We start from the raw sequence: 144179 nt of genomic DNA, 5'->3' as shown, positions 1-144179 counted from the left end.
CGCTTTGTGCACGGGGGCATTGTCATGCTGAAACAGGAAAGGGCCTTTCCCAAACTGTTGCCACAAACTTGGAAGCGCAGAAACGTCTAGAATGTCATTGTATGCTGTAGCGTTAACATTTCCCTTCACTGGAACTTAGGGGCCTAGCCCAAACCATGAAAAACAGCCCCAGACCATTATGTATCAACCCATGGAGGTCTGGATTTGGAGTCACCCTCAAAATTAAAGTGGAAAACCACACTACAGGCTGATCCAACTTTAATGTAATGTCCTTAAAACAAGTCAAAATGAGGCTCAGTAGTGTGTGTGGCCTCCACGTGCCTGTATGACCTCCCTACAACGCCTGGGCATGCTCCTGATGAGGTGGCGGATGGTCTCCTGAGGGATCTCCTCCCAGACCTGGACTAAAGCATCACCCAACTCCTGGACAGTCTGTGGTGCAACGTGGCGTTGGTGGATGGAGCGAGACATGATGTCCCAGATGTGCTCAATTGGATTCAGGTCTGGGGAACGGGCGGGCCAGTCCATAGCATCAATGCCTTCCTCTTGCAGGAACTGCTGACACACTCCAGCCACATGAGGTCTAGCATTGTCTTGCATTAGGAGGAACCCAGGGCCAACCGCACCAGCATATGGTCTCACAAGGGGTCTGAGGATCTCATCTCGGTACCTAATGGCAGTCAGGCTACCTCTGGCGAGCACATGGAGGGCTGTGCGGCCCCCCAAAGAAATGCCACCCCCACACCATGACTGACCCACCGCCAAACCGGTCATGCTGGAGGATGTTGCAGGCAGCAGAACGTTCTCCACGGTGTCTCCAGACTCTGTCACGTGCTCAGTGTGAACCTGCTTTCATCTGTGAAGAGCACAGGGCGCCAGTGGCGAATTTGCCAATCTTGGTGTTCTCTGGCAAATGCCAAACGTCCTGCACGGTGTTGGGCTGTAAGCACAACCCCCACCTGTGGACGTCGGGCCCTCATACCACCCTCATGGAGTCTGTTTCTGACCGTTTGAGCAGACACATGCACATTTGTGGCCTGCTGGAGGTCATTTTGCAGGGCTCTGGCAGTGCTCCTCCTGCTCCTCCTTGCACAAAGGCGGAGGTAGCGGTCCTGCTGCTGGGTTGTTGCCCTCCTACGGCCTCCTCCACGTCTCCTGATGTACTGGCCTGTCTCCTGGTAGCGCCTCCATGCTCTGGACACTACGCTGACAGACACAGCAAACCTTCTTGCCACAGCTCGCATTGATGTGCCATCCTGGATGAGCTGCACTACCTGAGCCACTTGTGTGGGTTGTAGACTCCGTCTCATGCTACCACTAGAGTGAAAGCACCGCCAGCATTCAAAAGTGACCAAAACATCAGCCAGGAAGCATAGGAACTGAGAAGTGGTCTGTGGTCACCACCTGCAAAACCAGTCCTTTATTGGGGGTGTTTTGCTAATTGCCTATAATTTCCACCTGTTGTCTATTCCATTTGCACAACAGCATTTGACATTTATTGTCAATCAGTGTTGCTTCCTAAGTGGACAGTTTGATTTCACAGAAGTGTGATTGACTTGGAGTTAACATTGTGTTGTTTAAGTGTTCCCTTTATTTTTTTGAGCAGTATATATTAAAAACTACCAGGTCTGTGAGAGCCGGAATTCTTACTGGTTGGTAGGTGATCAAATACTTATGTCATGCAATAAAATGCAAATTAATTACTTAAAAATCATACAATGTGATTTTCTGGATTTTTGTTTTAGATTCCGTCTCTCACAGTTGAAGTGTACCTATGATAAAAATGACAGACCTCTACATGCTTTGTAAGTAGGAAAACCTGCAAAATCGGCAGTGTATCAAATACTTGTTCTCCCCACTGTATGTATGTATGTATGTATGTATGTATGTATGTATGTATGTATGTATGTATGTATGTATGTATGTATGTATGTATGTATGTATGTATGTATGTATGTATGTATGTATGTATGTATGTATGTATGTATGTATGTATGTATATGTATATACACATATATACATATATACATTTATTTTAAGGTCCAAAATAATATTGCGATATGTAACATTTTCCACCATCACTACTAACACTGAGTGAGTGGACAGGACAGAACACAACAGCCCCAACCCCCCAGCCACCCCTCTCTCTCCCTCTGTTGTTCCCACAGACGTGACACAAAGCCACCCGTCCCTATTGTTTATGGACCTGCTGAGGATATTTGGCTCTTTCCTGGATGGGCCGGATCCGGTTTGCGTTAGTCAGTCGGACAAACTGCTACTACTGACAGGCAGCAGTGTGTGTGTGCGTGCGAGTGGTGGTATGTGTGTGTGATCCCTCTCGGTCACCCTGGCGCTGCCTGCCCGGGCATTGTTTAACACAGGGGCTCTTCCTGTCCAGGCGGCCCGCTGTCAACTCGTGCCCTGATCAAAAGACCCTAAGAGTTAAGGCTGGGCCAGCGCTGAATACACAGTATGCATGCGTCCCAAATGGTACCTTATTCCCTAAATCCCTGGTAAAAGGTAGTGCACTATATAGGGAATAGGGTGCCATTTGGGACAAAGCCAGAGGCTTATCATCCCAGAGGAATCTGACAGGCAGCTAAATGAAGAGATATAGGTTACAGCCATTAGATGCACGTAGATATGTAGCCAAATACAGAAAAGGTTTGAGAGAGTGGCTGTAGTGGTAGAGTTGTAAGGTGATAATTGTCATCAGCTCCTCACGTTACTGTTGCACTTTAAGATGCCTCACTCCAAACCTGTGAGTCTCACTAACACTTACTGCGCACTAGAGCCCTGCAAGGGCATTCATTTTAAGCCCTACCAATGCCCGTGACGTTCAGGCCCTACCCTACCCAGGCCCGATTGCCTCTGCCAAATTTAAGGCCCTGCCCGAACCATTGGTATCCATTAGCTGCTCGTCTGTCTGTCCCCCACTCCCTGCTCTGCATGTGCACTGCTTGTGTGAGTATCCATAGCAATGCCTCTGCTTGCTGTTCTGCTCAATGAGGAGACAGAGAGCAGTTAGCTGTAAACTAGCTACTTTGTCACTCTAAACTCCAACAAAACTCAAGGAACATTATTCTTTTTGGTAAATGAATCTCTCCTGTGGACTCAGACAATGTTTGGGTCTTATATTTGATGAGGTTGAAGCACTTCTGACACCATGATATGTACTACGCAGCAGAGCACGACGAAATGGCTCAGCTTCAAAAAGTTATTGATCAATTTAGTAATACCCTAGTAATTGATTTATTTTATACTAAAATAATAAAAAAGAGGCCCTACCTGGCCCTAACCCAATGTATAATGTCGGGGCCCATCGAGCTCGGTTCGTGTAACAGAGCTATACTGCTAGTTATGGACAACCCAGAAACCAAAAGAACTAGGTCAACTCATGACCGTAACCAATAAGAACATTCTCACTGGCCTTGATGGAGACATGAAGCGATGGCTTGTGACACAAGCTGATATTCCAGTGCTGATGTTCAGAGTTAAAGGTGTGTGTGCGCGTGCGTGCCTGGCCTCGGACAGACACAAAGCCTCATTGTGTGTCCAGGTTGCAGTGGCCCCCTCACAGGATCATGTGCCTGAGAGTCAGTGGCTCCAAGGCAGCCTCCACATTCCCAGGCTCCCTGCCTCCCTGCAGTCTCCCTCAACAGGCTACATACAGCCCAGACAGACTCAGGCCTGCATGGAGGAATGCACCCTGACTACACCAAGGAGTCCCAGATTCTAACCCCTAATAGTGGTCATCACATACCCCACTGATACCTCACTGTCGACTCACACAAAAAGCGGGATCAAAAAAATGCAGCCACTTTTCAACATCATTCATTATCTCCAGCACCATACCAGTGTCTACATACATTTCTCTGATCTGTGATTAAAATGATAAGGTTCTAAAAAATGCTTCCCTGTGACATCACATGGCAGAATTCTTCTTAATTCAAGTGATTTTTAAAACCTGCAGTGAGTTTCTAGCCAGAGGGAGAGTATTTTCTTGCTCCCCACGTCACCACAAAACTCAGTGTTAAATTAAATTAAAACAGCACACATACGGGCATAAATTCAGATAAAGAGGAAGGCAAAATCCAGCGTTAAAAGCGGAAACGTTTCAAAGTCAGCCCCCCCATCATGTAGTCCACAGATATTAGAAACACTGCCTGTCCCAAAAGAAAAACTGCTCCAGATTTAGATGTGCTTGTTTGTAACTTTGTTGGAGCCCAAGGACAAACTCTGGCTTGCAGACAGAGGTCGTGCTGGCTGAGCTCCCTAGCACAGCTCCTATGGCCTGGGTGAATGGTGTGTCTTGGAGGATCAGACCATAGAGAGACTAGAGAGCCTGTCTCTACAAATGCCTCTTCTGTGACAACATGGGCTTCATGAGCCATTGTGGGCCATCCATTTTAAAGTAGTCAATTTCTTCTCTATCCATCTCTATGGTTCAGCTTCAGACTCACTGTGGCTAGGATACCTCTGTGCACACGTAAAAAAAAAAAAACTTTTAAACGAAGTTGGGATCCTTAACGTTAAGAAAAATCCCTAACCGAAAAACTATGCATGCATGGAAGTGTGTGTGTGTATATATATATATATATATATATATACACATATATATACACACACACACACACACACACACACACACACTACCAGTCAAAGGTTTGGACACACCTACTCATTCAAGGGTTACTTTTTTAAATTTTTTTATTACATTGTAGAATAGACATCAAAACTATGAAATAACACATATGGAATCATGTAGTAACCAAAAGAAGTGTTAAACAAATCAAAATATATTTTATATTTGAGATTCTTCAAATAGCCACCCTTTGCCTTGATGACAGCTTTGCACACTCTTGGCATTCTCTCAACCAGTTTCATGAGGTAGTCACCTGGAATGCATTTCAATTAACAGGTGTGCCTTGTTAAAAGTTACATTTGTGGAATTTCTTTACTTCTTAATGCGTTTGAGCCAATCACTTGTGTTGTGACAAGGTAGGGGTGGTATCCAGAAGATAGCCCTATTTGGTAAAAGACCAAGTCCATATTATGGCAAGAACAGCTAAAATAAGCAAAGAGAAACGACAGTCCATCATTACTTTAAGAAATGAAGATCAGTCAATATGGAACATTTCAAGAACTTTGAAAGTTTCTTCAAGTGCAGTCGCAAAAACCATCAAATCGCTATGATGAAACTGGCTCTCATGAGGACCGCCAAAGGAATGGAAGACCCAGAATTACCTCTGCTGCAGAGGATAAGTTATTAGAGTTACCAGCCTCAGAAATTGCAGCCCAAATAAATGCTTCACAGAGTTCAAGTAACAGACACATCTCAACATCAACTGTTCAGAGGGGACTGTGTGAATCAGGCCTTCATGGTCGAATTGCTGCAAAGAAACCACTACTAAAAAACACCAATAAGAAGAAGAGACCTGCTTGGGCCAAGAAACACAAGCAATGGACATTAGACTGGTGGAAATGTGTCCTTTGGTATGGAGTCCAAATTGGAGATTTTTGGTTCAAACTGCAGTGTCTTTGTGAGACGCAGTGTGGGTGAACAGATGATCTCTGCATGTGTAGTTCCCACCGTAAAGCATGGAGGAGGTGGTGTTATGGTGTGGGGGTGCTTTGCTGGTGACACTGTCTGTGATTTATTTAGAATTCAAGGCACACTTAATAAGCATGGCTACCACAGCATTCTGCAACGATACGCCATCCCATCTGGTTTGGGCTTAGTGGGACTATAATTTGTTTTTCAACAGGACAATGACCCAACACACCTCCAGGCTGTGTAAGGGCTAATTTACCAAGAAGGAGAGTGATGAGTGCTGCATCAGATTACCTGGTCTCCACAATCCCCCGACCTCAACCCAATTGAGATGGTTTGAGATGAGTCGGACAGCAGAGTGAAGGAAAAGCAGCCAACAAGAGCTCAGCGTATGTGGGAACTCCTTCAAGACTGTTGGAAAAGCATTCCAGGTGAAGCTGGTTAAGAGAATGCCAAGAGTGTGCAAAGCTGTCATCAAGGCAAAGGGTGGTAAAAGTTTGGACACACCTACTCATTCAAGGGTTTTTCTTTATTTTTACTATTTTCTACATTGTAGAACAATAGTGAAGACATTGAAACTATGAAATAACACATATGGAATCATGTAGTAACCAAATAAAGTGTTAAACAAATCAAATGATATTTTAGATTTTAGATTCTTCAAAGTAGCCACCCTTTGCACACTCTTGGCACACACACACAAATACATATATACATACACACCACCGTTCAAAAGTTTGGGGTCACTTAGAAATGTCCTTGTTTTCGAAAGAAAAGCAATTTTTTTCCATTAAAATAACATCAAATCGATCAGAAATACAGTGTAGACATTGTTAATGTTGTAAATGGCTATTGTAGCTGGAAATTGCTGAATTTTGGCGTACAGAAGCCCATTATCAGCAACCATCAGTCCTGTGTTCCAACGGCACGTTGTGTTTGCTAATCCAAGTTTATCATTTTAAAAGGCTAATTGATCATTAGAAAACCTTTTGCAATTATGTTAGAACAGCTGAAAACTGTTGTGCTGATTAAAGAAGCAATAAAACTGGCCTTCTTGAGACTAGTTGAGTATCTGGAGCATCAGCAATTGTGGGTTCGATTACAGGATCAAAATGGCCAGAAACAACTTTCTTCTGAAACTCGTCAGTCTATTCTTGTTCTGATAAATGAAGGATATTCCATGCGAGAAATTGCCAAGAAACTGAAGATCTCGTACAATGCTGTGTACTACTCTCTTCACAGAACAAACTGGCTCTAACCAGAATAGAAAGAGGAGTGGGAGGCCCCGGTGCACAACTGAGCAAGAGGACAAATACATTAATGTCACTGCACTGTGATACAAAAAAAGCGCATGTGCATTAGGACCATGCGGACGCCTCCGAGCGGTCGGGTAGGCTGTTTGGTGATTTCAGCCAGCTCGATTTAGGACCATACGGGACAGGCTGTGTGAAGGCAAAGCTTCTGACCTGCACAGTGCTGCTGTCTCTGTGTGTTGCACTTTTTCGCAGAGTTGTAAAAGCAAGCAGAGCAGAAACTGGCTACTCTTCATTTGACTTATGTAGCTGGCAAGGTAACTGCTGTTTAACTTAACAGAAAAAAATGATTTATTCTCAGTGCTGAGCTAGTAGTGTAAAGTTAGCTAATGTTTCATCCCCTCTTGACTGAAGTTCTGTCTGAAGAGAATGAACTAGCTAGCTAGTAGCTACCGTAGCCAGTTCAGCTCTAGCTATCTGTCAGATAGCAGTATCTAACCGCTGTTGTGTGTATGGAAATGTTTTGTAGCCTTTTTGTCCCGTTTCAACAGAAGTAAATTAACTTGGCTAGTTTTCGCCAGAGCTAGCCAAATGTTGGCTAACGTTAGCTAGCTAGCTCACAAACTTTTGGTACTATTTTTGCCTCATTCACACTAGACCTGAATCAAACGATGAAACCAGCGGCCAAATGATTGAAGATCGATATTCTGACGTTTTTTGACAGCGCAATGTGAATTTTTATTAGAGTCAGTATACAATGTAATGTTATTGATCTGTCAGTTTCCCTAGCTAATTCCCTACATTAAACACTTTCACGGTATAAACAGCTCAACAGACTACACTGTCATGGTGCACAGTCAGTAGAACACAATATTGATGATGAATGGATACAGATATGTTTGAATGCCCAGTTATAAACATATAATCGCAGACATAAATTACTGCAGTTTAAGACCATCCATAGAACATCCTATATGCTAGTGAAACTGAATATCACGCACTTAGAAATGTAATTCCTTTGCTGGAAGTGTAAAACACAAAAGGGGACATATTTGCATATGTTATGATCTTGTGAAAGCTGCCTGAAGAGCATGTACTTTTATCTCAGCATGTTTAGAGTTTCTCCCTTCTCCCTGTTTTTGTTTGCTTGATACTGGAGACTTATCAGAAGAAACTGTAACCAAGCATTTATAGCGGTTAAGAAATAAATTGCCATTAACTGAAGGTTGGTTATCCTCACAATGGATGGCAGAAATTTCAAGTTATGTATCACTAGATTGTATTTATTACAAGATTAAGGGTATACTGTGCAACTTTCATAAGGTCTGGGTGCCTTATATGGAATACTGTATAAAAAAAAAAAAGGGGGTCTATATTGAAAACATTCGATTTAAAAAACAAAAAAGTATGGCACACGAGACACCTGTGTGATTGGCGCTCGTCTCAGTTGACTAATCCATTGAGGAGGCCGCGGGGATGCCACGGTCCAAGAATATGGGGATTGTGGCTCAGATGCACAAGGCATGTCTCTCTCCAGAATGCGTTATCTCCCGCTATTTCGTGGGTATTCACTGTTTTATAACTTCATTGTGTGCATTGTTTGCTGTGTCTATCAATTCCCCATTACATACATCACCAGTAGTAGCCTACATTTACCGTTAATTCCCATCATTTCTTATCTGCAATGTTTGTTTGTTTATGGTAACTTCTGTTAATGCATTCAATATATTATTATTACAGTCAGTTACTGTTCTCATTGTCAGAGTGGACATGTGTTTTGCAGAACTCACAACCTACGATACACACTTGTGAGAAACACGTTATTGTTTATTTCATTCCATTTACGAGTTCTGCAATGTATTAATCGTCTTTTGTTTGAAACGCTCCTGTCAATGTGGAGTAAAGACGCGCACCTGATTACGAATATAGAAGCAGGACTAGTTTACCTGGCCTGAGCGCAAATGTAGACCTACAAATGTGCCCATTTGGGGATGTCTGATAGTATTTCTGATTGTCTTAACTCACCAACACTAATGAGCTGTGGAGCTTCTACCATCAGGCTGCAATGTTTTTGTGTGTTGTCTTTATGTAGGTTATTATTAGATTGTTGGCAATGGCAATAAAATGTACTCTTAGATTTGTATAATTTTCATTTAGATAGAAAGTAGATTAACCACAAAATGATTAAGATACAAAAAACGATTATAAATTAAATGAAACTGTTCCACGAAAACGTGCATATGAAAATCATAACTGGCACGCAGATTGGTAGAAATGGTAAGATAAATTGGCACTCCAAATAGAAAAGGTTGCCGACCGCTGGTGTAGCCTATTACTGGCAACTCAGGAGCATAACGGCAGATCTGCAGAGGCCAGCAGCAGCAGGAGATAATGTACTGGGCCTATAGCCTACTGCACAAGCCTCATTGCTACATAACTGTTTTTAATTGGTTAATGCTGCATAGGCTTATGTTATTTTAGTCATATTTTTATTTTTATCTGAGTGGTGGATCTCGGCTTGCATTTTGACTCAGAAAGTGATCTGGACTCAGAAAAGGTTGGTGACCACTTGATTTAAAAGCTTACAAACATGATTGTCAAACTTTTTTATACTTTCTTATTTTTTTGTTTATACATTTTTTTTTAAACATTTTTTTACCTTAAACATAAATTATCTAAAAACGCGTAACTCAGATGTTTTTCATATTAGTGTATGTTGTAGCTTAGACCCCATCTTATATCTGAGGTTTTTGTGTTGTGCCCACCATTGTTTGAGGCACAACATGCTATGCTCTTGGTGTGAAGGGTTAGTGTCTCCTAGATACGCTGGGTAAACAACAGAATTCCCAGCTCAATGAATCCCCAGGAAGGTCCCCATTAATGAACCATCTCCCTGGAAACCAGCGTCTGGATTGGAGGGAAGGAAAAGATGCAGCCAGCAACATCCATGATTGGACTGACACTATGACCGACTATGGCTTGAGCTGGAGGTCTGAGTGACTGAATGACTAAGCATGGATTATTCTTTCCTTCAGTATGACCAAGCTAATCTGAGGACATGCAGCTTCCTGTACTGAATATCAGTGGAAACCATTACTAGCTAGTCTATGCAGATATGCTATAATCTGGCATTAAAGCTTTGACTGCATTGACCCTCATTTGCATGCTTATGTGATTGTGAATCGACTCCTTTGTAGATGGGTGAGGAAAATCCAGTCCATGAAGCGATGTAATACCATTGAGTAACAGTAGTAACACCATTGAGTAAGTGTAGTAACACTATTGAGTAACACTGATGTGGTACAGTGGTGGTTTAACGCCAGATCATGCCACTAATCAGGCTCCCAGTGAAATCCCATTCAATTGCTTTTATGAAGCCAGTATAATTACAGTAGTGACTCCACACACCGATCCAGAACGAGTCAGAAGAGGATCACGGCCAGGAAGCCCACTTCCCCAGTGTGCGATGTCCCACAGATAAGTACACGATCTTCCCTCTATATGTGTTTAAATGAGTGCTATTTTCAGTCCAGAACATGTTCTTGCTACCTGGTTTGGGCACTAAAACACTCTATTAATGCCCACAGATAGGAACTCCATGTTAAGGACCAGTCTGTGTATTTAGTTTTTTGAAGAGGGGAGCTTTCTAATGAGTGGTCATACCCTAGCCTGCAGGCATACAGAGTCTGCCCAGTGCCCACACCAGAAACACTGCCCTGTTCACAGTTCAGCTGTGACACACAACTCTGCTTCTCACACTCTCTGCTCTGAGAGTCACTCATCACCAACACTGACTATCTAACCATCTGCCACAACACTGCCTGCGTGCCTCTGTAGCTCAGTTGGTAGAGCATGGCGTTTGCAACCCCAGGGTTGTGGGTTCGATTCCCACGGGGGGCCAGTATGAAAATATATGCACTCACTAACTAAGTCACTCTGGATAAGAGCGTCTGCTAAAATGACTAAAATGTAAAAATGCCTCCTGCAGACCAGACTAGCTCCGGGTTGACGTTTCCCCCAAGCACAGATCTAGGATCAGCTTCAATCCCAAATCCTAACCTTAACCATTAGATGGGGAAATGCTAAACTGACCCAAGATCAGCATCTAGGGAAAACGTCACCCTACACCGACCAGACGGCCTCTGATACAAGTGGAGAGAATTATTATGAGGAACTAGAGGGCGTCAAAGTCTGTGTGCGTAAATGAAAATGCCCCAACGGTGCACATACTTTGACATCATCATCATCATCCATTTTTGGTGTCAGTCCAACTTGCAGGGAGTGTGTGTGTGTGGGGGGGGGGTAGTGGGGGGGGGGGGGGGGGGGAAGAGTGCTGACAACAAGGAGAGGGGAGGTAAGGTGCTAGCTGGGAGTCAAACAGGGGCTCAGCACAGTCAGGGCTTGCCTCAGTACGGCAGGTTAACTTATGCACTTTAGTGCAGTAGCTGCCAGAGCTACTAAGCTCCATGTCCGGGCCCTCCAGCAGCTGCACTGTCCAGGACTGACAGGATGGGACCTACAGAGGCTGATGGCTGGGGCTAACAGGGTAGAAGGAGGGAGGAGGAGGAGGGGAAGACAGGGAGGCTAAAGGCGTCAGCATGCTTCAGTTCGGCTAGCGCCGAACGAGTGTGCTCGCATACTCCCTTAAAATACCGTCCCTAAAAAAACACATTTTCTTGAGACGCCGTAGCCAGTGATAGTCAGAATTAATGTAAGATAATTCAAGAAATCTGTCATTAATTTAGTCGAGAGCTAATGTGTTTGGTGCAGTATTTTTCAATGAAAACGTGCATGAAAACGAGTCGTCTCATGTTGAATGACAACAAAGACTTTATTGGAGAATCCCTACTGTTGACCAATTACCGACAAAGGGTCGTAGACTTCGGTACCGACTTCGGCTTGCCTCCAGAAAAAGTGTGTGCCCGAACAGCCGGAAAAAAAACCTCACCGGTCCAAAACGTCACAAAATGTCATCATAATATATGCACAAACTCTTCCAAACTGTTTTGGGCTGGGAAGCATGCAGACGTCTTAACACACTCGGGACAAACACAAGACATCCGTTTCTAAACACAGAGCAAACACGTTTCATTTTATATGACAAAATATCTTCAAAGAGTTACACTTTTCTATGAAGATATCGTCCCATTATTCCCACGCACCTGCAACAAGATCTCAGATGTGTGTGTGCTTTTTTGAAATATGAGAAAATATCCTCATTACCATAAACGTGTCAAATCTGTGAACATGCACTTCAGGTAAAACATTTTCTATTCCACTAACCACTCAAACACCATGCTGTCTAGTTGAGTATTGACAACCTTCCTGTATAATTTCCAAAGCGGTCTTCCTGGGTCCTATGTTGGTCAGGATTACTTGAATAAGACCTAGGCTCTCCTCTGCAAAACCATCTCATTACCAAACAGGGCTGATTAAACTATGCAGCTCTTTGAATCGCTATGTCTAAATGTCTCCTACATTCTTCCAGCTTAGCTCCTTACCCAGGCTCCGGTTGTGTGAAACCCCTTGGAGTATAGAGGCCGGCTTAATTAAAGTACAATGAGAATTAGAGCGCCTTCATTTTAATACAGCCAAAACTAAAGTCAAGTTTGATTAGTTGAAGAACAATGTGCCTCGGTTGGAAGTTCTCTGAACATGCGTGTTTGCGTGTAGGTTCTCCGTGTTTGTCAATGTGTGAGTGCGTCTAGTGTCCACCACGTAAAACTCTGTGCGCGCGTGGCTTAGTAGCAGGCGTAAAGGTCTCTGTGTGTGTATGGCCCGTTCAGCCAGGAATGTACACTAACTAGGATCAGTGTGGTTGAGGGAGGGTTCATGCTCACAGAAGGCAGGGCAGGCAGATTGCTACAGATTCCAGTCATGCCTGCATTTCCTCTTGCTGGCATCATGTACTACAGAGCTCAGAGGGCAATGCTGGGATAATTACTCACAGTATACACGTACTCCTACTCAGAAAGATACAATACAGTACTTAGTCACTCACAAGCCTGGCTTAAACTACCTCCCAAACAGAAAAGTAGGAGAGAAAAATTGTTGTTTGCAAAAGATAACTCTCACTATAGTGTCAGAGGAAGTACTATTGAAGAGATTGAGCAAGAAAATCCACACAGTGTTGGATTAAAACAATGCTTTATAACCTGTCGACACTGTTCGGGAATAACTCTGGCTGCCCTTTTCGAACCATTTTTAAAAGATTTCCAAGAACCAGAGGGAGCTACCGTGTCATAGCGTGACACAGACAGTATGCAAAGGGTTCAGTGCACAGAGCAAAACACGTTCATCGCAGCGTTCTTGCTACGTTGAAGGATGAAAATATGTGCTTTGGGGGGGGGGACCCGCTGGTGGGGCTCAATGGCTCTCTTTGTCAACACACACAGGATTTATGGGTGTGAACTAGTGTGTGATCACAGAAAATCAATGGCATATCTCCTGCCCATCTCATCAGTAGACGGTCATTATTCATTGAGGCATTTAAGCTACACTGAACAAAAATATAAAACGCAACAATTTCAAAGATTTTACTGTTACACTTCATATAAGGATATCAGTCAACTGCAATAAATTCTTTAGGCCTTAATCTATGGATTTCACAACTGGGAATACAGATATGCATCTGTTGGTCACAGATAGCAAATAATAATAATAATAATAATAATATAATAATAATAATACAAATCCAGTCAGTATCTGGTGTGACCATTTGCCTCATGCAGCGCGACATCTCCTTCGCATAGAGTTGATCAGGCTGTTGATTGTGGCCTGTGGAATGTTGTCCCACTTCTCTTCAATGACTGTGCGAAGTTGCTGGATATTGGCGGGAACTGGAACACACTGTCGTACACGTCGATCCAGAGCATCCCATGGAAGAACTGGGCCATTTTCAGCTTCCAGGAATTGTGTACAGATCCTTGCAACATGGGGCCGTGCATTATCATGCTGAAACATGAGGTGATGGCGGCGGATGAATGACATGACAATGGGCTTCAGGATCTCATCACAGCATTCAAATTGCCATCGATAAAATGCAATTGTGTTTGTTGTCCGTAACTTATGCCTGCCCATTCCATAACCCCACCATGGGGCACTCTGTTCATAAAGTTGACATCAGCAAACCGCTCGCCCACACAACACCATAGACGCTGTCTGCCATCTGCCCGGTACAGTTGAAAACGGGATGAATCTGTGAAGAGCACAGTTCTCCAGCATGCCAGTGGCCATCGAAGGTGAGCTTTTGCCCACTGAAGTCAGTTACGACGCCGAACTGCAGTCAGGTCAAGATCCTGGTGAGGACAATGAGCACACAGATTAGCTTCCCTGAGACGGTTTCTGACAGTTTCATCAGCTCTCCAGGTGGCTGGTCTCAGACGATCCTGCAGGTGAAGAAGGCAGATGTGGAGGTCCTGGGCTGGCGTTGTTACATGTGGTCTGCAGTTGTGAGGCCGGTTGGACGTACTGACAAATTCTCTAAAACGAAGTTGGAGGCGGCTTGCCAAGGAGATATTAGTTGTGCAATTTTTCATCTAACTGTTTGGTGTAGTATTTCTCAATTTAAAAAAATTCTTGAAAACGAGTCGTCTCTAGTTGAATGACAACAAGACTTTACTGAAGAATCCCTACTGTTGACCAATCACCGACGAAGGGGGTAGACTTCGGCTACCGACTTCGGCTTGCCCAAATAAAAAATGTGCCCGAACAACCGAAAAAACTATTACCGAAGTCCAAAACGAACAAAAACGTCACAAAATGTCTTCATAATATATGCACAAACTCTTCCGAAATGTTTAGGCTGGGAAGCACGCGGACGCCTTTAGATGACTGTGGAGCAGCAGGTAGTCTTCAGTAGATAAAGGGCAGTATTTGTGGTCAGTTCTATTGCCATCCTGGTCGATACGCTCTCCCTGGGGGTGGTCAGTGACCTGACAGAAGGCCCTCAGAGGGCCTATCACATGGCCACGCAGCAACAGGACCAGTGAGTGAGCTCAGGTCTCAAAACAGCATCCCCAAAGAAATGTCAGGGCTGTATTTGACCACCTCCACCTCACGAGTAGTGGGGGAATCTCTTTTGTGGATATTAAATATGATCAGATGGGTTAAATTGAAGACAACAAATACTTTGACATTAAAATGTTTGTTACGATTCGATTGTACGTTACATGTACCAGCTGTGTATCTATTCATGGAGCGAAATTATGTTAGTGACTGGTGTGGAATCCATAATGCTGCACACCTAAAAGGCCGGGCGAGCAAAGGTATTTTGTCAGACAAAGCACTCCGTTAGGGCACGACTCACATCCACCTGAGACCGGTCAGTGTCAGGCAGGTCAGTGCACTTGACCAATTAGGCCTAAGACCGACTTTAAATACCCAAACCAACGCACAGAGAAACAAAGAGAGGCCACCATGACTCCATATGTTCCCCGATCCCTGTCTCTGTGTACTTAGTTAGTGGCCCTGTGGCACATAATTCCTATCGCGGCGCACCAGCCGTGCACAGAGATGCTCTCTGTTATCGCTAACACCAGCCTCCAGGCACCACTGCCTTGGCCCATTGTTTCCCTTGGAGGTGGTGACTGAGGGGCAGAGTGCAGGAGGAGAGCAGTGAGATTTACAACAGATGTATACAAGAGCCTGTCTATGGTTGACACTGCCCTGATAGGATCAATGAGCATTACCATCAGGCTGGTGTAGGTGTCAAAACCCCTCCGGAATAAGAGTTATGGCCTTCTCCGGAGGGGTTTTGTGTGCGCGCGCACGCGTCACGCAGAATGACTGCAGCAGTATCTCCCTAGGGCTTGCAAGGCTCTTAGCTCCATGAAGGCCTCCCTGGCTGGCTGTTCTCCACCTGACACAATCACTCAGCCTGCTGGCTGCTCTGTGGTCTGGGATGGGGGAGGGGGGGTGTTGGTGGTGTTAATCCATCCTCAAAAAAAACAGAGGGTGGAGCAGGATGTGGCACCAGCTGGTCATCATCTCAGACAAAGGAACATGCTGAATGTCCTTCTGCATTAGAGGGACCTCGACCTCTTCACAATGCTTCTCCACTGGCTCCTCACTTCTGATTACCTCTCACATAATTAGCTCTTCTCTGAAGTGGGACTCAGCTTACTGACTGTGCACATATACACAATGATGACGTTAGACTTTGATTTGACTTATGGATTGGTCAGTGCAGACTTTTCTCTCAGCAGCAGTCTCAATGTCAGCCTTGAGATTCATAAAACATAACTACATCAAAAGAGATGCAGACTAGAGAAAGAGTCCTTTTGTGTACTTTCCCATGCTTCTGGGATCCCAAACCGATCCAAATATAGCATGCATCAGTCAGAAATCGATTCAAACGTTACAAATCGCGATTCACTAACATTTTGCTCATATTACTTTCTACCTTTCAAAAAACACATAACATTTTGTGACAACTGATGCTTCCGCTTCTTCAGTGTCAAACTAAGCATGTAACTGTGTAGACAGTAATTGATCTACAAGTCATTTTGCATGCCAAACAACCCAAGGCAATATCAGTAGCCTACTCAAACTGCCCCGCTTCACGCACGGCCCCGCCCGCTCCGCTCCGCAGCAAAGTGCCTTGTCCTTGCTAGCATGAGAGGAAAGAGCAGATAACGCTGTCTAAAAGCTTGGGGATGAGCGATCCGCTTTACATGAGCGGTTCATCTTCAATCATTGACAGAGCAGAGCTTGGAGACGATGTCCCATGAGTAGGTCTGAAGACCCTCTGCTTCCCAGAGACACACTGGAGTGAATTAGTCCATTTCAGCACTCCTCTGTGTTTTTGTCATTAGGAGGCAGTGGTAGTTGTGAAAACCACTGAGGAGACCTACTTAGCAGCAACACAAAAGACGCATTAAGGAATAGTGAGGATTAAGCGTTGCGTAATGAGAAAACATAGCTGTGGCTTGATGTTAAGGGCTCAGAACACATGGGCGTGAGTTGGAATTCCTGACCGCTTGCTCTCTAAGGGTCCTTTTGGGTTCTGTTCTGTATAGTAAAGGGGTGTAATCACTATGCCACCTGCCAAATGCGGGTAGATTTTGGCATTGGCGGGTAAGATGTCTATTTCACCAGCCACGTTGGCGGGTGGTCAGGGCTCCAGTTTGAGAATAGAAAGTCAAGTATGATCACATTTATAGTAACATAAATGTGTCAGTAGCTGTTTTCAAAGTATTTCCGCGGCTTTGTTTCCTAGCTGTTAAATTAAATCGCACAAAATCAAAGAATTACGAATCCTATACAGCCTATGCCACCTCGCGCTGCAACACTGCCTGGCTGGGGTCTGTGCGCACGTGAAGAGCTGAGTGAAAGGTACATTTTTAAAAGCGCTGTGCACAGGCATAAAAGTTGGTCTAATTTACTTGAAACTAAGTGATACTTTGTCCTTGTGTCTCTTGGCTATTTACATTGTTTTGTTCACTAGGCTAAGTTGTTTTTCTGTTTGAGTTTCAATGGCTAGTGAAGAGAAGCTTCTACTAATCAGACTCAACCTCACAGGAACAAAGGACTGCAGTCACGCTACCACGGTAACGTCCCGCCCTTAAAGGGGGAGGTGTCATTTGTCTCATCTGTGATATTTTGGTTAACCACAGTTACTTCTTACTAGCAATACATGTATTGTTTTAGAAACATTACAAAGCATGCTCATCCGTTTTGTTGGTGTGTAATTTTAGCGACAAAAAATATTTTTGGCTGGTAAAAAATCTGAGTGGCTGAGTGGACCAAAAAGTTAATTTTATGCCCTGGTTGCAATAGTTTTGCAACTGAAACCGTTTACAGTAATCCCTCGTTTATCGCGGGGGTTACGTTCCGAAAATGACCCGCGATAAGTGAAATCCGCGAAATAGAAAACTTTTTTTTTTTACAATTAGCAACTATTACATGTATACAAATACAGTGACTCACGTGTAGGCCGTTTCACTGCTCTTCAGACTGGGCCGCTGCATCCTGACTGCGCTCTGCAGTGTTCTCTTCTTCTGAAGCCCGCGGTGCAGGTGTGTTTGTTCGGGAGAAGAACATAGTGATAGGCAGCTGTTGTCGCTCTTTTTTCTTCTTTGCAAAAAGATCCTTGTACACCGACATGCCACCATCGATTACGTTGGAGAACTGTAATGAACGGCTCATCAAAGGGTCCCATTCCTCACGGCTGCATAGCTTTTACCTTCCCTTAGCATGTCCAGAAGTTTAACTTTATCTGAGATAGGTAGCATCTTCCGCCGTTTGGGCCCATCCGCAGGTGCTTTTGTCGGTCCAGGCCGTTTCGTCGACATTATGGGTTTAGGAGATGTTCGAAATTACAAGATAATTTGGCCAACTTAATGTAAATTTGCCAAGCTGTTTTATGTACGTACACATAACTGCACGAGACGACAAAATGATAGCACAATTCGTAGCATGTTTTGATACAAGAAGCGGGAGTGAGTTTTTAGCGAATCAGAATGCAGAGCACAATGCACCAAAAAAAAAAAAATGCATTATGAAAATCCGCGAAATAGCGAATCCGCGATAAGTGAACCGCGAAGTGGCGAGGGATCACTGTATTCCAAACAGAAAATGCAAACGAGAGTTTCTATTGGACAAATTCAGGTATGTTCCTCCCCGTTTCATTTGCTTCTGTTTGGTTCTTCAACGGTAAACGTTTTCCTTAATGAATATACCCCAGAAGTAGGGTTCGATGGAGGCAAGCCTCATTTTGTGCCCAGATAGCTACACACGGTAAGGCTCTTTCTGTTTGAGCTGATAGGGTTGAACAACTTGTCCCTACATGTCATTTTGTTCTTCCAGTATAATAGAATGCTGAGTAATATTTCTAAAGGAAACAACCTTATCAATAAAAACACGCTGGACAGGAGCCATATGATGAAACTTGTATTTTTCCCCATGCAACGCTTAACCCGAAAAGGGCAATACTACAGCACACATAAGCTAGGGTTGCCAGGTGGGGCTCAAGAAACACGCAGCGAACCTAAGACCCTGTCAGGGCATCTGAATCTCCACCTGTTCACACTGTTAAACCCCCTCCCAAAACCTATAAAGAAAATCTACCCCTCTACACCCCAATCCCCATTATAGTACTAATTTGCCTTCATCGCATAGTACATCCAATTTTCCTTCTTGACTGTATGGAGAATATTAATGCCTCATCATGGGTTGTGTGTGCCAAATGTCATTGAGCATTGCTCAAGCAGACTTGGAAAAACAAAAGCTGGCCTTAGGTTTGCTGCAGAGTGGCCTATCTCCACAGTGACACTTGTGAAGGTGGTGTGAGCCGATTATTGTCAATGACAGCTGGTACACTTGGTGGTGCAATAACACCCGTGATTTCTCCATTCGGTCGCCACCGTAGGCTATGTTACCAGGAGAGGTCAGTCTGTAGTAGTTGAAAAAGTAAAGGCAATTGAATTCGTAACTGAAAAGATGCTTTACTTTGGGGTAAATCCATTTGATTTCAATCTCTTTTTAACAGAATCCCTTATGATTAAACAAAACTTTCCATGCATGTTTGCCCATGGAAGAAGTAGTCAGGAAGTGACTTTTTGGACCTGAATGCCAAAACATTCAGGAGATAAAGGTGCTCAAAGTTGACCCATTTTGCATACCCCACCATACCATGAGACATCAATGTCTTCATCACTGGAAAAGATAAACGGTTGAGTTTGATATCATTTAAAAGCTTACAAACAGGGGTCAAACTATTTTATAAATATTTTTTTAATAAAGAATGACATATTTTTTTTCATTTAAAGAGAATCTCCTGTACTTTTGCATACTTTTGGCCAGTAGTTCTGAAAGTAGCGCTCACGAGCAAAAAGTGGTTCACAGAAATTGCGCACGGTCACATACAGTATGTGCAGATATGTGCACCATGTCATTGCTCGCTCTGCTGTGTGTCCATGATGTGCCTATTGCTAGCTGTTCTTCATATGGCGAAGGGCTCATTGGTTGAACTCTAATTGCTTGAGACGCAACATGCTCTTTAACACAGGGTGGGTGTTATTTCAAACATAGAAATAGAATTCATAGAATGGACCTATCCTTTCAGACCAGGGTTTCCTTTAGCCGGTAATAGCCAAGCATACAGATTGAGACTAGTTTACGCGGAAAATCTGTCAGACAACGCGAGTGCTGCTACAGCTCCTGTTGCTGCTGGAGTGAAACGTGATTCTATATGCCAATCATTGTGCAACAACTCAAAATGAAATTGTGTGTTAAAAACAGTTATGATAACTGTAGAGAGCTAGAGATGCCATAAATAGCATGACAAGGAGAGCCCAAATGAGATGAATGAGAGCTCGCGATTCTATTATGGTTTGAGCGTTCGCCATTATTGCCATGTTTTCTCCACACGGCCTATTATGGACCTCTGATGGCCCGCTCTCTCTCACCGAAGCCTTTCTATGACTGCAGGCAAGGGGACCATATGCTTTGTGTCTGCACGCAACACGGCCACCTGCTCTGTCACACCACATTTGTGTCTCTTGGCTAAAGACAGTGCCGTGTACAGGGGTCTGTCGGTGTGTGTTAGTGGGCCTGAGTATATGCCTTCTGTCAGCCTCAGCCAGGCTGAGTCAAGCAGACCAAGTGATGCACCCTTGGGCACAGCCTCCCACAGAAGCCTTGATCTGTGTCTGGAAACCCCAGTCAGCATCTAGCCTAACTAGCAGCCGGGTTGAATATTAAACAACTGGATGTCTGAGTGTGCTTTTGTGAGTCCTAGAGCTATACTGAGCTGCTCCCCAACACCCTCCTCTCTCTGTATTTGTCTGTGTACCTCCAGTGAACATGGGGGGCCTGAGCCAAGTCTCAGCCCGCTCTGCTCAGCTTGGCCAAGTCAGCACAAACAGCCACACACAGTCCCTCTCATCCCTGTTATGTCCGTGTACAAAACTCAGACAAAAAGGTGAGAGACATTTTAGGAGCGAGTGCAACTGAGGTCTTGGCTGACAAACCAGATTGTTTTTTTACTGGATTAAATTGTGTACAATTGCATTCTCTCTGCTAACTTAAGTAATAAAGGCAATTTGTGGTTCATTGCCTTATGTACTGGCACTCACATAGCTTAATACAATGGCCTGGGACTCAGGGCATGACTCAAGACTATCAACAGCCTAAACAGAATAGGAGTGTACTACCTAGGCCTACAAGTGACTACTTGGCTTGTAACGCCAAGGTAGTGGGTTCGATCCCCGGGACCACCCATACACAAAAATGTATGCACGCCTGACTGTAAGTCGCTTTGGATAAAAGCGTCTGCTAAATGGCATATTATTTATTATTACTTACACAGGTGTTCAAACTCTCGGGATTCTTGTGGACCTGCACACTTCAGTAGACTTTTTTTTTTTTTTTTTAGCTTTGCCATCTTAGTGTAGCTTCTTATGACCTTGGTTTGTCGACACGAGAGAAGCACTAGTGGTGCCTGTGTCACTCTCCCCACCACTACTAACCATGTCTGAGAGCCTGCCTCAGCATTTCTGAGCAGCAACATCTCTGATGAACTCTAGAGGTCCATTATCTTCCACAGCCGTTCACTTATCCCGGAGCAGAACAATGAACACAGTGGCACATTGAGGCGAAAGTCAGGTTACTCTTCCGCCCCAGTGCTCTGGTGTAAATGAGTGTTGGAAGCTGGAGAATGCACAGCCAGATAACCACCCAGCTCCCCTAAAAATAAACACGAGGGGCATGCCAGCAGAGCTTATGTCATGTTTCATGTAGGAGTAGTATGGATGGGTGGAGGAGGGAGGGGGGGGAGGGGGGTTGAGAGGGAGACTCATTCCACACCTGCATCCCGCCTCTGGGTTTCCAATCCCACCGGCCTGTGCCGTTACTGCGGACAACGTAGTGCATGCCAGCGGACTCCTCTCATCTGCACATTTGATATCATGCAGCATGCCCACTCCACTCTGAAGCAGGAGCCTCCTCTACCTGACTCCACAGAGAAAGCATCCAACGCAGGCAGAGACCAGTTTCGCCTCTAATTCCTATTCTCTGTGGTTATCAATGTGAATCTGAGGCTGAGCTGACAAGCTGTCAGAGCACAGCGCAGCCAGCCTGATGGTACACACCTCCTCTCCCAGCTACTTTGATGACACACGTCAAATGGTTACTCAAAGCAAGAATAGGAGGACACAAAAGGTAGCATCATACCTTTCCGTGTATACAGTTGTAGACCCCAGAATATGAAAGTAGCTACAACACTCACCCAAGATGGTGTTTGGAATATGAATGAATGACATTTAAACCCCTTTCTAAATAAACAGTATGTTGTTCCTGCGTGACCGGATTAGTTAGTTAATATGCTCAGCTGATTATACTGATGATGTTGCCAGATGTTTACAGATGCGTGGCGGGCAGAGTAAATCAAAACATCAGCCACCTGATCCATGGGGGTTTCTCATGGTTGCATGCCTTGATGGAGTTGGAGTTTAGTCCGCTAGCCTTCATTTGACCATGCATAATGATTGGGATAGCCAGGATAGGCCACAGTGTGCTAATGAAAACAACTGGTTGCTTACCTTGGGTAGTTCTCTGAGTTGGTTGGCGTCGAGGAGAAGCTCCTCCAGACTGCGGCTGTAGCGGAATATCTCGTCGGGGACATTTTGCAAATTACAATGTCGCTTGTCCACCGACTCAACGTGGCGGTTACAGCGCCACAAAGGGATACACTTCAGCATGTCCGGCCGCCGTTCTCTATTTGGTTACTGGCGCTACTCAACACTCCGCATCGGAGAGAGAAACGGGGAAAGGTTGTGGAAAGGATGGATGGGAAAATGTATACCAAAAATATCGACGTGACAGATGAGTGGACGTCGAAATCCCGCTGCTCCCACGTCGATCCAAAAGGGAGGCCAAATCCAGTTAAAACCAGGGACACTGGGGGCTCGTCAATTGATATCCAAAATCGAGTCCTTTTCGTTGGCTATCAGCGACTCATATACAACTTAAATGTGATAGATACCATAAAGAAATACGATAAATACTAGCTTCCTTGTTTGGAGTCAATTTCTCATTAAAATTATATACGATTTGCTTATAAATCTAAAAACACGTACTTTAAAACAAATTACTGTCGTTTTAATTTCCATAGTTCTGACAAAGCAGCCCAGCCACCATTACCATAATTAGCTAGTACTAGACTGTTTGCTATTTGATACAAGGAAGCTGGCCTGTCTAGCAAGATGGCTAGCTTAGAAAATATTATTTGGTTCCTCGTTACAAATGTGTGTTCTGTTGCTCAAGTGAGTAGGCTGCTCGGTAAAAGACCCATGTAAGCACACTGAACAGCCTCTGGAAGTCGCGTCTGGAGAGATGGAACTCGTCTGCTGGGTTGTCACTGTCGCTAACGTTACTAGCTTGTGAGCACTCGTGCCTCTTTAGGCTACGGAAACAAACTTGCAATTTAACGACCTTCCAAATTCGAAACCAATTCTGGGCAGTCTTTCAATAGCCATTGCACTGACAATAATAACCAGAAGTCATGACGCGTTTAAAGCAAAAAATATTGAACCCACAATATCAGCAACCTGATTATTTTCCCTCCCTCCTTGAGCCAGGCCGGTGAGGTGTGTGGGGCTGGGCACGGCTAAACTGGAGATACCGCTGCTTTCTGGCTAGATGTGCTCGTCTGGAAGGCCACGCAGAAGTCCGAGGTCTTTGGGATTTTAACTCCTTCATTTAGCGAACATTCGCTAGTTGACAAAATACCGGTCTGAAGGAGTCCTCTGTAGAAAAATATTCCGCTGAGGAGTTTCCTCACTCTCCGGCCGGGTGTGTGGTGATGTAAGAATGTGGTGGAGAGTGCTAACCACGACCTTCCAGCTCTGCCCAGTGGCTCCTCCTTATTGTTGTTGTAGCCGGGTGTGCTAGATTTACAACTGACACCTCGCTCATCCGACGCGCACGCATGCCTAGTGCCTACTCAGCATTTCCTTCATATTTTGCTAGAATGAATAGACATCCAACTAGAGATGATATCGGCCCAAAAAAAATCATAATTGTGGATTCTTGTTTTTTGGAAGACAACTACCGCCCGACACTGATATGACTGCGTACGCCAGTGTAGCTACACATATCCAGGGAAATAAAATCAAGTGCACCAATTGTTTCCTTCTCCTCCCTCCCTCGGCAAGCACCCAAACTGCACATAGGTAATAGCGACCCCAAGGGGCTAGGAGGTCTTCAATATAACTTTTAGAAGAGTGTTGGCTTTATTCTGGCTTCCCTCTTGACTTCAGAGTCTGGAATGGCTCTTTGATGTTGCTGGCGCAATGCGTCGATAATGAAGAGGGCTGTGTTTTTCTCACTCAAACACCCACATGCACAGCCCCCGAGGCCGCCCCCTTCCATTACAATTCTAATCAAATTTTATTTGACACATGCGCCGAATACAACAGGTGTAGACCTTACAGTGAAATGCTTACTTACAAGCCCTTAGCAATGCAAATAGTCCGGGTAGCCATGATTAGCTGTTCAGGAGTCTTATGGCTTGGGGGTAGAAGCTGTTAAGAAGCCTTTTGGACCTAGACTTGGTGCTCCGGTACAACTTGCCGTGCGGTAGCAGAGAGAACAGTCTATGACTAGGGTGGCTGGAGTCTTTGACAATTTTTAGGGCCTTCCTCTGACACCGCCTGGTATAGAGGTCCTGGATGGCAGGAAGCTTGGCCCCAGTGATGTACTGGGCCTTAAGCACTACCCTTTGTAGTGCCTTGTGGTCGGAGGCCGAGCAGTTGCCATACCAGGTGGTGATGCCTGGCATGGCAGTTGGATTTTCAATTTCAAACACATTTGAGAGAACCAATCAAACCCATCGCACAACTTCTGAGCGAATATTGCATCAACAAACGTCCTCCTTTCCAGACCTGTGTGGTCACAGCGCTCCCTGTGCTGTGAGTCACGTGGGTCGCGTCAGCCAGGCTAGGTTGGCTTTATGTTCATGGTGAAACCGCTCTACTTTTGTTGCTTAACAAATTGCCCCATCTAGCGGTAATGAAAGCGAAGTAGACAGACTGCACAGCCGAATTCAGCAAATGCGTATTGTAATAACACAGGATGGCAAATGCGGGTCCGATGACAGGCAGATATGTGGCCTCATTCATGGTAGACAGTTGAAGTAATGTTACCAAAACGTTTTCAGGCATCATTTGCAAAGATATGATGAAGCTACAACCAGTAAATTATTTAACCTTGAATAAAAGAGCCTCCAGAATCTACAGACAAGTGTCACATAAAATAGGCTTAAAACTGTGGGAATTCCATTATCAGAAATATTTGTATTTCTGATTTCTGAGTAAATTATAACATCTCATTGAAATATGTTCAATAAAAAAAAATTATGCATATCAATGCACATACTTTATCTCAATTGCCAGGATTCCATCCAATTGACGACAGATTTTCATCTGAATATTCTAAAAGCTGCATAAAAACAATATACACATTTTCCCATCAAAGATGTGTTTCCATCAAATAGATTTTTTTTTGCGGGAAATAAGGCGTGATGACATAGTGCACATACAAATAACTTTTGAGGTTATATTCCCATGTTCCAAATAAAAATAAACTAGTTAAACATTTTAAACTCTATTGATGGTTTTGTCAGGATTGTTAGTGTTTTTTTGGCGTTTTTTTTGCGTTATATAGGAGCGAATGTGCCTACTCTGGTCTTGCACATGTGCGCTCTAGCCAACAGCTGGCAGATACAGTGTGGGTAGGGTACCTACATACTGTAGCTAGGTTTCCATCCAATTGATGACAGACTTTCATAAAGAAAATGTGCGAATTTTCCCACCAGTGGTGTGTTTCCACCAAACAGACTTGTAATGGATACAAATCAGTAATGACGTAGTGCACACAAAATGTACTTTTTTGCTTACATTTCCATGTAGGCTACTGAATAATAGCTATAGTTCAATGTGTTTCCATCGCATTTTCAACTTTACCGATAGTTTTGTTAGAAAAACTGTTGGGTTAAAAATAGCAAATGTACCTTCTCTGGTTTTGGCAGGTGCGCGCAGGTAAACTGTGCAGGTAGGCTAGTCTGGTTGATACATGATGAGATTATTATGGATAAGAGCAATAATATTTGTATTTGTCAAATGCAGTCAAGCATCGATCATCATGTCACCATAATGAGACCCTTGATATTTATGGAAAGGGGGCATCAAGCTCATCACCGTGCACTTTCACCACCCTGTGAAGTTCATCATAATTTATCTGTAGCCTAATAAACTGCATGCGTTTCCCAAGTTTTAGTGGGAGGACCACACACCATATCATCGCGTGACTCCAGATTAACTTCAATATGATGGTCATTATATCAATATGTGCTGCATAAAACTGTTTCCACTGCCATTTCTCACATAATTAATTTTACGGACAAAAAGATTCCACCATGTCAAACGAACAAATTATCTGTCGGCATTTATAAAATGATATGGAAACATCCTGTTTCAATCAATCAATCTCATGAAGCTGGTTGAGAGAATGCCAAGAGTGTGCAAAGCTGTCATCAAGGCAAAGGGTGGCTATTTGAAGAATCTCAAATATTAAATATATTTTGATTTGTTTAACACTTTTTTGGTTACTACATGATTCCATATGTGTTATTTCATAGTTTTGATGTCTTCACTATTATTCTACAATGTAAAAAATTGTAAAAATAAAGAAAACCACTTGAATGAGTAGGTGTGTCCAAACTTTTGACTGGTAGTGTATATATATTTATTTATTAAATGTTTTATTTGATGTACTGGGCCGTGCGCACTACCCTCTGTAGCGCCTTATGGTCGGATGCCAAGAGGTGATGCAGCCAGTCAAGATGCTCTCAATGGTGCAGCTGTATAACTTTGAGGATCTGAGGGCCTGTCAGGCCAAATAATGTCCCCCGGCCAAATAGTGTCCCCCTTCGCGTCACAATGGGATTCGATAAACTATTAGTGTCCGTTGCTATATCAACGGTGTGATGACCTAATGATTCGAATTTTGGAGATCATTACAGCTTAAACAACGTTATTTTCATCATTGCTATGCAAACAAGGCTGATTTCCGCGACAATTTCGCTGTTTAATCAAGTTTTGTTTAGCTAATAAAATGAAAACATTATTTCAAACTATTTTGGGGTACCTTGTTAACATTACAACATGAAATCCATGTCTTAAACATTGCTACGTTTTGGAAATGGCCAAGAAAACGTGTAATCTACTTGACACAATGTTACTTACCTTACAGATCACAAAGTCAGCTAATTCCCACACCATGCATAAGCAAATCCGTTTGATTCATACACTGGCTTGTCTGGCTGTCATGTTTTTATTTTAACCTGCCCTTCCCTTATCTACACTGAAATAATATAATTTCAGTATTACTCTATTATGATTCATTTTTTTCTATCTCGCATAGCTCATTAGTACATCCTTGTGGTTGAATATATATGTATCTATTGTAGGTCCTAGTATACAACAATGAATAATGTGGAACAAATAAAAACCATCAAAGGCTACCTTACAATTTACAATGAACATCTTGTGAAACAGCTGTGAAAACCAACCTGGCAATATTTAAGATTTTAATACATAAACTTTATTTTCACCGATTTTTTGTACACTCACATGGCAATCATAGACTAAAATACTGAATTCTGGTGTGTGGAATATAGAGGTGGTTGCTGTGTGGGTGGGAGGTTCTGCCTGTCACTTGTTCTCAACAGGCAGCCAGTCTCGGAATGGGGACTTGAAGAGGGAGACTGCAAAGTCCAGGCACTGCTGCTCTCTTTGTTCTGAGTGTTTGCAGTGCTAGTGTTTTTAGTTAATCTGTGTATCTCACATATTATGTGCCCAGTATGATAGAGCAAAAAAACTTTGCTGTAGATGATGTAATGAAAAATTGGAAGGTGGTTGGTAATGGAGGACATCAGGTGGATCCACGTCTGGGTGTTGGGCAGAACCCCTAGATCCTGGAGAACAGGAGCAGAGTTAAAGGGAACAGGGTAGGAGACAGAGACGTAAACAAGCAAACACACAGGTTACACTTCACTGGGAGAAAAGATGATGGATTAGTGCAGTGTTATAAATGGGAGATATGTACTTCTCAACACTTTTGGAAGGTATAGCCTACCTCAAGCTGGTCCCCCTCCGACTCAGAGCACAGAGAATCAGACTGATCCGAACTCACTGGTTCTGGTGGATGGGATACCTCCTGGGGGGCTCGGACAGTCTATGTATTTGGTGTAGATAGTTGACAAAAAATGACAATTAAATGCATTTTAATCCCACTTTGTAACACAACAAAATGTGGAAAAAGTCAAGGGGTGTGAATACTTTCTGAAGGCACTGTTTGTACGTACAGTCACTGTGGGGTCGACGTCGTCGATGCACTTATTAATGAAGCCGGTGACTGATGTAGTAAACTCCTCAATGCCATCGGATGAATCCCGGAACATATTCCAGTCTGTGCTAGCGAAACAGTCCTGTAGCTTAGCATCCGCTTCATCGGACCACTTCCATATTGGTGCTTCCCGTTTGAGTTTTTGCTTGTAAGCAGGAATCAGGAGGGTAGAGTTATGGTCAGATTTGCCAAATGGAGGGCGAAGGAGAGCTTTGTATGTGTCTTTGTGTGTGGAGTAAAGGTAATTTTGCTAATTTGCACCCCAGTATCTCTATTTGCACATCATCTTTTGCACATCTATCATTCCAGTGTTAATACAAAATTGTAACTATTTTGCACTATGGCCTATTTATTGCCTTACCTCCATAACTTACTACATTCGCACACACTGTATATACATTTTCTGTTTGTATTTTTGACTTTATGTTTTGTTTACCCCATATGTAACTCTGTGTTGTTGTTTTTATCGCACTGCTTTGCTTTATCTTGGCCAGGTCGCAGTTGTAAATGAGAACTTGTTCTCAACAGGCTTACCTGGTTAAATAAAGGTTAAATTTAAAAATTTTAAAAAAATCTATAGTTGTTTTGCCTCTAGTTGCACAGGTGACATGCTGGTAGAAATGAGGTACAACGGATTTCAGTTTTGCTGGAGACAAGCTACTGGAGACAAGCTACAGGAGACAAGCTACAGGAGACAAACTACTGGAGACAAGCTACAGGAGACAAGCTACAGGAGACAAGCTACTGGAGACAAGCTACAGGAGACAAGCTACTGGAGACAAGCTATTGGAGACAAGCTACAGGAGACAAGCTACAGGAGACAAGTTACTGGAGACAAGCTATTGGAGACAAGCTACTGGAGACAAGCTACAGGAGACAAGCTACAGGAGACAAGCTACAGGAGACAAGTTACTGGAGACAAGCTACAGGAGACAAGCTACAGGAGACAAGCTACTGGAGACAAGCTACTGGAGACAAGCTACAGGAAAAGAGCTACAGGAAAAGAGCTACTGGAGACAAGCTACAGGAAAAGAGCTACTGGAGGCAAGCTACTGGAGACAAGCTACAGGAGACAAGCTACAGGAGACAAGCTACAGCGCAGGGAGTTGTGCCGCTGCTCATGCTCTCAAAATGTCAGCGCCCGGAGAAGACACGGCGTGAGCAGGACAATTATGATATGGAGTTACGTCGGGATGCCACCGAGCCGCTAGCAAAGCTGGGAGAAGAGGAATATTGGGACAGGGACACAGAAAGGTGGATTTGGGAGGAGGAAGAAGAGGAAGAAGAAGAATGAGAATGAGGAAAGCAGAGGTTGAATTTGATGAAGATGGTGATAAAAAGGGAGAAGGTGTGTCGAAGAAGACTGGGGTCAAGTACAAACAGAGTGAGATGTCCGCCAGACTGAGTTCTGGAGGTGAAACGGAAGTGAATGAGGGAGATTTAAGTGAGGTGGAAGGTGTGTCGAGGAGCTCGAAGCCTGAGCCTTGCATCAATGGACATGGTTATGATAAAGAGGAGTTTGGTCCAGAGGGAGTGAGATTCTTGGAGAAAGTGGATCCAAGCCTTTTGGCTAATCAATATGTGGTATCCCCAATTGTTTATCTACGGTATGTTTACATTCAAACCCTGTCTACTGTAATTAAATAATGTAGCTATCAAGATGACAATTTACAATCACAAGTCAACCTTTACTGTGAGCATAACCCATAACCCGTAACTTCTGATCTTCTCAAAACTATACCTCTAACTATAATGTTAAACACCACAGATTCATCTTAAACTTAAATGTTCAGTGTTTGGCTAACGAACAAGTAAGCTCATAAACAGAATAAACAACATTCAATGTCTCTTTTAACCATTTTTATTATTATTTATTTAGGAGAGGTGATCTTTCTTTTCAAAGTTTTACAGGTCCAGTCTCTCAACTGGCTTTCTCACTCGTCCTGAACGTGTGAAATTAGTCCCCATTTCTGTTTGTGGAAGAGTCACGTCCCTGTGAGGAGAAACAGTTTGTGTCTCCCCTGGCTCACCAGACACCTCAGAGGTCATGGGCACAGTCTCTGTGACCTGGTCTGGTGTCGTTGTGCTTGGCACTAGCTGTAGATGGCGCCTGTTCCTTCTGAACGGCCCCCCTTGGGCAGTTTCCACCCGGTATGACCATGGGGTGGAGCTGGGGCCTTGAACAACAGCTGGTGTCGTCCAGTGTTTTTGTCCATCAAGTTTCATGAGCACTGTGTCCCAAGGGCTCAGTGATGGAAGGTTTCTGACTCCATTCCTGCGGTCGTATTAAAACGCCTGCTTCCGTTCTGCAGCAGCGTCTGCCTGTCTGACCTTCTCCTGGTCAGGCAAGTTTGGTTTCAGATTCTCTTCCAAGGAAGGGAGGGTTGTCCTGATCCTTCTCCCCATCAGTAGCTCAGCCGGGCTATCACCTGTGGATGTTGAGGGAGTGGCCCTGTACATCATCAGGGAGTCCATGTGTCTCTGATAGTTCCCCTCTCACCTGATAAAAGTCTCATCGATTCAGGAGTTTTCTCTAAGTACACTGGCCACCCATTTCTGATGAACCACAGCACTGGCTGCAGCTGTGGGTCGGATTCTGTGTTCAGTCTGATGTCCTCCATTCTCTATGGAGAAGCAGGTAGATTACTTACAACTGATGCGACATAAGCGGTCACGTCGCTGTGGGAGTCTGCTGCACCCTTGTGGTTTCTCAGTGGACCCGTGGACAGAGCATCAGCTACGGCAAGTGTCTTTCCTGGTGCGTACTCTGCGATTCCACTGTAATGCATCAACCTCATCAAGTCTTTGACACGTGATAGGAAGATTGTCAAAGTCCTTGCTGTTAATGAGGGGCACAAGGGGTTTGTGGTCGGTGACCAGCCTGAAGCTGTCTAGTCAGTAGAGGTACTTCTCAAAGTGTTCGCAAGCCCACACGCTCGCTAAACACTGTTTTTCTATCTGAGCGTACCTTGTCTCTGCATCACTCAGATGCCTGCTGCAGTAGACGACTGGTTTCCAGTCCTCACCTTTCTGTTGAAGTAGGACACTTCCTACTCCGTAGCTGCTGGCATCTGCTGACACTGCTGTAGACTTCCTGGAATCATAATAAGTAAACACTGGAGCAGTGGTTAGTGAGTATTTAAATCTCTGAAATGATGCCTCCTGTGTGTGTCCCCAGGCCCACCCTACCTTTGTTTTGAGGAGCTCGTAGGCCGGCTGCCCCAGAGTGGATAGCTCCGGAATGTATTTCCCCAGATACTGTACCATCCCGAGGAAACGCTTCAGCTCACTAACTTTCTGGGGCTGGGGGAAGTTGCTTATCCCCATGACCTTTTCCGAGTCTGGCCTGATGCCGTTTGCGTCAATGATGTGCCCCAGGAAGCGAAGCTGGCTTGTTTGAACTTACACTTGTTCTTGTTGAGCTTGAGGCCTGTTGCTTCAATGACTTTGAGCACGTTTCCCAGGCGCTTGTCATGTTCCTGCACAGTTGGCATAGATCAGTACATCGTCCATGTATATAGCCACACCCTCGAGCCCTTGCAGTTTCCGTCATTTTCCTTTGAAAAATCTTGGGGGCACTGGTTATCCTGAACGGGAGACGTTTGAAGCGGTATCTCCCAAAAGGGGTGATGAAAGTAGTCAGCTTGCTACTCTCATCGTGTAGAGGGATTTGGTAGAACCCACTAGCTTCATCTAGTGAGTGGAACACTTTGGCTCCTGACAGTTTGGACACGATTTCCTCCATCGTGGGAAGAATGTAACTTTCCCTTTTCACTACTTTGTTCAGTGGTTTTAGATCTATGCAGATTCGGACGTTGCCATTTGGCTTTAGCACTGGTACCATAGCGGCACATCATTCTGTCGGCTCTGTTACTTTTACCGCTATGTCCTTGTTTTCCATGCGATTGAGCTCCATTTTCACTTTAGCCATAAGCGGCAGCGGTACTTGCCTGGCTGCATGTACTGCGTATGGCTGGGCATCCTCTTTTAGGACTATTTTCACTGGTTCAGATTTTAGCTTCCCGCAGGACCCGAAAACATCACTGACCTCCTTTATGCGCTTAACCAGGCCCATATCTGTAGCAGTTACAAAGCTAAGCAGATAATTGAAACCCCCTCCAGGTATCACTTACACAAGGAAACTGTACTGTTGTCCCTTGTAGCTAGTGTTAGCCTGAAACTGACCTAGACACTTTAACTCGCCCCCTGGGCTGCTCAGATGCGCATCAACGGGGTGCAATTTTCTCCTCGGTGAGAGTTGCTTAAAAGTCTCTTCACTAATAATGCTTGCATCTGAGCCTGTGTCTATTTTAAAGCTTGTAGGCGTGTCCCCTATGTTGAGCAGTACAGTCCAGTTTTTCTCGCTAGCCTCCTTGCTAACTGAGCCCAGAAAATGGACTTGATCTCTTCTGTGATCTCCCTCACAGATTGTGGTTTACTTTTACACACGTTCCCAATGTCCTTTCTTATTACACTTGTTGCTTGTGCTTTTGAACGATGGGCTTCTTTCCTGGTAGCATTTTACCACATCTTTCAAAGTTCCTTGCATTGTGGCTTGTTTTAGTGCCGCCATGTCCTTGACTTGCGCACTTTTCCTCCCCGTAGCTCTCTCTCGTCCTAGCGGAGCTGCTGCTAGCTACATGCTCTATTAGCTCGTGCTGCAGTTCCCCCGTCTGCAAGTTAATCTGCCTAGCAACACCCTGTTGTATCTTCTTGTCTAAGAAATACTAAATAAAAAAATGGTTCTTTAAAACATAAGTCCTTCTTTGTTCAAGTTAAATGGAGCTGTACAAGTATAGTGCATTGAGCTGGAATCTCCCGCTCTCCAACTGCTGTGCGTGGGCTGCGCGTTCCCTACGTGGTCACATGGCCTCCGATACAATATACCACATCCTCCTTTTCCAGATATGCCTTTTCCCTTATAATATAAAACAATAACAATTCTCTATAAATCCTGGTTACAATTCTTTGCATAGTGAACACTGCATTTATAACACATTTCTACTTCCTCAATCAGCATCTGAAGTGCTTTTACTGCTCTACCTGACTGTCTCATTTCAACAGGCTGCCCTGGTGGGTCTGACACAGGGGTGTCTGGGCTTGAAGTTGTCTGACCTGTAATCTCACTCTTGCCTGTCTGTTTGTTCACACTCAGGTACATGTAACAAGTGTCTCCTATTTCTCCTGTATGTAACTCCCTCAGGTGTCATTACATCATATGACCTGGTTGCCACTGTTTTCACCACACGGGCCTAAACGCTCCATGTTTTACCATCATGCATTTTCACTGAACAACATCTCTGCAGGAAACAGACCATGTTTTAGTGGAGTAGCCCTGTAGTTTGACAGAGCTAGATACGGATCTGTCTTTCAGTCGAGAGCTATCTTAAGCAGTAGTTTCACTGTTTTGACACCGTTCTCGACTAACCCATTGGACTGTGGGTACAGCGGGCTGGATGTGACATGCTTGAACCTGCACAGTTGAGCTAAATCACTGAAAGCTGAACAGATGAACTGTGAGGCGTTGTCTGTATGGACTTCCTCTGTGACACCATGGCGAGCAAAGAATGACTTAATATGAGTGAATACCTGACTAGCAATAGCGTCTTTCTGGGTAATGAGAGTAATAGTCCATCAGTAGAACATAGTTCTTGCCCTCAAGAGCAAAGAGATCTATTCCTACTTTGCCCCATGGTCTCAACACCTCTTTTTCCTCAACCCACATTGTCTCCCAAATATCACTATTTCATAAACAAGCCATAGAAAGTTGGTTGCAATTTCAATTTAATCCTCCAGAAACAACTGAACAAATAATGCAACAAATATTGTGGTTAAACTCAAATATACTAATAGATTTTAAAAAACATTATCTTTTGAAAAAATGTTTAAAAAAGGTATAATCTTCGTGAATGACATCATAGGTAGGACTGATGGAGTTATGTTGCACATGCAGCTAACAAAAACATATGGAAATGTCTGCTCTACCCAAAATTATAACCAAATAATTGCAGCATTACCACAAAAATGGAAGAGGAAAGTGGAAGGGGGAAAAAGTAAGGAACTTGTCTGTCGGCCCTGCATTAAAGAACATAATTGGTTAAATAAAATTGTCATAAATAAAAAGTATACCAGTTTCAGTTAAGGACCAAAGGATTGACAGCCGTCCCATATAGATTGCAAAATAGTTGGGAAGAGATTTTTGACGTACCGATTCCATGGCAAATGGTTTATGAACTGATATGCAAATTCTGATAATTTGAATTCCATTTAAATTATTATACAAAATTCTTGCTACCAATAGAATGTTATTTATATGGGGGATACAATCTTCTCAGCTCTGCAGATTTTGCTGCGAAGAGACAGAATCATTAGATCATTTGTTTTGGTACTGTCCTTTTTTAGCTTGTTTTTGGTCACAGGTCCAGGAATGGCTAAAGGATTACCAATATTTACCTGGATCTAACCCTGCAGATAGCACTACTGGGTGATCTGAAAAGTCATAGTCAATCGATCAATAATATAATAATCCTTTTAGCCAAATTTTTTATTTTCAATTTACAATCTGTAGAAACAATGAGAATAGAAGGGTTCAGAACTTTTGTGAAACATCACAGTACAGTTGAAAAATATATGGCAAATAGAAATCCAATATGGATGGCGTTAAGAGAGAGATGGGAGGTGTTGAATGGAGTTGAAAGATGGGACTAATAACAACTAATAACAACAAGACAATGTCCATAATAAGTATATAGGTTATAGGTTAAGAACTTTTGTGAAAGAGCACAGTTTGAAAGATATGGCATATAGAAGCAAACCGAATGGACATCATGAAAATGATCGGAGAGGTTCAGGAGTAAAAACAAACAAAATAGAACTATTGTAAAATTGACTGTGTCCATAAAATGTATATAGTATGTATAAGCTGGAAGTAGAGGCCTAAGCGTTGTTGTTCACTAGTTTACTCCAATTAGGGGAGGGGTGGTGGGGTTGGAAAGTAATAAAGGACAATATATAACAAATAAAAAAAACGTGTCCATTGGTAGAACTTTGTTCTTGCCCTCAAGAGCAAAGAGATCTATTCCTACTTTGCCCCATGGTCTCAACACCTCTTTTTCCTCAACCCACATTGGCTCTTTGCTCTGTTTTGACCTGTATTTCTGGCCTGTTTCATAGGCTCGGACTGTCTGCTCTATATCAGCATTCATCTTTGGCCAGAATAACACTGCTTTAGCACGCCGTTTTGACTTTTCCATCCCTAGATGTAGATGGTCCTCGTGAATTTTGAGCAGCATGTTTTTCTGTAACACACTTGGTATCACAATTCTTGAACCCTTAAACAGAATTCCATCAAGTCCAGATAGCTCATCCCTGTATTGACCCATAAGGGTATGGTATAGCTTGTACAGACCATCCGCATGTTATGGCTTGAATCACCTTTTGCAAACACTCATCTTCTGCAGTAGCAAGTGAAATAACTGTCCACATTTCATCTGAGACTGGGCAACTCTTTCTGATAAAGTTTACATGTAAGGTCTCGTCCTGCTTGTATATCTGGTTTGGTTCTGAGCTGTCAAAAGCTCTGGACAATGTGTCTGCCACTAACAATTCTTTCCCTGGCCTGTACTCGAGTTGCAAGTCATATTTCTGAAGTTTTAGTCTCCATACCCTTGGCAGTGTGTATGTTAGACCCTTCTTTTCAATAGTAACCAGAGGTTTGTTATCTGTTTTGGCCCACACTGTTTTACCATAGATAAACACATGGAATTTCTCAAATGCATATGACAGTGCCAATGCCTCTTTCTCAATCTGAGCATAGTTACACTCAGAAGTTGTCAGAGCCCTGGAGGCACATGCGACTGGGCGCCATCTAGTGCCAAACTGCTGTAAAAACACTGCTCCTAAACCTGCTTTAGAGGCATCTGCTGAGATTTTAGTTTTGTGCTTTTCATCATAGAACCTCAGTACTGGAGCATGCATGATTAATGCCTTGAGCTCCTCAAACTCTTTCTGGTGATTACTGTTCCAACACCACTCTGTAGTTTTACACAGCAGCCTTCTCATCTGGCTCGTGTGAGTTGCCAGATTAGGTGCAAATTTGTACAAATTTGCCCACATAGTTAACCATACCTAATAACCTCTGTACATTATCTTGATCAGTAGGCAGTGGCATGTTCTTGATGGCTGTCACTTTGCTCTGGTCTGTCTGAACACCTTCACATGTTAGTTTTTCACCCAAGAAGGTTATTTCTGTCTTTCTGAATTCACATTTTGTCTGCGTTTAGCTTTAGCCCATTAGCTCTGGCTAGATCAAGTGCTGCTTTCAACCTGTTCTGCTCTTCAAGAGTCTGACCCCATATGAACACATCATCAATGGACACTGTGGTGTCTGGCACACTCTCAAATATCTGTTGGACTGTCCTATGAAAGACTGTGCCTGGTGTTGAAGTGAGACCAAACGGGAGCCTTTTAAATGAGTACCTACCAAAAGGAGTATTGAAAGTACAAAGCCTTGTACTCTCCATGTCTAGACTGATCTGCCAAAACCCGGAGGAAGCGTCTAGCTGTGAGAAGTATTTATCCCCTGCTATGTTCTGAATATCTCCCTTCTGGTAGGCAGCTGAGTGTTCACTTTTTACATACTTGTTTAACTCTTTTGGATCCATACAGTCTGAGAGTCGTCTTTCTTCTCAACTATTACTAGTGAGTGGACCCATTCGGTAGGCTCTTCTACTTTGTCTAGGATATCTAAGGACTCTAGCTTCAGTAGCTCTGCTTTTAGCTTGTCTCTTAGTGATAATGGTACCTTTCTAGGTGCATGGATCACTGGTCTGTTTGGCTGCTCTAACTCAATTCTGTGCTGCACCTTGAGTTTTCCTATTCCCTGAAAAACATCAGCATATGCATCCTCAACATTAGTCATTTCACCATTCACTGTATGAACCCGTTTCACTAGATACAGTAAGTTACATGACTTTAACCCAATGATGGGTGTTTTTTCTATGACAAACGGAACCTTGTGAGATTTATCATCTACCTCCAGCACCAATGTGCATGTCCCTAAAGTGGCAATTGCTTCACCACTGTAAGCTTTCAGTCTTACCGTTTGTTTTGTGTTCACCACTGGTTTTACCTGTAACTGTAACAATTCAGTCTCTGGAATGATATTGACCTGTGCTCCAGTGTCAAGTTTGAACACACTGTCAGTTTCATTAGTCTTGTAGGTAGCAGTCCAGTCCTCGTCTGGTCCTGCAAGCGCGACTGTTCCCACAAAGAGGTCACCCAAAGCCCCCTCACTGTACTCGTTGTCACCGCTGTTGTCCTGGTCCACGTTGACACAGTGTACTGTATTTTGTTGTCTCTGCTGCCTACATTTGAGTGTGAAGTGGTTCTTCACGCCACAGTTGTGACACTCTTTTCTATATGCTGGGCACTGGCGAGGTCTGTGCTTTCCTCCGCAGTTGCCGCACTAGCGTTGGCTCCCTGAAGTGCACTGCTGACGGCGCTGTCCTTTGAAGTTAGCCATTTAGCTGTAGTTCCTCCTTTGATAATATACTCCACTTTGCATACTGTGTCGCTAAGAACATCACTGTCCATTGACTGTATGCGACTGTGTCACCTCTCTAGCTTGACACATTTGTATCACAGGAGGTTGTTGGCACCTTAATTGGGGAGGATGGGCTCGAGGTAATGGCTGGAGTGGGATGGTATCAAATACATCAAACACATGCGTTTGATGCCATTCCATTTACTCCGTTCCGGCCATTATCATGAGCCGTTCTCCCCTCAGCAGCCTCCACTGATTTGTATTGCTCTTTCTAGTGTCAATTTATTCTCACCAAGTAACTTCTCTCTCAGCCCCTTGTCTCTCACTCCCATGACAATTCTATCTCGTATCAGCGAGTCTGCAATTTGACAGAAATTACACTGACTGACATTTCAGTTTCAAGTCCATAATAAATCCCTCAACAGTCTGTTTCATTCTGACATCTACTGACAGTAATATTTTACTCGTTTTAAAAAGGTTGGATGGAAACCTGGTTAATGATTGTAAAATTACTTTATAAAAACATGAAAGAATTATCCCAACCAGTAATGCTGACTTCATAAAAAATTGCTGTCAGACAGTTTTGAAATATACTGAACAAAAATGTAAACGCAACATGTAAAGTGTTGGTCCCATGTTTCATGAGCTGAAATAACAGATCCCAGAAATGTTCCATACGCACAAAAAGCTTATTTATCTTACATTTTGTGCACAAATTTGTTTACATCCCTGTTAGTGAGCGTTTCTCCTTTGCCAAGATAATCCATCCACTTGATAGGTGTGGCATATCAAGAAGCTGATTAAACAGCATGATCATTACATAGGTGCACCTTGTGCTGGGGACAATAAAAGGCTACTCTAAAATGTGCAGTTTTGTCACACAACACAATGCCACAGATGTGTCAAGTTGAGGGAGTGTTCAATTGGCATGCTGACTGCAGGAATGTCCACCAGAGCGGTTGCCAGAGAATTTAATGTCAATTGAATGCCGCCTCCAACATAGTTTTAGAGAATTTGGCAGTACGTCCAACCGGCCTCACAACTGCAGACCACGTGTATGGCGTCGTGTGGGCGAGTGCCCCATGGTGGCGGTGGGCAGGCATAAGTTACGGACAACGACCACAATTGCATTTTATCGATGGCAATTTCAATGCACAGAGATACTGTGACAAGATCCTGAGGTCCATTGTCATGCCATTCATTCGCCGCCATCACCTCATGTTTCAGCATGATAATGCACAGCCCCATGTCGCAAGGATCTGTACACAATTCCTGGAAGCTGAAAATGTCCAATTTCTTCTATGGCCTGCATACTCACCAGACATGTCACCCATTTGACATGTTTGGGATGCTCTAGATCGACGTGTATGACAACGTGTTCCAGTTCCCGCCAAATATCCTGGAACTTCGCACAGCCATTGAAGAGTGGGACAACATTCCACAATCAACTCTATGCGAAGGAGATGTGTCGCGCTACAAGAGGCAAATGGTGGTCACACAAGATACTGACTGGTTTTCTGATCCACGGCAACTTTTTTTTTTTAAAGGTATCTGTGACCAACAAATGCATATCTGTATTCCCAGTCATGTGAAATCCATAGATTAGAGCCTAATGAATTTATTTCAATTGACTGATTTCCTTATATGAACTGTAACTCAGTAAAATCTTTGAAATTGCTGCATGTTGTGTTTATATTTTTGTTCATTATACCTAGTGTTTATTAATAATTGAAGTTTCAACTGATATGATTTAATGTTCTATTGTAATGTCAATAAATCTGGAATGTTAGTATTTGAAAGGATTTTTCCATCCCAAACCCATAAGAAATTCATAACAGACATTTGCATAGTTGAAGATTTTATTTGTATGAGGAAACTGGAACCAATGGCTCTAAAACAATGTTTAAAGAGTCCTGACAATGTTAGAAGAGCAAACATTGGCAAACTTAAAAAGGGGGTAAAACCCAATCATGACTTTTCTCAATTTGATTACAAAAAAACCTGCAAATAATACAAAAAGAAATCAAGTCTTCATAGTAGGTGAAAAAACTAAATCCACGAGGCGCAAATATTCTTTTCTTAACCAAGCCCTCAAAAGAGACCATTAATAATATTAATATTAACATCAATTTAAAAAAAATACAAGTTAAAAAGAGTCTCAAATCTCTAGCAGCAGTGATAGTGGCTGAAGTGAATTTGAGCAACGGGTATGGGATGGGTGTTGGGCGACCATTTCAGACAGTTTATGCGGAGAGGTCGCTGCTGTTGAAGCGCTCTTGGTCGTAGACCTCTGCGATGACCTTGCGACCCCCGAACCAGCGGTCGTTGAGTGCCTGGATGGCCTTGTTCATCTCCGAGGCCATGGAGAACTCCACAAAGATCTTGACGATGATCTCGGCATCTTCCTCCTCGCCCTGCTTCTCCTGGTAGATGATGACCCGGTTGACGGCACCAAACTTGCCACACTCCTCGGTTACCTCACCCTCCAGGTCGTCATCGATGTCCTCCGGCCCCACCATGTTCCGTAACACCATCACCGTAGACTGGGGAGGAGCGTGACAACATGTCAAAAAATATCTACTTTTCAGTGAAAGTACTGCACATTTTGTGAAATGTATGCCATGAAACAAGGCAAATATCACAGAAGCAAACTGGTGAGCATGGAAACACGTTTATAATCGGTGTGAAGTGCAAGAAAACATTTATTTGCATCCTGTCCCATCGTTTTCTATACGTTCTGCACCTGTGTTACACAAAAACCTGCCCCTGATATTCACACCTATACTCAATACAACACATTGAATTTAACTTCATACTGTATAATAGAATAGGCTACTGCAGAAAATGGCTGATTTGCTCATATCCAAAAGCCTATAAAACTATATGAAACCATCTTTAGCCTACTTTACACCTTAGACCAGGGGTGCAACTTTGGTTTTAGAAGTGGGGGGGACATAACCCTTTTCAAAAACAGCCTACCCGATCAATTAAACAAACAGAAGACTCATCAGTGTCCGCACACCCCAGCTCGTCATCACGGCTAAATTCTATTTTAAAATTGATGGAGATGCGCAAAAAGAGTGGACGGAGACAAGCAGGTGAGTAATGGCTGGTAGGATGCACCGGGCTGATCACATCTGTCACGCGTGATATTGGATGAAGCACTCATTCTGATGACTCTGTTTGATATTCTCTTTGTAGAACGCGCGTAGGGATGCATTCTGTCCTCAGTCAATTATTCCGATATGAGAAGCATATTCTTCGGATCTACACAATTCACGTGGATGGCCTATTTTGAGATCAAAGCGGCGAATGTCTTCATGTCTGGTCTTACCTCTGATTTCCTCAGCAGTTTCTGCATGACCATGTGTCTGGCGCTGCTGCCTGAGATGCTCATGTTTTCTTGGTCGCTCAACATCTCCTGGCCTGTCCCGTCCTGCAGCTTCTCCTTCTCCTCTTGCTTCTTCTTCTGCAGCTCTTGCAGGGAGGGGTTGGGTTGGGCTGGGTTGGTGATCACGGGCGGCGAGGCCAGCACAGGGTTGACCAGGCCCACCTGGGGCAGCACTGGCAGGGTAGGACGCACTGGCGTCACACCTACAGGGACATGAGAGGGACATTTACATGCGTCAGCCATACAAATATGCACAGAGTACACCAAATATTAGGAACACCTTCCTAATATTGAGTTGCACCCTCCTCCCCCATTTTGCCCTCAGAACAGCCTCAATTCGTCGGGGCATGGACTTTATAATGGGTCGAAAGAGTTCCACACAGGGATGCTGGCCCATGTTGACTCCAATGCTTCCCACAATTGTGTCAAGTTGGCTGGATATCCTTTGGGTGGTGGACCATTCTTGACACACACAGGAAACTGTTGAGTGAAAAACCCAGCAGCATTGCAGTTCTTGACACAAACCGGTGCGCCTGGCACCTACTATCATACCCTGTTTAAAGGCACTTACATATTTTGTCTTGCCCATTCACCCACTGAATGGCACACATACACAATCCATGGCTCAAATGTCTCAAGGCTTAAAAATCCTTCTTTAACCTGTCTCCTCCCCTTCATCTACACTGATTGAAGTGGATTTAACAAGTGACATCAATAAGGGATCATAGCTTTCACCTGGATTCACCTGGTCAGTCGGTCATGGAAACAGCAGGTGTTCTTAATGTTTTGTATACTCAGTGTTAGGGCTTACCCCATTTAGTCGACTGGTCGATTGTTTGGTCGATAAGCTGTTGGTCGACGATAATATTTTAGCCGAGCTGTTGCAAAAATGTTTTAATAATTATGGCATGTCTTGATTGACACCTGTCTCAGTGGACTAAACCATTGCGGAGGCCGTGGGGATGGCAGACCAGTATCACCAGTAGCATATTTACTGTTAATTCCCATCATTTCTAATCTACAATGTTTGTTTACCGTAATTTCTGTTGATGCATTCAATACATTAATATTACAGTCTTTTGCCATTCTCATTGTCAGAGTGGACACGTTTGCAGAGTGCACAATCTAGGCTACACTTGTGAGTAACAAGTTTTGGTTTATTTCATTCCATTTACGAGTTGTCAATTTATTCATTGTGTTTTGTTTGGAGCGCTCCAGTCAATGTTGAGTAAGGACGCGCACCTGATTACGCATAGAAGTAGGCCTAGGCTACCTGGCCTGCGCGCAAATGTAGGCTTATAAATGTGCACATTTACTGATAGTATTTCTGACTGTAATTTTTCTTCACCTCAAACAGCAAGTTTTTTTTGTTTTTACATCCATTGAGAATGACAATAGTTCCTCAATGTAGCCTATTTGAAAAATCATTCCAGCTCTCTCCCTTTTGATAACCACACAGCTTGAAAAGGTGGAAAAGTCCTAAAATAGGCCTACCTGATTACTTCTTATACCTTGCGCAAATAGCCTACAGCTGTGTCTGTCTGGATCTCACTAGCACTGGAAACTGAGGGTCTAGTTTATTTTCTACAATGTTTCAAGTTTGTTAGTGCAAGCTTCAGGCTGGACCAAGTTGATAGTTGATACAATGTTTCAAGTTTCTTGCAGACAGGCCATGCGTAGCCAATATGATTTATTTTTATCAGGATATTTTCTGTTTTTATTCGTAGGCTATTTTTACATAGTTAGCAATCGCAATAGAAGTTACTTTTAGATTTGAATAATTTTCATTTAGATATAATTTTTATTAAATCACACAAATGATTTTGAGATATGACTTTATTATAAAATAAATTAAACTGTTCCATGAAAATGTGCATTCCAAATGGAAAAGGTTACCGACCCATGGTGTAGCAACTTTAGGAGCATAATGGCAGAATCTGCGAATGCCAGCAGCAGCAGTGGGAGGTGGTGGTTCGGGAACAGGTTTTTTTCTTCTGGTTAGGCTAGCTTGATATCTATCTCCCTCTTGAGTCATTTGTGTGTCTTAATTATTTAATCAAAGTGTGCTTAAAACACCAGACAAGCTCAATAGCCTACATATAGTTGATTTTATTAAAACACATAGGGTGTGTCTATATTGAAAAATAGACGTTTGAAAATGTAGACCAGTCAATTGGTCGAAAAAACCGACGAGTCATGGTAGACTTCATTGATATAGTTTCTATGAGACATGCTTTGCCCTTCATAGGAGTGAAATCCTCTGTTGCAATTCCCTTGTTTCTCTTATCGGTCTCATGTCAACCTACTCGTAGTCAAGATTTTATAACACAATTTAATGACCAGGTTCAGATGGAAAAAAACGACAACCTGGTTAACTAGATAATCCCTCAACACTGTTGCATTGAGTAGATAAGAGACACACTTTAAATCATTCAAACGATCCTCTTATTCTCTAAAAGATTCAAACAGACCTAAGTGAGTGTGTAAGTCAGTGGACAATACCCTTCGTACTCACACATCTCAATACACACCTGTGATCATTCCGGGGGCCTGGGCAGCCATGACTGCCTGAGGGATGCCCATTTGTCCCATAGAACCCATTTGGCTCATCTGGTTTGCCCCGGCCATCGCCCCCAAGATGGACGCCCCGGTCACAGCCTCCTTGAGAGAGGGGCGCGACGCATTAGCAGGAAAACACAGTGAGGTGGCACAGTCAGACTTCATACAGCATGTATAGTGTTCTACTCTGCATCTCACCTGTCCTCAAGGCTAGTCACCGATTAAACAGATTTTTTAAAAAGTATTATCATAGTACTTCAAATGACAAAAGCAAGGGCCAGTCACAGGATATACTTTTTAGAGATCTTTCCCTTTCAATATGATTCGATACGCATCTAGATACATGGGCTCCGATACAGGAATGATAAGTTTTAGTTTGAAATGATTCAGTGCAATTCGGTTTGATTAGAGATCGAATCGATGCGATTTGGTTCGATGCACTAACATTTGTTGCATGAACACTAGGGCCGGGACCAGTACCGCAATACTCGTTAGTATAGTGGCAAGGAAACAAAACACAAAGTGGATTTAACTTCTTTAGGTAAACAGCCCTAATGTTGGAAACAAAGATCATTATGTTGTCATCGAGTCACGTTTATTTCCCAAGCTATAGCACACAATATTTTACATACAGCAGGTTTTTAAAGGACAAAATAATTTGGTCTGTTTTGTGTAAAAAAATGTGGCATGGAAAAAACATTTGGTCTCATCTGATATTTCGGTTTGACTCGGGTCACAAAAAATTAAATGAAATTGAGCATGTTTTAAAAACATTACAAAGCATGGTCATAATTGTTTTCGTCTTTTAATGTAATTTAATGTAAAATCTGAGTGGCTGGTAGATTTTTCATCTACCTGCCACAGTGGCTGGTGGGCCAAAAAGTTTTTTTTCAGGCCATGCCAGGCACACCAGGTGGGTGGAATTAATTATCAGGTAGAACAGAAAACCAGCAGGCTCCGGACCTCCTAGGGTAAGAGTTGAATACCCTTGGTCTATAGTATATGTACTACTGCATGTAGAGCTGAGCCATAAGGGAGACTAGGCATCTACCACTATCATATGTTTTTGTCCCCCCACGTTGGTTCTGAAATCACCATCACACACTAAGTAACTTGTCATTTTTGCAGATTAAGTATTTGAGCTAGTAATGTATCAATATTGATTGTTTACAAATTAGCTATGACATAGCCAATGAATATATAGCACAACTTTGGATTTCACCCCATCTCAAAATCAAATGGCTTTGACCGTTTGGAAGTTTTTACAGCGTGATCTTCTCGCGCTTTGACCACGCATTGAGCCTCGCAAAACTGATTGCGTTCCACGTTATGAAAATGATCAACTTTATATCTAAAAATGACCATATACACTGCTCTTTTAAGAAAAACTACCAAAACTATTGCTGATGGTGAACCAGAACAATCAAAAATCAAATCTATTGTAAACCCTGTTCAGCTGGTGGAGCCAGATGAGAGTTGTCTCCGGTAGCTTCCTTTTACTACGGTAAAAAACGTTTTAAACAGTGCATAGATAACAATAACCTAGCACATGACATAGGTTGTCACTCAACTAATAAAGCCTAATATCACGCAAGCCATTTTAGCATTTGAATGCTGAAGGTGCCGCACAGATGTGCAAGGAACAGGCTGCCTACTTCAGGTTGATCAGTGCGCGAAGCTGGGCACAGTGCGCAGTTTGACTAGGCTACTGATATTGCCTGGGGTTGTTCGGCCTACAAAATGACTTGTAGATAAATGTCTGTCAACAGTTACATGCAGTTCGACACTGAAGGAAAGGAAGCATCAGTTGTGGCAAAATATTAGGTATTTTCGGAAGGTCGAAAAAATGTAATATGAAGGGAGAAAAAAAAAAAACTGGCGATTCGTAACGTTTGAATCGATTTTCTGACTAATGCATGCTACATTTGGATAGGTTTGGGGTCCGCAGACGGATGCACTGGTCTTTTAAACATCAGATTCAGGGACAAATGCGAATCGATGAATCGTTACATCCCTAATACTTTTGCAACTGTAGGTTGAGCTCACATCACAACACAAGCAGATATGGCACAGCACATTTTGTTAGCAAACACACAGGAGTAGAATACTTTATATTGCCCTGCAAGGGTTATGCATTATCAATTCATCAAATACTATATCAAATTCTAGAACTGCAGGGCACATCAAAATATACACTGTGTACAAAACATTAAGAACACCTTCCTATACTGAGATGCACCACCCCCATTTCGCCTCAGAAAAGCCTCAATTCGTCGGGGCATGGACTCTACAAGGTGTCGAAAGCGTTCCACATGGATGCTGGCCCATGTTGACTCCAATGTTTCCCACAGTTGTGTCAAGTTGGCTGGATGTCCTTTAGGTGGTGGACCATTCTTGATACACATGGGAAACTGTTGAGCAAGAAAAACCCAGCAGCGTTGCAGTTCTTGACACAAACCGCTGCACTTGGCACCTACTACCATACCCCGTTCAAAGGCACTTCAATATTTTGTCCATTCACCAACTGAATGGCACACATACACAATCCATGTCTCAATTGTCTCAAGGCTTAAAAATCCTTCTTTAACCTGTCTCATCATCAATAAGAGAACATAGCTTTCACCTGCTCAGTCTATATCATGGAAAGAGCATTCTTAATATTTTGTACACAGTGTATGTTACTTAAAGCACACAGAAAATAGAATAGTAAGCTTTATATACAAATTATATTTCTATCTTTAGTATATTAAAACTTTACTGAGCACATTTTGAATTATGGTCACACCTAGCTACCTACAGTGAGGGAAAAAAGTATTTGATCCCCTGCTGATTTTGTACGTTTGCCCACTGACAAAGAAATGATCAATCTATAATTTTAATGGTCGGTTTATTTGAACAGTGAGAGAGAATAACAAAAAAATCCAGAAAAACTCATGTAAAAAAAACTTAGGAGCACTCTTAAAGGGAGTGCTCCTAATCTCAGTTTGTTACCTGTATAAAAGATACCTGTCCACAGAAGCAATCAATCAATCAGATTCCAAACTCTCTACCATGGCCAAGACCAAAGAACTCTCCAAGGATTTCAGGGACAAGATTATAGACCTACACAAGGCTGGAATGGGCTACAAGACCATCGCCAAGCAGCTTGGTGATAAGGTGACAACAGTTGGTGTGATTATTTGCAAATGGAAGAAACACAAAAGAACTGTCAATCTCCCTCTGCCTGGGGCTCCATGCAAGTTCTCACCTTGTGGAGTTGCAATGAACATGAAAACAGTGAGGAATCAGCCCAGAACTACACGGGAGGATCTTGTCAATGATCTCAAGGCAGCTGGGACCATAGTCACCAAGAAAACAATTGGTAACACACTACGCCGTGAAGGACTGAAATCCTGCAGCGCCCGCAAGGTCCCCCTGCTCAAGAAAGCACATATACAGGGCCGTCTGAAGTTTGCCAATGAACATCAGAATGATTCAGAGGAGAACTGGGTGAAAGTGTTGTGGTCAGATGAGACCAAAATGGAGCTCTTTTGCATCAACTCAACTCGCCGTGTTTGGAGGAGGAGGAATGCTGCCTATGACCCCAAGAATACCATCCCCACCGTCAAACATGGAGGTGGAAACATTATGCTTTGGGGGTGTTTTTCTGCTAAGGGGACAGGACAACTTCTCCGCATCAAAGGGACGATGGACGGGGCCATGTACCGTCAAATCTTGGGTGAGAACCTCCTTCCCTCAGCCAGGGCATTGAAAATGGGTCGTGGATGGGTATTCCAGCATGACAATGACCCAAAACACACGGCCAAGGCAACAAAGGAGTGGCTCAAGAAGAAGCACATTAAGGTCCTGGAGTGGCCTATCCAGTCTCCAGACCTTAATCCCATAGGAAATCTGTGGAGGGAGCTGAAGGTTCGAGTTGCCAAACGTCAGCCTCAAAACCTTAATGACTTGGAGAAGATCTGCAAAGAGGAGTGGAACAAAATCCCTCCTGAGATGTGTGCAAATCTGGTGGCCAACTACAAGAAACGTCTGACCTGATTGCCAACAAGGGTTTTGCCACCAAGTACTAAGTCATGTTTTGCAGAGGGGTCAAATACTTATTTCCCTCATTAAAATGCAAATCAATTTATAACATTTTTCTCTGGATTTTTTTTGTTGTTATTCTGTCTCTCACTGTTCAAATAAACCTACCATTAAAATTATAGACTGATCATGTCTTTGTCAGTGGGTAAACGTAGAAAATCAGCAGGGGATCAAATACTTTCTTCCCTCACTGTATATCAGAGGTATATTTACCTGGAAGGCCAATAGATCCCTTTGGAAGGGAATCATACTTGCCTGGGCCGTTATCTTAGCGGTGGCTGCTGCAGCAGCCACGGCTGCAGCGGGCGGCAGGCCACCAGGCTGGGTGGGGGTCAGCATGGGCATGGGAGGGGTCACAGCCTTGCCCACCCGCAGGTACTGGCCCCCTAGGTCAAACAGGTTCATGGAGGACACTGCGTCCAGGGACGACTGGGGCTTGTCATACTCTGCCAGGGAGAGAGGGAGGGGGGAGGAGTTAGGAGGAGGACAAACACACAGCAACAGCACATCCTGAGGGCCGCCACCCGCCAGGGGCCCCTCTGCTCACCGACGAAGCCAAAGCTCTTGTGTCTTCCCGTGGTGGGGTCCCTGGCTAACGTGCAGGACTTGATCCTCCCGAAGGCCTCAAAGACGCTCTTGATGTCCTCGTCTGAGAGGTCGGGGTGGACGGAAGCAACGTAGATCCGGTTGTAGGCGCGTGCCTCCTCTGCCAGCTGGTCGATGATGGGTTGCGCCTGACCAATGTTACCTGGCCGCCCCACCTACAGCACAGATACCAGCACAGGGCCAATGAGTGGGGTGTCACAGCCACTGACCAAGCAACGCAACACCTCGAGCTCCAAAACCACTTAACGCCTTCAACTCGGGGCAATGCAATTATGTTGCTTTTCGAACTGTAACACCAGCGTTACACGAGTGTATACTCACTTATGGTATACTAGGGAATCGGTGTTTCCATAGCTAGGGCTGACAGTGAAGCATGTGAAGAGCAGACTCAACAACTCTGCTCAAAACAGTTGCTAAAGTTCACAGTTAGCCATTGTTATGTAAATGCAAGCTGAAAAGTACCAGTGGCCTGGCTTTGGCCCCAAGTCAGAGCAGGTCCGCCGGAGCCATGGCCCAGTAAGACACGGGTGCCGGCCCGCGTAGATGGACACAGAAAAGTCTGAGCCTTTGGGGTAAATCCTGTATGGAAATGCTCTATTAGAGATCTAAAGGAACCGCTTTCTCTTTGTAATTGCAGCCTAATGTATTCTTAGCCAAGTTTACACTAGCCTTGCTAAACTGCATCTGTCCACCAGGGCTTAGGCTAAGGTAATACGAGTGATATGAAATGTAAGACAACCTGCACTATAGTCTAGAGACAATGCCTTCTATTGACACACTATTTTCTTGCACACTCACTTTTTTTTCTTTCTAGACTATGAAAACATACCAACAACTTAATCACTTCAAAGTCGTCACCTGAAATGGACTATAGCGAAGATCACATAAAAAAACAATCTGAAAAGAAATCATGAAACTAAAAGAAGATTATAGCATATCTGAAATTCATGAAGATAATTATACTGTAAAAGCTGCTACTGAAACTTGTTCACTCACACAGGCATTTTTGACCAACACTAAAAGAAAGGCCTGTTCAGACTGCCTTAAGCCGGAGCTGCAGCTGAGGATCAACTAGTGGAAATACCTATAAATTAACAAGACCTGTGGCTGGCACTACACTGTCAACGACGGAAATGTCTCAGAGGTATCTCCTCTAACAACTGTCATCTATAGGCTAGTGTTTGGAGCTTCTCTATGAGCGGCTATGTAGTATATGATCTGTGCTCCAGGTGGGGCGGCCAAGCGACACCAACCAGGCGCAGCCCATCATCAGCACATCTCGGACACAGAGCAACGCATCATCACACGCTGCCCGGGCCTCCTAGAGGAACTGGTCACTAAAACAATGTGGTGATGACATCATGGAAGCAGAAGACAGCACAGACATTCACAAAAACACACCCGCGCACACACGCACCCAAACACACACACCTTTAAATGAATGGACATACATACAAGCAAAGAAAGACAAAGAAATGAGTGGCTTTAGATACACTTCTATACAGAATTACAGATACTACCAATTAGTGACTCACACAGAAATAGCTCAGTTACACACAAGGAGCGAAATGAGAAAAGGGGACGTCCAAACTGTCTCCATGCATCCTCAATAGAAATTAAAAGATAAAAAGGTTAAAAAGATGATAGCAGGAGCACCCCTCTTTCCAGGGGTATAGGGAGGGGGTTCTGAGAGGTCCACTTCCACTGGGCAGGACAGGCTGCCTCTCCAGGCCACTCACCTTGATGTTCCTGCCCCCGAGCATAACCGAGTTCATCTGCTCCAGAGCCAGCTGTGCAGCCTCCGGGATCTCATACTCCACAAAGGCAAAGCCCTGCACACAGACAGACATAGACCCATGGGACAACAGTTCAGTGCATTACAGAAACGAGCATGCCAAATTCTCCGGTTGTGATTCAAACATTTCATTCATATGATTAATCCTATTGCAATGCTGTGTGACGATGTAGTTTGAGCGTGCTCTATAAACTGACCTTGTGCTTCATTGTAACGGAGTCCCATGACATGTCAATGCTCTTGATGGGGCCGAAGGGGGCAAAGGCCTGTCTGATGGTGTCCTCCCCGAGCTCATAGTATATGGAGCCCACATATACCCGGCACATGATGGCTAGAGCCCGCTGCCGCTGAGCCGCCACCTGGTAACCACGGAGAAAAACACACCATGATGCTTAGGGGGCCAAAGAAAGAAAGAACACACTAAATCAATCTAGATGTGTATGGGTAAATTTGTATTTTCTCATTATGTAAATCACTGGGAATATTTGTAATTCTCTATTGTGTTTGCTTTTCCCAAAAACAGATGTACAGGCCAATGTCAGGGATGGATGCAATCTGGGCATATACATAAAAGAGTCCTGAAAAATGGATGTGACTATTGCTATCTATACTGAACAAAAATATAAACGCAACATGCAACAATTTCAAAGATTACAGTTCATATAAGGATATCAGTCAATTTAAATAAATTAGGCCTGGGAGAGCATAGGCCCACCCACTGGGGAGCCAGGCCCAGCCAATCAGAATGGGTTTTCCAGAAATACTCCTTAGTTTCATTAGCTGTCCGGATGGCTGGTCTCAGGCGATCTCACAGGTGAAGAAGCCGGATGTGGAGGTCCTGGGCTGGCATGGTTACTTGGTCTGTGGTTGTGAGGCCGGTTGGACATACTGCCAAATTCTCTAAAACAACGTTGGAGGCGGCAACAGCTCTGGTGGACATTCCTGCAGTCAGCATGCCAATTGCACGCTCCCTCAAATCTTGAGACATCTGTGGCATTGTGTAGTGTGACAAAACTAAACATTTTAGAGTGTCCAGCACAAGGTGCACCTGTGCAATGATCATGCTTTTTAATCAGCTTCTTAATATGCCACACCTGTCAGGTGGATACATTATTTTAGCAAAGGAGAAATGCTCACTACAGGGATGTAAACAACATTTGAAAGAAATAAGCTTTTTTAGCTCATGAAACATGGGACCAACACTTTACATGTTGCGTTTATATTTTTGTTCAGTATATAACAAAATATATCAACAATTTTGTAAATGCAGGAACTTACACAGCTACATAACTTTTTAAAAATCTGTATCATTACTGCATTTATATGGGTGAAAGCACTAGAGGTGATGGGCATGCATGCCCCTCGCTAATATTTAGCCCCTGAAACTGACCTGTAGTCCAGGGGTGCATATAAGATGACATTTCAACATGGAGAACAAACCAAATCAACTCCTACATGTAAAAGTATTTGCCCCCTTTCTGATTTTCTCTATTTTTGATAATGAATGTTATCAGATCTTCAACCAAAACCTAATATTAGATAAAGGGAACCTGAGTTTACAAATAACAACAACAAAAAAGTATACTTAACTTTGTTCATGAACTATGTAATTGTTGTGTTATTTGTTCACTCAGGTTCCCTTTATCTAATATTAGGTTTTGGTTGAAGATCTGAAAACATTCAGTATCAAAAATATGCAAAAGTAGAGAACATTAAGGGAGCAAGTACTTTTTCACAGCACTGTGTATCAGTTGAAAAGCATCCATACAAAGATAAAAAGCCTGAGGAAAGCATTTTACACTTACGTCTCTAAGGGGAGGGAGGGACGGGTAATCACTCTAAGCAGTTTACTGGTTCCTTTTACTCAAGCATAGCTGCTTTATCACCCGCAAGCAAACTAGTAACAGCCTAATCTATTACATAAGAGAAAAGTGATTTCCTATTTTACAACATAACATTTGAGATTGCCAATTAGGGATTCCTGTTTGAGAAGAACTCTCATTTTAGTTATTGAAAAAGACTGCTAACCCTCTTTAGCCCCATACCAAAGCTGGCTTTCTCAGCTTCAATCAATGCAAAGTAACATTATATTTATAAAGAAGACATGAACTTCCCTGCATTGATATTCTCAACCACCTTTACATAGCGATTTCAGGCTATAGTGCAAAAAGCCATAATAAATGTCCTGCTAAAAATCCCCTAATGGAGGTTTGTATTGTGCTCAAATACAATACATGGCCAAAAGTATGTGGACACCTGCTCACCGAACATCTCATTCGAAAATCATGGGCAATAATATGGAGTTGGTCCCCCCTTTGCTGCTATAACAGCCTCCACTCTTCTGGAAAGGCTTTCCACTAGATGTTGGAACATTGCTGTTGGGACTTGCTTCCATTCAGCCACAAGAGCATTGGTGAGGTCGGGCACTGATGTTGGCCAATTAGGGCTGGCTCGCAGTCTGCGTTCCAATTCATCCCAAAGGTGTTCGATCGGGTTGAGGTCAGTGTTCTGCGCAAGCCAGTCAAGTTCTTCCACACCGATCTCGACAAACCATTTCTGTATGGCCCTCGCTTTGTGCACGGGGGCATTGTCATGCTGAAACACGAAAGGGCCTTACCCAAAATATTGCCACAAAGTTGGAAGCACAGAATCGTCTAGAATGTAATTGTATACTGTAGCGTTAATATTTCCCTTCACTGGAACTAAGGGGCCTAGCCCGAACCATGAAAAACAGCCCCAAATCATTATTCCTCCTTCCCTAAACTTTACAGTTGGCACTATGCATTCGGGCAGGTAGCGTTCTCCTGGCATCTGCCAAACCCAGATTCGTCCATCGGACTGCCAGATGGTGAAACGTGATTCATTACTCCAGAGAATGCGTTTCCACTGCTACAGAGTCCAATGGTGGCGAGCTTTACACCACTCCTGCCGACGCTTGGCATTGCGCATGGTGACCTTAGGCTTGGTACAGCTGCTCGACGAACAGTTCTTGTGCGGACGTTGCTTCCAGATGCAGTTTGGAACTCGGTAGTGAGTATTCCGAGGACAGACATTTTTACACGCTTCCGCACTCGGCGGTCCCGTTCTGTGAACTGGTGTGGCCTACCACTTTGCGGCTGAGCCGTTGTTGCTCCTAGACGTTTCCACTTCCCAATAACAGCACTTACAGTTGACCGGGGCAACTCTAACAGGGCAGAAATTTGAAGAACTGACTTGTTGGAAAGGTGGCATCCTATGACGGTGCCACGTTGAAAGTCACTGAGCTCTTCAGTACGGCCCATTCTACTGCCAATGTTTGTCTATGGAGATTGCATGGCTGTGTGCTCGATTTTATACACCTGTAATGGGTGTGGCTGAAATAGCCAGACCCACTAATTTGAAGGAGTGTCCACACTTTTCACCATGTAGTGTATATGAATTCATACAAATCCCAAATTTTCATTATGAATCTCTTTCAGTTTAAAAAACATAGACTAACAGCTGTTGCCACTAGCTGAAGTACTTCAGGGCATTTCTTCTGAAATGGAGCAGTGGGCATACAGACACAAGGCTTCATTAAAGGTGCAATATGCAGAACTCGCTCCACCATTTCCTGGTTGCAAAAATTCTAATAGTTCACATAATTTCGGTTTGTGTGACAAAACAAGCAATGTATAGTGTAGAGAATCATTGTACCATCTAAACTGCTGTGAAATATATTTTCAATAACCAAAAATATTATATTTTCAGCTGTTTGAAGCTGGTGTACAAAACTGAAAGTAAAAGATGCAAAAACTAAACTTAAGAATGGGAAGCATAGAAATAGTGCACATAGAACAGATCTACCGCTTCTTAGACTTGTTTTCAATGAGAATGACAGATGTATAACTCACATTTATATATGAATTTGGCCGGGTCACCAAAAAGTTACATTTTGCAGCTTTAACCAGACTGAATTAAGCAGACACAGCACATTGTATAAAAACTTGTCCCTCATAATTATAATATTAATAACCATGTCTTCTTTTGAAATATGAGTTATTTGGTCAGCTGCAATGGCTAGGATGGAGCCCAGAGTGGCCGATCAAAAAAGGGTAACAGTCCTTTTTATCATGAATGCGGACAGAGAAAAAAGTGTAATATCTATTGACCGATTGTAAAGGTGAGAGAGGATCTCCAAAGCCCATTGTCACTGCTGCCATCTGAAAGACAGTAAAGATGAAAAAGGTACTGAAAAGTAGGTTAGATATATCTTTAAGCTTTGCTTTTTTAAATGTTCTTCCTTTGCTATACATCAGCTTTTCGACACACACATTACACACTCCCCATAAAAAGCTTTCCCGACTGATTTTGACTTTCCCTCTGCAGACTGCCCCAAAACCATTTCACAATATCACCCCCACAATCAAAACCCCTATTTGAAAACAAGTGCAAAGCATTCAACATGTTTAACAAAGTCTTCATGTTGATCTTCTCCAGCTGAAATAAAATAGGCAGAAGCAAGAGGACACCCATCCTATCATCGTAGGCAGACAAATATACTTTATATGCTGTGCTGCTATGTTTTGTACTACTAAACAATAAAATTAATGTTTCATACCTACAAAGCTCCCAGGGCAGATAGTAATTCGATATGACTATGTGACAATCTTGCTAATGGCCCCAGTTACTCTTAGATATGAGCCTATAATTAAGTGCCTGTGGGTGGTGTTAAGAGATAAGAACATATGGTCAATGGCATGTCAAGTTCAGTTGCAGTTGTAAGAGTATATCATTCTGCACATCTCACCTGTAAGTTGGTAAGCTGTTGCTGCTGATGAGCAATGGTCTGCTTCACTAAGACACTCTTAATGCTCTGCTCCATGGCATACTTCTTTGCCTGAAGAAAAGTCATTCAGAGTGAGAGAATAAAGAAACCGCAGGCAAACTGACTAATGTTGAAACATGATGTATACACCTCTATTTAGTCATGTATATGTAGTAGGCTCACCCTTTGTAGTGCCTCCTGCTGCTCTGGGGTGAGAGGCGGCAGGCCAAGCTTTGCGCCTGTGCCCTGTCCATTCTCCATCATCAGAGCTGTCCCTCCCTGAAGAACCACAGCATTGAAAATACATGAATATGCATGTGAGCATCCTCAGGAGACATTGACACTTATTAATTGGAGAAATGAATAACACTTGTTGTGCCGTGCACTGCACATTTGGTAGGCTACATCTCTCGCTTCTCCTATGATCATATTAAGGATAATTTAGGTATAGATTGGGAATCATCACAGTGCATTTATCGTACTGTGCCTTCAGCACAAAATCAAAGACCAGTCACCAGTGATTGGGACGCTCAAGACAAGCGTGCGAAGAAAAGAGCTCCTTACCTACAACCTGCTAAACGCTGGAACCACAGAGGCAGGATAACCCCGGGGGGGAAGAGTGAATGGGAAGCCTTAACAATTCAAAAAAGTCTGAGAGAGAGAAAATGCCTTCAGACTAACATGATAGCAGCTGCAAGGCGGTAAACTTGGTATTGCTTTATTTACACCAAATGTTTACCAAGCTAGCTAATTTCCTACAAACTTAGCTTGCTAATTTGCTAACTAGACAGCTATGTAGCTAGTTAGTTACTAGTAGGGGTGTAACGGTACACGTATTCGTTCTGAACCGTTCGGGGAACTCTGTTCGTTCCGCACTGTGAACACAAATAAATACGTTAAAAATATATACATTTACAAAATAAAAAAATAGGCCTACAGTAAATCTGAGCTGTAATCACAATTAAAATCTTAATTGGCGCATTTCAAACTGTCCTTTTGTGAGGCGCAGCCGGGAACTAGTTCTGTACAATGGAGGATCCTCCATCATCGTTTAAATCTCCAGTTTGGGAAAATGTTTGCTTCCCAGTAGATTACAACAGCGATGGACAGAGAGTTGTGGATTAAACTATAACAGTATGTCGCCACACTCAACGAGAATAGCCTATGCAGCTGTTGACACATTTACACTGACATCATCCCAGTATACTGGAGCAAGACAGAAACGCAAAGAAACACCACATCGCCTCCCTTCTGCATTCAAGCAGCCCGGCCAAATAAATTGCAAGAGCGATAGGTGAGCTATGTTTATAGTTTTTAGTCTTTGGTTTATAGCCGCAGATATGCGCCCATTCTCAGTGGTTGAGAATAGGGGGTGGCATTTTAATTTAACGGGACATTTGAGAAATTGACCAGTAAACCTGATTAGGGCATCCACCCACGGTGCTTAGAATGACAGTAATCACATTTAGATTATGGTAATTCATATTAACAGAAGATGCAAGTCGAGGATGCAACGATTTGCAGTCCTTCTTACCCATTTCTGTTGGGCACTTTGAAGATGTTAGAATAACTGTCCACATTTACCTTTCCACAGCCAACAAGACGAGTAACTAACAGCAAAATCACTAGCCTATGTCAATCTACTATCCCCCATAGTAGAAAAGTGTACCTATTTACCTACAGCTTGTCGAGAAAGAAATAGCCTATTCCAAACAGACTGGGACAATAGATCCCTAATTCATACAACTAGTAGGCCTAGGCTACGTAAAACAGCAATGAGTCTGATGCAACAAATCAGAACATTTAGCCTAAAATGTTGATAAACTATTATTTCTTCACATTATAAGCACAGCAATACACAATAGGCTAAGTGCGTATGTTCCTTCCACAATGCAATTAGCGGGAAAACACTTAGTCAAAAGCGCACCGCACATGCGAGCAGTTTCATGTGACAGATGAAAATATCTGTTAGACATTTAGAAAGAGAGGAGATCTAATATGCAACAACTATCCTGGGATGCTAATATGGCTAATATTGTCCCTTTGGCTACTGGACTATGAAAGAAAGTTGATATAAAATAATTGCCTCCACGGATATGGTCTGAATTTCGCTAGGCTACTTAGAAGCAAGGTAAGACATGCCTCACAATATGTAGTAAAACGTTCAGGTTTCAAACAATTAAGTATTTTCAAAATGCATAATGCCTCCAGCTCATTGCAAAGTGGTGTGACGAGCCGATGAAGCCTGCCTTCCGTTTAGTTGTTCTACAAACGTTGGGCTATATGTTTTGATTTTTTAAATACATTCTAAGGCTGCATGATGCGACTCTAATGATGATTTGAAAAAAGTCACTTGAAAGGCATGAGTTCTGCTTTGTTTTTTTGCACAGGCTGTACACACTTCATCAGTCTCTCATTCACAATTTGATAAGCACTTGATAATGACTCTAATTTCCCAGTGGCATCCCCTTTGTGTGGTCGTAATGCACCCCAAAAAAATCCATGCCTTTTGCGGCCAGTGGCCGTTGTTCCTTTCTCCCCGAGTGCTGCATGCTCCGAAGCACCTCTCACTCACATGGCTCTCCATCACATGATCGGATCTTTCTCACAGGCTACAAGTGAAGACAGACACTTCGGGGTGGCAACAACGTGCGTCCTTATCCAATTCCGAGGTGCATATTGAAGACATTGGAAGAACTGTCCACAAGATCAGAAGGCCTAATGAACAGCAAAAGGACTAGCCTATGTCAATCTACTATCCCCCATTGTACAAAAGTTGACCTATTCTATTCGGTGCGAGAAATAAATATTCCAAACATAGTCTGGGACAGTTGTGGGATGCGAAGATCCCAAATTAATACAACCACTAGCATCAAAAAAACTTTTTTACGCAATGAGGCTGACGCAACAGATCAGAACGTTTAGCTTAGAATGTGATAAACTATTAAGCTATTTCTTCACATAAGCGCAGGAATGCGCACACGTCAGTAGGCTATAAACGTGAATGTTCCATTAGCAGGAAAACACCATTATCAAAAGTGACAACAAATCCGATTATGCATGTAATGCTTTTATTATAAAGGTGCATTTTTATGGTGAAAATTATCTTCACCAAACTTGAAACTCACTCGCTGCTTATGTATGCCAGTTAGGCTCTACACCCCTTGTAAAGCGGATGAATGTGCTTAATTTTAAGAAGTTATTTTGCCACTAGTTGTGATACAAACCTTACTAAAACATATAGGCCTACGGGCTAGGCTACATGAGGTGTGTGACTATGATCAGAAAAAGATGCCCGAAAAAGGGCTTGTTTTTTGCCTTATGCTGGGCATCATTCACAAGTGATAATATATAATTCACAAGTGATAGGCTAATATTGTCAACCATCAGACTATTCTTGATTTAATCTTGTCTTTACATATAATAAAGAATATGTGTGAAATATGTTTTGATTTAAAATTGACCATTTATCATGCACCTGTCTCAAAACAGGGGCAGGGGAAAAAACACATCTATGCACTTAAATAGCGAATGGAGGACGCTTTTCCCATGATTCATTTTCATGCCAGCCAGGTAGGCTATACTCCTGTTGTAAAGATAAGCAATGTGCTAAATATTAGGAAAGTTGATAAATAAATAAATAAATATAGTAGGCCTAGCCTATAGAAAGCTGATGGGATCCTCCTCTTATTTTCCTCCCGCGTTTCTTAACACCCGCCCGATTAACCCGGTAGCCAGCCGCACCAATGTGCCGGAGGAAACACCGTTCAACTGATGAACGAAGTCAGCCTGCAGGCGTCCGGCCCCCCACCAGGAGTTGCTAGAGCGCGATGAGCCAAGTAAAGCTCACCCGGCCAAACCCTCCCCTAACCCAGACGACGCTGGGCCAATTGTGCGCCGCCCTATGGGACTCCTGGTCACAGCCGGTTGTGACACAGCCCGGGATCGAACCCGGGTCTGTAGTGACGCCTCAAGCACTGCGATGCAGTGCCTTAGACCGCTGCGCCACTCGGTAGGCTTTCCAAACTATTCTAATAAAGTGTTGGTCCTAAAGTTGCAGCTTTTAAATGGGAATAATTATGAAAGTCGGAATCTATGCTATTCTCATTCACAGATTTATTTTGCATGACAAATATTTTAAGCCACAAGAAGTGAAATTGAGCAAACAATACCAAGATTGAAAAATCTAATGAGTCAAAAGAAAAACTTAGGCTACAGCTGAGGAAAGCTTATGAATGAGCTGTGTAGTTGGCCTAGGCCTATTTCCATATTATTCTAACAATGTGCAACCTACCTACAACGCATTTAGTAGCCTAGGCCAATAAGAGAGGAGGATGAGGAAACAATGTGAATCAGTTTATAATGATCCAGTTCTGAGGCCAGCAGAGTCGCTCTGGAGCCCATTATGATTTTCAACCCATCACAAGACACACAGCCAGGAAGGCTCTGTGGCGGTTTCGCTCGCTCCATCTGCATGCTTAGTCACACACAGAGCCAGATAGGCTAATACACTTTAATGCCACAGCTCCACCAGTGGAATAGGATATTCGAAAAGATTTGGCTCCACTAAATATATTTTGCCAATATCATGATTCCTCTCGTCCCTCCCGTAGCATGCCAGCCAAATGCGTAGCAGTCCTTTACATTATTTTGGATGGCTGCTAGGGGGCGACAATATCGTCTATGTATGGAAAAGCCCCTCCTATGTACTTCACCCTTTTGGCCGATGGTGTTATGGACCTTTTTTTGTTGTTGGAACAAGTGACTTCAGCTTTTGGACAAGTAATAAAATCTGTCCTACTTGTCCCAAGAACAAATGGCTAAAAAAGCTGATGTCAAGCCCTGACGCTTACTTAGCAGTGACAGCCCATCACGTTACCCCAGAGTGGGAGATGTACCTTGCAACTGACACGCGCCGTTTTATGAGTCACGAGTGCGCATCTGGCACTTAAGGAGGCAGTGTCATGGTGCGTTCTCGAAGATGGAAGTGGGAATTTACCACATACGACGGGGAAAAATCCACTTGAATGGACCTCCAACAAATTCCTATTGGGAAACTCGTCTATCATACTGAGCACCCACTTCTCCCACATGGTGACCTCTGTGATGTCACCTACGAAGGAAACGGCCTCTAACAGCATTGTCTGTAGTTAAGTGCACCAAAACATTATTTATAAAAAGCAATCTATTCATGTGGTTTTTTAACTCTATAATTTGTTTACAATAATTAAAGTTGTACTTTTAGTTTATGGTTGACGCAGCTTGTTAACCATTAACCAATGGGCATTTCTGGAGTTCAAATCACATGAATGCATCCAACTCGTATTTATGACTTCACAACTCGTATATTCCCACCTCCATCATGGTTACAAACGCAGCATCAGAATGGAAACTTCAGAGGCCCAACATAACAATCCTGTCACAACAGACATTGGCAGGAACATTGTGAATGGCATTTAATTTTCCCGCTGTACCGAAACGGTGACCACAAAACCGCAATAATACGTACCCAACCGTGGGTTTGGTGAACCGCTACACCCCTAGTTCCTAGATAATGTAAAGTATAAGCATAGACTCAAGTAATACGCTTGCTAGTGTAGCTAAATTGCTACACTTGAGTGGAGCTCAATCGTAACGTTAGGCTAGTTGAGGCGAGCTAACGTAGCTAGCTAACTTGGTCGTTGCATCTTATTTAACATAGTTAGCTAGCATATCACTATTTTCAATCATGCATTGAAATTCCAACAAGGCAATCTAACATACTAGCATCTCTACCAGTGAGCTTGCTATTGGTTTATTTTTGTAGCTAGCTAGCATTAGTCAGGAGCCAATTGTCGCAGGAGTTAGCTAACTTGGCTAGCTATTTAATAAAGGCCGCATGCCTAAATTCAGGTTTTGTGAATTAAACGTGGTTCACCAGAATAAAGCAATCATTCCTACAAGAGATGTAGGTGCACAACTATTTGAGAAACAGGACGGGGACAACAATAACTGAGTTCATATTTAACTTATTTAGCAAGCTATTTACCGCAATCTCCGTCACCGCCATGAAGCACACCTACTTGAATAGGCTCTCCACCAGTTTGCGAGTGCCGCGAGACTTGCAGGACAAACACTAAACTTGAGACCGGCGAAAGAACGTCGCGAGAGCTTGATCTCAGGTCAGTCTTCGGGTGTTCAGGCACAGTTCATGGTTGCCAAGTTTGGTATTGTAGTTTTTTGTTGTTGCGCATTTTCTTTGACTAGAGTAGACATGTGCTTGGAATTACACTGTAGGTTGATGTAGCCATACGATTGCTTTACATTCATAGATTGTATGTTTGTCATATTCAGGAAAGATTTAAAGGTGCAATCTGCATATTCAAATTATAACAAAGGCGATACCCCGCCAAATAGCTGAGGGATGGGGCTGGAGAAATGTAACCATTCTCAAATTCATAGACAGAGCTATGGATACAAGGACTGACCATCCCTCAGACTTAAGGTTTTAACCATGTTTTGGGTTCTGATGGGGTAAGACAATTGAACTAAGCTCATAAAGCAAGTTATATTCTTAAAGAAAAATTTGGAAAAACCTATTTCATAAGTATGACCTCCCCCTGGGCACTGTCTGTCTGCTGAGAGGCCCCTCGAACTGAAATTACCAGCTTGACTTTTGAATACAAATGGTTACTTCTCTGTGTCTTAAAGTTGAAATGTTTGTCAGGACCCCAAGACCAATAATATATATATATATATATATATATATATATATATATATATATATATATATACACAGTTGAAGTCGGTAGTTAAATATGTATGTGTATCTATATATAAATATATATATGTAAATATATATTATGTAAATATATATATATATTATGTACATATATTATGTAAATATATATTTACGTAAATATACATATACATAAATATACAGTGAGGGAAAAAAGTATTTGATCCCCTGCTGATTTTGTATGTTTGCCCACTGACAAAGAAATGATCAGTCTATAATTTTAATGGTAGGTTTATTTGAACAGTGAGAGACAGAATAACAACAACAAAATCCAGAAAAACGCATGTCAAAAACGTTATATATTGATTTGCATTTAAATGAGGGAAATACGTATTTGACCCCTCTGCAAAACATGACTTAGTACTTGGTGGCAAAACCCTTGTTGGGAATCACAGGAGGTCAGACGTTTCTTCCCCGGGACCACCCATACACAAAAAATGTATGCACGCATGACTATAAGTCGCTTTGGATAAAAGCGTCTGCTAAATGACATATTATTATTTATTATTATTATTGTAGTTGGCCACCAGATTTGCACACATCTCAGGAGGGATTTTGTTCCACTCCTCTTTGCAGATCTTCTCCAAGTCATTAAGGTTTTGAGGCTGACGTTTGGCAACTCGAACCTTCAGCTCCCTCCACAGATTTTCTATGGGATTAAGGTCTGGAGACTGGATAGGCCACTCCAGGACCTTAATGTGCCTCTTCTTGAGCCACTCCTTTGTTGCCTTGGCCGTGTGTTTTGGGTCATTGTCATGCTGGAATACCCATCCACGACCCATTTTCAATGCCCTGGCTGAGGGAAGGAGGTTCTCACCCAAGATTTGACGGTACATGGCCCCGTCCATCGTCCCTTTGATGCGGAGAAGTTGTCCTGTCCCCTTAGCAGAAAAACACCCCCAAAGCATAATGTTTCCACCTCCATGTTTGACGGTGGGGATGGTATTCTTGGGGTCATAGGCAGCATTCCTCCTCCTCCAAACACGGCGAGTTGAGTTGATGCCAAAGAGCTCCATTTTGGTCTCATCTGACCACAACACTTTCACCCAGTTCTCCTCTGAATCATTCAGATGTTCATTGGCAAACTTCAGACGGCCCTGTATATGTGCTTTCTTGAGCAGGGGGACCTTGCGGGCGCTGCAGGATTTCAGTCCTTCACGGCGTAGTGTGTTACCAATTGTTTTCTTGGTGACTATGGTCCCAGCTGCCTTGAGATCATTGACAAGATCCTCCCGTGTAGTTCTGGGCTGATTCCTCACTGTTTTCATGTTCATTGCAACTCCACAAGGTGAGAACTTGCATGGAGCCCCAGGTCGAGGGAGATTGACAGTTCTTTTGTGTTTCTTCCATTTGCGAATAATCACACCAACTGTTGTCACCTTCTCACCAAGCTGCTTGGCGATGGTCTTGTAGCCCATTCCAGCCCTGTGTAGGTCTATAATCTTGTCCCTGAAATCCTTGGAGAGCTCTTTGGTCTTGGCCATGGTGGAGAGTTTGGAATCTGATTGATTGATTGCTTCTGTGGACAGGTGTCTTTTATACAGGTAACAAGCTGAGATTAGGAGCACTCCCTTTAAGAGTGTGCTCCTAATCTCAGCTCCTTACCTGTATAAAAGACACATGGGAGCCAGAAATCTTTCTGATTGAGAGGGGGTCAAATACTTATTTCCCTCATTAAAATGCAAATCAATTTATGACATTTTTGATATGTGTTTTTCTTGATTTTTGTTGTTGTTATTCTGTCTCTCACTGTTCAAATAAACCTACCATTAAAATTATAGACTGATCATTTCTTTGTCAGTGGGCAAACGTACAAAATCAGCAGGGGATCAAATACTTTTCAAATACCCTCACTGTATATACACATACATACACATATATATATATATATATATACACATACATACATACATACATACATACATACATACATACATACATACATACAGTACCAGTCAAAAGTTTAGATACACCTACTCATTGAAGGGTTTTTCATTATTTTGACTATTTTCTACATTGTAGAATAATAGTGAAGACATCAAAACTATGAAATAACACATATGGAATCATGTAGTAACCAAAAAAGTGTTAAAAAAAATGAAAATGAGATTCTTCAAATAGCCAATTAACAGGTGTGCCTTCTTAAAAGTTAATTTGTGGAATTTATTCCCTTCTTAATGCGTTTGAGCCAATCAGTTGTGTTGTGACAAGGTAGGGGGGTATACAGAAGATAGCCCTATTTGGTAAAAGACGAAGTCCATATTATGGCAAGAACAGCTCAAATAAGCTAAGAGAAACGACAGTCCATCATTACTTTAAGACATGAATGTCAGTCAAAACGGAACATTACAAGAACTTTGAAAGTTTCTTCTAGTGCAGTCGCAAAAACCAACAAGTGCTATGATTAAACTGGCTCTCATGAGGACCGTCACAGGAATGGAAGAGCCAGAGTTACCTCTGCTGCAGAGGATAAGTTCATTAGAGTTACCAGCCTCATAAATCGCTGCAGAATGCTGTGGTAGCCATGCTGGTTAAGTGAATTCTAAATAAATCACAGACGGTGTCACCAGCAAAGCACCTCCACACCATAACACCCACTCCTCCATGCTTTACGGTGGGAAATCCACATGCAGAGATCATCCGTTCACCCACACCGCGTCTCACAAAGACACGGCGGTTGGAACCAAAAATCTCAGATTTTGACTCCAGACCAAAGGACAAATTTCCACCGGTCTAATGTCCATTGCTCGTGTTTCTTGGCCCAAGCAAGTCTCTTCTTATTGTTGTCCTTTAGTAGTGGTTACTTGAACTCTGTGAAGCATTTATTTGGGCTGCAATTTCTGAGGCTGGTAACTCTAATGAACTTATCCTCAGCAGCAGAGGTACAGTGCCTTGCAAAAGTATTCATTCCCTTTGGCGTTTTTCCTATTTTGTTGCATTACAACCTGTAATTTAAATAGATTTTTATTTGGATTTCATGTAATTGACATACACAATATAGTCCAAATTGGTGAAGTGGAATGAAAAAAATAACTTAAAAATATTAAACATTTCTAAAACATAAATAGCGGAAAAGTGGTGCGTGCATATGTATTCACCCCCTTTGCTCTGAAGCCCCTAAATAAGATCTGGTGCAACCAATTACCTTCAGAAGTCACATAATTAGTTAAATAAAGTCCATCTGTGTGCAATCTAAGTCTCACATGATCTGTCACATGATCTCAGTATATATATACACCTGTTCTGAAAGGCCCCAGAGTTTGCAACACCACCAAGCAAGGGGCACCTAGCAAGCGGCACCATGAAGACCAAGGAGCTCTCCAAACAAGTCAGGGACAAAGTTGTGGAGAAGTACAGATCAGGGTTGGGTTATACAAAAATATCAGAAACTTTGGACATCCCACGGAGCACCATTAAATCCATTATTAAAAAATGGAAAGAATATGGCACCACAACAAACCTGCCAAGAGAGGGCCGCCCACCAAAACTCACGGACCAGGCAAGGAGGGCATTAATCAGAGGCAACAAAGAGACCAAAGATAACCCTGAAGGAACAGCAAAGCTCCACAGTGACGATTGGAGTATCTGTCCATAAGACCACTTTAAGCCGTACACTCCACAAAGCTGGGCTTTACGGAAGAGTGGCCAGAAAAAAGCCATTGCTTATTGAAAAAAATAAGCAAACATGTTTGGTGTTCGCCAAAAGACATGTGGGAGACTCCCCAAATATATGGAAGAAGGTACTCTGGTCAGATGAGACTAAAATTGAGCTTTTTGGCCATCAAGGAAAACGCTATGTCTGGCGCAAACCCAACACCTCTCATCACCCCGAGAACACACATGGTGGTGGCAGCATCATGCTGTTGGGATGTTTTTCCATCGGCAGGGACTGGGAAACTGGTCAGAATTGAAGGAATGATGGATGGCGCTAAATACAGGGAAATTCTTGAGGGAAACCTGTTTCAGTCTTCCAGAGATTTGAGACTGGGACAGAGGTTCACCTTCCAGCAGGACAATGGCCCTAAGCATACTGCTAAAGCAACACTCGAGTGGTTTAAGGGGAAACGTTTAAATGTCTTGGAATGGCCTAGTCAAAGCCCAGACCTCAATCCAATTGAGAATCTGTGGTATGACTTAAAGATTGCTGTACACCAGCGGAACCCATCCAATTTGAAGGAGCTGGAGCAGTTTTGCCTTGAAGAATGGGCACAAATCCCAGTGGCTAGATGTACCAACTTTATAGAGACATACACCAAGAGACTTGGTGGCTCTACAAAGTATTGACTTTGGGGGGGTGAATAGTTCTGCACGCTTCAATTTTCAGTTTTTGTCTTAGTTCTTGTTTGTTTCACAATAAAAAATATTTTGCATCTTCAAAGTGGTAAGCATGTTGTGTAAATCAAATGATACAAACCCCCCAAAAATCAATTTTAATTTCAGGTTGTAAGGCAACAAAATAGGAAAAATGCCAAGGGGGGGAATACTTTTGCAAGCCACTGTAACTCTGGGTCTTCCATTCCTGTGGCGGTCCTCATGAGAGCCAGTTTCTTCATAGCGTTTGATGATTTTCATGACTTCACTTGAAGAAACGTTCAAAGTTCTTGACATTCCCCCCCCACCTTGTCACAACACAACTGATTGGCTCAAACGCATTAAGGAAATAAATTCCACAAAATAACTTTTAAGAAAGCACACCTGTTAATTGAAATGCATTCCAGGTGACTACCTCATGAAGCTGGTTGAGAGAATGCCAAGAGTGTGCAAAGCTGTCATCAAGGCAAAGGGTGGCTATTTGAAGAATCTCCCATATAAAATGTTTTGATTTGTTTAACACTTTTTTGGTTACTACATGATTCCATATGTGTTATTTCATAGTTTTGGATGTCTTCACTATTATTCTACAAGGTAAAAAATAGTAAAAATAAAGAAAACCCCTTTAATGAGTAGGTGTGTCCAAACTTTTGACTGGTAGTGTATATATATATATATATTTTAATCTTCAAACAGTCTCACCATGATGTGACATCACATTGTTTTATTGTCATTCATTGCAGTACAATAATTTTTCAGAAGGATAAGTAGAACACGTCCAGTACAACACAGAGCCAACATTAATTCAACAGAATCCAGACTGAGGAGAAAGTGTTCACTACAGAAAAAGACTGATGGATGGATGGGCATTCATTTTTCTTGATCAGGTCCCCCCTGGACTCAGTCAATGGAGCTCTGTCAATGACTAAGGCAATCTTGGAAAAGCAAAGTCTGAACAGTTTCAGCTATTATTAAGACATGCATTGCAGACTACTAGACCAGATAAGAGCAACAGTACCACCACTCTGAGCATTCACACTTCTGTTCAAGGTAAACACCTCTGAACACACACATTTATCTACACCATATTCTACAGATACATTTCTGGGAGAAGAGTTTTCCATCAAGAGACTAGCTGATAAAAGGCTGGACATTTTAAGAGCAATCAGCATATTATGCAACATCTATACAGGACTGCAATTGTAATGGGACCACAGCTTTACAGATAGCATAAGAAAAAAATGTAGTATTGTTAACAGATGCAGATACTGAATAATATAATATACTGTTCAAGATTGATTAAGAAAAGTAATTTTTTCTCCTCCCTAAAAACACTGGCAACTTTTTAAAGCCATCCATCATTTACTAAATCCATTTAGACCAAATTCCCTTTACTAGCTTTATTACTTGACTCTTGCTTTCTTTAAAAAAGGCATTGGGGATCTGTTAATCTCTCGTGGATAGACTAATGGGTTAACCGAGATTAGGGATCTGTGGTCATAAAGGCTAAATAACACATTTATTAACGCAGAATTCAGCTTCAACCTAATGCTTTTTTGTGTTGTGTACTGCAGTTGTTATACAAATGTAGGATCTTAATTTGACCAGTTTTGTCTCAAGAGTAAAATAATCCTGCAGCAGGAGGATTTGATTAAGATAATTAAAAAATGATCATTTCCAATGGGAAATTAGTTTTGATAGGCTACAGTAGGCTATAGTTTAGGTGTAGCCTACGGCTAAATTTCAAATACACTTGTATGTCGTAGTGGAGACCAATATCCATCTTGTGTTATTAAGTTATAGAAAATGACAGTTGTTGATGTAAATTTATATGGCTACATTTGAATGTCGCAGTAATAAATGTATATCTGGTGCTTTAACGTTTGAGCGAGAGAACTGCGGGTTTTCAGTGAATTCTCATTTGAATTTCCTGTGGTGCAGGAAAATTGTCAGCGACAACAGAATGATCAAATTAAGATACAATATCTGTATCATTCAGTAAACCAGCAATTGATTGCTCCCAAATTATTTTGATTCTGGCCTTTATTTCTTCTGAACTATTTATGAAAACACTCCATTTATATTCTTGTTCTAAAATGGCTCAATTGAAGTGGAGTATATTCACTATATTAAGTACACATATACTCTGTGTTTAGCTGCAATTCCTTTTCTAGAATGGATTTAAACATTTCTAGGATACAAGCTGTGGCCCCTCTTCACATTCACAATCTGGTTTTCAGAATAAGGTAAAATAAAAAGCATTCTGTTGACATCAACCCAATAGTCTGAATCGTTGACTGTCTGGATACATTTTTCATATTATTCTGAAGTTGCTTTATGTTGCTGTGTAGTTATGTATTATGGGTTTTGTACATGGTAGGTTGCCATCACAGGCACTTTGCAAGTCTTTGGCTTTCAGAACACTTTCACAGGGAAAACCCTTAGGAGCACTACAGACTAAAAGAGAGGCATCATCTCATTGCTCGTTACTACTAATGCATGGAGAGTCATTGAGGCTAGTAAAGGATTGGTAGAATGCACTGCGAGTTTGTTTGAAGACCATTATACACCATTAAAACTTAAATAGAAAAAGAGGTCTGTGCAAGGCCAATGCTGTTCATAGAACTAAGCAAAAATAAATAAGTTAACTTAAGTGTTAGCATGTTTAGCATTACCAGTGCATGTTGGACGGTTCTCATCATCTTTGTCATTAAAGTTGCTTTCACTAGACATTTCTACGGTAGGTATTGCTGGGGCTTATAAAACTAGCGAGATATTTTATAAAAATTCAACTTTTTAAATATTATTTTCCAAAAACGATTACAATTTCTGGAGTCATAAACTATGAATTAAAGTACTGTAAATTAACATGAAAACATAGTTAATTCAATACGAACCAATAAAACAGCTATGTCCATCCATCATTGGAAATATCTCTACTGGCAGTACTGTAATAGTAGTGGCATTATGGAGGAACAAAGTCATGAAGACATTTTAAGGCATTACATCACTTTTAGGCAGGGGTACTTATCAATCTTCCACTGCATTGTGAACATACAGTGCATTCGGGAAGTATTCAGACCCCTTGACTTTTTCCACATTTTGTTACGTTACAGTCTTAATCTAAAATGGATTAAATCGTTTTTACTCCTCATCAATCTACACACAATACCCCATAATGACAAAGTAAAAACAGGTTTTTAGAATTTTTTGCAAATGTATAAAAACCCCCCCCCCAGAAATATTACATTTACATAGGTATTCAGACCCTTTACTCAGTACTTTGTTGAAGCACCTTTGGCAGAGATTACAGCATTGAGTCTTCTTGGGTATGACGCTAGATCGGGTTCAAGTCCGGGCTCTGGCTGGGCCACTCAAGGACATTCAGAGACTTGTCCCGAAGCCACTCCTGCGTTGGCTTGGCTGTGTAATTAGGGTCGTTGTCCTGTTGGAAGGTGAACCTTTGCCCCAGTCTGAGGTCCTGAGCGCTCTGGAGCACGTTTTCATCAAGGATCTCTCTGTCCTTTGCTCCGTTCAGCTTTCCCTCGATCCTGACTAGTCTCCCAGTCCCTGCTGCTGAAAAACATCCCCACAGCATGATGCTGCCACCACCATGCTTCACCGTAGGGATGGCGCCAGGTTTACTCCAGACGTGACGCTTGGCATTCAGGCCAAAGAGTACAATCTTGGTTTCATCAGACCAGAGAATCTTGTTTCTCATGGTCAGAGTCCTTTAGGTGCCTTTTGGCAAACTCCAAGTGGGCCGTCATGTGCCTTTTACTGAGGAGTGGCTTCCGTCTGGCCACTCTACCCTAAAGGCCTGATTGGTGGAGTGCTGCAGAGATTGTTGTCCTTCTGGAAGGTTCTCCCATCTCCACAGAGGAACTCTGAAGCTCTGTCAGTGACCATCGGGTTCTTGGTCACCTCCATGACCAAGGCCCTTCTCCCCCGATTGCTCAGTTTGGCCGGGCAGCCAGCTATAGGAAGAGTCTTGGTGGTTCCAAACTTCTTCCATTTAAGAATGATGGAGGCCACTGTGTTCTTGGGGACCTTTAATGTTGCAGAAATTTTTTTTGGTACCCTTCCCCAGATCTGTGTCTCGACACAATCCTGTCTCGGAGCTCTACGGACAATTCCTTCGACCTCATGGCTTGGTTTTTGCTCTGACACTGTCAACTGTGGGACCTTATATAGACAGGTGTGTGCCTTTCCAAATCATGTCCAATTACCACAGGTGGACTCATCTCAAGGATGATCAATGGAAACAGGATGTGCCGGAGCTCAATTTCGAGTCTAATAGCAAAGGGTCTGAATACTTATGTTTTCTTATTTTTAATACATTTGCAAATATTTCTAAAAACCTGTTTTCACTTTGTCATTATGGGGTATTGTGTGTAGATTGATGAGGAAATGTTTTTATTTAATTGATTTTAGAATAAGGCTGTAACGTAAAAAAAATGTGGAAAAAGTCAAGGGGTCTGAATACTTTCAAAATGTAATGTAGCCATGATGCCTATGGGTCCTCCAACCGAAGATGCTTCCTGTCCCTCTCAGTCCTGGCCTATCCTAGCCCTCTATGGGATGATCCACCAATCATCAGGCCCAGTCCCAATCACCAGGCCCAATCCCTCAAACCCTCACTGGACCCGGCCCCTCTGATCCTGGCTGAGTGATCCTGCCTTCTGGCTCCTGTCTCTCTCTGTTCGAGTGGTCAATGCCTGAGGCCCCTCTCTGTGAGCCAGTTTTCGTAGCGGACCCTTCTCACTGTGTGGTTCCAGAGGCCAGCGCTTTGCCCTTGTGTCTGGTGAGCGCATCCTCAAGGAACCCTGCCAGCTTCTCACAGTCCTCCTGCATGGGGTTACACAGGGTTAGCGGTTAGATCATTACAGGATATCGATTAGAATGATTAAGGCCATTTGCAATAACATCACGCAAAAATAATACCTACCTCACTTATGAATGCGTAGTGAACAAGTTCATTGGCAAGGTCTTTGGAGCTGTCATCTGAAAGATTCATTCAAAATAGTTGAGCCTCATACAACAGTATACAATAAACACTGTTGGTGTGCCAAAGAGCTCTATTTTCTTGTCATCCAACAAATGTAAACGCCTGGAGTTTACTAAATGGTATTTGCACTTGGATTAGAACCGGTGCTATGGTCAGATGACATTAAAATTTAGCTATTTGGCCTGTGGCCAACCTGTGGTTTGAATTGAAGAGGGCAGTCCATAAGCGCAGACAAAGTATATCAAGGGTCTGGAAAGATTCTGTATGGAGGAATGTTCTAAGATCCCTCCCAATGTGTTCTCCAATCTCATTAAACATTTAAGAAAAAAGCTCAGTGCCGTTATCCTCGCAAAGTGAGGTATTGAAAAAAGGAGTGGCAATAATTTTAACACATCTTTTTGAGAAAAATTGTATTATTATAATATAATTGTTTAAAAAATATAGCATACAATATAGCTCAGTATTTGTACTTACTTACTTTTTGCTCATCTTTATCAAGGGTGGCAATAATTTGGGACCTGACTATATTAATGGATATGAAAGTGTCCATTAGAACTCACTTGGAAGGATGTCACAGCTGAGTTGTCGATGGAGCTTGTCATCCATCTTAAGAAACAGAGAGAGCTAAGGAGAGGAGAGAGGAATACATTTTATCAACCCAGAATATGCTTATCCCGCAAATGCAATTAGTTGTGGGGATCAGAAAGGATTAAAACAATTATGTCAGTTATGGTAACTCCAAAAGGCTGCCGTGAGATGGACGCCATTACTTAAAAGAAGATGATAGTCAAACTCACATGAATTTTCGTCCCTTCTTCATTTGACTCCAAGTTACAGTGCATCTGAATCACCTGCAACACACCATCAGACCAACATAGCGTTAAGAGTGATAAGCGTACTTTAACTTGCAACACTGTCTCTCACACACAGACATAAACAAATAGAATGAGATACAGACAGACAGACACACACACACACACACACACACAGACCTCACCTTTCTGCTCTCTGTCTCTTGGGGCTCAGGGGTGGGGGTCTTCACCGACTCCACCTGTTCATGGGACAGGGAGAGGGCATGGGGGACGGGGTGGGGCCGCGATAACGCAAAGTTCATGAGGGGGTATATCCCATTCCTGAGGAGGGGGAGTCAGAATGAAGTCAGGAGCCACAGGTGCTACAATAATACACTTCACAAAGACCCTTCACAATGAACAAGGCAGTCCTCTCAGGCGACGTCCTAAATTGCACCTTATTCTCTACATAGTGCACTACTTTTGACCTGAGCCCAATGGGTGAGTGGAATTAGCCCTTACTTGACGTCCTCCAGGAACTTGTCCAGCTCCAAAGGGGACACATGGGAGTACTTGAGCTCCACGCCAGGCCGGTCGCCATGTTTGATCTCTGCCATGAGACCGTTGGGATCAAAGGACTTGGTCTTCTCCTCCACACAGTTCTCTGGGAGCAGGTCTGCATAGAGAGAGGGGTAAGAGAGCTTTACATATTTGCAAATTAATTAGAAAAATGTCTCCACTTCCATTGTAACAACAGATATATCCCACAAAATCTGCATAAGACAATTTTTCAGCTGTCACATGACAAAAAATGAAATGGATGTGGAAATGGATGTGGAAACATTTTCTCTCCCACAGAAATGGCTAGCCTGGATACCACTCTGTTTGTGTCATCATACCACTCCTTGGCATGCCAAACAGACTGGTACCCAGGCAAAAGTATTAGTGATTCCTCATGAAACCCAGACCAATAAAAGACCATGATTTGGGGGATTTTCACAACATGTAATCCAAAGAATGGTCCTTTGGAGGAAGAAATGTTTATATATATTTGACATTTGTATCTAAAAGCATAATTAAGGAATCATTTATCAAAATTGGCATAGTTCTGACATTTTGGTCTTCCCCAGGCCTCCTTTAAGACTCCATATTGTTTAATATGTAAGTGATACAAAGCAAAAATGTGTGTCATATGAAGCTTTAACACTTTTGCTGTAATGTGAGTAGTATTTTAATTACGATAATTGTTTTCTTTCATTCATTTATGAATATTGAAAAATATAAACATAAATATTGAAAAAACATTTTTGATCATAATATTTCACTATATTGTTGAACATAATATACTTTATGGGCATATTAAAGTTCCAGAGTGGGATCTCTGCTACTTTTACAATTATGATCCAACTTGTAAGCATTACCAACAGAGTGAATATGAAAATGGATTCAAAACGTTCACCCTCTACTGGCGATTTGCAGGATGTGCAATGATACAAGTAAAAGGAGGGCTGTGATTGGTTACATTGCCTATGCCAATTTCTCTGTATAAAATGGGCCATAACTTTAAAACTAGCAGAGATCCTAGTCTGGAACTGTGATATGCCCATAGAGTATATTATGTTCAACAATATAGTGAACAATTATTAAATAAAAACATTAGTTTTTTCAATATTCATATTTCTCAATATTCATAAATTAATGTAGGACAATTATTATTGAAATCAAAATACTGCTCATATTACAGAACAAGCAGTAAAGCTTCATATGACACCAATTTTTGCTTTGTAGCACTTACAAATGAAACATTATGGAGTCTAAAAGGAGGCCTGGGTAAGGCCAAAATGTAATAAATATGCCAAATTTGACAGTGCCCGATCAAGCAGGCGGTTCTAAATATATAACTGTCATAGCTGTATGATAAAGAATGCGACTTACACACTTCCTTAAACCTAAAATAAGTAAAGAAGTAATTTTGTGTGGAAGTCAAACTTTCTTTATGTCGGAGACGGACACAAAACACATCAATAGAACCAAGAAAAAGCGCCCTTTTCACAGCGCATCTCCCCTTGTCGATAGGGTGGACACACGCTGTTTAAATGGTCAAAATGTTGTTTTAGACTATCACTAATTTCATGTTATTTTGGGTAAAGTAATTAAGAAGGTGAAATATTTTGGGTAGATGTTCCTAAAACTGATTGTAACTATATATATATATATATATATCAATATTACAAAGTATGAAAAGGCTATATATATATATATATATATATATCAATATTACAAAGTATGAAAAGGCTTACTCATTCACGTCATGAATTCACTATGATATCATCATATTTGAATATGGTTTATTATACTTGTATTATATACTAGATCATGTGGTTTGCAAAGTTTTTTTTTCTTTTACAGCTTTGAGGGGGTGAAAAACTACTACATTCAAAATATTGCCTTTTTGGTTTTATTTCTCAATTATGCTTTTAGATACAAATATTAAATATATGTCAACAATCCATCCTCCAAAAGACCATTCTATGGATGAAATGTCGTGAACATCCCCAAAATCATGGTATTTCTTTGTCTAGGTTTCGTGAGGAATCACTCAAATGGCAATTCCACATAAAGCATGCTGTGTGCTGTGTGCTTTGGGGCTTCAAAGCTGAGGACTGAGGAAACACTCACACTGGTTGCTGATGAGGCAGTGGGCAGCCAGAAGCTTGAGGGAGTGGACCTCAAACAGCACGCGGTGGAATAGCAGGTCGTGGGCTGTGGGCCGCTTCTTGGCTTCATGATGTACACATGACTGGGTGAACTCCTACAAAAGGGAGTGGAGCCAGGTTAAAGCTATGTAGTGCAGTGGTTAGGGTTTGATAAATGTAAAGTATGTAAAATTCCATTTAAAATGTGAAGTTTGATTTAACTTGAACAGATGGTTTTCTGGTCAAGTAACAAGGAAAACTCTATCTGGTTTCTTAGTCAGGTCACATAGTCAGGGAAAACTCCTGCCCCTATTGACAAGGTGTTTGTTTTAATCAAAGAGAGATTTATGTGTTTTTGTGCATTTGCCCACTGTGCTGCTTGGCTATATTTGGGCCATGAATGGAAACATGAGTGAGACTCACTCTCATGAGGGGATCCTCCAAAGACTGGCCTGCGTTGGTGATGGCCTCCTTGGACACAACAGCATCCCCATTAGCCTGGATTTCCAGGACAGCCATCTATAAATAAATAAAGAGATTATGTTAAAAATGGACATCAGTAGTGGTGCATCGGTAAAATGACTGGGGAAGCCAAGGCAGGGGAAAAAAAGCCATATTACAACCTATGTGTCGTGATAATTGCATTGTTTGCTCTATAACCTGCTAGTTCATATGCCTTGACACTATGATATATAGGCCTAAGGCAGAGACAATAAGAAGACACAATGGCAGAATAAATTCAACCACAACTTTGTTTCATCACAAAACCAGAGAGCAACCTCTGTCCGGTGAAGTCCATAAAGCATATTGTATGTAACAAACAGTTACATGACCTACAGCATGGTCTAGCAAGGTAATGTTTCTGACATTTTCAGACTACTAAAGAATTACTGCTTTAGAACAAAGGTAAGTTACCAAGTTGCAAAGAAAACAGGAGCTGCTTCCACTATTCCAACACCATTTCAACATCATCTGATCACCTATGCTTAGTCTAATACAACTAAAAGATACCAAAAACAATTTAGTTTAATCAACGTAAGCTAAATATGATGTGGCTGTCCATGGTACTGATTTATGTGTGTGTGTGTGTATATATGTATGTGTGTGTGTGTGTGTGTGTGTGTGAGAGAGTTTTGTCTTGCCTTCAGCTACTCAACATGGCATCTTATTGGCTGGTTTGCGTGGCTTGCTTACGAGGGAGGATGTTTAAATTATAATTGTCCCAGTGAACAAGCACCAAACCAGCGGTAGGTTGTGGGTTGCAAAGCACTGTACGTCAAAAGTGATTTTTATACTTCCAAGTGATGATTTGAATGTACAATTTATACCAAGTTGTTTGTAAATATTATTAGAACATCACACATAAGATGCAGCGTTTTTTCTGCATATTTGTTGTGCATTTTGTTGTAGAGAATTCCAGCTAATGCTAGCTAGCAACTTACTGTGTCTGGAGGGAGGGGGGGGGGGGGGGGGGTGGGGGTTGTATATTTCGTACAGTGCGTGAGTGCAGAGTTGGATGGTGAGCCGTGCATTGCATGACGTGCCATTTTGTGCTGTTTCTATCAGAATAAATCACCATGACTGGTGCTACAAGTTGGAGTCCGTGTCGATGATTGTACACAACGCAAGAAGAGTACTGTTACCGTGGTGCCGTGACCGTTCTTCTGGATCGGATCATCCTTCGCTGGATTTCCATTTCAGAAGTTCGCTGTGGTTGCCGTTGGAGAATAAGATGAGACGTTGCTCGTGCAGTTTATGGCGATATCACATTTCGCCACAAGAGGGTGCCAGGGCGTCGTTTTTTGATTACTTGAGTTGATGATTTCTCGTATTTATTTTATTTTACCTTTATTTAACTAGGCAAGTCAGTTAAGAACAAATTATTATTTACAATGACGGCCTACACTGGCCAAGCCCGGACGACGCTGGGCCAATTGTGCGCTGCCCTATGGGATTTTATTGAGACTTTCTATATTAATTGGGACTTTATTTTCAAGGATAAACAATATAACTTTTGTGTTACTCGTTTATTTGCAATTCTAATGTATATCTGATATAACTGGGGTGGGTTTTAACAGTGTACTAGATATAGGGTTACATTTGGATAATTATTTAATTCTTATTTATTGACATTTGCATTTTTGTTTTAGTGTGTTGATTTCCCATTATTAAGATGGAAGGTGCTGGGAGAGGTAGGGGTTTCCTGACATTTAATCTGTCACCATCTGTTGGGCTTCTACACACATGCCTAAACTGGAGGGTTTTGATGATAGTTTCCACAGGGAAATGCCCAAGGATGTGAATGAAAGAGGTTTGCCAAATACAGGGAGTGGGGAGGTCTCCATGGATTTCATAGCAGACATTGTATAGCAGGAGACTGAAAAGATTTGGCATGGGTCCTCCGATCCTCAAAAAGTTATACAGCTGCACCATCGAGAGCATCCTGACTGGTTGCATCACCGTCTGTATGGCAACTGCTCGGCCTCCGACCGCAAGGCACTACAGAGGGTAGTGCGTACGGCCCAGTACATCACTGGGGCCAAGCTTCCTGCCATCCAGGACCTCTATACCAGGCGGTGTCAGAGGAAGGCCCTCAAAATGATCAAAGACTCCAGCCACCCTAGTCATAGACTGTTCTCTCTGCTACCGCACGGCAAGCGGTACCGGAGCGCCAAGTCTAGGTCCAAAAGGCTTCTTAACAGCTTCTACCCCCAAGCCATAAGACTCCTGAACAGCTAATCATGGCTACCCGGACTAATCATGGCTACCCGCCCCCACGCTGATGCTACTCTGTTTATTATTTATGCATAGTCACTTTAACTCTACCCACATGTACATATTACATTTTACATTTACATTTTAGTCATTTAGCAGACGCTCTTATCCAGAGCGACTTACAGTTAGTGAATACATATATATATATTTTTTTTATACTGGCCCCCCGTGGGAATCGAACCCACAACCCTGGCGTTGCAAACGCCATGCTCTATCAACTGAGCTACATCCCTGCCGGCCATTCCCTCCCCTACCCTGGACGACGCTGGGCCAATTGTGCGCCGCCCATGAGTCTCCCGGTCGCGGCCGGCTGCGACAGAGCCTGGATTCGAACCAGGATCTCTAGTGGCACAGTTAGCACTGCGATGCAGTGCCTTAGACCACTGCGCCACTCAGGAGTATATTACCTCAATTACCCTGACTAACCGGTGCCCCCGCACATTGACTCTGTACCGGTACCACCTGTATATAACCTCCCTAGTGTTATCTTCTTTTACTGCTGCTCTTTAATTATTTGCTATTTAAAAAAAAAATCTTAAACTGCATTGTTGGTTAAGGGCTTTTAAGTAAGCATTTCACTGTAATGTCTACACTTGTTGAATTCGGTGCATGTGGCAAATAAAATTTGATTTGATTTGTCATTCCATTGGGGAGAACATTGCCTCCTGTTTGGAGTCAAAGGCAAGTGTTGGACATGTTGGGGACAATGTTACCGGGAATGCATGCAGCTCTAGGGCTATGGATGTATCGGGCCTGAACCTGGTGTTGAAGTCTGATATCAGGGAGCCGGTGTACTCTGAAAAGTGCACAGTGCATGAGTGGGAGGATATGGTCATGGTTTACATGCGTAAGAGGGGCGTATCTTTGGTGGACCAAGCAGAGTTATAGGTAGGCTTATGGGAAGGGCCCGCGATGTTGTTAAAGTGGATATACACAGCAATCCCTCTGTTGATTTATCTAAAGGCCCAAGTCCCATCTTTGACATACTGAAACAACATTTTAGTGACACTTTGAGAGCGCTCTAATAACTGAACTCGAGGGTTGCAGGTGTTCAGAAGTCTCACACCACGCCGTACCATCCGATGGGGAACGGGTCCTGCGGAAGGATGAATAGGACGTTGGGAAACATGATCCGGGCCTAGCCGACGAGCGCAAAGCACAGATGGCCTCAGGCGCTGAAGTCCCTTGCGTACAATTGTACAATCCACGAAACCACAGGCTTTGCCCCTTTCCTGCTAATGTTTGGGAGGACGCCAAGACTGCCTGTTGACAGTCTTTGGCTCTGTCATAGAGAACCCAGAAGTTGTCGACTATGACCAGTTTGTTCAGTCCTTGAGGAGAGATCTGAAAGAATCCATGAATACAGCACAGGCATCTGCAGCGAATGTGTTGAAGAGGCATGCTGACCTGTATGACAGAAGAGTCAGAGGAGCACCAGTGGAGATTGGTGATAGAGTGTTGCTGGCAATTTTAGGGGGAGCGTGGAAAGCGGAAGCTTGCTGACCGTTGGGAGGATACCGTCTACCTTGTCACTGGATTGAATGCTGAGTCACACCTTTAAGATTCAGAACAGCTACACTGGACAGGAGAAGACGGTACATCCTGATAATGCCAGTCAACTTTCTTCCTCTTCCCCATGCTGCCGTTGATGATGGAACAGATATGTCTGGATTAACAGAGTCTGAGGACATGAATGACGGCCTTGTGGTCTCAGCTGCCATGGACACTGCAGTGGGTGATGATGATGAGGATGCTGAGTACAGAACAAAAGTGTGGGTGTCTGAGTTGCCTTCTGAAGGAATAGGTGACCCAAGCCTGGTGGGTGGCGTGCGATCCTTGGATGCTCAGGACATTCCACCTTTGGATTCTGTGGAAGATGTACTGCAGCTGGAAGGTTTGCCTCGATCAGAGTCTTCAAGAATCTGACCCGGACCGTAACAGTGTAGTGAGTGAGCTAATTGACCAGTCTGCTTACAATATCCGTACTGACCTACCAAACTCTGACCATTCCTTACCTGATCAGTTACACATTGACTGTGTTGACAGACCCACTATTGCAACACTGTCACTCCTTATGCTGTTGAAGGTACTCTGGGTCGTATTAGGTCAAGAGCAGGAAGGCCTTGACCTAATATTTAAACCAGTGTCGAGACTGATTTAGATTATGAATCAGCAGAAAGTTATCTCTTGAAGGTTAATACAGTGGGGAAAAAAAGTATTTAGTCAGCCACCAATTGTGCAAGTTCTCCCACTTAAAAAGATGAGAGAGGCCTGTAATTTTCATCATAGGTACACATCAACTATGACAGACAAATTGAGAAAAAAAATTCCAGAAAATCACATTGTAGGATTTTTAATGAATTTATTTGCAAATGATGGTGGAAAATAAGTATTTGGTCACCTACAAACAAGCAAGATTTCTGGCTCTCACAGACCTGTAACTTCTTCTTTAAGAGGCTCCTCTGTCCTCCACTCGTTACCTGTATTAATGGCACCTGTTTGAACTTGTTATCAGTATAAAAGACACCTGTCCACAACCTCAAACAGTCACACTCTAAACTCCACTATGGCCAAGACCAAAGAGCTGTCAAAGGACACCAGAAACAAAATTGTAGACCTGCACCAGGCTGGGAAGACTGCAATCTGCAATAGGTAAGCAGCTTGGTTTGAAGAAATCAACTGTGGGAGCAATTATTAGGAAATGGAAGACATACAAGACCACTGATAATCTCCCTCGATCTGGGGCTCCACGCAAGTTCTCACCCCGTGGGGTCAAAATGATCACAAGAATGGTGAGCAAAAATCCCAGAACCAGAAGAGGATTGGGATAATGTCATATGGTCAGATGAAACCAAAATAGAACTTTTAGGTAAAAACTCAACTCGTCGTGTTTGGAGGACAAAGAATGCTGAGTTGCACCATACCTACTGTGAAGCATGGGGGTGGAAACATCATGCTTTGGGGCTGTTTTTCTGCAAAGGGACCAGGACGACTGATCCGTGTAAAGGAAAGAATGAATGGGGCCATGTATCGTGAGATTTTGAGTGAAAACCTCCTTCCATCAGCAAGGTCATTGAAGATGAAACGTGGCTGGGTCTTTCAGCATGACAATGATCCCAAACACACCGCCCGGGCAACGAAGGAGAGGCTTCGTAAGAAGCATTTAAAGGTCCTGGAGTGGCCTAGCCAGTCTCCAGATCTCAACCCCATAGAAAATCTTTGGAGGGAGTTGAAAGTCCGTGTTGCCCAGCGACAGCCCCAAAACATCACTGCTCTAGAGGAGATCTGCATGGAGGAATGGGCCAAAATACCAGCAACAATGTGTGAAAACCTTGTGAAGACTTACAGAAAACATTTGACCTGTGTCATTGCCAACAAAGGGTATATAACAAAGTATTGAGAAACTTTTGTTATTGACCAAATACTTATTTTCCACCATAATTTGCAAATAAATTCATTAAAAATCCTACTATGTGATTTTCTGGAATTTTATTTCTCATTTTGTCTGTCATAGTTGACGTGTACCTATGATGAAAATTACAGGCCTCTCTCATCTTTTTAAGTGGGAGAACTTGCACAATTGGTGGCTGACTAAATACTTTTTTTCCCCACTGTATGTGAATACAGAGGGTCAATGGTATTAACATATTTTATTTGTTTTGTTTTTACATCATTGTACGTGATGATTAGAGGTTCTGGTGGTAATGTAACGGATATGTCTGCTAAATGACTAAAATGTAAATGTAAATATGATAAAGTCTCTTATGGTGGTTTATTTTATTACTTGGATGTTTTAAAGTCACTGAGTGTACTTAACATCTAACAGGCATGTTTACCTATGAGGGCTAAGGGGATTGATCAACCACTTTTCACTCTAATTCTCGTGGAGAATAGTCTTAATTACTGGAATATTTAGTGACTGTTTTAAAGCAGGGCCTGCATCCTTGATATACACAGCTTTACCTTTTAGTTTTCTCTATTAGGTGGTCTAAAAATATATTTATTTTTTCTCTGGATTATTCTGTATATACACTACCGGTCAAAAGTTTTAGAACACCTACTCATTCAAGGGTTTTTCTTTATTTTTTACTATTTTCTACATTGTACAATAATAGTGAAGACATCAAAACTATGAAATAACACATATGGAATCATGTAGTAACCAAAAAAGTGTTAAACAAATCAAAACATTTTATATGTGAGATTCTTCAAATAACCACCCTTTGCCTTGATGACAGCTTTGCACGCTCTTGGCATTCTCTCAACCAGCTTCATGAGGTAGTCACCTGGAATGCATTTCAATTAACAGGTGTGCCTTCTTAAAAGTTAATTTGTGGAATTTCTTTCCTTCTTAATGCGTTTGAGTCAATCAGTTGTGTTGTGACAAGGAAGGGGGTGTATACAGAAGATAGCCCTATTTGGTAAAATACCAAGTCCATATTATGGCAAGAACAGCTCAAATAAGCAAAGAGAAATGACAGTCCATCATTACTTTAAGACACGAAGGTCAGTCAATCCGGAATATTTCAAGAACTTTGAACGTTTCTTCAAGTGCAGTCGCAAAAACCATCAAGCGCTATGATGAAACTGGCACTCTATTCTACATTGTAGAATAATAGTGAAGACATCAAAACTATGAAATAACACATATGGAATCATGTAGTAACCAAAAAACCATATCAAAATATATTTTATATTCTTCAAAGTAGCCACCTTTTGCCTTGTTGACAGCTTTGCACACTCTTGGCATTCTCTCAACCAGCTTCACCTGGAATGCTTTTCCAACAGTCTTGAAGGAATTCCCACACATGCTGAGCACTGATTGGCTGCTTTTCCTTCACTCTGCGGTCCAACTCATCACAAACCATCTCAATTGGGTTGAGGTCGGGTGATTGTGGAGGCCAGGTCATCTGATGCAGCACTCCATCACTCTCCTTGGTAAAATAGCACTTACACAGCCTGGAGGTGTGTTGGGTCATTGTCCTGTTGAAAAACAAAAAGCGCAAACCAGATGGGATGGCATATCGCTTCAGAATGCTGTGGTAGCCATGCTGGTTAAGTGTGCCTTGAATTCTAAATAATTCACTGACAGTGTTACCAACAAAGCACCCCCACACCATCACACCTCCACCTCCATGCTTCACGGTGGGAACCACACATGCGGAGATCATCCGGTCACCTACTCTGCGTCTCACAAAGACACGGCAGTTGGAACCAAAAATCTCAAATTTGGACTCATCAGACCAAAGGACAGATTTCCACCGGTCTAATGTCCATTGCTTGTGTTTCTTGGCCCAAGCAAGTCTCTTCTTCTTCTTGGTGTCCTTTAGTAGTGGTTTCTTTGCAGCAATCGACCATGAAGGCCTGATTCACGCAGTCTCCTCTGTCTGAACAGTTGATGTTGAGAGGTGTCTGTTACTTGAACTCTGTGAAGCATTTATTTGGGCTGCAATTTCTGAGGCTGGTAACTCTAATGAACTTATCCCCTGCAGCAGATGTAACTCTGGGTCTTCCATTCCTGTGGCGGTCCTCATGAGAGACAGTTTCATCATAGCGCTTGATGGTTTTTGCGACTGCACTTGAAGAAACTTTGACTGACCTTCATGTCTTAAGGTCGTTTCTCTTTGCTTATTTGAGCTGTTCTTGCCATAATATGGACTTGGTCTTTTACCAAATAGGGATATCTTCTGTATACCACCCCTACCTTGTCACAACACAACTGATTGGCTCAAACGCATTAAGAAGGAAAGATATTCCACAAATTAACAAACACCTGTTAATTGAAATGCATTCCAGGTGACTACCTCATGAAGCTGGTTGAGAGAATGCCAAGAGTGTGCAAAGCTGTCATCAAGGCAAAGGGTGGCTATTTTGAAGAATCTCAAATCTGAAATATATTTTGATTTGTTTAACACTTTTTTGGTTACTACATGATTCCATATGTGTTATTTCATAGTTTTGATGTCTTCACTATTATTGTACAATGTAAAAAATAGTAAAAATAAAGAAAAACCCTGGAATGAGGAGCTGTGTCCAAACTTTTGACTGGTAGTGTACATGTTGGCCTAGATTTAGTCTAGATTTGACAAACAATAGCCTTACTTCTAGGATCCTCTGACTTCTTCCCGTGCCCAATGTTTGCCCAATGTTTAGAATTTTGCTTTTCATTAATAAACAGGCATCAGTAAAATGCTTTGAATGGTTTCTGTTAATTTCCATAACCATTGTCATGAATTATATAATGCTAATATTTATAATATATTTTACTTTTTTAAGATCTTCCATTCACCCTTGAGAGGAGTCGATTTCCTCTGCGTCGGTCATACTCAATGACAATTAATAATGCATAAGGACAAACATTTGACAAAGTCGGCATATACCTTCCTGCCCCAGTCTTCTCTCGTGTGGCATTTTCCAGAGCTCGATCATTCACATACTTATTTGTCATTCAAACAAACCTCAACCCAAGGTAAATTCCAAAGGAAATACATCACCCAAAATATTGTTTTGAAAGACGTGCTGTAAAGAAGGTCTGTAGCAGGATTTTGGTGTTATGTTTGTGTGCCTGTTCATGGTAGGTATTTGGGTATCAGAAGCCACTGTTTTGATTATGAATGCTAGACAGGTGATGTGTGTGCTACTGTTGTGGAATTCACAATGCTATAGGCCCTATTTCCTTACCACTGTAATGTAGCCCTTTTTTTAAAGAATAACTTTTAGAGAGCAATAAAAAAAAATTAAGAAAAAAACTCTACATTTCCTGATGGTAATCCTTTCTGTGGCAAGGATTGTCACAGAACATATTAGGCCTACCATGTAGGCCTACACATTTAATTGGGCGGCAGGTAGCTTAGTGGTTAAGAGCGTAGTGCCAGTAACCGAAAGGTCGCTGGTTCTAATCCCCGAGCCGACTAGGTGAAAAATCTGTCGATGTGCCCTTGAGCAAGGCACTTAACCCTAATTGCTCCTGTAAGTCGCTCTGGATAAGAGCGTCTGCTAAATGACTAAAATGTAAAATGTTATATATTTAAGCTCAGATTTGCTAGCAGTGCTTCACTGTCCTAAAAGACTAAATGCATTGATCAGAATTAAATACTTTTCTTACCGTCCGTAAGGACATGGAGCCGCTAGTAAGGTTTATAATACATTTATAAACTATTGCAGCTGGGCGCTCACCTCTAGAGCACAAATCCCGAAGGAGAAGATGTCAATGGCATAGTAATCCTCAGCTGCTAGACATAGAGAGAGAGAAACAGCGTTTATTCGAACATAACATGTATGATATTAACTGCCTGGTCACAGCATGGTGGGAAATTCCATAGTGAAACTGGCAACTAATAAAAGCATGAAGACCAGACATACAGTACATATACTTTATCAAAGTCGAGGAAGGCTCAGTAAAACACTCACAGCCGTATTCAGGAGAGAAGAAGTGCAGGTTCCTCTGCTCGTCTCGGTGTGCGCGGACTTTACCATGAACACTGGCCTCCAGAAACACTGGGAGGACAAGACAGGCAGCTAGAAAATGAAACCCAGACACCAGACTACACAGAATATTGTGACGTTCACTGCGAATAAGATAGATGTGCGGCACATTATATGGTTCATACCATTCACAAACAACCGGTGCCATACTGTGGATAGAAAAGAGCAGGGTATCCAGTATTAACTTCAGTTGCAAAGATAGAAGAACAATGATAATACAATGATAATACATATTTGGGCAGTTGTTGTACACAATGTACAGTATAGGGGTTTGCTAGCATGCAATGCGAACTGTTTTTGCTACCATTTATTCAGATGAAGCTCTCAAGTCACAATTGAACTGTTCCTAATGCATGTTACGACAGGGTTAGGTTTTAGTTAGGTTAGGGTTAGGATTAGGTAGAACATCTTTGCGGTGTGAGACCTGAGCCAATCTTGATGAGGCCGTTGTGTTGGATGAAGATGGTATCACAGGTCAGGTTGCCATGGATGACGGGCGGCTCACAGGAGTGCAGGTAACTGGGGATAAATAAGATGGCAATTGAAGATCCATTCACTTGACTGAACACTTTGGGTCTCCAACTCTGACTGAACACTTTGGCCCTGGAGAGCTGCTGGAACATGATTAGTAGAATCAGATGTGTTAGAGACTGGAACAAGAGTTAAAGACCCCATTCCTAGATTAATAGTTTACCCTGCCATTGGCTATAATCGAGAGGATGAGAGAAAGTTATTGGTCTTACCTGAGGGCTGAGAGAATCTGGGTACACCATCTCTTCCAAGCCTGGAATACATGACAGAGTGAACAGCAGACACTTAAAAAGTGGAATATGGTTGAAGTTTGCGAGGAAATAAACATACAGTTAGGACTGCAACTACTGTTTCCTGAAGGAGGGAAACAAGGTAAAAACACAGCTATGGGGAGTTGGCTCGCTAGCAGCCTCTACTGAATAACATTAGAACAGCGCCTGACAAGGATTCATCCTTTCAATTCAGTACCCCCACTTGACTGAGCCCAGAACTAGGCGGCGCGAGGCCGAACAGGTGTTGTACCTCGTTTCCCTCCTTCAGGGAACAGTAGTTATAGTCATAACGGAACATTTCATTTCAGTCGGTCGACTCGGTACAACACAGCAATGGGGATACGAAATCACGTCCCAAGCGGACACCAAATGAAATGGCCCACCCAGAATTCCAACCTGACAGGAAAATCTGCGTGCTGCCTAATGACCCTCTCATGCCCCAGCTGAAATCACGATATAGGCTACACTGGGGGCAGTGACATCCAAGCGATAAAACCTCACAAAAGTGTGTGATGATGCCCAACTCACCGCAGCACAAATATCTCCTACAGGCAACCCTTTAAACAACACCCAAGACGCCGCCAGACCACTGGTGGAGTGGGCGCATACACCGTTACGTAATTCTTTATTATTTTTTTTATTTTTTTTGGGGGGGGGGATTACCGTTAGGTAATTCTTGCCTTTTGCTGTCATATGCCAGAGCAATAGCCTCCACAATCCAGTGGTAGATACACTGCTTAGAAAGCACTCTACCACGAGCCGGATTACCAAAACAGACAGTTGGTCGCACAAATGGACTCCCCTGGTCTGCTCAATGTACATGCGTAACGCTCGTACCAGACATAGGGCATGTAACTTTCGCTGCTCCTCAGAAGCAAACGGAGAAATTGAAAAAGTTCAAAATCTAGAGACCAGTAGGACATAGTCATGACCTTAGGGGTGAAGGCTGCATTAGGACGCAACGTCACCTTGGAGTTGCCAAGGGCGGGGTGGGGTGAATGGAGAACGTGTGGAGATCTCCAAAGCATTAAGCCGAGGCCAAAGCCACGAGCAGTACGGTCTTGTAGGAGAGGATCTTCAGATCCACAGACTCCATCAGTTCAAAGGGGGCCTCACACAGCACATCCAAAACCAAAGTCATATCCCAAGTGGGCTCAATAGGTTTAGAAACCGGCCTGAGACGGCACACACCTTTTAAAAACCGCACCGCAAGGGGATTAGCCACTGGAGTGGCACCATCAATTTCCACATGACACGCTGAAATAGCTACCATATACACCTTCAGGGTGGAGAATGAACAGCCCTGCTCGAAAAGCCCCTGTAGGAACATTAAAATGTCCACCAGAGAGCTCTGAAAAGGAACAATTCCTTTATTTTGGCACCAAAGCATGAATGCCCGCCATTTACAACCCTTTCATGGAGGGTGCCCTTGCAGACTGTATAGTCGCAATAGCGTTCAGCTGTAAACTCCTTGCCATCAGATTGGATTCCAAATTGCCGGCTGCAGGTGCCAGACATGCCCATGCGCCTGGGACAACAGGTTCCTGCGCAACGGGAGTTGCCACGAGTCCCCGCCCAAAAGGCAAATGATCTCCATGACATGAAAGTACAGAAATTATTCACAATGAAACCCAGAGACTGAACATAGGAAAGGTCGTTCGGGCCAACGGGGAGCCACAAGGCAACGGCAAGCCCTCCTGACGCTGAATCAGCTCCACAGGAGGAAAGGCGTAAAGGAGGGTCAGAGGCCACTGGTGCACGTGAGCATCCGTTCCCAATGGAGCACTCAGGTCCCTTATCGAGAAAAATTGCAGACAATGCACATTTTCTTGCAATGCGTAAACATCCACGTTGGCCCTGACTAATATTTCCCATATCTGGGAGACCACCCAGGTGTGCAGCCTCCTGAGAGCGGGGGCCCCCCATGGATAGCAGCCTCCTGAGAGCGGGGGCCCCCCATGGATAGCAGATCCGCACCTGTGTTGAAGCGCCTGGGAAGATGAGTTACTAGGAGCTAGGGAAAGTGCGCACTGCTCCACAGCAGTAGAGAGCGAGCTAAGGATACGTCTGTTGATGTACGCCACCACTGTCCCGTTGTTGGTCCTCACCAGCTGGCCTGCCAACAACGGGAGAAAACGCCTGAGCGCTATGCACACCGCCAACCGCTCCAGGTAACTAATATGCAGTGCGCTCAGCAACACTGTCCCCAACCCCCAAATTGAGCTGCCCTCACACAGCGCACACAACCATCGGGGAAATGTGTGTGTCGTGATCACCTTGCGGGATATAACTTGACCCATGGGCGTCCCCAGCGACAACAACCCCGGGTCCCTCCACCGAGCCAGAACCCGTAGGCATGACGTGGACACCCGGAGTGACCGGTTTAGGTGGGGCTAGGTGTCCAAGCGAGTGTCTATCACCCACCACTGGAAAGGTCGCATCAGCAACAGCCGAGGGGAACCACGGCTATCATAGAAGCCATCATCCCCAATAGGCGCGAGCACTGGTGAAAATGCATTGTCACCCATCCGAAATTGCTTTGCTTTATCTTGGCCAGGTCGCAGTTGTAAATGAGAACTTGTTCTCAACTGGCTTACCTGGTTAAATAAATAATAAGTGAAAAAAATAGGGCCAAGCAAAGACGGAGACCCGTCTCCCTCTGTGGGGACAAGAATGCACAATTCTCGCCTGAGTCTAACTTGAGACCCAGAAATAGATTGTGCTGAGATGGAGTCAAACAGCTCTTCTCTTGATTCTCTATGAAATCCAGAGACTGAACATAGGAAACCAGCATGGCCCCGTGTAGCTCAGTTGGTAGAGCATGGCGCTTGCAACGCCAGGGTTGTGGGTTCGATTCCCACAGGGGGCCAGGGGGGCCAGTATAAAAATATATGCACTCACTAACTGTAAGTCGCTCTGGATAAGAGCGTCTGGTAAATTACTAAAATGTCAAATGTAATGTGTGCAACACATATGTGCCAAACCCCTCTTCACAACTTTGGTGAAAGTGCGAGGCGAGAGGGAAAGGCCAAAAGGGAGGACCAGTATGCTACAGCCTTGAAATGGAACCTCAGAAACTTTTTGTGAGGGGGATATATGGCCACATGAAAGTACGCATCCTTCAGGTCGATGGAGGTGAACCAATCGCCCGGGCACACTGACTGTACAACAGGCTGTTCATGCATTCTGAATTTGTAGACCCTGAGGCGCTTGTTTAGGGCACTCAGGTCTAAAATTGGACGGACCCCTTTTGGGAACCAGGAAATCCCAGCTGTACCAGTTGTCATGGGCCTCTGACATAGGTACCACTCGGACTGCCTGCTTCTGGAGAAGGGAAGGAATGTCCTCCCTCAAAACGGGCGCTGAGGCCTCGGGAACAGTCGACGTAATGGCGGCGTAAAAACGTGGGGGACGTACAACGAATTGTAGCCTGTACCCAAACATCACTTTTCACATAATAAAGGGCGCCATTGGTCGACACAGACAGCGAGTCTCCCGTAAAGTGCCATCTGAAGGGGCGGAACGCCACCTTGTGGACTGGGAGAATTTGTGGAAGCAGGAGCAGACTTCCAGGGCAACCCGCTTAGCCGCCGTACCTCTGTCTGCAGACCCTCTAGAAGATGATGCTGCCGCAGCAGCAAAGGTCCTCCAAGGAAGGAAAACGCGCAGCGCCGCCTCCTGCTTCTTTTTTCTTCACAAAATGAGACTGCATAGACTCCAGGGCCGAGCCGAACAACCTCATAGGAGAAATCGAGTCGTCCAAGTATAACTACCTCTCTCTCTCTCCGGCACCTGCGACAAAGTCAATCAAAGGTGCCACTGTGCCACCACCGTAGCCTCCATGCTTCTTCCGAGCGCCAAGAGACAGTGCAACGGGACAAGACAAAAATCATCCGTAGCACAAATCTCATCTAAAAGCTCTGCTCCCCATTAGCCAGAACTGTGGCCAGGTCAGCCAACAGCTCAGTCTGGTAAACCTGCAGCACTGTGACCGTGTTCAGGGACCAGGCGTCCACCCCCTGGGCCCAGTAAACCAGGGCCAGTCAAACCGGGACCCGGAAAAACGACAGTGCTTATTTGGGAACGATGGGTTGGGGTTAGCCATCCCTTTGTTAGCCCATGGGGCTAGGCAGCCGGCTAGCTTCCAATCCACTGGAGGAGTGTGGACAAGCCCGGCCCCCTCCATACCCATGCAATATCAGCTTGGCTGAATGCAGCTGGGCCCAGGTCATCTTAAGCTCATTGATGAAGTCTGGAAACAGAGGCAGGCGGTGCTTGACTGCGGCTAGCACCGGTGGCAGGTATTTCCCACCAAACCTGGATGCCTTCCGCGCAGGCTGGGAGGACGGCCACTCCACTGACAAGTAAACACTAAAAACTACTCCCTTATTATCATATTACCCAGCATGCTTTATTGCAAGTTGATTTTCAGTTTCAATACCTGTGTTTTTGCCTGTATTGAATGGTTGATTAATCTTATGCTACACAAAGATAAGTAACATACACTGAGTATACCAAACATTAGAAACACCTTCCTAATATTGAGTTGAACCGTTCATAAAGGGTTCTAGGAAGAACCCTTCAAAGATAAAAGGGTTCTCAGTAGAATCCTTTATAGAGGGTTCTAGGTAGAACCATTTACAGGGTGTTCTATGAAGAACCCTAGATAAGAGGGTTCTATGTAGAACCCTCTGCAAAGGATTCTACCTAGCACCAAAACGGGTTCCCCTATGGTGACAAAACCTATATAGTTCTACATAGCACCTTTTTTTCTGAGAGTGTAAAGCTTGTTGCTGGATCTCTATTTTATATTTCTGAAAAAAAATTGTTAAACAACTTTTCTGAAAGATTGTCTGAAAAAAGTGAACTATTGGATGTGAATAGATCAATGAGAGCCGCGCTAGAACCCAGGGATTCCCCTGCTATTCCACCTGTAGCAGGGACGTGTGGTTGCCCTGAAGCCAAACCCTCCAACTCTGTCTCAGATAAAAAAACGGAAGCGGCCAGAGACACAACGTCGTCATCCGAACGTGAGTCCTGTGTAACACCGAAGGACACCGAGATATCAGCCGGCTCTATGTCGCCACGCTGGGAGGATAGCTACATGTGATCCAAATAACGAGCCCAGATCCACCCACGTATCCTGCAACTCAGACTCCGCCGAGGTTCAGGCACCTGGGGAAGGAAATTCAACTTCAGTCCCACCAAGCCTTCTAAGGAAGGCTACACGCAAAAGCTGGTTCGATCCAGGGCAGCCTGAGCATGCACCCAGCCTGAGCATGCACCCATTTGGGCAAGGTCGTGACCTGGCTTAACAGACTTTGTTGACTTGTTCGTGCTAGTCATCTTACTTACAACCGGGGTTGGGGAGTTACATGTAATTTGATTTTTAAAAAAACGAACTGTAATCGGTTATGTTACAAGTAATCAGATTACAGATACCTTAGAAATATTACATCTTCAGAAAGGATGTTTGCGAGAATAAAATACATTATGACACCTTTCTGTTTTCTCAATGACATTCAATTCAGCAAAAAGTTTGTTGCACCTGAGTGAGTCTGACCACAAGTCAGAGACCATGATGACACACCAAATGATGACCACCAATCAGAGACCATGATGACACACCAAATGATGACCACCAATCAGAGACCATGAGGACACACCAAATGCGTTTGATGGATCCATTTTGTCTTCTTCTAATGCCTTTTAAGGGGAACGTAATCCAAAAGTCATGGAAACTAATCAGATTACGTTACTGCTTTTGGGTAATCCAAAAGTTACGTTACTGATTACAATTTTGGATAGGTAACTAGTAAATGTAATGGATTACATTTAGAAAGTACCCTACCCAACCCTGATTACAACCAGTTAGCGAGGCTAAACAGGCAGAAGAATAACTAACAAATTGGTAGGGAACTTCACGAAACTAGCTACCAAACTTGAACACACAATGTCCAGAAGGATGAGCTCACCCTCCTTAAGTGGGACAGTTAAGTTGGAGTAAAGCCTGATAAATGTCGCATTCCAATGTTTGTTTAAGAAATACCTGTATTGTTCTGCTCAGCTCGAGGTGAAGAGCGGAAGAACTGAAGGAATTAATCATGTTCATTGGCCTTGTCAGGCATGATTCTAATGTTCTTCAGTAGAGGGTGCTAGTGTGCGAACTCCCCATTACTGTGTTGTATTCAGCATCTCTCCGTCAAGGGAAATATAGTGTTCTTTATAACAAAGATATCTACATATATTTCAGGATGTTGTGTATCCCTGGAAATAATCAGAATTAATGTAAACATTACAGTTTTAAAAACATAGCTTGTCCAAAATAAAGTGGTCTCTTGGCACAACTTACCCTGGGTATGGGGTAAATTGAGCAGCGGGACAGGGTAAGTTAATATTACCACTACCTTTTTAAAAACCATGTCCATCTTTATTTCCCAAACACAATAACTTTTTTGTCTTTTAATAATTTTAAGCATCTTTTAACACAGGCTTAACACCTAACAAACACTTTGTACTTTCTAAAACACCTTTAACATAGGCCAGGGCCTGTTGTTACCTCATATCCCAGTGATAATGCCTTGCATTACACCTGGGAAGAAAACACTATATTGGCCCACACAGCTACAAGGATGCACTTTCTTGCTATGTTTAGGACCTCATATTGAAGCTTATAGAGACCCCAAATGATGTATAGAACAATCATAAAATTATCTACTTTGGTTTAGATACAGGCATCATGAAACTTCTAATATAATAAATACATTTGACTTGGTGGAAATGTTTATTTGGACCTAACTTGCTTACCACTTTTTCCATATGGTGTATTCCTTCACAAACTCCATGAAATGATGACCTCTTCCTAAATATTTGGTCAAATGATTAATTTTGTGTATGGTTTCCTAGAAACAAGGGTGTCTCAACTTACCCCTTTGGCTCAATTTAGCCCACTCTTCCCATACGGAGCTGACCAACTGAAAGGGGCAGTTCAGGTATTCCCTACCCGTTTCAAACCTTTTCTCCCTACTGAACACAACCCACCTCATGGTACTGTGGGAATCAACAAGGATGTAATTAACTGACTAGTGTCACAGATGTCAGAGGGTATTTCCCCTATGGGAGAGATACACTGACCTTGACATTCATGGTCTTATGGTTTTTCTTGGTTTTCTTGAGAAACTGCTTTAGGCTTCCTGAGGACATGTACTCTGTGATAAAGATGACCTGTCAACAGATAGCAGAGAGAGATACTATCAGTCTGCAGACCAAACCAAGAGATCTAAGAGACGGGGAGAGAAACATTTCCCGAGAGTGAGTGAGAATGGTAGGGCATAGACATTGATCTATAATGAACAAAAATATAAAACGCAACATGCAACAATTTCAAAGATTTTACTGAGTTACAGTTCATAGAAGGAAATCGGTCAATTTAAATACATTCATTAGGCCCTAATCTGTGGATTGTACATGACTGGGCAGGGGCACAGCCATGGGTGGACCTAGGAGGGCATAGGCCCACCGACTGGGGAGCCAGGCCCAGCCAATCAGAATTCGTTTTTCCCCACAAAAGGGCTTTATTACAGACATAAATACTCCTCAGCACCCCCCCTCCCCCCTCCACAGATGATCCCGCAGGTGAAGAAGCCGGATGTGGAGGTCCTGGGCCGGCGTGGTTACACGTGGTCTGCGGTTGAGGCCGGTTGGGCGTACTGCCAAATTCTCTAAAACGACATTGGAGGCGGCTTATGGTAGAGAAATTAATATTCAATTCTCTGGCAACAGCTCTGGTGGACATTCCTGCAGTCAGCATGCCAATTGCACGCTCCATCAAAACTGTGTTGTGTGACAAAACTGCACATTTTAGAGTGGCCTTATTGTCCCCAGCACAAGGTGCACCTGTGTAATGATCATGCTGTTTAATCAGCTTCTTGATATGCCACACCTGTCAGGTGGATGGATTATCTTGGCAATGGAGAAATGCTCACTAACAGGGATGTAAACAAATGTGTGCACAACATTTGAGAGAAATAAGCTTTATGTGCGTATGGAACATTTCTGGGATCTTTTATTTCAGCTCATGAAACATGGGACCAACACTTTATATGTTGCGTTTGTATTTTTGTTCAGTATAGATAGCAGACTTACCCGAGCTCGACTCTCTCTCATGTCCAGCCAGTACTTATGGAACTTGACTATATTTGGGTGCTCAACCTGCATTAGGTTCTCAAACATCTCCTTTATCTTTTCCTGAAAAACAGATGGGGTGGGGAGAGGTTTGAGTACATATGTACAGTAGTAGGTGGTTCGCCAAAATATGCACTTATAAATCAGTGACTTCTACTTCCATTTGTGAGCTCGCTCTGGAGAAGTACATAGAATGGAACCAGAGGAGGCTGATGGGAGGACATGCTCATTGTAATGGCTGGAATGAAATAAATGGAACAGTATCAAACACATCAAACATTTGGGAACCACGTTTGACTCCGTTCCATTGATTAATCCATTACAATGAGCCCATCCTCCCATAGCTCCTCCCACCAGCCTCCTCTGAATGGAACATATAGCCATTGACAATAGAAACTCTGTCTGCATCCCAAATGGCACCCTATTCCCTATATAGTGCCCTATGGACCCTGGTCAAAAGTAGTGCACTATATAGGGAATAGGGTGCACAGCCTCTGTCTGACTTTGCCATACCTCCTGTGCCTTGAAGACCTTCCTGTCATTGAAGAGCACCTCATTCCACACCACCTCCACTCCCTCCTCTGTGTCCATGGCCAGCGAAGCACTCTCAACGCCTGGGACATTACCTTGACTGATCTGCAGGGGGAGACAAACACACATGAGAGATCTCACAAGCCCCGCAGATGCCAGAACTGAGGAGGAACAAGCATAAACATGGCATGTGTCTTCTCCAGCCATAATTACTACATGTAGCTATTATCGTGAATAATTTAGATGTTTCGGAGCCAGCCAAGCTCTCTATGGCCGCAAAACGTCACAGGAGATTTAGAATGACCCTGCGTGGGGAGGATTGGCAGCTGTTTTGCAAAGCTATGCATCCCCATTTTTTAAAACCCTGAATGGATACCGGTTTTCATTTATTAAATACACGGATATGGATCTTATGTAAACTAAAATTCTATAGCACTGATGTCACATAACGCCTGACTGCTAAAAACCTGCTGCCCTGACCAACTGTGTCATGATGATGTAAAAAGAAAAGGGGGGGCGAGGATCAGAAATACTGCCGGAGTGAAGAGATGGATTAATAAAAAAGCGAGACAAGGGGGAGGGGGGATGGGACTGACAACAAAAGAGATTTGGAGTGGGGGATTGGGAGAGAGGGCATGAGCAATAAGATGTGAGAGAGAAGGACAGAGCCAAAGAGAGAGAGAAAGATTTGGGAGAGGGAGGGGGAGCCGACTGCCAGGAGCATGTGCTGCTATCAGACTTATGAGGACACTGAGTCAGGGAAAAGGCCAGACTGACTCTGAGCGGAGCAGCAGCAGCACTGTTTGCATCTGTGTTCCAGTCTGGCAGAGCAGACAGAGACAGACAAGCCCTGGGCTCCCATTCCTTCCGCCTCAGATTAGCAGTGAGTACGCATTAACACAGCACTGAGATGACTGCTCAGCCCAGAATACGGCCAGAAAGAGAATAGTTAGTCACACATTGCAGCTCAGAGCTAAGCACACACAAGCTAGCTTTTCCCAATCCCTTTTCCCCTGATGTACAGATAACACAAGAGGCAAAAGTGCAGCACACAGTGGTCGAACCTGTTCTTGACAGATACAGGAGGGCTGCCCTTCCTGTCTCTACGGAGTCAGAAGAATACTGAACAGTACAAAGATCAGCTGTTACCGTGAAACCCTCAGAAAACCTGAGAGGTTCAACGGCTACACATCTACTGTAGTATTCAATTGTACGATGCACCCAAACCCATTCCACTTGTTAATACCTGACAGTCACTTAATGAACCTTATCTAATCTCCCACTTCAAAGGCACGCTTGATCAGCATTGATCTTTTACAGGATGCGCTGTATTTCCCTCATGTAAGATTGACATTTAACTTATTTGTATGTACAGAATAGGCATAAGCAATATTTGATCATCACCACTTCTCAAACCACCCTGTACAGGAGTAAAATAATCCTTCTGCAGGAGGATTTGAATGGCTGAAGAAATATTTAGAATCGGCGCCAGTTGGCAGCTGGAAGTGGTGTTTGTATACAATGCAGTACCATACCTAGAAAAAAGTTTGGTCCAAATCGGATTTTAAATCAAATCAAATCAAATCTTATTTGCCACATGCGCCGAATACAACAGGTGTAGACATTACAGTGAAATGCTTACTTACAAGCCCTTAACCAACAATGCTGTAAAATTGCCAATTTGGGTGCAATCAATTAGCTTAATTGCTCAGAGATCACATTTTATTTCAACAAAATAATGTTGTTGGAATGCTAATTGTATCTGTTTCTAACAGAAACAATTTCAGAACAATCTCTTGTGCTTTTGAGGTGGAACGACCCAGTCTGTGCTCGTCAGCAAAACATGATAGGCTTGTATAATATAATGATCACACAGTATATAATGGCTAGGCCTAATAATACACTGGAATACAATGGAAACTAATGTTGCTGTAGCCTTCTGTTATGTATTTGTTTCCCATTTATATTATCCATTCATCTCAAAAAGTTGGGGTGGAGAGGGGGTACTAAGCTAATATATGGAATTGTTTTAAGATGGTCATACCATGGATCATTTAGCTATTTCATTTGGAATTTTAGGACCCCTTTAGGTATTCCAATGTTTTATTTGATAAAATATTAAATTAGGCTTTTACTACTATAGTTCATAGAAACGCATTGATTAACACATTCATAACTGGCAAAATAGACTGAAAAAAAAAATCATAAGGAATAAGGTTTTGAAGTGTCTGTCCTATGTCTAGGAGATATAAGATAGCTAAGGAAATATTTGACATACTTCCATTCGTTTGTATGGGTTACCTTCAGACGCTTGTGGGGGTCATAGAGCAAAACGGAGAACACCATCGTGTTCGTGAGAGTCTCCCCTTTCATAGAGTGACCATAACAGTTTGTGTTTGAATTTACGATTAATATTTTATTAAATAGTAATTACACATACTGTAGTTATAAATGGATTCAAAATGGCCTCTTTCACCACAGTGTGTTACCACATTGTTAATCAACAAGCCCACACCCAATCAACAGACCCACCCTGCTGCGCCCACTGCCATAAATATACAGCCCAGATGACAGCAGCCTGCCACATTGGCATCCTACCAGGCTGCTTTGGCCAATGCTCTGCCCACCTATCGCTGCGTTCTACCCAAGGTGCGTAGGCGATTGGCATTGGCACATGATGACTTGACCGCATATGCCTACGTGAGGTTGCAACACAATGTTGACCGCACAAGATGCTTTTAATATCACTGTTATGTCTGTAGAGAAAACCACATTAATCTACTTTACAAGGGGTGTAGAGCCTAACTGGCATATATAAGCAGCATGTGAGTTTCAAGTTTGGGGAAGATAATTTTCACCATAATAATGCAGCTTTATAATAAAAGCTTATAATTTTAAGCTAAACTTTCTGATCAGTTGTGTCAGCCATATTGCATAAAAAAGTTTTTTTGATGATAGAGGTTGTATTCATTTGGGATCTATCGCATCCCACAACTGTCCCAGACTATGTTTGGAATATCTATTTCTCGCACCGAATAGGTCAACTTTTGTACTATGGGGGATAGTAGATTGACATAGGCTAGTGCTTTTGCTGTTCGTTAGGCCTACTCATCTTGTTGGCTGACGAAAAGTAAATGTGGACAGTTCTTCCAATATCTTCAATATGCACCTCGGAATTGAATAAGGACGAGCGCAGCTGCGTCCACGATGTGTCTGTCTTAACTTGTAGCCTGTGAGAAAGACCAGATCACATGACGGAGAGCCGTGTGAGTAAGAGACACTTCAGATTGCGCAGCACACTCAGGGAGAAGGGTACAACGCAGCACTCCGGCCTACAAAAGGCATGTTTTTTTTAGGGTGCATTACGGCCACATAGGGGATGCCGCTGTAAAATTTGAGGCATTATCAAGTGCTTGTCAAATTGTGAATGAGAGACTATTGGAGTGTGTATAGCCTGTGCAAAAAACAAAGCAGAAGGGCCTCTTGAGTGGCGCAGCGGTCTAAGGTACTGCATTGCAGTGATTGAAGCGTCACTACAGGCCCGGGTTCAATCCCAGGCTGTGTCACAGCCGGCCGTGACCAGGAGACCCATGAGGCGGCACACAATTGGCCCAGCATCGTCCGGGTTAGGGGAGGGTTTGGCCGGCCGGGATTTCCTTGTCCCATCGCGCTCTAGCGACTCCTTGTGGCGGGTCAGGCGCCTGCAAGCTGACTTCGGTCGCGAGCTGGACGGTGTTTCCTCCGACACATTGGTGTGGCTGGCTTCCAGGTTAAAACGAGCAGTGGGTCAAGAAACAGCGCGGCTTGGCAGGGTCACGTTTCGGAGGACGCATGACTCTCAACCTTCGCCTCTGCCAAGTCCATAGGGGAGTTGCAGCGATGGGACAAGACTAACTACCAATTGGGGAGAAAAAGGGGTAAAAGTACAAAACAATAAAATAAATAAATAAAGCAGAGCTCATGCCTTTCAAGCGACTTTTTTCAAATCATCATTAGAGTCTCATCATGCAGCCTTACAATGTATTCAAAATCAAAACATATAGCCCAACATTTGTAGAACAACTAAAGTTAGATTAATAACTCTAAATTAAGCATATAGGAATACCTATTTATTTGTTAACCGCTCAACACAGAATGTGCCCACTCCCTCAAATCATTTGGAGAAAATATTTCTATTTTATTCAGCTTTATTCAATTGTATTCTTCATACTATAAAATAATATAAAATAATGCCACGGAATTATAAGCAAATCTTGTCTGCTAAATGAACTAGTGTAACCCACAGCCATATGGCATAGCCAGATCAGGACCTAACATAAGGACAACTCAGAGTATGCTATTCTGTTCTTCTGAAATAGAATACATTTTCTTCATATCATGTTTCTTTAGACCTGTCTAAAATAAATAATGGCTATATTGCGAAGGTGTAGGCTATATTACATGGATTTATTAAACTTGGCTTGTAGGCTATGTGTGGAAGCCAGGAGATGCTAAATGTGTTTATGTTAATTAACGGTCAATTACCGTGAGACCAATAGCTATTTGCTTGACAATCACCGGCTGACGAAATTTCGTGACCACCACAGCCCTAATTGAGACATGGATTGTGTATGTGTGCCATTCAGAGGGTGAATGGGCAAGACCAAATATTTAAGTGCCTTTGAACGGGGTATGGTAGCAGGTGTCAGGTGCACCGGTTTGAGTGTGTCAAGAACTGCAACGCTGCTGAGTTTCACGCTCAACAGTTTCCCGTGTGTATCAAGAATGGTTCACCACGCAAAGAACATCCAGCTAACTTGACAACTGAGGGAAGCATTGGAGTCAACATGGGCCAGCATCCCTATGGAATGCTTTCAACACCTTCTAGTCCATGGCCTGACAAATTGAGGCTGTTCTGAGAGCAATATTAAGGTGTTCCTAATGTTTTGAACACTCAGTGTACGTCTGCCCAACGTAGGCACAACGTATAAAGGATACATCGGGAAAATGCCGTTTAGACAGTGTTTTCTCATTGGCAAGACGTCTCGCAGATGTATTTAGAATGCCAACATTCAAAATGTCAACATTGTTTATACGTCGCTAGACATCAACATTCTATTCTGATGTCTCACCTAAAGCCCAACATCCTACATCCATGGCACTCGTACAACTATTGAATAATATCTCAAATGCTGTTGACAACAACTAAATGATCATTGGTGTTTTTATTGACCTTTCAAAAGCTTTCCATAGAGTTGACCACGAAATACTACTGCAGAAGCTATGCACGTATGAGCTCCTAAATACAGAACTAGATTGGTTTAGGAGTTACCTGTCCAATAGGAAACAGTTTGTTGCATGGACAAAGAGTTTCTGAGTATAAAACCGAAAGGTTCGATCCTTTGTCAGTAACTCTTTTTGATCTATGTTAATGACTGTATTTAATTTCTGATTGTGTATTTTTTATATTGTTTGCTGATGACAACAACATCTTCCTGTAACGATAAAGACGGTCAAAAACTTATGGGTAAAATGAATTTGGAACAAAATAATGTTGACAACTGGTTTAAATCAAATAACTTCTCCCTCCCCCCCCTGTACTTGCATTTATTTTTTCTTCTTTACCCCCTTATTCACCATCTGTTTTCCTTCTTCTTTGTGTAAACCTAAAATTATTTGTTTCTCTTTAAAAAAATCAGTTTTTGTTTTATAAGCATTGAAAGGGGAGAAGGGTGACTACAAGCCCCTCTGGGTTTCTTACCTCTCCTGCACTTTCTTTTTGTTTACCTTTTAAACCATCATATTGTTTAGTATTTTTTTGTTGTATGCTATTTAAAAAAAATACAAATTTAAAAAAACTTCCCAATGTGCAAACGCTCTCCAAACTACATATTCCCTCACGGAATTTGATACGTCGGCCAAAGGTGTGCGTGTTATCTGGGTTTGGAAAATGTAAATCACAATAAAAATCGCAGTATCGACTCAATACATATAGAATCGTGAGAATCGCAATAATATCATATTGTGAGGTCCCTGGCAATTCCCAGCCCTAATAGTAAGTGAAGTGCTTTAACACCTGGTCTGGACCAGAACAAATCTGTAACAATTCTAGACGTCTATGTTCCACAAGTTTGGACAGTACAGCACAGTAGAGGTCAACACAGTACAGTACAGCAGAGTTCAGTACACTAAATTATACTGTACTCTACAGTGTGCTCTACTGTATAGTACTCTACTGACCTATACTCTACTTTTCTTTTCTTTTAGGTTTTCCTACTTACAAAGCATGTAGAGGTCTGTAATTTTTATCATAGGTACACTTCAACTGTGAGAGACGGAATCTAAAACAAAAATCCAGAAAATCACATTGTATGATTTTTAAGTAATTCATTTGCATTTTATTGCATGACATAAGTATTTGATCACCTACCAACCAGTAAGAATTCCGGCTCTCACAGACCTGTTAGTTTTTCTTTAAGAAGCCCTCCTGTTCTCCACTCATTACCTGTATTAACTGCACCTGTTTGAACACGTTACCTGTATAAAAGACACCTGTCCAGACACGCAATCAAACAGACTCCAACCTCTCCACAATGGCCAAGACCAGAGAGCTGTGTAAGGACATCAGGGATAAAATTGTAGACCTGCACAAGGCTGGGATGGGCTACAGGACAATAGGCAAGCAGCTTGGTGAGAAGGCAACAACTGTTGGCGCAATTATTAGAACATGGAAGAAGTTCAAGATGATGGTCAATCACCCTCGGTCTGGGGCTCCATGCAAGATCTCACCTCGTGGGGCATCAATGATCATGAGGAAGGTGAGGGATCAGCCCAGAACTACACGGCAGGACCTGGTCAATGACCTGAAAAGAGCTGGGACCACAGTCTCAAAGAAAACCATTAGTAACACACTACGCCGTCATGGATTAAAATCCTGCAGCGCACGCAAGGTCCCCCTGCTCAAGCCAGCGCATGTCCAGGCCCGTCTGAAGTTTGCCAATGACCATCTGGATGATCCAGTGGAGGAATGGGAGAAGGTCATGTGGTCTGATGAGACAAAAATAGAGCTTTTTGGTCTAAACTCCACTCGCCGTGTTTGGAGGAAGAAGAAGGATGAGTACAACCCCAAGAACACCATCCCAACCGTGAAGTATGGAGGTGGAAACATCATTCTTTGGGGATGCTTTTCTGCAAAGGGGACAGGACGACTGCACCGTATTGAGGGGAGGATGGATGGGGCCATGTATCGCGAGATCTTGGCCAACAACCTCCTTCCCTCAGTAAGAGCATTGAAGATGGGTCGTGGCTGGGTCTTCCAGCATGACAACGACCCGAAACACACAGCCAGGGCAACTAAGGAGTGGCTCCGTAAGAAGCATCTCAAGGTCCTGGAGTGGCCTAGCCAGTCTCCAGACCTGAACCCAATAGAAAATCTTTGGAGGGAGCTGAAAGTCCGTATTGCCCAGCGACAGCCCCAAAACCTGAAGGATCTGGGGAAGGTCTGTATGGAGGAGTGTGCAAACCTGGTCAAGACCTACAGGAAACGTATGATCTCTGTAATTGCAAACAAAGGTTTCTGTACCAAATATTATGTTCTGCTTTTCTGATGTATCAAATACTTATGTCATGCAATAAAATGCAAATTAATTACTTAAAAATCATACAATGTGATTTTCTGGATTTTTGTTTTAGATTCCGTCTCTCACAGTTGAAGTGTACCTATGATAAAAATTACAGACCTCTACATGCTTTGTAAGTAGGAAAACCTGCAAAATCGGCAGTGTATCAAATACTTGTTCTCCCCACTGTATATTTTTGTTGCATCATCTTTGAAATGCAAGAGAAAGGCCAGACAGTGATGTAGGATTCTAGATGTAAATTAGATGTTGTCCACCAGATGGCAGCAGTGTGTGTGCAAAGTTTCAGACTGATCCAGTGAAGAATTACATCACAACACAATATTTTGTATGAAGTCTGCCATGAGTTTTCCCAAATGTGCCGAATTGGTTTTCAAGTACATAACTATAGAGAACATACAAAAATGCTATGGTAATACAAAATGTAAGTTTGCACACTCCCAGGAATGTCATAAATGATGGATCATTAGCTTCCCTACAGAAAATACACTAGCCTTCACACATCTAGATCAGAGGTGAATGTACAAAACCAGTTGCCGTGATAAAAGTGTTTTGTTGTTGTGCACTATACTCAAACAATAGCATGGTATTTTTTTTAGCTGTAATAGCTACTGTAAATTGGACACTGCGGTTAGATTAACAAGAATTTAAGCTTTCTGCCCATATAAAGACATGTCTATGTCCCGGAAAGTTGGCTGTTGTTTACAACACCATTCTAGTCACATATCGAGCAACAACAGTCCCATATAAGGGACACAGATCCCGTAAAGGTTAAATACTTTTCAACGTCCATGGACGTCCGGTGTCGGGCTGGTGCTCAGTGGGTGAGAGGGCTGGTTACAGTAAATGGAAAGAGAGGGGATCATGGGTAGGTGTCAGTAAGAGCCGGGAGAGGAGACATTAACTGGAGAGAGAGAGAGAGAGAGAGAGAGAGAGAGAGAGATGAGAGACAGGGAGGAGTTTTCCAGACTGTTTTCACACTCTTGGTTTGACCACCTTGCAACAGAAAGAAAACAGTTATGAGCTGAACATTAAAGTATGCCAGTGGAAGGGAGGACAGTAGCAGGTGACCCAACTGTGGTTTGTGACTACTATGAATTCCCATTGTAGCCAATTCAGTTGCAGTCATTCTGTTACATATTTTTGGGTCATTGCTTACGAATGATGTGTTTTAATCACTTAATAAATCATATAAATCGCATTGTTATCAGTAAAAACACTATAACTAATTGGTAGGTCTACCTTTACTTGTAACTTCTGTGAACTTTCATTAACCTCCCTCCTCATGATGGAGAGAAATTAGAAAATATCTTAAAGATATGTGGGTTTTTGGTAACAGAATGACACTAGGCAATATTTCTTAAACTTACAGAAGGCAAATAATTTCAGCAAAATTAAATATAAATGTTGATATTAGTTGGCAGGGGTCTTTACTTCAACATTGTGTTTTTATGTATTTCTAATATCTTTTAAGACTTTTTCTGGTAGATGTTGTCTAAGCCCTTTTCCATCTGTTTGACCAGAAATCAAAACCTTTGCTTATTACACATTTTTCGGATGGAAAATGGTAGAAACATTTATATATGCCTTAATTTCTCACAAATATAGACTCTTCGCTTTCATTTGACACCAAATTTGATATGCTCCTATGAACTCCACAGGTTTGTGCTCATGGGGCTTTTTACATGGAAATGCCCATTTGCAACATGTTTGTTTATTTATATATTTTTGTCATTTAGTCGACTTACAGGAGCAATTAGGGTTAATTGCCTTGCTCAAAGGAACATCGACAGACTTTACACCTAATCAGATCTTGGATTCGAACCAGCGACCTTTCATTTACTGGCCCAACGTTCTTAACCACTAGGCTACCTGCCACCCTTTTTACATTCACTGTACCAGTCCATTTCCTGATACTAATAAACAAGGAAACTGGTCAGATACATTTTAGATAGCTTTGAGTTATATTAGTATGGCAAACAAATGTCATAATTTTTAATCAGCTTGCTGTAGATCATGCTGTTGAATCCACAGGCAGTCAGCCACAGGTCATCCACAGACACTCAGCCACAATCCTCTGGCCCTGGGCCACAGGGGAAGGGAGGGGATCAGAATGGGGTCAAAAATGCAAACTAAGCTTTTCACACCAACTCCGGATACACTTATAGTAGGCATAAATAGGCTTGTGGATGCCCATCTCTGGCTCTGCTCCAAACCCTAACTGGAGGAAACCAGGGCCGCGTCGCAAATGGCACCCTATGGGCCCTGGTCAAAAGTAGTGCACTATAAAGGGAATAGTTTGCCATTTGGGACACAGACCAAATGACTGAAGATCTGATCTCAGACCTCCCTGGACATAACCTGATTACAGATACACTGCCGGGAAACCCAACACTAGAGACATCACCACTACACACACAATGATGATGAGTGAAAGCTCATCCACATGTGCCACGGGGCCAGCGTATTGTCTCTGTGTTAGACAGGGTGCTAGAATTAGTGCGCTGAGTCAGGCAGAGAGAAGAGGACCGAGGGAGGATTAGGGAGAGGTGGAAGGGAGGATGTTATTAATGCCCTCTACAATGTGGCAGCTTGTCACTATCTATAGCCATGCAGTGGGTGTCTCTGTACTGTACTCACTATAGCAGAGAATAAATGAAAGTGCCTTTGTCTGAGGGGGATACAATGTACAGTTGAAGTCGGAAGTTTACATACACTTAGGTTGGAGTCATTAAAACTCGTTTTTCAACCACTCCACACATTTCTTGTTAAACTATAGTTTTGGCAAGTCGGTTAGGACATCTACTTTGTGCATGACACAAGAAATGTTTCCAACAATTGTTTACAGACAGATTATTTCACTTATAATTCACTGTATCACAATTCCAGTGGGTCAGAAGTTTACATACACTAAGTTGACTGTGCCTTTAAACAGCTTGGAAAATTCCAGAAAATGATGTCATGGCTTTAGAAGCTTCTGATAAATTATGTCAATTAGCCTGAGTAAATTGGAGGTGTACCTGTGGATGTATTTCAAGGCCTACCTTCAAACTCAGTGCCTCTTTGCTTGACATCATGGGAAAATCAAAAGAAATCAGCCAAGACCTCAGAAAATTCTGGTTCATCCTTGGGAGCAATTTCCAAACGCCTGAAGGTACCACGTTCATCTGTACAAACAATAGTACGCAAGTATAAACACCATGGGACCACGCAGCCGTCATACCGCTCAGGAAGGAGACGCTTTCTGTCTCTTAGAGATGAACGTACTTTGGTGCAAAAAGTGCAAATCAATCCCAGAACAACAGCAAATGACCTTGTGAAGATGCTGGAGGAAACAGGTACAAAAGTATCTATATCCACAGTAAAACAAGTCTTATAATCGACATAAACTGAAAGGCCGCTCAGCAAGAAAGAAGTCACTGCTCCCAAACCGCCATAAAAAAGTCTGACTACGGTTTGCAACTGCACATGGGGACAAAGATCGTACTTTTTGGAAAAATGTCCTCTGGTCTGATGAAACAAAAATAGAACTGTTTGGCCATAATGACCATCGTTATGTTTGGAGGAAAAAGGGGAATGTTTGCAAGCCGAAGAACCCCATCCCAACCGTGAAGCACGGGGGTGGCAGCATCATGCTGTGGGGGTGCTTTGCTGCAGGACGGACTGGTGCACTTCACAAAATAGATGGCATCATGAGGAAGGAAAATTATGTGGATATATTGAAGCTCAAGACATCAGTCAGGAAGTTAAAGCTTGGTTGCAAATGGGTCTTCCAAATGGACAATGACCCCAAGCATACTTCCAAAGTTGTGGCAAAATGGCTTAAGGATAACAAAGTCAAGGTATTGGAGTGGCCATCACAAAGCCCTGACCTCAATCCTATAGAACATTTGTAGGCAGAACTGAAAAAGCGTGTGCGAGCAAGGAGGCCTACAAACCTGACTCAGTTACACCAGCTCTGTCAGGAGGAATGGGCCAAAATTCACCCAACTTATTGTGGGAGGCTTGTGGAAGACTACCCGAAACTTTTGGCCCACGTTAAACATTTTAAAGGCAACGCTACCAAATACTAATTGAGTGTATGTAACCTTCTGACCCACTGGGAATGTGATGAAAGAAATAAAAGCAGAAATAAATAATTTTCTCTACTATTATTCTGACATTTCACATTCTTAAAATAAAGTGGTGATCCTAACTGACCTAAGAGAGGGATTTTTTTTACTAGGATTAAATGTCAGGAATTGTGAAAAACTGAGTTGAAATGTATTTGGCTAAGGTGGATGTAAACTTCCCACTTCAACTGTAAATGTGGGTCCTGACAATAACAAACGACTCAGAATAACAAACGACTCAGTCTCCCCACTCTACCATCTCTCTCTCTCTCTCTCTGCCTCCTCCTACACCAATTTTAATCCCAGACGACTCAGAGTAGGTCTACTCCACTTCTACATCAGCTTAACATTAACAGTAGACTTGATACAGACCATTGAGACTGCTGCACCCAGAAAATCTGCAATACACCACACTTTGTCATGCTGCCGTACAGTAGGGTATGTAAATGTGGGAGTCCGTTTCCCTGGTTCTCTGCCCCCTCTCCCTGAGGGGTGGCTGGGATCAAAGCAGAGCAGTGCCTAGACTCCTCTGCTACAGACATGACTGGTGATGTGTGGCTCACAGAACAATGATCGCTAAAACCATGCTAATGCATATATGGAAAAATGGGTGGGGAGGTAGAGGGAGATTGGCGCTCTGTCCTGTCGTTTACTGGTTTTCAAACTAACAACCAACAAGCTAGTGCTGTTGTTTGCTTTGACAAATACAAAATAGTTTGGATGAATAGAAAATGACAAACATCCCCATACTGCACATCACACTGCAAACCAAGGAATAACTTGAATTATATTGCTAATTAAATAGTAAAATGATTTCCTAACACTGAATTTGTCATCGGTTATCTCAGTCCCAGTCTCAGTGTAAAGCTCATGTTCCTCCAAGAGAAAAGGCCTATTGCCATGACCCCCTGTCCATTGCCAGAACCCCATGTCTCCCTCCAGCGACCTTCACAATCTGGACAGGTCACTGCGAATTCAGCCTCCCTACGAAACGTCCCCACAGGTTGGGACACGCGCTGCAGATCTCTGGGACATTCTGTGGCCAGTGTCATTGAAGCAGAACGAGATGAAAACAACCCACTGCTGCCAAGCACAGATGAGTCACGCTGGGTGAAAATGACAGCCAAATGGTATCTTCTCCAAAAGTCTTTAACCTGAAGCTCTTCCGAATAATGGCTGGTGAGAGATTTGAACAGACTCATTTTGATTCATTTAGAAGCTTTTATCAAGTTTAATAGCACAGTCGTTCTTTGCACCATTTCTTTCCTAAGCTCGACATTTTCTGGCTCTTTGAAAGGACGAGCAAGGTCATCCAGGGTGGTCCTAATGGCCCTGTCCAAATAGAAGACTCTGTTCCTGTCGACTTCATGAGGAGATATTAGAGAGATATGTTCTCAAGTTTCACCTGATCATTTTCTTAGAGTCCATGTCAAGGATGGAATGTACGAGAGCAATGCAGGCTGAGAGATCTTAAGCCCTGAGTCAGTAGACATAACATAGAGCTGTTGGACAAGATACAGTCAAAACACACTGGGAAGCCTGGGAAAACAGTCTGGGGATTTTGGAGACGTTGACGGTATAAAGCCACTCAATTCAACCATTTGAAAACACACAACTACAAATGTGCTTACATAAACAATGTCCTTGAACACTGAAAAGATTTATCTACAGATTTTAACTGGAACAACATGGGCTTTACCAGTCCTACAAAAAGCAATGAAAAACATATTTCATATGTCTTCTGTTCCATGAAAATGTATTGAATACATATTGAATGTGAACATACCATGTGTATGTGTTGGTGTTGCTTTTGGTGATAATGTGATAGTGCTGGTGTTAGGCTACCTTAGGTTGTGTAAGCAGTGTGGTTGTTGGTAGCATTATCCGTGTGGGTGCGGTCTCTGTGCGAGTGGCAGCCCGAAGCGTGACTTAGCCTCAGGCCTGATTGATTCAGTTTTGTTTCTGTTATATTTCCTGATTTTTGAGTTTGGTACAATGTGTTAGAATATTTTTTTCCCCCACTGAAGGACTAGGTCCAATAGCCACAGTTCGCCAATGGCTTTAATTAAGGATTCGATTGAGATTCCACAGACGAAACTAGGTGTTGATGATATGTGCTTGTGCTTATCAAGTCTCTAAAATGGAGGTTTAGATTGTCGCTTTCATGGATGACTGGCTTGAATTGTGAGGATGACCAAACAATGTATTTTCATAATGAGCAAAATCTATTGGATTTCTACCCAAAATTGCAAAGGAAATGTTGTGATCTATTTAATAAAACACAAGAGACCAGCAAAATGGATAAAAGAGTGTGGCGGTATAGCAGGAACAGCAGCATCTAGTGGTCAAAACCTGCAAGCGACTTGAATTACTAATTTCTCTGAACAGGGGGAGAAAAACATCACCAGATTCACAGAGGATACATTACATATTATGGAGAAGCAATACTCCAATACTTCATACTATTTGTCAAACATAGAGAACTGATACTGTATACTAGTTGTTGTGGTAGGATTGGCATGGGGCGTGGGGACTCCATGGGTGGCATTGACAATATTTTGGGGGGGGGATTCCTCATGTCTTATTCATTGGTAGGAAGAAGTTTGGTCCAAATCGGATGTTGGGTAATATCACACCCCACACACACAGCAGGTGACATTGACGCCAGGACAGACAAACAGCATTCACATGTTGTTGATGAAACGTGCTTTACTGGCCTGAGTTACAATACTCCACATCTCCATTCATTTTTCACATGGTGAATTTTACAAAAATTCAAATGAATTGTGTGTTTGGTGTAGGCTTACCTTGGCCTGACGTTTTGGATAGCCGTGTAATTCTCTCTCGGACAAGTTAAGAATTCCCTGTCAAGAAGAGAGACACGAAAGCCCAGCTAGCTAAGCTAGCCTAGCTGGCCTGTAGCCTCAAATGGAGGACGCTAACAAACGTTTTCAATGCTGCAGGAGCTGTGTTTATTTTGCTTTATTCCAGGACAATGTGGACCGCACAGACTTTCAATGTAGCAACTGTTTGCTTGCTGAGGACTACAGGGGCGAAGTGGCTACTCTTAGCAAACAAGTAGCTGGGGAATCCACGCCCGCCTACTTTTTCTTTCTCTTCTACCCCAGTAGCTGGACGCCGCTCTGGCCTGGTGGAAGTGTCGCCGCCGTGTCGGCTCTCCACAGCCGACTGGCCGGTACTCTGCAGGGATCCCTCCCCAAAGGGAGGAGTTAGTAGGATGGTCCTGGATGACTTGGTGGATATTCCTGTTCTCGCTCCTACCAACCAGCCATGGAGATGTGTCACTTACCATGGAAGTCAAAAACAGCAACCTCTGGCAACGGGGGCCTCCTTGGCAAAGATAAGCCCGGATCGGACACAGATTAGAAACAGCTTCGCCGCCCAGGATCCAGACATTCCGGCACCTTCTTCCCTGGGGGCTTCCGATTCGACATCGGATCCGGAGGAACCTGTGCCTTCGTCCTCTATTCTGTCTCCCTCTCCAGTGGCTTCTACCTCGGTTTCAGATCCTCAGAGCTCCCCCCTCATCACACCATGAGGCTGTCTAAGACTCCGGCCCATTCATCATCCACAATGGATACTATAGCTAGCTCGGGCCCCACCGCCCTTCGGGCCTCGAGGGGTTTGTGAAACCACTCGAGGCGAAAGAACGGCCGGACCTCCTCATCCATTGCACCAGCTGTCGTTATCGGCAGCTCTATGGTAAGAAACATCTCGGTTCCCGGGGCAAAAACCCTGTGCTGTCCTGGAGCACGAGTACAGGATATTACAAGGCCGCTTCCGACCGTTCTACAACAGATGCCGGGAACTGACGCTGTCGTAGTCCATGTGGGGTCAAACGACATTAGGAGGGCTAGCTCAGAACCACTGAAAATGGATTTTAAAAGAACTGATTCTAGCTCTCAAAAACTCCAAAAATCGGCCAATTATTTCAGGTCCGGTACCATCGTTGGGCCGCGGGTGTGAAAGATTCATCAGGCTACTGGCATTACACACCTGGCTAAAATATTACTGTAGCTCTGTTGGAATAACTTTTATAGATAACTTTGACACTTTCTGGAAGGCTGCATTGAGACAATGACCTATCAATGACCCAAGCCCAGCTCAGATAATGCCTACCATTGTGTCGCTGAGTTGTCGTAATGCTGCAGCAAATGTACATTATACCAGGGGCTTTGGCAGTCACAATGTAAGTAACCTAATTTATGTCCCTCTAACTCCCCTGAATGACTCTGTCGATCGTACAGCTATTGTATACATTAATCATGTGCCTATGAACCGGAGTTAAACTGTTAGCACTGAGGCGATGTGTCCTAGAAGGAAGTCCACTGTGTGCAAATCACCCTGCACTATCAGCTCAAACATAAACAATATTGTCATGTCTACTTCTGTTAAGCTTCCCAGTAAAGCAATAAAAACAAATCAAGCATCCCATAAAAGTGCTAAAAATAACCGACATTAACATACTGTATGTAGCCTTACAAACAAGGATCATGAAATCAATAACTTGCTAGTAACAGATTACATTCATTTTCTGACTATCTCTGAAAATCACTTAGATAATACCTTTGACTATACAGTGGTAGCAATACATGGTTATAACATCTACAGAAAATACAGAAATGCCAATGTCAGAGCCACATTCCTGTAAAGCTTAGAGGATCTCATGTTAAATACTGTTGAAGAAATATCACTACAGGTTCACCTGCCTCACCTAAAGCCCATTTGGTGGGAAACTGCTATAGACCACAAAGTGCTAACAGTCAGTCTCTGGATAAAAATGTGTGAAATGCTTGATAATGTATGTGATATCAATAGAGAGGTATATTTTCTGGGTTACCTAAATATTGACTAACAAAATAATATTTGCTGGTCTGTGGTGTGTAATGAGGAGCAACCAGATGCTGCACTTGACACATTTATGAAATTGCTTATTCCAGTTATTAGTAAACATGCACCCATTAATAGACCCCACATATGATGAACATAGTTAACTAGATGAAAGAAGTCTCAAACATATTGTTATTTTGTTATACGGTTGTAATTAGTTTAGTAACTGGTGTTGAGCTTGTTATGTTGACTCCATGCAGAGAGAGATGGAGAGACAAAGGGAGGGAGACGAGGGAGAGAAGAGAGACAGTTGAGGGAGTGAGAGTGTCCTTTGGCAGTGTAGAGCTTGTGCTCATAATTGATGGGTATCCACTGTATCCCTTACCCTGGGAGGCAGTGTGATGACTGAGTAACACACTGGACTGACAGCTGGGAGTTTGACTGGCTGTTAGGCAACATGTTGGCCAAAGAGCACTATGACTTCAGATTGTGTGAGAGATGCTTAAAGTGTCCATTATTACGTTTGCATAATTTTTACATTTACATTTTAGTCATTTAGCAGACGCTGTTATCTAGAGCGACTTACAGGAGCAATTAGGGTTAAGTACCTCGACAGATTTTTCACCCGGTCGGGGATTCGAACCAGTGACATTTCGGTTACTGGCCCAACGCTCTTAACTGCTAGGCTACCTGACATTTTGGAATGCAATGGAAGACAAAGCATGCTCAAAATACCAAACATCTGCATGTTGGCCGAAGAGCAATATGATTTCAGATTGTGTGACAGAGGAGTGTCCATTCAAATTAGCAGAAGGAAAGGCAAAGCAGGATCAAAGTGTCTGTACAAGCACAGGCCAAGGGATGTACGCTACTACAATCAGTCTTTTATAAATATCCAATGCCACTTTCCCTGAGCTGTCCACAAAATGAGCCTACTGCATTAGTAAAGCTATGTCTCATCAGTTCATAGCAGGAGGCCATTCACAGAAGCCAAAGCAAAGTTTAATTAATGAACACTCGATTGGTGTTGAGTCACATTTTACTCTCTACTCTGGTCCCTGCATGCATAATACCTGCTTACTTCTCGCCGGGCTGCAGGTACAAGAAAGACATGCATTCAAATTTGAAAATTAAAACCACCTATAATCCGTTGAGCATGGATCACAGGAGTTCTTTTTATTGAGGTGGTGGTTAGATTTTTGCCGCCATGGCAACGATTATGGACAACAATGCGAGAGAGGATGAACTTGGAGGGCGCTAAGGGACTGACAGGCAAATAATAAGGTTAGATGTTCATTGTTCATATCCCTCACCTGAAACTCTTCTGTTAGTTTCACATTTGCCTTGATTTGTGTTTAGGGTAGGAAACCTAACCCCCATATCAAAATAAGAGGTCAAAAACACCTTTGGTTCTTGGGTTACGGTTGCATGGCATCTCTAGGTTTAGGAGAGTCTGGTTTTAGTCTGGGGAAAAAAATATTTGAAGCAGGAATGTTAATGTGTTGTTGGCCTCGTGGACATTTTTGTTTGGTTTTTACATGGAATGAATGACCCATGACCAACATGATAGATCCTACTGTAAATCAGGACTAGAATATCAAAGCCCCCAAGGCCACTGTGAGGAGGCAGAGGTCATGACCTTGCCCCTTCTTGTAGGCCCCTGAATCCTCTCATGCTGTTGGTTGGGGGAAGGTGATAACCTTTGGGTTCAATAATGAGACTGCAAGGCTGTTTTTCTTCTGACTTGTAACGGTTCTGAACCCATTGCTATACTTTGAAGCCTCTTGGCTATAAAATTACACAGTGTACTTCCTCTTCAGTTTATAGCTATCACTGAACACAGTGTATCCTAGGCTGTTTCACCCACCACTGTACATAACACGCGACTGTGAGCTTCCAACGTAGCGAAGCATAACACATTGAGCGCTTATCCCCGCGTTTCCCCAACACTGTGAGTCAAAACCTGAATTCCATGAGTTTTGAAAGAGGGCCTCAGCTGTGAGCTGTTTTTCAAAACCAGAATTCCCATAACAGTATCGGACTGAATGCCATTCAGGAGTCATGACTTTTGTTCTCTTAGTTGCGACACTGAGCAAATTACTTGAAGCAACTTTGAAAGAGAGAAGCACCATCCCATTTGAATCGAACAAGATGGAAATCAACATTTAATAGGCTTAACCATTGCAGAGTAGGAAAATGGAGGCCCAGTGGGAAAGCTATACTTCTCATATCAATGAAAATTGGAGAGAAATGAATCAGTGGATGCATTATTCTTTGAAGGCCAGGTGCAGTCAAAAATGTGATTTTTCTGTGTGTTACATATATTTCCACACTATGAGGTAGGAATAATACTGTGAAATCGTGAAAATTATGATAATGCATTTTAGTGTAAGAGCTGTTTGAAAAGACGCCTGAAATTTCAGCCTGATTTGGTAGGATGGAGTTTTGGCCTTCCATGGTGACCAATGTTCCCTCAAAAATGTTGCGGCACTGAGCAAATTTCAGGTCTGCGCAGCGCAAACTTGAACATTGTGAAATTTCTGTGCAACTTCCAACTCGTGTTTATTTTGAACACTGAGGCTGTACCCGCTTGGTTACTATTTTAACAGTGGCTATTTGATCATAACGTAGGCCTAGCAGAGTGGTCTACCATCAAAAACAATGGAGAAAATGCATCCCATAACATTTTAACATGGAAATAGCTGTTCTATCATTCAGCCTAAAGCAGCAGCCAATGTGTGGTGTTCAATGTAGGCCTACATTCCATGAGACTTTTGAAAAAAACATGCAGGGCTTGACATTAACCTGTTTATCCACTTTCCTTCAGACAAGGAGGTGACTGAAAATGTTGTTGTGTTGTTTGACGCAAGAAACCACTTTACAAAATAAAATGCATTATTATTCCCATACAAATTATGCTACCCCCTGCCTATTGGCTACTTATCTTATTCAAGCCTGTCTCAAAATACAACACTGCCCCTTTAAGACAAAAAAAGCTCTTTACCTGACTTCCTTTTCAAAGATGTCTAGAAATGTACAGGTTTTGTGCTCTTGAAGGAAGCAATCACTCACCTATTGCTGACTACAAATGATCTATAATTGGGCTAATAACTCACTAACTAGCAAAGGATATGAACAAAATGTGCACACGTGGCTACATGCAGCTCTCGCTTTGATCTCAAAACAAGTGCATCTACTCACGACCGCTCATGCTGTAAACACAGTCCAGTTCAAAGTAAATGGCACAAATCCATATATGGCAATGGTCTATTTGCATTTAGGGATACTGCAGCTCTGCTTGGTTATGCCGCACTGGTCTGTTTAGAGTACGGCCAGAGTATGTGAGCGGAGCGGAGCTGGAGCGGAATGTGCCCAATTTGACTGGAGCGTGGAGTGAGATTCCCCAAAGGCTGGAGTGTCTGCCTTTTAGCCCGCTCCAATTGATGTAGTGTCCACAACTAAAGAATCATTGTGGAATCTGAAAAGACACGTATCCCAAAAGCATGATTGTGTACTTACTACGTGCACATGCTAAAAGAAAGGAACGAGGTGGGTAGATAACTAAGTGTGTCATTGTAGGAAAAAGTACCTCTAAATAAAAAATCTGATCTCTTAAACGTTTCATTCATTTTTGTTCTATTATCTATGCAATAGGCCATAATTGATTTTGGTCCAATAGGCCTGGCATATTCCCACGTTCAAGGAGCTTTCCGTTTTGATTGGGTTATTTAGCCTAAAATCCTTTAGGCCTACCTATAGAATTATTTTTTAACAACTCTGCCCAGCCTGGCAAGAGTGGCCTTAAGGGTGTTTAGCATCCCCAGTGGCTCTGCAAGTGTGGAGAGGATATTCTCCGCTGCTGGCCTGCTCTCCAGTCACCATCGCATGAGCCTGAAGCCACAGACTGGCCAAACTTGTGTTTCTAAAAATGAATTAAAAAAGGCACTGATAAGTCTGTTTTCGTTTAATTTGTATTTAATTCTAAGTAAGTCACAGACTATATGTGCAATTTATAGAATATAATGATTTAATACAACAAAATGTTGTTTAAAAGCTGAGCTCTTTATGTCTCTACCAGCCTATTGTGTCGCACTCGCAAATGCTGCACAAATGTATTTCTTTGCAGGCTATAGCCTTGAAATAATATAGCCTAGGGCCTCCCGAGTGGCGCAGCGGTCTTCGAGGTGTCACTACTGACCTGGGTTCGATCCCAGGCTGTGTCACAACCGGCCGTGATCGGGAGTCCCATAGGGCGGCGCACAATTGGCCCAGCGTTGTCCGGGTTACTTGGCTCATCGCGCTCTAGCGACTCCTTGTGGCAGGCTGGGCGCCTGCAGGCTGACCTCGGTGGTCAGTTCAACGGTGTTTCCTCTGACATATTGGTGCAGCTGGCTTCCGGGTTAAGCGGGCGGGTGTTAAGAAGCGCGGTTTGGCGGGTCATGTTTCGGAGGATGCATGACTCGACCTTCACCTCCCAAGCCCGTTGAGACAAGATCGAAATTGGGGAGAAAAAGGGGGTAGAAAAATTAATATATAAAATAATAAGATAGCCTAAATAATTCATATTCCTTCCTTCTTCCCTGTCTGGCTCCTGACCTATTTAGAGTGTTTATATGCTGTTTAATATAACATGTAGCCTATTTGAAATGATGTTAGCTTCTTACATTCACCTTTTCATGTTTATTCAAATACTTTTCATTTAAATCCATATGGTTTGGTTTCAATACTTATAAACCAAATTGGAAGGTCGAATTTGGAGCAGCAGTTTTTGTCCCTGGTTTTTAGCAGAGCGGTAGGAAAGGACATGGAGTGGTAGGAAAGGACATGGAGCGCAGGAGCTTGCACACCGCTCCATAAGCGATGAGCTGGATTTCAAACTGCCAAGTGACACAGATCCAAGGTGGCAGTTATGGTATTTTGACAACGGTGACATCACCTTTAAATGTAGGTGTAGACGCATTACGTCTTCGGAATTCCATGATCAGAATATTAAAGCTGCATGAACTGTCAAGTCTAGACACGGCCAATGATTCCTTTTCATGCCAGCTCCCCTGTCGAATGGAGCGCGACAAGACTCAGGCGGCTCCATTTCGCATGACCGTAGTGGAAAACGCTGCCGGATACCGTTCTGTATGCAGTGACCCCGAAGGGCCTCATCAATGAACGCTGTCACATTTCAGAACCATGTCACAAGTTCCATAGGGGCCATGTGGTCAATGGCTTAATCAACTCCTCTTTGACCATAATGTCCATGCTCATGACCTACCAGGGTAATATAGGCCTAGGCCTAATCAGTTCAGATATTACACTAGCACAAAAGAGGTATCCATCAGTGGAACATATCGTGTGCAACATATCAAGCATTACAAGTCAAACCAGTTTAAAGAGCAGCAAAACATCTGCTGCATTTATCAAATAAGAGGATCACCACCCCTGTTAATGACAGACTCTAAGAGGTAGTGTTGGACACCGTCTGGTCTGTTGTTTGCTTTGACCGAGCTCCTGCCTCGTTCAGATCTCAGCCCCATGACACTGAGGGATATGGATTCACACCGTGTCCTGGCAACGGGATCTATCCACACTAGTGCACCTGACAGACAATATTCTTAGCCAAGGCCAGGCCAGGAGGCCTGGAAACACCATGTGTTGTGACAGGCTGACAGCCTATTGTAGACACTGACTGGCCATTGTTAGGATAACAGCTTGTGTTTCAGCTACCTGCATAAGACAGTAATAGGCCACATAGCAAGAATGATCACCAATGTCAGTAATTTTTTTAATTATTTTTTTAGTGTTTATTAACACCATCTGTGTTTGCTGGAGTATGAATGTGCATTTCAGCATATCTTCTGTATGTTTGCTCAAAGGCAAACACACCTGTAGTTTCATGAGAGTTGGTGACAAAAGGCTGTTCTCTGAGAGACTGTCACGATACAGCCGAGGCTGCCCCTCCTCCTTGCTCGGGCAGGCTTCGGCGTTCGTCGTCACCGGAGTACTAGCTGCCACCGATCGATGTTTCTGTGTTACACTAGTCTTGTCTTTATTATTCCCACCTGTTACTCATTATGCTTATTTGTTTCCCTATAATTACCTCTGTTTTCCCTCCTGGGTTTGTGCGTGATTGTCCGTTGTCTTACGTCGTTTGGTGAGCTGTTGTACTGCTCTTCCCTGCGTGGAGGGTTTGTTATGGTTTACTTTTGTTTTAGTAAATCCATTCATTTCTCAGTTCTGTGTCCTGCGGCTGATTCCGTTTCACCACTTCACCCAGACGTTGACAGAGAACCTGATTTGTGTGGCAACAATGTTTTACGAACTACTCTCATGTCTGGCAGACCCATAAAAGGAGGGCCATAAAACATGTCTTCCTTCACACACTACAAAGGTCAATTCCATTCATAGAAAAAGAGAATGGTTAACACATTGAACACAAACTTCAGTATGGAGCTTCCTTCTACGTAAAATGCCCGGAACTATTAAAACTGTGAGTGCCACTGAATGTTCGGTTTAATCTTTTGTCAACATTTTACATTTTAGTCATTTAGCAGACGCTCTTATCCAGAGCGACTTACATGAGCAATTAGGGTTAAGTGCCTTGCTCAAGGACACAGACAGATTTTTCACCTAGTCGGCTCGGGGATTAGAACCAGCGACCTTTCGGTTACTGGCACAACGCTCTTAACCACTATGCTACCTGCCGCCCCCAAGACATTTTTGCTTTTGTAAAGTATGCCTTCGGTGTGGACTGTGGAGTATCAAATGAGGGGTACACTGTACAGTTTGCTCAAGGCGAGATTCCCTGCCATCGGAACTCCTTTGCTTTTCAGTGATACAGGACACTGTCTGTCTGCCACAGTCTCATAAAACCATTCATTCATAAATCTCCAGATGCACTCAAAGGAGGAGGGCATCCAATTTGTAAGTCGCTCTGGATAAGAGCGTCTGCTAAATGACGTAAATGTAAATGTAATTATATCACTACATGTAAAGCGGCCATCATTCTAGATGAGAAAACCTCCTGTCGACACACAGATATGAATCTGAATTTGGTCAGCCCAGCGAAGACGAACCAACAGGTCTTGTGGTAACGGTAGCCAGACGAGCTATACTTTTAGTAATGTAGGTTGGCTCAATGGGTTGTTATGATGGATCAGGTTTAAACTGCAGTCTTACATATATCGTCATTAAGTAGAAGATCCTCCTTTACAATTCTATCCAATAGGGTTAACCAGCTAGATGTATACAAGCAATTCTTGAGCATTAGGCCTATAATTTCAGCATTTCATCTTGATGCTGGCCAGTTCCACGATAAAAGAGTGATGCAGAGACTCAGATTTTTCCCTTTAAAATGTATGCCAAATAAAAACCAATGATTGCAAAGTTAAATAAACCATACAACTCTATGCACAAGGACGACTTTTAAACAATTTCCACGGAACATTTTACAAAAACACATTTACTTGAACAATCGGAGGGTGAACAAAGTACGTGAGGATAGCTGGGGGGGTGGTTGGAGAATTTAGCATTTTTCAAACACCTGAAACAGCTTTTTTCCTGTAATGTAGTCATTATGCTTAATTCTATGTAAAAAAAAAAGTATTTTTTCTGCATATCAAAGCATAGGTCTTGAGCTGTCAGTTTCTTTAGTCAGTCACGAGGATACAAAATATGCTTCTCTGCAAAAATCTGGGTAAAAGATTGAAAGGAATGTGAGTCTTATTCAGTACATCCCACTGGGAAAAAACGTATTGAATCAATGTTGTATCCACATCATTTCAACAACAAAGAAATCTATGTTATGACATTGAATCAATGTGAAAAACTGATTGGATATACAAAAAGTCCTCAACGTAAGGACATGGTGAATGTTTTTGTTGAATTCAAGTTGAATTTACGTTAGTTGACAACTCAACCAAATGTAAATCAAAACTAGACATTGAACTAATGTCTGTGCCCAGTGGGATTGAGTTATTGCTTGCTTTTCTAAAGTCTAACTTCATAAAATTGCTAGGTGGCTAGTAGTATTACAGAAACAAATTATAATAATCTGAGGGGGCACGTGCCTTTGAGTGCAGATGCAAAGTTAGGTAACAGAATGATGACATCAACAGCACAAACTGTCATTCTGTTACCAAACTTTGCATCTGTACCATTCATCAAGTAAATGTGTTTTTGTAAATAGATGTGTATGGTTTGTTTAACTTTGCAATCATTGATTTTAGTTTGACATACATTTTAAAGTGAAACATCTGAGTCTCAGCATCACTCCGTTACCATGGAATTTCCCAGATTGTTTTTCATTTTTGTCTGAAATCCATGTGTTCCTCAACTCATGTCAGACGAAAAATAATCCAACAGACTCTCCATGAATGTGTACATGTAATTCAATCAGATTAAATATCCTCCACGGCCAATCCAATCAAGTGGGCTCCAAAAATGAGATGAGGGGGGATTCATTTCTGTTATGTGCTTTTGCATAACAGTGAGTGTCTATTTAAGATATGACAGGGTTGACAAGAGACACCCATCGGCCCTGTGCTGCGTTAGACGACATGCAGCCATGTTAACAGGTGGAACCGCGGGTTGTGTCACTTGTCCCAGTTTCCCCTCCAGGGGACATCGGAGTGGCTGTCATTCCACGTAGAGCAGCTATTGCCCGGTCCAGGCGAGAAAGTCCAGCGGGCCGTGTTGGATCATTAGGAAGTGGTGGTCATTAGAGTGATCCCTTAAAGCAAGGCAACACTTACAGCTGGGACATGACAGAGGCTTACAAGGGCCAGCTATGCACGTGGCTCAGACTGAGCTGAGGGTATGGTGGCCATTAGGATAATTGTTTACTTGAGGACGTGTCAGTCACAGTTACCACATGAATTTGATCCATGTACAGTACTGTAATATCATGTAGGCCTACTGTATGGTACGGTAACTGTAAAGCTCAACTAAAGATGTCGCTGACAATACTTGTTTTTTTTAAGAGACATCAACCTTTTCCATGACAGGCATGTCAAGCATGCACCTTCTAATACGTTGCCATGGAGAAGCAGTCATGTGCGTAAAGCCGTTGGTGCACATAGTTGGCACCTATTCCCCCTCTGTCTCACAACAAAGACCTGCAACAGTGAGCAGTCACACCTGTACAAAACTATGCAAATATATTAGACCCTGTCAATCATCATTCTTACACAGTCCCTCAACAGTCATGAATTTACATTGAGACAATCCACTGGGTCCTTCCATCACTGCAGTCCCATCTTTACTGCTACCATTGATGTAATAATGGAAGCATGGGATGATTGACAATGTGTCTCTCTAGGGAGGTTTATTTGGGTGAAAATCACACTTCCTTCCATCTTGCTCCCCAGCCCCCCTGGGGTTCAGTGGTGAAGGGGCTTTGGGCTGCAGGGGGCAGAGGACTCACTCATCGACAGGCCTCTTTCATTATCCCTGCTCCTTGGACTACAGTGATAATCTCCCCAGCTAGGCCACAAATAAAAAGGTCCCACACTTACAGGTCCAGGTAGAGTATAGTTGCTCCGCCATTGTCCGTGAGCTCATTTAACCTCCATGGTGCAATGTAAATGCCTAGTGTGCGTCCAGAAATGGCACCCCTTTCCCTATAGAGTGCACTACTTTTGACCAAGGCCCTTAAGGAAGAATATAACTCAAAAGGGCATGTATAGGCCTCTGGAATGTACACTCCTTTCGAATGGGATGATAAGAATGTGTGTTATCTTGAAAAGGGATGGGATTTTGCGATGACTTTCGGCAGGTTTCTGAGGTCCATCTGGCTGTCCTCATGTAAGGGCTGCACAAACACCCAAATCAGACACTATGATTGCCCCATGTAGGCAGAGTACCACAAAGCTTTGAAATCAAGCTGCCAAGTTGGCGACTACTTAACTGGGTGCCAGACTGTTTCTGCTCTCTTGCTAATTGTCGTGATTAGCTTGACAATGAGTACAAGGAGTTGGAAAGACTACTGTAGTCCTGTGTAGCTCAGTTGGTAGAGCATGGCGCTTGCAACGCCAGGGTTGTGGGTTCGATTCCCACGGGGGACCAGTTTGAAAAATGTATGCACTCACTAACTGTAAGTCGCTCTGGATAAGAGCGTCTGCTAAATGACTCAAATGTAAATAACAGACAGGTCTGGGACCAGGCTAGTGACTACCTCTAGCGGTTTGCAATGATGTATAAATTGACAGCAAAAATGTAAGCGCGAAATTGCTAATAAAAACATGACACAACTGACAAAGAGAAAACCAGGTGGGGAAAAACCAAAAAGAGCCCAGCGTCGTCCAGGTTAGGGGAGGGTTTCGCTGGCAAGGATGTTCTTGTCCCATCGCACACTAGCGACTCCTGTGGCGGGCCTGGCGCAGTGCATGCTGACACGGTCGCCAGGTGTACGGTGTTTCCTCCGACACATTGGTGCAGCTGGCTTCCGGGTTAAGCGGGCATTGTGTCAAGAAGCAGTGCGGCTTGGTTGGGTTGGGTTTCGGAGGACGCGCGGCTCTCGACCTTCGCCTCTCCCGAGTCCGTACGATGGGACAAGACTAACTACCAATTGGATACCACAAAATTGGAGAGAAAAATGGGTAATACAAAAAAATCATAATAATAAAAGATTATAGTGTGTCTCTGCCTACCACAGAATGACAATGTCTTCCTAAGGGTCATTCCATTTGAATTCAATACATTTTTGACCGTACCCCTTTTGATTTGAACTTTCCATACATATTTGGCCATGGTTGAATTGGTCAGAAAGTTACTTTTTGGACCTAAATGACAAAACATTCAGAAGATAGAGGTGCTCATAGTTTATGTCTATGTTTGGGCAAAATGAAGGCCGGTCCAGACGTCTGTGGACATTAAAATCAAGGCTGGACCAAAATGAAATGAACTAAATGAACGAAAGAGAGCGAGGTGGTCCAGACTTTTCAGACTATTTCTTTGCCAACCAGACAACAGAAAGAGAAAGAAAACAGCTTTCAACTGAACATAACAGTATGCCACTGGAATGGAGGACAGTAACAGGTGACCCAACTGTGGTTTGTGACTATGATTTCCCATTGTAGCCAATTCAATTGCAGAAATTCCCTTATCCATTTCGCAGAAATTCTGTTACCGATTTGTTAACAAAATTCCGTGTTTTAATCACTTAATAATTCATAAACAAAATGTATATCAGTCAAACACTATACTAATTGATAGGTCCATCTTTACTTGTTACTTCAGTGAACTTTCATTATCCTCCCTCTTCATTAAGGACAGAAATTAGAAAATATCTTAAAAGATGTGTTTCTTAAAATTACAGAAGGCAGAAAAATGTTTCCTAAACTGAATATAAGTGTTGATATTAGTTGGCAGGGGTCTTAACATTAGTGTTTTTATGTATTTCTAATACCTTTTAAGACTTTTTCTGGTTGATGTTTTCCAAGACCCCTTTTCCATCCGTTTGACAAGTATTCAAAGCCTTTGCTTATTCCTCATATTTAGGATGGAAAATGGTTGAAAGATTTATATATGCCTTAATTTCTCAAAAACATACACTTAGCTTTCACTTGACACCCAATTTGACATGCTCCTATTAACTTCACATGTTGGTGCTCATGGGTCATGGAAATGACAGTAATCAATCAGTGGAAAAACACTGGGAGCAATGCTGGGTGGTGGTGTGTGTGTGTGTGTGTGTGTGTGTGTTGTTGGCCTAACATGTCTGTCATGTGAAGTACCCTGTGTCTGAGAGCGGGAGGGAGGTCAGGCAGTTGTGGGAAGCACAGTGGAAGCTACGGCTGTGGCGGACTTACCATTAGGCAGAGGAGGCAATTGCCTCAGGCCTCACATCATCAAGGGGCCTCATGAGCTGGCTCGTTGATGATGTGTCATCAAGGGGCCTCATTCTGTCTTGCTACAGCAGGTTGGTTCAGCAGCAGCAAAATCTGCGGGAAGCTTAAAAGTTGCAAAGGAAATGGGGAGGGAGGGGGGGTTTTGCCTGGCTACTGTGCCCAGGTTAATGAAGCCATATTGTTGACAAAAAAGGCCTCCAAGAGTAAATTAATCCATACAGCCGAATAATAATTTATCATAGATCAATAATTTCTTAACATAAATATATTTCATATCAATACCCTATAGATAAGGATTTCCTTTGATTACATATTCATAACGCATTCATTACATCTATAAGCGTTTCATTTTTGTCTTATAACAGGTCATAACGGCATTATTAAAAGGTTAATGAAATATATCCACAGCGCATTCATGTCATGCTATGCAAGAGCTCATATTTAGGTATCTTAATAGATTAATTATTTAAATTATTATGGCTGTTCTCAAAAGTATACCAGTGTTAATGAATATGCCTAAAGGCCAAACCAAGTTTTGAAAATGATGCTGATAGACTTTACAATCCCATTTCCCCTACCGGCCGGTATAGGCCCCTTTCTTACCTTCTTCTTCTTCTCACTGAGGTCGACAGTGCATGAAGATCACCACAGGGTTGAATCCTCAGGGTAAATTTTACGGATCAAATCATGTAGTTGAGGGTCATAACTCTTTTGTAACTCATTAACAGCCCTCCTCCACATCACAATTAAGTTGTTCATACTGGTCTATAAACACACACATGAAGGGTATACAGTGTATGTATGAATTATATGCAGTCAAACTAAAGTCAAACCTACTGTATTTTCCCATTCATAAAGCATTTATAGTTAAGCACTTCATGGTAATTAACACTGATCTATAACACCAACATTAAAAGGTCTATGTTTGAATTATACGCAGTCAATGTACTGTCATTCCAATTTTCCCATTCATTAAGAATGTATAAAGCATTTATAAACATGCCACACTTATCAAAAAGAATACAGACACAACACAGAATGTTAAAGGAAATATGAACATTATAATAAAATGTTCCAGATGTAGCACAGAAAACAATTTCTGAGCTTATCACCGAAGAATCCTACTATTAACATTTTTCAGTTTGACTATTCTTGAATAGATTTAACAAATAAAATAATTAAAATTCAATTCCCCATTTCAGAGTAAAAATAACTACAGTGGCTTGCGAAAGTATTCACCCCCCCTTGGCATTTTTCCTATTTTACAATTACATAATTAAAATGTGTTGTAGACTAAATAATGAATAGGGCTGTCTGGTAGCCTCAATAAATAGACAAAAGATGTGTAGTTAAACTTCATTGCATGTACAGATTCATTTTTTAATTGACTTTAATTTATTTTTTGACTCGACTTGGTCTTAGAATGCACAACTTGGACTTGACTCGAGACTCGACCTCGGACCTTGTGACTCAAATCATGTCTTGGTCCCACCTCTGCGTTTTACTCACTAAAATAGTTATTGGTATAAGTCTGACATGGGGAATTGAATTTGAATGAAAAGTCAAACTGAAAAAAGTCAATAGTAGGATTCTTCGGCGATGTCCTTAGTAATTGTTTTCTGTGCTCCATCTGGAAAATGTTCATCTTTCCTTTAACATTCTGTGTTGTTTCCATATAGTGTCCAAGTGCGTGTCCAAGTGAGACATGTTTATAAATGCTTTATAACAATTGAAATGACAGTAAATTGACTGCATAGAATTCATACATAGACCTTTAATGTTAGTGTTACAGATCAGTGGCAAACTGCACAGCTAATTACCATGAAGTGCTTAGCTATAAATGCTTTATGAATGGGAAAATACAGTAGGTTTGACTTTACTTTGAGTGCATAGAATTCATACATATACCAGAGTTCAGGTGGGCTTTCGTGCTTCAGCCAACAAAGGAAAGTAGGGGTGCTCAATAACAAATGGCCAAAATCATGCAGAAGGGCTGACCAAGAAACACTTCCATAAGGACTCATTTGAGGTAGAAAGGAGTTGGAGCACTCAACAACAAAAAAGCAGAGATGTATTTATTTTAGCTCATTTTAATCCATTGTACAGGATGTGAATAGGTGACTGACGTTTCGACGTCAAGCTGAGATCTTTCTCAGAGTGACCTGACCATTGCACTTAGCTCCTTTTTATAGCCTAGTGGCCCATTGAGACACAACAATGTAAGAAAATAATCATTAGACACTGTGGATGCTAAGAAGCTAAACTATGATTTTTCTATAATGTTGTTGCGTAGATTTTTTGTGTCTCTGGATTCAAAAACACCCAAGATTACCTATGAATATTTTGACATCACCTATTGATTAACGAGACACACCATTTCTTGTATTATTAGTATTATTTTGTGCTATAATTTGCCATTTACCTTTAAACATATTATAAATTATTATTTACTTACATTCTAACATTTGAGGCCCCAGGACTGAGTTTGGGAAACCCTGAGATAAGTATTCAACCCCCTGAGTCAACGCATGTTAGAATCACCTTTGGCAGTCACCTTTGGAATCACCTTTGGCAGTCTTTCTGTGTAAGTCTCTAAAAGCTTTCCACACTAGTATTGTGCAACATTTACCCATTATTCTTTTCAAAATTCTTCAAGCTCTGTCAAATTGGTTGTTGATCATTGTTAATCAACAATTTTCAGGTTTTGCTTTAGATTTTCTAGCAGATTTAAGTGAAAACTGTAACTCGGCAACTCAGGAACATTCACTGTCTTCTTGGTAAGCAACTCCAGTGTAGATTTGGCCTTGTGTTTTAGGTTATTGCCCTGCTGAAAGGTGAATTCATCTCCCAGTGTCTGGTGGAAAGCAGACTGAACCAGGTTTCCTCTAGGATTTTGCCTGTGCTTAGCTTCATTCCGTTTCTTTTTTATCCTGAAAAACTCCCCTGTCCTTAACGATTACAAGCATACCCATAACATGATGCAGCCACCACTATACTTAAAAATATGGAGAATGGTAGGCTTGGGCGATATACCGTATATACCATATATCGGGGTATTTGGAAATAGACACAGGATGGTTTTTAAATAACGTCAATACCGTTAAAACTATTTCTTTGACATTTTTCACAACATTTTATAGCTACTTTTTAAAGTAAATACCTGCAGTCAACTTGTGCAATACATTAGGAGATAAAGCAGATCGCATTCTTCATTTCACCCGTCACATTATTTCACATTATGAAGCATACCGTAGTTCCCCAGAACAATTGAGCCAATCACGTGTTTGTTTGTAAATAGCACAACGGGAGAAAGCAGGAGCAGGTGAGTCCAGCTGTGTATTGTCAGGGGTCGCGTTTTATATTGAAAGTCAACATCGTTTTTTTGCTTCAATAAACTGATCAGGGACGTGCAACTACAGTTTTCCTTCACAAAAAATACATTAATGCAACACATTCGGCAGAAAAAAGCTTCATTTTCATCAGATGACAACAGAAGTGACATGCTATTTGGCTGGCAGCCACACAACTAAATGAGCTTACAATGAAAAAGCAAGGTATTTTTTGCAAAAACGATGCATGACCATCATATTTCTAATGTTTGTCATAGAAAGAAAGAATGTAGCCAGTTACATTTCCTAATGTTTTGTTTAATCTTGCATATTATCTGAGAAAAGTAGGCTGGCACACTGAGAAAAGCACCAGAGAAAAGTAGCTCCACATCAGTCAGAGTGCTGTCTGCTGATAAAATGCCCGTTTGTGAATTCCCATCCGAGTGGAGAAGTGCAAATAAAGCACAAACTGTGTCTGATGCTGAGCAGAAATTACAATAAGAAGCATTTTAGTTCTGTGTAGATTTCCTGTGTGAAAAATGAAGAATTCTGCTTAAATGCTACCCCTAAGTTTAACTTGCTAGTTATCTAAGTAAGTGGCTGAATGAATAAGGTGACGGGGCATCGTATTGTGTTAACCTTCTGTCGTGTTTGAGAAGTCAAAGCCCTTTGGATGATCTGTACAGCTGCCACTGCTATCTTTTGATTTCCTTGCATTTGTTCTCCTCTCCGTTCTCAGCTAGTCTGCTCCTCCCCCATCTTCTCCGGTGTGCAGGTCCACCATCTTCTCCGAGCAGAGCAGGCAGGCCAAACTCCACACAGACACAGCATGTTTACACATGCTGCTCCAGAGCAACTACTGTTCGTTCTTCTTTCAGACAAGCATGCATCAAAACTTTGTTCATTTGCACAATGTCTCTCATTCACATTCGCTTGGCACACCTGTATTTGGGGAGTTTCTCACATTCATCTCTGCAGATCCTCTCAAGCTCTGTCAGGTTGGATGGGGAGCGTTGCTGCACAGCTATTTTCAGGTCTCTCCAGAGATGTTCGATCGGGTTCAAGTCCGGGCTCTGTCTGAACATTCAGAGACTTGTCCCGAAGCCATTTCTGCGTTGTCTTGGCTGTGTGCTTAGGGTTGTTGTCCTGTTGGAAGGTGAACCTTTGCCCCAGTCTGAGGCGCTGAGTGCTCTGGAGCAGGTTTTCATCAAGGATCTTTCTGTACTTTGCTTAGTTCATCTTTCCCTTGATCCTGACTAGTCTCCCAGTCTCTGCCGCTGAAAAACATCCCCACAGCATGATGCTTCCACCACCATGCTTCACCAAAGGAATGGTGCCAGGTTTCCTCCAGATGTGACGCTTGGCATTCAGGCCAAAGAGTTCAATCTTGGCTTCATCAGACCAGAGAACCTTGTTTCTCATGGTCTGAGAGTCTTTAGGTGCCTTTTGGCAAACTCCAAGTGGGCTGTCATGTGCCTTTTACTGAGGAGTGGCTTCCGTCTGGCCACTCTACCATAAAGGCCTTATTGGTGGAGTGCTGCAGAGATGGTTGTCCTTCTGGAAGGTTCTCCCATCTCCACAGAGGTACTCTGGAGCTCTGTCAGAGTGACCATCGGGTTCTTGATCAACTCCCTGACCAAGGCCCTTCTCACCTGATTGCTCAGTTTGGCCGGGCGGCCAGCTCTAGGAAGAGTCTTGGTGGTTCCAAACTTCTTCCATTTAAGAATGATGGAGGCCACTGTGTTCTTGGGGACCTTCAATGCTGAAGAAATGTTTTGGTACCCTTCCCCAGATCGGTCCTCGACACAATCCTGTCTCGGAGCGCTACGGACAATTCCTTTGACCTCATGGCTTGGTTTTTGCTCTGACATGCGTTATCAACTGTGGGACCTTATATAGACAGGTGTGTGCCTTTCCAAATCATGTCCAATCAATTGAATTTACCACAAGTGGACTCACATCTCAAGTATGATCAATGGAAACAGGATGCACCTGAGCTACATTTCGAGTCTCATAGCGAAGGGTCTGAATACTTATGTAAATTAGGTATTTCTTTTAGTTCTTTTTTATGAATTTGCAAACATTTCTACAGACCTGTTTTTGCTTCGTCATTATGGGGTATTGTATGTATATTGATGAGGATTTTTATTTATTTAATCCATTTTAGAATAAGGCTATAACGTAACAAAATGTGGAAAAAGTCAAGGGGTCTGAATACTTTCCGAAGGCACTAGGTAGGAGCTACCGAATGGCATTTTGTGTGAGTTTGGACATTTCCAAGCGAATGTGAATGAGAGACATTGTGTAAATGAACAAAGTTTTGATGCATGCTTGTCTGAAGGAAGAACAGTCCTGGCTTTGGAGCAGCATGTGTAAACACGCTTTATGAGCTGGATTACCCGTCTTTGCAATTCATTTATTTTAGTTACCATATTTAGCTAGCAGCCTCCATGGAAATTCGCTATTACTTATGCTATTCTGGTAATAGACGCCGAATGGGCTTTTTTTTGGCGTAATACTTTAAATCCCAGGATGAGAGAAGGATGGTATGACAATATGCAAATGTGGCTACCGCCCAATCCTAGAGAGTGGTACTCAGTAATGTGTTGTATTGGTTTTGCCCCAAACATAACACTTTGTATATTCAGGACAAAATGTGTCAAAGCAATTACTTTAGTGCCTTGTTGCAAACAGGATGCATTTTTTTGAATATTTTTATCCTGTACAGGCTTCCTTCTTTTCACTCTTGTCAATTAGGTTAGTATTGTGGCGTAACTACAATGTTGTTGATCCATCCTCAGTTTTCTCCTATTACAGCCATTAAACTCTAACTGTTTTAAAGTCACCATTGGCCTCATAGTGAAATCCCTCAGCGGTTTCCTTCCTCTCTGGCAACTGGGTTAGGAAGGACGCCTGCATCTTTGTAGTGACTGGGTGTATTGATACACCATCCAGCGTAATTAATAACTTCACCATGCTCAAAGGGATATTCAATGTCAAGTCACCTGTGAGATAAAATAAACCAATCTCTGCTTTCTAACTCAAATTAGTCCTTTTGGAAGTTTTTCTTGGTAAGCCCTTCTCATACATAGACCCTTCATGTGTGTGTTATAGACCAGTATGACCAATTTAGGCCTAATTGTGATGTGGAGGAGGGCTGTTAATGAGTTACGAAAGTTATGATATGACCCTCAACTACACGATTTGATCCACAAAATGTACCCTTAGGATTCAACCCTGTGGTGATATTCATGCACCATTGACCTCAGAGAGAAGAAGGATAAGGTAAGTCACGGGCCTGCACCCGTGGTGGGTAAAATGGGGCTGGTACAGGCTATATATCAGCATAATTTTCTAAACGTCCTTTGGCCTTTTGGCATATTTACTAACACTTGTATGGCAGAAGCACACTTTTGAGAACAGCCATAATGATGACACTACGCTGTCATTGTAATGATGTATCTATTAAGATATCTAAATATGTGCTATAGACATGCTATGGATATATTTCATTAACCTTTAATAATGCGGTTGGGACCTGTTAAACCACATTCATGAAATGCTTATAGATGTGTAATAAATGTGTTATGATATGATCCAAGTTTCTCATAATAGTAGAAACAACTGTCATTAATCACCCACGGACTGGTTCACAATAATGGAATATTCCACACTGACAGAGTTCCCGTGCATTGTTTCACGCGTTTCAGCAATGAGGCGCTTTCAAAGCGGGACAGAGAAAAGGAAAAATAAACTAGAGATTTAATTTTAACAGAAAAATGATCGAAGATAATGCATTTCTTTAGTAAAAAAACAGGTACTGCTAGTAATACTGCCATCGTCGTAGAGGCAGAGGACATGTATGTGTAGCCCATGTATTTGATGCTGTCTGGCCAAAATAACATAGGCTACATATAGTAAGACAGAGGGGTGCTGTTTCGCTCGCTCTGATGCTTTTTCCGGTGAGATCGTTTCAGCCACTTGCGAATTCATGGAGAGTTGGCAGGTGCACAGTGCACTGTTATGTTCCAATCTCTTTTTGGGCTTAGTTGTGGTAAATCTGCAGTGTACAAATTATTGTCAGCATTGGGATTGACTGAAGATCAATGTTAAAATAAGTAGGGATTGATTGATGCTCAATGTTAAATTATAATCTCCCTACCATCATAACTAAGCCAATACGACACCAATGTCGATGAAAATTCGCGAATCACCTTGATTGGAGGTTGACAACACACTCTCTGCCTCTGTCATGAGCAGTCCGGCCGTTACTGAGAACCACATTCCGGGTCCTTAGCATTAAGAAAAAAAATATATATTCTTGCCCCGACCTTGCTCTATATCTACGTGATGGATAAGAACAAGATTACAGCATCCATAAAGTGACAATTAATAATAGTCCAAGTCAACGACTGATAAGAAGTAATCAGGTAGGCCTATTTTATGACTTTTCCACTGGATCAGAGCATGACATTTTTCCCTTTCACGCTGAGTGGTTATCGAAAGGGAGAGAGCTGGAAAGATTTTTCAAATACATTGAGGAACTATTGTAATTCTCAATGGATGTAAAAAAAAAGACTTCATTTGCTTGCTGTTTGAGGTGAAGAAAACATTACTTTGAGAAGCTCCACAGGTCATTTGTGGTGGTCCGTTAAGCCAATCAGAAATACTATCAGATCCCCAAATGGGCACATTTATATGCCTATATTTGTGCGCAGGCCAGGTAGCCTATAGGCCAACTTCTAGGCCAGGTAGCCTATAGGCCTACTTCTATGCGTGCGCGTCCTTACTCAACATTGACAGGAGAACTCCAAACAAAAGATGACTAAATTGGCAACTCGTAAATGGAATGAAATAAACCAAAACTTTGTTGTGCACTCCGCAAACAATGTGTCCACTCTGACAATGATAATGGGAAGACTGGAATAATAATATTGAATGCATTAACATAAATGACCGTAACCAAAGTAACAAACATAGTAGATTATAAATTATAGGAATTTTCGGTAAATGTACTACTGGTGATATATGTAATGGGGAATTTATATACACTAACAATCAAACGCAAACAATTCACACAATGAAGTTATGAAACAATGAATGTGCACAAATTGGCGGGAGAGAGCACATTCTGGAGATAGAAGTGCATTGTGCATCTGGGCACATGGTCAATCCAATGTCTGCATTGGCCATGCAGTATTTACAGTGATACGGACTCAGCAGAAGTCAGGGCATTCATACTTATTGCGCTTCGCAGAGCAGTGCAGAGCTGTTGTCAAGGAAGTGAGTTTGTGTTTTCTACAAGATGTACCGCCCCCACCTACCGTCAACCAATCATGTCAATGTGGAGCTATACAGAGCACAACGCATTGTTACAACATTTGGAAGGCGCATGGCGATGCAGTACAGAGCTCGATTTGGCCTCTCCATGCCCCGCAATTGCGTCACACCCTCCATTTGGAGCCTCCAACCACATTTTTGGATCAAGCATAAAGTGGCTTTTAGTCTAGGCCTACGCAATGGATTAGTTCACTGAGATGGGCGCAAATATACACTACCGGTCAAAAGTTTCAGAACACCTACTCATTCAAGGGTTTTTCTTTATTTTTACTATTTTCCACATTGTAGAATAATAGTGAAGACATCAAAACGATGAAATAACATATGGAATCATGTAGTAACCAACAGTGTTAAACAAACAATTCTTCAAATAGCCACCCTTTGCCTTGATGACAGTTTTGCACACTCTTGGCATTCTCTCAACCAGCTTCATTAGGCAGTCACTGGGAATGAATTTCAATTAACAGGTGTGCCTTGTTATAAGTTAACTTGTGGAATTTCTTTCCTTTTTAATGCGTTTGAGCCAATCAGATCTGTTGTGACAAGGTAGGGGGGTTATACAGAAGATAGCCCTATTTGGTAAAAGACCACGTCCATATTATGGCAAGAACACCTCAAATAAGCAAAGAGAAACGACAGTCCATCATTCATTTAAGACATGAAGTTCAGTCAATACGGAACATTTCAAAAACTTTAAAAACGTTTATTCAAGTGCAGTCGCAAAAACCATCAAGCGCTATGATGAAACTGGCTCTCATGAGGACTGCCACAGGAATGGAAGACCCAGAGTTACCTCTGCTGCAGAGGATAAGTTAATTAGAGTTACCAGCTCAAATAAATGCTTCACAGAGTTCAAGTAACAGACACATCTCAATGTCAACTGTTCAGAGGGGACTGCGTGAATCAGGCCTTCATGGTCGAATTGCTACAAAGAAACCACTACTAAAAGGACACCAATAAGAAGAAGAGACTTGCTTGGGCCAAGAAATATGAGCAATGGACATTAGACTGGTGGAAATGTGTCCTTTGGTCTGGAATCCAAATTCGAGATTTTTGGTTCCAACCACTATGTCTTTGTGAGACGCGATGTGGGTGAACGGATGATTTCCGCATGTGTATTTCCCACCGTAAAGCATGGAGGAGGAGGTGTTATGGGGTGGGGGTGCTTTGCTGGTGACACAGTCTGTGATTTATTTAGAATTCAAGGCACACTTAACCAGCATGGCTACCACAGCATTCTGCAGCGATACGCCATCCCATCTGGTTTGGGCTTAGTGGGACTATCATTTGTTTTTCAACAGGACAATGACCCAACACTGTGTAAGGGCTATTTTACCAAGAAGGAGAGTGATGGAGTGCTGCATCAGATGACCTGGCCTCCACAATCCCCCGACATCAACCAAATTGAGATGGTTTGGGATGAGTCGGACCGCAGAGTGAAGGAAAAGCAGCCAACAAGTGCTCAGCATACGTGGAAACTCCTTCAAGACTGTTGGAAAAGCATTCGAGAGAATGCCAAGAGTGTGCAAAGCTTTCATCAAGGCAAAAGGGTGGCTATTTGAAGAATCTCAAATATATGTAGATTTGTTTAACACTTGTTTGGTTACTACATGATTCCATATGTGTTATTTCATAGTTTTGATGTCTTCACTATTATTCTACAATGTAGAAAATAGTAAAAATAAAGAAAAACCCTTGAATGAGTAGGTGTTCTAAAACTTTGACCGGTAGACTATATACACTACCGTTCAAAAGTTTGGGGTCACTTAGAAATGTCCTTGTTTTCCATGAAAACATACCTGAAATGAGTTTGAATAGGAAATATAGCAAAATGAATAGGAAATGTAGTCATTGACAAGGTTAGAAATAATGATTTTTAATATAAATAATAATTGTGTCCTTCAAACTTTGCTTTCGTCAAAGAATCCTCCATTTGCAGCAATTACAGCCTTGCAGACCTTTGGCATTCTAGTTGTCAATTTGTTGAGGTAATCTGAAGAGATTTCACCCCATGCTTCCTAAAGCACCTCCCACAAGTTGGATTGGCTTGATGGGCACTTCTTACGTACCATACGGTCAAGCTGCTCCCACAACAGCTCAATAGCACCTTACCGATCACCGATCACTGCACATGTACACAGCCAATCTGAAATTAGCCCACCCAACTACCTCATCCCTATATTGTTATTTATTTTGCTCTTTTGCACATCTAGCATTCTAGTGTTAATACTAATTGTAATTATTTTGCACTATAGCCTATTTATTGCCTTACCTCCATAACTTGCTACATTTGCACACACTGTATATATATTTTCGGTTGTATTTTTTGACTTTATGTATTTTTTTACCCCATATGTAACTCTGTGTTGTTGTTTTTATCGCACTGCTTTGCTTTATCTTGGCCAGGTCGCAGTTGTAAATGAGAACTTGTTCTCAACTGGCTTACCTGGTTAAATAAAGGTTAAATAAAAAAAGAAAATAAAAAGATCCGGTGACTGTGCAGGCCACTCCATTATAGACAGAATACCAGCTGACTGCTTCTTCCCTAAATAGTTATTGCATAGTTTGGAGCTGTGCTTTGGGTCATTGTCCTGTTGTAGGAGGAAATTGGCTCCAATCAAGCGCCGTCCACAGGGTGATAGCCTTCCTTCTTCAAGATCCCTTTTACTCTGTACAAATCTCCCACTTTACCACCACCAAAGCACCCCCAGACCATCACATTGCCTCCACCATGCTTGACAGATGGCATCAAGCACTCCTCCAGAAGTCGCCTCTTCACTGGTGACGTTGAGACTGGTGTTTTGTGGGTCCTATTTAATGAAGCTGCCAGTTGAGGACCTGTGAGGCGTCTGTTTCTCAAACTAGATTTGTCCTCTTGCTCAGTTGTGCACCGGGGCCTCCCACTCCTCTTTCTATTCTGGTTAGAGCCAGTTTGCGCTGTTCTGTGAAGGGAGAAGTACACAGCGTTGTACGAGATCTTCAGTTTCTTGGCAATTTCTCGCATGGAATAGCCTTCATTTCTCATAACAAGAATAGACTGACGAGTTTCAGAAGAAAGTTATTTTGTTTCTGGCCATTTTGATTCTGTAATCGAACCCACAATTGCTGATGCTCCAGATACTCAACTAGTCTCAAGAAGGCCAGTTGTATTGCTTCTTTAATCAGCACAACAGTTTTCAGCTGTTCTAACATAATTGCAAAAGGTTTTCTAATGATCAATTAGCCTTTTAAAATGATAAACTTGGATTAGCAAACACAACGTGCAATTGGAACACAGGACTGATGGTTGCTGATAATGGGCCTCTGTACGCCTATGTAGATATTCCATTACAAATCAGCTGTTTACAACATTAACAATGTCTACACTGTATTTCTGATCAATTTGATGTTATTTTAATGGACAAAAAAAATGATTTTCTTTCGAAAACAAGTAGTTAATGTAGTTAATATTTTTGTTAATGCTCGAATAAAACAATCTCGGTCGACCAACAGCCTAACGACCAAACAATCGACCAGTCGACTAATTGGGGTCAGCCCTATTGCCCTAGTCGTTTGATGGGGAAACCATAATTGGGATAGGTTTTATCTGACCTGTTCAAACTTCAACATAGTACCTGTTTGTGTGTCAGATATTACCTATCCTAACTGCATTGGTAATAGAACAGTGACTATGAGTGTATGTGTTCACAGAAACATGTATGGAGCCAGCACATGGAGATTTGCAAGATGATGTGATGAATTCTAGACTGACAGACAGGCTTGATACTGATGTATCTGAATGGAGAAAGACCTGGCACTTGGCATAAACATTTTACATAACTTTTATACTTTTTGTATTATTGAATTGAAGGATATCAGTCAATATGTGGAAGGAGAAACCCTGTGTATTCCGTACCAGGACCAGAGAACTCCTGTTGTGTACGGGACACCACACAGGAAGGTATGACCACTCTGACATGCTTGCCAAAGTAGCCCCACTACCACCAGACAAAATGCCAATAGGCACAGTATTTGTATCGGCTGGGAATGACAATGAAAGGTGACATTGTTGTATTAGCAGGACACTGCTTCTATGGTATTATGGAAAGGGTTGTTGATTCTACATGGACCTGTTACTACATTTGAAACCCTTAGTTTAGAATATCTACATAAATTGAGCAACTGCATTCTTCTCATATTACTCTGTAGACTCCTGACCTATTCAAAGCTTCCTCCGGCATCTCACCACACATCTGTCTGTAGTTATTGAACTCAACCTGCAGGGGTTTGTTTGTTGTGATTGAGTGGGAGGGAAATAGCTGCGGGCAAGGTTCTGACCGATGATGGGTGTGTCTTGGTGGTGGCAAGGAAACACCCACATCAAACCATACCCCCAAGCCAACTCACGTTTGGCTTCTGTCATTTCTTGAGGAGCAAGCTTAACAACTAGGCAAAATCAGCGGGTGCAGTTCCCCTTTAACAGAAAATCACCTTCTGGTTGAAAAATCCATTTACATTAATAACAAAAAAATAAGTTTTAAGTGAGTAGTAGCTCATTGGTCATAAGCCACAATGCCTACTCCACCCATGAGCACCACAATGCCTACCCTCTCTCAAGGTTTTCCAGCAGACAGTTTTGACCTACAACAGTAGCTATGTTATTCTATTGTACTTCAAACAATGTGTTTGCAGGCTGTGTGTGTGTGTGTATGTACAGTGGGGAGAACAAGTATTTGATACACTGCCGATTTTGCAGGTTTTCCTACTTACAAAGCATGTAGAGGTCTGTAATTTTTATCATAGGTACACTTCAACTGTGAGAGACGGAATCTAAAACAAAAATCCAGAAAATCACATTGTATGATTTTTAAGTAATTAATTTGCATTTTATTGCATGACAATATTATTTGATACATCAGAAAAGCAGAACTTAATATTTGGTACAGAAACCTTTGTTTGCAATTACAGAGATCATACGTTTCCTGTAGGTCTTGACCAGGTTTGCACACACTGCAGCAGGGATTTTGGCCCACTCCTCCATACAGACCTTCTCCAGATCCTTTAGGTTTCGGGGCTGTCGCTGGGCAATACGGACTTTCAGCTCCCTCCAAAGATGTTCTATTGGGTTCAGGTCTGGAGACTGGCTAGGCCACTCCAGGACCTCGAGATGCTTCTTACGGAGCCACTCCTTAGTTGCCCTGGCTGTGTGTTTCGGGTCGTTGTCATGCTGGAAGACCCAGCCACCCATCTTCAATGCTCTTACTGAGGGAAGGAGGTTGTTGGCCAAGATCTTGCGATACAATGCACAATCCATCCTCTCCTCAATACGGTGCAGTCGTCCTGTCCCCTTTGCAGAAAAGCATCCCCAAAGAATGATGTTTCCACCTCCATGCTTCACGGTTGGGATGGTGTTCTTGGGGTTGTACTCATCCTTCTTCCTCCAAACACGGCGAGTGGAGTTTAGACCAAAAAGCTCTATTTTTGTCTCATCAGACCACATGACCTTCTCCCATTCCTCCTCTGGATCATCCAGATAGTCATTGGCAAACTTCAGACGGGCCTGGACATGCGCTGGCTTGAGCAGGGGGACCTTGCGTGCGCTGCAGGATTTTAATCCATGACAGCGTAGTGTGTTACTAATGGTTTTCTTTGAGACTGTGGTCCCAGCTCTCTTCAGGCCATTGACCAGGTCCTGCCGTGTAGTTCTGGGCTGATCCCTCACCTTCCTCATGATCATTGATGCCCCACGAGGTGAGATCTTGCATGGAGCCCCAGACCGAAGGTGATTGACCGTCATCTTGAACTTCTTCCATTTTCTAATAATTGCGCCAACAGTTATTGCCTTCTCACCAAGCTGCTTGCCTATTGTCCTGTAGCCCATTCCAGCCTTGTGCAGGTCTACAATTTTATCCCTGATGTCCTTACACAGCTCTCTGGTCTTGGCCATTGTGGAGAGGTTGGGGTCTGTTTGATTGAGTGTGTGGACAGGTGTCTTTTATACAGGTAACAAGTTCAAACAGGTGCAGTTAATACAGGTAATGAGTGGAGAACAGGAGGGCTTCTTAAAGAAAAACTAACAGGTCTGTGAGAGCCGGAATTCTTACTTGTTGGTAGGTGATCAAATACTTATGTCATGCAATAAAATGCAAATGAATTACTTAAAAATCATACAATGTGATTTTCTGGATTTTTGTTTTAGATTCTGTCTCTCACAGTTGAAGTGTACCTATGATAAAAAATTACAGACCTCTACATGCTTTGTAAGTAGGAAAACCTGCAAAATCAGCAGTGTATCAAATACTTGTTCTCCCCACTGTACGTATATACACACTGAACATAAATATAAACGCAACATGTAAAGTGTTGGTCCCATGTTTCATGAGCTGAAATAAAAAGATCCCAGAAATGTTCCATATGCACAAAAAGCTTATTTCTCTCAAATTCTGTGCACAATTTTGGTTACATCCCTGTTAGTGAGCATTTCTCCTTTGCCAAGATAATCCATCCACCTGACAGGTGTGGCATATCAAGATGCTGATTAAACAGCATGATCATTACACAGGTGCATCTTGTGCTGGGGACAATAAAAAGCCACTCTAAAATGTGCAGTTTGGTCTCACAACACAATGCTGCAGATATCTTAAGTTTAGGGGGAGCATGCAATTGGCATGCTGACTGCCCGAATGTCCACTAGAGCTGTTGCCAGATAATTTAATGTTCATTTCTCTACCATAAGCCGCCTCCAACATCATTTCAGAGAATTTGGAAGTACGTCCAACCGGCCTCACAACCGCAGACCATGTGTATCCACGCCTGCCCAGGACCTCCACATTCGGCTTCTTCACCTGCAGGATCGTTTGAGACCAGCCACCCGTACAGCGGATTAAATTCTGGGTTTGCACAATCGAAGAATTTCGGCACAAACTGTCAGATACCGTCTCAGGGACTTCAGTGGGCATCTCCTTAGAAAATGTGAAGAAATTAGCTCTTCACGGATGAATCCGGGTTTCAACTGTACCGGAGAGCGTGTGTCCTGGAAAGTTTGCTGTTACTTACAACAGTCATGCTAATCACATTAGCGCACGTTAGCTCAACCGTGCCGTATACGGGACACCGATCTCGTAGAGGTTAATAAACTGCCCATTGATCAGCACAGCAATTGATAAAACTGGACCATGTTTGCAAAACAAGTCTTTCTGAGGTTATGTCAATATTACACAGGTAAGCTAACGGTTACAGAAATCAGGAAGGCAGACAGGCTCTATAGACCTCATATATATATATATGAGTGACTGTGTCCAACACACCACCACATGGTGTTATGTTGGGCACCTACTGATCAAAACAAGATGTTATGAAAAATAAATAATTCTCAATGACATAAAAAGGTTTAAGGAAATACAGGCAGGCACCACATTACTACGAGACAAAACTGCCCGATCAATCAAGCATGATGGTCTTGTAAGTATAAAAGCAAAGCTTGTTTTCATATAATTTTCATATAATAAAAAAATATATTTAAAAGTCAGTGGAATGGGATTAGTGTGGTGTGTGAACTATCCAATACTCTAACTTGTATGTGGTACAAATCATGTTATTGTGGGAGCACCTCCTCTAAGAGAATGAATTAAGCTAATTGAGAAGGCTTGAATGCTAAGCAACCTGCATAAACATTGTTTAAAGTACAATAGACCAACATAGCAACAGTAGTTGGTCAAAGCTGTGTGGTGGAAAACCTTCGTGGAGTATGGGGTGGAGTAGGCTAGGAATTGTGGCTATGTTCTGGCCCCTGACCATCCGTTACTACAAAAATCGGGCCGCAGCTGAATCTAGTTGCCTACCACTACTATGTAATCTATCAGTTGCACCTGCTGCTACAATACAGAATACAGACAGGAAGGCACCATCAGACAGGTATCACCATCCAACCCCAATGGTTATTAGATTGGTTACGACGTAGCCTATAGGCCTAGCAGGCAATCATGTTCCAAACAGAATGATGTTTTCCTTGTCTCTCCTAGAACTGTCAATAGGTGTAGCCCACAAGTTGATTCACTGCCACCGGCGCAACCAAATATACACCAACCTGCTCTTTTCGTTTTTGCCAGCGACCGCATGGGCTTTCCTCCAGGATTTCACTCTCATCTTCACTCTCCTCCTCTTTCCCCTCGGACCCTGAATTGCTCTCCTGGACGGACATAGTCATTGTATTCCGTGTTTAATGTTATTTCCCCGTTGGTTTCACTCGAATGTAGCGCAAATGTCTGTGCAGTCTAGAGTCCCCGACAATACTGCTATAGTAAAGAGCTCAACACATCTTGCTGTGAGCACGGGGGTAAACCGTAGCAGTCAAAAATAAAGGTGTCATAAAACACCTTCGAAATGTACGCCTGATAAAGTAAAAATAAAAAGCTTCAATAAATTATGTAATAGTCGTGTTAATAGGCTAACCGCTCAACTGCATGCGAATTGTTGCTCCTATTATCCTTATTCACAAATGAAGAGCAAAATCATGGGGGGGGGGCAATGTATTGGAAAGGAGTTGTTTTCCGTTGCCTCCCTTTGTTTCGTTAATTACCTCTCCCATTGACCATATAAAGTATTATATATTTATTTTTTTACCTCTTCCAACACCATGCGTCATTGTTGTGGTTGGTTAATTTGCTTCTTCTTCTTCTGTGGATGTTATATGGCAGCTGGCAACCAGCTTTAAGGTGAGTTACCGCCACCAGCTGGACTGGAGTGTGGACCAGAGACAGTGAAGGTCTAAATCCAACCCAATAATCCCTAAAAAAAATGAAATACCTAATGAAATACTACATCCCTGAAGACTTCCCCAGCAGTTCACTTAATCCTAGCTCTTCAACCCCATTACTCCTCAAATCTAACAACAATCGCTCCCTTTCCCTCACATATTTCTGGCACTGAAATAGAACATGTTCTACTGTCTCAATCTCCTACTGACACTGAAAGTGATCACACCTCCCAGTCAGATGTTTCCCCACAAATGTCAAAGTACTATTGAGCCTTGTGTGTCCCAGTCTCGGCCTTGTGACTACACTTTCATCCCTTATCTCTCGGCCTGAGGACCTCCCTGCCCCCACCGTTTCCTGGATCTTATACAGGTGTCTTCCCTTTCTCTCCCTGTTCCACAACTCTTGCCATTTGTTTTTAACCACTGTTCTTATTAACCCCTTGGCTTCTGCTTTACTGATTGACAATTCCATCTCAACATTAGGATGTTTAAGAGCCTGCTTGGCGATAACATCCACCTCCTCATTCCCCTCTACTCCCACACCCAGAGGAACATCACAAATACCCCCATCTGTTTCACCCCATACAAGCACTACAAAACCTCATACAATACATCCAGTCTGCTCTGAGACATAAATTAATTTAAGATCATCAGTGTTGCACAGGAGTCAGAGCAGATGTCTACCCTGTCTGGCCACACCTCCTCCACCCACTCTGCAGCCAATAGTACGGCCAACAACTCCATTGTGTAAACAGATAAATGATCCGGTGCTCTTTTCGTCACTGCCACCTTAAACTCAGGAACACTAAAAGCTGCCCCTGTCCTCCCTGTTTTAGGGTCCTTAGATCCATCTGTGAATATATTCAAGGAAGCATTGTTTTGTGTTCTTAAATGTTCACTTACAACTGAATCTACTCCTTCCTCAACATCTCTTACCCTCTCAAGCAAGCCTAGATCTATCACTGGCTGAGGGAGAAACCAAGGTGGGATAGCAAGAAGAACCACAGAGGAGCTAATCTCCCTCCCAAACAATCTCTCTCGCCATGCAATTGCCTATCCACCCAAAGCTTGTATTCAGATTGTGTTCATGTTCGCAGCACTCTAGGAGTACGTTTTTTGTAGGATGTGTAACCATATGTCCTTCTAGATTTACCCAATATGCCATGGCTAGCTGTTGTCATTTTAACTTTAACAGCATCTCTACCAACTCTACCTGCATCGCTGCCACCGGGGAGGTCCTGAGTGCTCCACAACATTCTTAGGGCTTGGGCCTGGATAACATCTAGCTTTTTTAAAGATGTCTGAGCTGCTGATCCATATGCTATACTTCCATAATCCGGTGATGACCTTAACAGCGTTATATATATCATTTTCAATGCCATTCTATCTGCAACGCATCACATTCAATATTTTCTTTCCTTTAACAACTACTCTGTTAATATGCTCCGCCCATGTCATTTGAGTGTCAAACATGGCCCCCAGGAACCTAAACCCTCCCACCCTCTCCAGATTCCTTCCATACAACTTCAAGTATATTTCCTCCCCAATCTTCCTTCTAGAAAAAACACAGTCTGTGTTTTCTCAACTGAAAAGTTCAAGCCCCAGCTGAGGGATCACTGCTCAACTTCACTAATCGCTTCTTGAACTCTACTGGCTGTATGGGTAACATTTAACCCTCTCTTCCACAGTGCCCCATCATCCGCAAACAATGATCTCCCAATATCAGGTCTTACCTGAGAGAATACATCGTCAATCATAACGGAGAACAACCAAGGACTAATGACACTTCCCTGAGGGGTACCATTATCCACCTCATAGCTTTCTGACATAGAGCTCCCCACCCTCACTTGTATTGATCGCCCAAAAAGAAAATCCTTTATCCAGTTAAAAACCCTTCCTCCAACCCCCATGTTTTCCAGCTTGATAAGTAGGCCTTCCTTCCACATCATATCATAAACCTTCTCTACATCAAAGAAAACGGCTACCACCACCTCCTTATTTGCCTGTGTCTTCTGTATGACTGACTCAAGGCACAGTACAGGATCCATCGTTCCCCTGCCGTTCCTGAACCCACGTTGATCTGGTGACATTAGTCTCCAGGAAGTAAGTCAGCCTTTCCGTTATCATCCTTTCCATAAGTTTACATACGTGAGATGTCAACGCTATCGGCCTATAGCTTGAAGGACTAGCAGGGTCTTTCCCTGGTTTCCGTATTGGCACCACTACCGCCTGCTTCCAACTTCCAGGCAGTTTCCCTTCCTGCCACACCTTATTGTAAAGGCCCAATACTTTCACCATTGCAGTGTCACTGAGATGAGCCACATCTCATCCTTCACAGGAGATGCTACCCCATCTTTAGCTAATGCTCTCCTCATCTCAGCCAACGTAAAAAGGGCCATTCAATGTATCCCCCACCATCTCTCTCTGATCCAGGACCCCTGGATGTTATCCTCTGACCCTCTCTCTCCCATGCTGCCCCTCTTCTGTCAGATTATTTGAGCTGTGTACCTTCACATATGCCTGGCCTAACATCTCTGCCTTCTCCATATCTCTCACTGCAACAATCTCCCCAATTTTCAGCACTGGGTGATCCCAATCTCGTCTGACCCCACTCATCCTCTTAATCATCCCCCATACCTCTCCCACAGGAGTAGTCCTGCCTATGTTTCTACAGAACCGGCACCAATACTCCCTCTTAGCTGTCCTAATGTTTCTCCTTACTACTGCTTGTGCTTGTTTATACTGAATCAGGTGCTGGTAGTTATGGGACCTTTTCAACATTCTGAAAGCCCTGTTCCTACACTTCACTGCTTCTCTACACTCTTCAGTCCACCAGGGAACTGCATTACTCTTTCTCCCCCCTGTACCCATAGGAATCACCTGCTTTCCTCTTTCTCCCCCCTGTACCCATAGTAATCACCTGTTTTCCTCTTTCTCCCCCCTGTACCCATAGGAATCACCTGCTTTCCTCTTTCTCCCCCCTGTACCCATAGGAATCACCTGCTTTCCTCTTTCTCCCCCCTGTACCCATAGGAATCACCTGCTTTCCTCTTTCTCCCCCCTGTACCCATAGGAATAACCTGCTTTCCTCTTTCTCCCCCCTGTACCCATAGGAATCACCTGCCTTCCTCTTTCTCCCCCCTGTACCCATAGGAATCACCTGCTTTCCTCTTTCTCCCCCTGTACCCATAGGAATCACCTGCCTTCCTCTTTCTCCCCCCTGTACCCATAGGAATCACCTGCCTTCCTCTTTCTCCCCCCTGTACCCATAGGAATCACCTGCCTTCCTCTTTCTCCCCCCTGTACCCATAGGAATCACCTGCTTTCCTCTTTCTCCCCCCTGTACCCATAGGAATCACCTGCCTTCCTCTTTCTCCCCCCTGTACCCATAGGAATAACCTGCTTTCCTCTTTCTCCCCCCTGTACCCATAGGAATCACCTGCCTTCCTCTTTCTCTTCCCTGTACCCATAGGAATCACCTGCTTTCCTCTTTCTCCCCCCTGTACCCATAGGAATCACCTGCCTTCCTCTTTCTCCCCCCTGTACCCATAGGAATCACCTGCTTTCCTCTTTCTCCCCCCTGTACCCATAGGAATCACCTGCCTTCCTCTTTCTCCCCCCTGTACCCATAGGAATAACCTGCTTTCCTCTTTCTCCCCCCTGTACCCATAGGAATCACCTGCCTTCCTCTTTCTCTTCCCTGTACCCATAGGAATCACCTGCTTTCCTCTTTCTCCCCCCTGTACCCATAGGAATCACCTGCTTTCCTCTTTCTCCCCCCTGTACCCATAGGAATCACCTGCCTTCCTCTTTCTCCCCCCTGTACCCATAGGAATCACCTGCTTTCCTCTTTCTCTCCCCTGTACCCATAGGAATCACCTGCTTTCCTCTTTCTCCCCCCTGTACCCATAGGAATCACCTGCCTTCCTCTTTCTCCCCCCTGTACCCATAGGAATCACCTGCTTTCCTCTTTCTCCCCCCTGTACCCATAGGAATCACCTGCCTTCCTCTTTCTC

General features: G+C 42.7%; 3 protein-coding genes across 14 annotated transcripts in view; all 3 read right to left on the bottom strand.

The window, feature by feature from the left end:
• The window catches only part of LOC311109417 (protein scribble homolog), a 119557-nt gene extending 95702 nt beyond the window's left edge, over positions 1–23855 (bottom strand). For all 8 annotated transcript variants that reach the window (XM_084152287.1, XM_084152289.1, XM_084152291.1 and 5 more), the window contains exon 1: positions 22350–23855. In XM_084152287.1, the coding sequence (XP_084008413.1) occupies positions 22350–22508 (159 nt within the window). In that variant the 5' untranslated portion in view covers positions 22509–23855. The remainder of the gene's footprint in view (positions 1–22349) is intronic.
• A 15748-nt stretch (positions 23856–39603) lies between these two features.
• On the bottom strand, positions 39604–61070 carry LOC311109431 (poly(U)-binding-splicing factor PUF60-like). Of its 5 annotated transcripts, none has more exons than XM_084152320.1 (12): positions 61008–61070; positions 55544–55630; positions 55163–55258; positions 54962–55051; positions 54324–54374; positions 50391–50552; positions 50138–50230; positions 48340–48553; positions 48006–48238; positions 43682–43811; positions 41094–41353; positions 39604–40302 (listed from the first exon to the last, which is right to left on the bottom strand). In XM_084152320.1, the coding sequence occupies exons 3-12, from the start codon at positions 55241–55243 to the stop codon at positions 40003–40005; spliced, it is 1614 nt and encodes a 537-aa protein (XP_084008446.1). In that variant the 5' UTR covers positions 55244–55258; positions 55544–55630; positions 61008–61070; the 3' UTR covers positions 39604–40002. The 5 variants fall into 5 exon arrangements, with proteins under 5 accessions (XP_084008446.1, XP_084008449.1, XP_084008447.1 ...); XM_084152323.1 differs by having other exon boundaries at positions 48048–48238; XM_084152321.1 differs by having other exon boundaries at positions 55544–55560.
• Positions 61071–70411: 9341 nt separating this feature from the next.
• Positions 70412–139614, bottom strand: LOC311109079 (nuclear receptor-binding protein 2-like; the record flags this gene model as incomplete). Its single annotated transcript, XM_084151884.1, has 17 exons — positions 70412–70916; positions 71017–71072; positions 71637–71700; positions 71874–71927; positions 72074–72209; positions 72390–72543; positions 74547–74679; positions 74987–75082; positions 84515–84570; positions 84749–84835; positions 84949–84972; positions 85248–85342; positions 85567–85607; positions 92761–92850; positions 93772–93873; positions 94324–94446; positions 139495–139614. 17 exons carry the CDS (start codon positions 139612–139614, stop codon positions 70830–70832), a joined length of 1518 nt encoding a protein of 505 aa, XP_084008010.1. The 3' UTR covers positions 70412–70829.
• Between the last annotated feature and the right edge of the window lie 4565 nt (positions 139615–144179).

Source organism: Coregonus lavaretus, assembly GCF_964263955.1.
Source record: "Coregonus lavaretus genome assembly, chromosome: 34".
NCBI lineage: Eukaryota > Metazoa > Chordata > Actinopteri > Salmoniformes > Salmonidae > Coregonus > Coregonus lavaretus.
This window is presented reverse-complemented; position numbering and strand designations above follow the sequence as displayed.

What these genes read in the sequence shown, in the direction of transcription:
- LOC311109431 (XM_084152319.1), bottom strand. Translation starts at nt 61,028, where the DNA reads ATGGCGGTGACGGAGATTGCG. An exon ending in TGGCGGTGACGGAGATTGCG is followed by an intron (nt 55,259 to 61,007) that starts GTAAATAGCTTG and finishes GTGGTTCTTCAG; the next exon opens with GGAGGGACAGCTCTGATGAT. An exon ending in GGGATCTATTGGCCTTCCAG is followed by an intron (nt 43,812 to 48,005) that starts GTAAATATACCT and finishes CCCTCTCTCAAG; the next exon opens with GAGGCTGTGACCGGGGCGTC.